The following is a 144179-nucleotide window of genomic DNA, read 5'->3' on the forward strand; positions in this document are numbered from 1 at the left end:
TCCATGGCACTGCAGATGTTAGAGAAGTCAAAGGTTCATCTCAGCAAGACACTAATAGAAACCATTCTTACTAAAGATAAGGCTTCTCATGAATAATGAAAAAAAAAAATCAAAGGCAACTTCATCAGTTGTCTTTTGGCTCATATTTCCTGTCAGAGATTACTTTTTCCTAATTTGGAAAAAAATAATATTTCAAAGAAACAGCAGGTTTTTTATTAGTTTCATAACTTCATGGGAATTTCCCACTATTGTGGCTATGATATTCAGAAATTTAAAGTACCAAAAAAAAATCTGCTTTCCTCACAGATACCCATCCAGTTGTCACTGCTTTCACCAGCAGAAAAATCTCTACCCCTTTTCCCTGCTAGTCATAAAATGGTTGTGTAGAGTTACAAGTTCCTACTACAGGTAAAAAGAAGAAAAAAAAAAATATAAGTCTATCCTTCCTAAAAATTGGCAAAAACAATTCCAAACTGAATGGTTAGGACTAGTCTACTAAATTCAGTTTATAGATGATGTTTTGCTGTTACCTGGACTTGCAGGTGTTCCTTTAAATAGTACTGCTCTGCAATCAGGAGGCATTACATTCATTTCGTTTGGCATCACTGGGCCTCAAAGCAAGAGAGATGCTTTCCTCCAGCACGATGGAATATCTGGCATCTTTAATTCACTTTCTCATGTGTCTTGAAGTCACTTAATCCTCTATTTGCCTGTCTCGGAAGATAATCTCATAAGAAAATGAAGGTATGATATTTGTAAACACTGTTATCAGAAAGCAGCACCTTTCTCCCTGCACACATGCTACTGCTGCACTGTCAGCGGCTGGCATCCTAAATAACCATGTGGGTTTTTTTTTTATTTTCAACCATTGTGTGTTTTGACACTTCAGTGTTAGAGGAACTGCAGATAAGTAGATTTCTAACATAGTTATTCTGGATTTTCTGTTAAAAAAAAAAAACAACGGAAAATGGAAAAATAATTGGAGAGTACAGATCCTCGACCTTTGATGGCTTTGGACATCATCTGTCCCATAGTGGTTTGGGATGAGAAAAACGAGCACCTGGAATCGTGTATCTAAGCCTGAACTTCTCTGCAAAGCCCTGCATTTCATACTCAAAAACTGTAGCTCATTACAAACACTAGACTATGAGATATCCTTTATCTGAAGCCACTGAACTGTTTCTCTGTAGTAGGTGTTTGTACCAGGTAACATTATAGTGAAGCCTAGACAGGGATAATGGTACAGCAAATTAAGGGTAAAAGCGTAAGGGAAGTGCCTATTTTTTACTCCCATGTAACGCAAACCAGTCAGGATAACTTCTTTCTTCCCTAAGCCATCGGCCTGGGCTTTCTTGGTCTTCCAGGCCTTTATTTTTAGCATATACAGCTGAGCCTTGAGCATTTCTTCAGTATCTCTAGTCAAAGCAGTATGAAAAGGCCTTCTTAAATCTCTGGTCAGAGACATTCTTTTAATATAACTTTATATAACACGTGAGGGATCATCATTCTGCTCTGGAAATACAGCCCCATGCAGTTCATTAACTACTTCATATATTTGCATCTTACGAACAGTGAGATTTATGGGAACCTTTTTCCATGCTAAAAAATCAGAGATACGGGGAAAACCAGGATCCATCAGAATATTTGGTGAAGTACATGGGAACCTTCAGAAAACATCCATAATCTTCAGCAAACAAAAAGCAGCACAGCTGCGTATGTGGCTGATACCACCAGCATGTAATCCTTTCATCAGTGTGGAGACACACATCAGCAGACAACACTCTGCGGATGTCACTGTACCCTCAGAGTCCCACTGTCTTTCCTTTGTGTTGCAGCTACCACTGGCCTCGCTCCTCCTGGCAGTCTGTGCCCAGCAATCTTCCCCCAGTCGTCCTTTTAGTTGTGGGAAAAATCAAAATTTCCTTGCCCCTTCAAAATTGATAGCTATTTTTGTCATAAGAATACCTAATCTGTGAAGTTCCAGGATTATTCTAGAATCTGTATCACATTGATAATTTCCACCTCAAACCTGGATAACGTAGTTTTCATTCTGATATTTCTTACAAGTACTGAAGCTTTTTCAAGCAGCTAATACCACAAATTATCAATTTTCATTTTTACCCTGAAGACAGCAAATTTTTTCTTGCTTCTTCATAGTTTTAATGTCTTCCTGAAACAGAAGTAGCTATTTCCTCTTTAAAATTGTCATCAAAGAGGCACTCTTTGAGTGAGGTGTGAAGTCTTCAGGTCAGAAGCAAACTACCAGCAGATGAGCTTTAGCTGCCTTGCACAGCACTGCTTCTTCTCTTTTTTCACAGTTAAGGACTTTGGGGTAGCAAATAATGAAATCTCTTCAAGGTAAACAAATCTATATATTCTCCCACAGTATCAGATAACAGAGATGAGAAATCAGGAGACAAAGACAAGGGTGAAACATGCAGTGTAGAAAGTGGGAAAAAGATCAGAAATGGGAGAAAAGGAAAAAGATGCAGAGCAGCTACAGATTGTAAAGCTTAGTCTATGTGAAACATGGATCTGGAGAAGCAACTCAACCTAGACCCTTATTTCCATTCACCACAATGTTATACAGAGAAGTGAGTGGAATTATGAGTAAACGCTATTACTAAGAATCAGTGGAACTACAGCATAGTAAAATAGTTACTTATCCTTAAAAACGTATCCTCAAGTCAATAGCCAGCGAGTTACTTCATCCATTAGCTGTAGTTCTCCCTTCATGATTTGTTCTAAAACTCTGCTATTTCTCAAAAATTTGCAGGTTTTTCTTCTTCCAAAGCAGGATTGTAGCCTGTATAGTCCCATGCTTCCTTTTTTTTTTTTTTTTTTTTTAAACAGAAGATATGTTCACTCACAAATCAAAATTAGAACTTAGTGGAAAGAGAGGAAACACAGGCTACTTAAACCAATGCTTTGCAGGAAATTACTCTTTTTTTTGATGTCTGTCTTCAACACATGCAACTTTTAAAAGCAGACCTAGAGGAAGTTGGTCTAATGAAAAGACTAATCTCAAGTCACACAGAAACAGGCAACAGGAATATCAGCTTTACATTAAGCACATTCAAAATATCACAGTCATATAGCTATCCACACAGCAACACTATTGCTGTTTTCATGCTACATAACCTACACAGAAACATATGTTAGAGGCAGAGCACTAACAGCTCAGGCATACTGCCTCGGTCACAATCATTTGCTAAAAGATGAAACACAGAAGGAAGAAAGCAAATAATTCCATTGTAGTTGTTACCCTATTTATTGTCTATTTTTATTGTTCATCAAATAAACAGACAAGAAAAGTGTCTTAAAATCAGACAATAACTGCTTAATTACCCTGCACACATAATTGGACGCAATTCAATAGAAGAGAACCTTGATATTTTAAGTCTGGTTTTAAAATAAGAAAGCATGTAATTCTGTATCTTTAAAAATAGATTTAAACATTACTTATGTCAAAAAATTGTATAATAGTTTGCTTTTTTTCCTTTTCATTGAAGTAACCCACAGATTTTGTGTTATAAAAAGACTCCTGGATTCCTGGGACACAGTTGAAATAGTAACTTATCAAGATCTATTTTATGCCTTCAAAAATTTAACCACAGACCTCCCTACATTGGAATTTCATCACTTTTTTTCACATCTAGAATGGATTTTAAATGAAAATAGCATGAAAGTTGAAGTAGTTTATTTAGTAGTCATAATCACATACTTGTTTAAAAAGGAATAACTAAGCATACAGAAATGGAAGTGCTACTACTGCTCTGTCATTTATCTAATAACTGTATTCATAGACAAAAAATTCTCTCGGAAAGAACCCAAAGAAGGTTATGTAACAGTGACAGACATTGTCCTGTAGAAACTACTCAATTGTTTTAAGAAGCTAAAAGAAATACACACTTTCTGGAGGTGTATTAAAGATATGTAAATGCCACAACTGCAAGCGGTTGGAACTCTGAATATTTGTGATTGGGAAGAGTCAGAGGTGGCAGAGCCACAGATGGAATTTTTGAGGGTGCTCAACCAGTGTCTTGGGTTTAATTTCTTTGAGAATATGTGCAGAATGGCTTTACCACTGATACTGCTGTGACACCCTTTAGCACTCAGCTGAAGGGTTAAACTTCAAGAACAGTTTCAGCAATTACTTTTTGTTCTGCCGGCCAAGGAACTAAAACCTGTGCTGAAGGGTTTTGGACCATCTCAGTACAAATTCCTGTGATTTATGTTAAGAGGAATCACAGGAAGCTTAATGGCAGGGCTTTTTCAACCCCGCGCTGTCCTCCTTTTCCTCACACCTACATCCAGGGGTCAACACAGCCACAGCATCCTGGCTCAATGCAAGGAAAGGCACAAGACAAACCAACATCCTAAAGAACCTGCTTGTTGATTCTGTGTAACAAGTAGCCACAGGCCATCAGAGTCAGAGCTCTGGTCTCACCATGGTCTACTGCTCCTCAGCACATGTTCAAAAATCCACTCCTCCTTTGCTCCTTTAAACTGCCTCCATCACCTTCACAGAGTTTACAACAGGGATATGGCTTGTAATATGGAAACAAACCAACTCCAGAACCCACAAAGTAGGATTTTGTAAGCAGGTCAGAGTGTTAAAGCATCATATGGGAAAGAGCATTGTGTTAGAAACAAATATTTAATTCACCACAACGCTAATGCAAGCAATGGGATAGTAATTACAGTATGAAGCTGGCAACCTCAACATATGACTAATAACCTGCTGTGAAAACACATCAAACAAGTCACCCGGGCAGCAGAACTGGCCATAAATGGTGGGTGCATCGCTCCCCTGGAATGTGCACGAGGTACCATTGATGAAGAAAGCAAAAACACTATAAAACCAGCAGGAAGCAGCTGGAGAACTGAGACCATTATGCTGGGGCTTTCCATTACAACTGTTACAACCCAGCCTGAAGACAATGCACTTAGTCTACAGCAAAGCAGTGCTGCCATTAATTTCCCACCTGTAAATTCAGCAAGAGAATCACAAGTATAAACACCCCATGCAGTGAGGTTGACACCATATTTACTGAAGATGAGAAGGTATGGGCATGAAGGAAAATAGCATCCGGCATGTAGCAAAGTGATTCAACTTCTGCAGAAATCCCCCATGGAAAAAATAAATATCCCATCAACCCAGGGAAATAATTGAACAGGTTAAATATAACAAATACGGAACAACTGAAAACATGAAAAGCAGGTGAAAAGCATTTATGGAAGATGGTGTAAATTTTATGACAAGTAGAAAGCAAAAGGATTGCCATTTTTTTCCCCACTTTTCCTTTTTTTGTACTGGCATAAATTTCTCCCCACTGGTCATTGAGTTCCTGTACTCAGCACATATGGGTTCAAGCTCTCAGCCAAGGCTTTCTATTCTTTAGGCTGTAAAAATTCATTTTAAAGGTTTCCAATTCATTTTTCAGTACCGGTGAAGATGGTAACCATAAGCTCCTAAGAATACTCTTCTCACACTGCTCAACATGTAAAGCTCAGCAGAAGAGGAATGTAGCCATCAGCACAACATAGCAGATCTGTCATTTTTCTTATCTCCTCTTTTAAATCTGGTTTCCAAGAACATCTACTGGGCAATGACTGAACAGCCTCATCATGAGATTTCTTTCTTATTTAGATTATGCTTAAAAGTACAAGATGTATTTTACAGATTTTTTTTCCCTTACAATAAAAATAATATTTATTAGCATAGCTTTGGTTCTCTTTATCTACACTGAAGATGCTTGAACAAAAATTTCTATAAAGTTGGGGGAAAAAATCAAATTATGTGCTGAACACCTGAAGAGGTTTACAATTTCATTTTCTGTATCTGTCATAGGAAGCAAGGACAGACGCATTCATTTGAAGAATTACCATATAGACAGTATTATCTTTAAAATGTTCATTTTTGCCTCAAAATTTGATTGCCAGTGAAACTACAACAGAATTACCTAAACTAGGCTGAGATAGTGACACCTGAAGATGCTTCTGCAGAATAAAACACTATGTAGCCTGTTGTTTAAAACAAAAGAAGCAAAACAGATGCATTGATTTCAGTTGTCTGAGAAAAACAAAAACAGTCATTGCCTAACAGCTAAAGGAGCACATTACAAAAATAACTTGACAGAAAAGTTTAAAATACATGTTTAACAGACAGAGAGAAAAAAAAAATTTTAACCTCTTCCTTCTCATAGCTTGTTAATTTCTCTAATAGTTGGTTTTAAGAATGCTTTGTAGGTAGGAGAGAGACTGGTGCCATTGATGGCTACTACACAGCTGTTTGATCGTATAGAATGTGTTGACATTTTGATGCTTAATTTTTGTAATTAAGGAAAAAGAAATGAACTGTGGAACCCTCTTGGAGAAAGCTATTTAATCAACGGCCTAGAAGTTAGACAGCAAGGTGTCTTCTCTTAACAGCAGATGACTCCCTTCATGCCAGGCTACACTGTGGCATGTCTGCTCACAAGAAGTTTCCTAAATGTTAGATGTACTTCTATGAGACATTTCAAGTCCACAAGAGTTGGGACTTTCTGAAGAAGAACTTTCTACCACAGACTTACCAACCAGCTCCAGCACCAGGGCATTAAAGTTCATGCACTATTCTTCAGCACCAGTGGATAGGTTAAAATTACATATGTGCAATGGAAAATATGATTCACTTATACAAAACAAATGCATTTACTTCATCCAACCATACAGGGATATAGAGAATGGACTTGAGTTGTCAAAACTAAGTTCCTTTTTCCGAACTCACTAAGGAGCTGGAACGAGTAAAGTGAGACAAAAAGACAGAAAAAGAAAGATTATCACAGACAGTCAAAAGGCACCATATAGTCATAGCTCATCCTGTTTCCTACGCATTATTCGGTCATAAGTTTAACAAAATTTCTCAAGATGATTGCTAAGGAACTATATCCACAGAAAAACAGAAAGTTCAAGATGACACTTGTAGATTAGGAAAGAAAGTAGTAATCTAGCAGATGGAGAAGCACTGAGATTCATTTTTTCCTTCCTTTTTTCCAAATATGCACATTATGGAAGTCTGATATAAAGCTGAAAAACGTACAAAATCCCTATAGATAGAAATTGAAACCTATATAACTCAGCTGAAAATAAATTACAACTTCTTAAATCAACCATTGTAAAATTTGACTTTTTTTATTGTGTGTATTAGGTCTTACTCAAAGATAAATTCTAAAAGTGGTATGTGATTTGATACACACCACAGTTAATACAGGAAACTGGCTTAAAGACTAAGAACTGACCCACGCAGGCTACCAACATACAGTTTCCAGAGATATCCGAGAAGAGAATCAGAAGTGTCAAACAGGGCATAAATGCAAGGCTGCAATTTTTACTTCTGGGACTATATGCCTTTGCACACATTATTTTACTTTGTAATGTAGTTTCTCACATAATGGAGAGAGCATAAATTGCGAGAGCACGGTATTTGGAGATACAAACTGCTACTCCCTGAAATAGCATACCAAGTATCTCAAACCGGTCACACTGCTTTTCAGGCATCAAAAGTAAGTGGATAATCTGGAGACTCTCATGTCTTACCCAAGAGGCACATAGCAAGCATTCTGCTTGGAAATTGTCATCATAAAAAGAACAAGAATGTAATCATATGTTCAAGGCAAGCTTTAATGTATAACTGTGAGAACAGATGTGGAAGAGACAAGAGAAGGAAAAGAGCACCTAATTAGCTAATTGAAAAGTGCATCCTCATGCATACGAAAGCAGTTTGACAAGCAGTCATAAACTGACATTTCCTAATTTTTCAGTGCTTAAAAATGTAATCATTGCAGAAATTGAAGCATATGCCGTCACAAGTATATACACACAACGTAATCATACATAGAATCATAGTTTGGGTTGGAAGGGGCCTTAAAGACCATCTAGTTCCAATCCCCTGCAATGAGCAGGGACACCTTCCACTAGATCAGGTTGCTCAGAGCCCTGTTCAACATAATCTTGAATGTTTCCAGGGATGAGGCATCTAACATCTCTCTGGGCAACCTGTCCAGTGTTTCACCACCCTCACTGTAAAACCTTTCTTCTATCTAGTCTGATCTACCCTCTTTTAGTTTAAAACCATTACGCCTTGTCCTATCCTATACACAGGTTCAAAAGATCTGTTATTCTGGACTAGCCACAAATCAAGTACAACACTGTATATGTACTTACACTTTACTGTTAATTTGGAAATTTTTTGCAAACTCTACAGTAGTATTAGTATTAAGAAGGTCGACAGAAGTGTATTTAACTGCATGCATCATATTTCTGGCAAATTATTTGTGCTTGCAAAAGTTCACTTATACATATGAGCTACAAATATAAGGATTATGAATATGATGAGTGTTTTAAGGTCTAAAGTTAAGAGAGTATTTTACTGCTTAGCTGTTTTATACCTTTTAAAGGTACAATCTCTGATAAATTATTTCAGTCCAATACAAGAAAGTTTAGTATGTACCAAGAAAGGTTATTTCTAGCTTACAACCTTTTTAAAAGCAGACAATTGATTTTACTCGGTTTCAACTGAAACTAAATACCTTTTGTCTATGTATAGTTACACAAAACAAAGCTCTCTTCTGAAGTTTAAAAAATGATCCATTTTCTACATTATTACGAACTTCTTTGTTAAGTTCAGTATTCATCATAAACATTTTCTACTATTTCAACCATTGTGCTAAAAATACACCTCACTGTTCACAAGAGACATGGTAGCCAATTAATGATGAACAGAACCCTGCGAGAGGCATAGCTCAGCAAGTCTCCTGATTACCCCAGCAATTACATTACACATTAAGTGTTAACATTCAATTCCTTAAATTAATACAGGCTCAGAGATGCAAAGCTACTTAAAACGGACTTCTACTCCTTAAGTATCCAGGATCTTTAGACTATTTCACTTGTTTGTTCTTGATATTTTTCCTACAGTAACACCAGAACGGGTAAGCTCATAAATGTTAAACTGTAACAAAACAGAAATGCTTTGGATATATAAACACACAGGTCCTAGTCCAATCTTTACCAAAAAAAAAAAAAAAAAAAAAAAAAAAAAAAAAAGGCATTACTTTCTGAATTGTTCTGGACCTCTAATACTCCCAGAATGGGTAAACAGGACCAAAACATAGCAGCTTTGGCTGCAAGTATCAGTATTTGTTAAAGGTGCGTACACAAGCATATATCCATACGTTCAGAACAGGTAGAACTCATGTAGAGATCTGAAGCAGAAACAGGATTTATTAATCTACATTAATGTGATGACAAATGTTCTCCATTAACACCCTTTGGTGAATGGTACACATTCTTGATTAGGAGATACTAGCAACACTCCTCCTGCCACAGAAAAATCTGCTCCTTAGTAATTTTGCCTAAAAAGTAAAATATACAGTGGAAACCACCTGTTAAGAGAGTCCCAAGACAAATAGGTAAAACGCAAATTTACATCCAACAAGCAAAATGTTAAGAGAAAGAAGAGCAAGGCTGCCTCCCACAATCAGCGTCGAGAATTGAGACAAAAATATGGAGCAACTATTCAGAACTGCAGTAATATATCATAAATTCATGGCCTGAAACATTCTACTACAAGTGTGAAATGGAATTATTATACAGAACAAAAGTTTGGTGCATTTGCTGGGAGTCACCATAGAAATTATAATTTGGCAGCTGTGACATTTCTTGTTTAGAATTAAAAAAAAATTATAGTGAAAGCATGTGAAAAGCTAGCATTTACTCAAAATATTTTTTTGAGGGGAAAATTTTAAAATTACTCAAATTATACCATCAGTTTCAACCCAGGCTTCAGAACAAATGACTAAATTGAATGTTTGCCAAGTTAGTTGTAAACTCAAGACCTTTAGTGAAAAAGTCACAGCAATTCAGCCAGAGCAGGGGGTTGCACAAGACAACCTTGGGAGGTCCCTTCCAACCTCAACCGTTCTGTGAGTCTGACACTGCTTAAGTGCATCAACATTCAACTCAATTCTTAGCCAGTATTTAGAGTCTGGGGACTAGACTTTCCCCTGCTCCTCATTATTATATGTGGATGTTGTTAATATGAGCAAGTGTTAATAACAGTGAGTGCTAAAGGAAGTAACTGTTTATCCTTTATCATTTATCATCACTGGTTTAGGACTGTGGCATGGCCTGTAAAGTGATCTAAAGACGTCGGTGACCTAAAAATGCAGCACTGAGATAGCTCATTGAAGCTTAATAGGCAAATGTAGCTTGAAAAGGCAAAAAAATTCTTGTATGGTGAATGCTTCTAGAATTATCAATCTGGTACTAAGAAATAAATCCCTATATTACAATTTATTAATGGAAAATTTATAGGAATGAATAAGCACTGCAAAGTACTATTTAATTTTTGCTATGTTTGCAGCCAATTCGGCTTCTAGCTAAAACTCCACAAAACAAGAAAGGATGCAATATTGGGTCACCGAGGAAGCCTGCACTGCAAAAAGGCATAGAATAAATTTGCATAGGGCAGACTTTCCAGTGCTGCTATGCAACATATGTAATGACAAGTACTTTTAGGGAAAAGTGTATACTTAAGTGTTAAGATGGTCTATGAGTAGGACCAGTTTAGATTCAAATGAACCACAGAATTCTAAACAGCACAAGCTTCTGACTTAAGACCTACTGCAGAGCACTGCAAAGAGCTATGTGCTTCTGAGTATTCAAATGGATATAGCCTTCCAAGAACACTGAAAAAAAAAAAATCCCTTTGAATTATCACATCCTTTTTGTGTTAAGTCTGCAGGATATCATTTGCTTTCAATCAGCTTTCTCTACCATTCATGTTCCTTCTTGCACCTCAAAAATATAGCTGCCTTTGTCTGAAGTCAGACTTATGGAATAAACACATATTACTAGCAGCACAAAAGGCCTCTCTAGTAATCAGTAAGTTTCCAACATGCAGCTGCACAAAAGAATTAGCAAAATCTCAGATCATCAGATTTATCCTCCATCTTCCCCCATCTCCTCTGAATATGCTCCTTATCCAAATTATATAGCAATATACAAAGTTTTATTATGGAGCAAGATGAAACGCATAGGTGGTGTATAACAAGCATAGTTTCAAGAACTAGTAAGGTTGTGACATACAAAAAATATGTAAACTACATTTTTTTCAATGACTGTTCAGAATCATTACTATGTTAGGAGTTTGTTTGACAGCATTTCCATTTCAAATATACATAAAGATTATAAAATGAAACACATGACAAATATTCCTAAAAACCAAAGTCATTGCTGGTTATTTATATTTTAAAAATACGATGTCATGTAACAATAACAGACACATCCTGGTATTCTTTTAAGTGGCAGATATCAGCAGGGAAGAACTTTTTCTTCCCTGTTTGCATTACAGTACTTTATTTTAATCAATTTATTTAGGTGTTTCACAACTTCACTTTCATATATTGCTCATGTGTTTCTGAGTTATGTAAACATCAGTCATGCCTTTGTCTATCTTCAGCTAGAAATCAAGCCAACCTTCATACCATCATAAATCATCACTGCTACTGTCCACATATAAGCTTAAATACGTATATATTTTTTAATCTGGGCAACTATAAACTGAGACTAGAAAGCTCAGATTTTTTTTTACAGACCAAGATGAATTTCTGACTTTTGGGGAGTTTTTTAATTCGCAGTGTGGCATTCTGGACTCGCCTCACTTCTGCACTCAGGACACCATCTCAGAACCTGCAATGAACTTCATGGTATGTCATCCACACAGAGCAGCAAGACGCACAGGCCTTAGTGCTCAATGAGATTAGAGTATCAGAAAATCACTTTAATTTTGTATGCCCAAAAAGGAGTGCTGCTTGTAGGTGTACATCCCTGTAGGGCCATCGCCAAATCTGCAGTTTTATCCCATCTGGAGTAACTTGACAAACACATCCTTTCCTCCATGAAGAAAATTCTGGGGGACCTTGTACCTATCTTTGAAGTAGACTTATTCAATAACAGAAGAGTGGGGTCCCACGTTTTAGTGCTGGATTGCACGTTGCTACATGGATCCATTGCTGCTACTCATGAATTAACTGTCCTCCCAGAAATGGAAGGACTCTGTGCCTCTTAGCAAAGCCTGGTGGCTTTTTAGTCCCTGAAAGACAAGTAATATTCACAGCAGTAGGAAGATTATCTGAGCCTGGGAAATTTTTGTCAGTGGGGTAAAAGGTATCGAGGCTTCTAAACACTTGGCACATTAGAAGGAATGAATTGTGCTACGTGTGCACCTTAAACGACTTGTGACTCAGTTGACTAAATGAAGACTGCACCAAATTGCAGACAGAACTGAATTCCCATTTAGTCGAAGGACAAAAATTCAGTGATAAAAAAATTGCATCATGATTTTTTGTGCTTTAAACCTGTTCTATAGATCTATGTTATTTATATACACATATATTTGACTCAACTATGGTAATATTGTTCTTTAACAAGGCACATTTTCTTGATAAGTAATTTTTTTAGTATATCAACAATCAGGTAAGAATGCAACTTGACAAAATGACATTCTGTTTTCAAGAGATCAACTGTCTTACATTTATTTCATCAAAGTTGTTATACAATTACAAGCCCATGCATTTCATAAAAATCTGAACTTATAATTGTTATGGAACAAAATAAATAAAGCATATACAGAAATTTCTGGGTATTCAAGTGGACTGGTTAGCCTGGAGGAATATTATTTGCAACATATGGGCAGAAGCATTGACATTTTCATGTGATCTTTTCTCTATCTCTCTTCCTCCTCCACTCCACACCTTCTGAAGATAAATCACAGTTGAATAACTCTATGGATTAAGTCCTAGACATAAGCTCATAGTTGAATCCAGAATTTCACTTTCTATGCATTTATAGTACATCTTTTTATACTGTTATTAAAAAAACATAAAATAAATTAACTACATTTTTAAAATGTAGCCGGTATAGCTATTTTGAAAAACATCATTTACCCATTTAATAAGCTGACAAAATTAATTTCTGTCTACTTAAATTCTTTTTTATGGTTACAAGGTAGTTCTTGTAACTCCTGAATGCCTATTCTAGAAAATTTAGGTATTCATGTTGAATGAAACTGTTGGAGGAATCAGAGAAGCTGCATCAGATTAACAAAAAATAAATACTATAGATAGTATTTAAAAGGCACACAAATACTTCAAACACATACAGTTTCAAATCTTTATTGTTTTAAAATTCTACATGTCTTTTACAATTACAATAGTTTGTTACTTAAATGACTCTTGTATGGTTAATGTACAATGAGTTTTTTCCTGAAACTCAACCATGAAATACAATTTCATCAATATGATTTTTCTAAATAGATTAATACAAGATTTCTGTTTTGTTGGGAAGAACAAGTGCTTCACTTTGAACAAACAGCACAGGTGTCTTCCCTTCAGAATCTGTGTGATCAATCCATCGAAAGTGCTTTTGAAGATTGCAGATCTAACTGTGACTGATTTTCAAAATCAGTCTATCAAATTACAAGGTTTCTTTTTAACATTAAAGAGCATTTTCATGTAATGAAACAAGTTGCAGTAGTTATTTTTATTCATCTACTGAGGCAAACTCATGTTGAAGAAAAATTATATGATTATCTGCATGCAATGAACACTCCTCTTTAAATAGCTGATGAATTTTACACATATAAAGAATCTGTTAAAGAGTGCAAGTACTTTGATAATGATTTCACAAAAGGACGTATGCTGGTAATAATGGTAACTAACATTTAACATCTAAATACAAGCTAATGTATATTTAACAGGCAATTAACATGGCTAACAAACCATGTTTCATGTGGTTGCCCTTTGAGAAAATGAACTCATTTGGTCCACACTCCTAAAGTTATCTGGGTAAAAAAATTGCAACAGTTAGGGCCAGAGTTTTTGATGAAATTCTTGTTTCTAAAATGTGACCTGTTAAAAAGTAAAAGCAGTACATCAATGACGTATTTTGTCACATGACCTCAGTATAAAAAGATGGCCTGGTATTTGGAGCGATGAACAAGCACTGAAGGACAAGTCAAAAAAGAATGAAGACAGAATGAACTAAAATTTTGTTGTGTTATACTTTCTTGTTCCATGGTACTGCTTTCACTCTGTAGAATTTTGTACCCAAAGGAACTTTAAATCTGTTTTGTGCCTACAAAAAAAAAAAAAAATACAATTACATTAGAAATGTGAGTTTATTCCTCTGATTTTTATATTTTTAAGCAGAAACTGATTCCCACCCCTCAGCATTTACAAGACCCTTTGGAGTCTGCCAAGGTTCTGGGCAGTATGGACACAACTACCCCTGCCACTGCCTACTTGCTCTTTTTTCCAGTTCCCCTTCTCTTGCTATTCACTGACTAAAAAATGGAGCAGGAATGGCAGAACCTAGGACAATTTTAATCTCACTCATTATGCAGAGACTGCTTTTAATAATTGTTACAAACATTAAATCTGATTTTCTTCTCTACTGATTTTATCAGATGATTTTCCATTACTATTTCTTTACCTTTTTTGCCTGGCAATATTCTTTCTCCATCACTTTTCCTAACACCCAAGGTCTCCTAGATGCACCTGAAGCTAAAGAGAGAATATATTTATTATTTTAAATAGTCAACTACAGGTAACAGGATAATACGTTCAATATGGTTAAAGATTACTTGCTAAAATTATTTAATTGATAGCAGAAATTCTTAAAAAACTTTTTAAAATAAATTAACAAAAATTAAATAAGTTCAGATGTCAAGTCAGGTCACCAGCATTTTCAAACAAAAAAAATTGATTTTTCAGTTTAAGTTTTGTTTTAAAAGCTAACACTAGAGGACACAAAAGCAAATCAAAACTGAAATTGATTTAATGATTCAAAATTATTCTCATCAACCAAGCTTGACCTTTTGGTCTGATTTAAGACAAAAATTTTTTGAAGTACTTCAAAGGATAGAAAGTCTTCCGTACTCAGCTATTATTACTGCCCTTAGTGAAATATTTAATTATTTCTCTGTGTTAGTGATGGAAATTAGTTACTCATAAATAATCATTTTAAAGCTGTAAAAGTCTGCCAGTTTTGATTGCAGTCTTCTAAGAGTACCTGATACTGTTCAGAAAGCAGAAAAGTAAAAAAACCTCAATAATAAACTGACAGGTCAAAAAAGCAACAGTGGGCATAAATAAACTTTCAGCTTGTAGCCATTTCTGTAACAGTAAGGAAATGCGTATTGGTCTTGTTTTCCAAGAAATTATATCCATTTTACTTGCTTTGCTCTTTTCTAACTATCACTAATCATGCCATGAAGAAAACTTCAAAACAGACGGAAGGAACAGCTCACATATGCTCTACATAATACTAAAATCAATGCTTTTCTAAGCATGACTATTTATGAGATACTGTATCTAGTGACTAGAACATGAGTCACTCAAGAACCAGAGTTTGAAATTTTAATCTTACTCTTCAAGATTGTCTATTGACAATGGAGCAGATTCTGTCTACTCCACACTCCTACAAATCAGCGCAAAATATTCACATCTGGCCTGAACGCTCTACAACTAATATTTAAATTACAAAAATGTTTGGTTTTGAATTTGCTTGTCTGACAGACTTCATTGATCTAACAAAGATAGTAAGAAAGAGGCAGGGTTTTTCTCCTTACAGATGAAAACTTCTGTATCCCGAAGATAAGGGACAACACAGAAACCATGCAGTCCTCAACCACTTTCAGTGTTGTCATAGCATTCTAAGTGCTCTTAATGTAGGCAGAGACAACCTGCAACAGCCTACATTCCTGACAAGACTGTAAGTGGATCTATACAGAACTATTAACTCGATATGTACACATTAGTATAAAAGGTCAGATTTAGATGCAATATTTTGGCAGCCCTTAAAACAATAATTTGCAGTGCCTAGTCCACACCAATTTTAATCTATCACAAACAATACTAGTGTTCTGGGTTTCATTTTCCCCACTTCCCTGATGCAGAAATAGAATCAAGACATGGTTTCCTGAAGTACTGAGCAAGAGACAAATGTGCTCCTAAAGCAAATGGTAAGTCTCCACGTTGGTTTTATGTGCAGTTTTCTCAAATTTGAGACTAACTCTGGTTAGCAAGTGGTAAGGAATGGAGCAAGCCAAGTCCATTTGAAAACAGACAGGTCAGTGTACTCAGAGTAATATACAAACTGACAAGGCTTTTACCTCATATGTAAACCAACAGTAAGAACTTCAATCATATTTCACATAGTTCTGTATGCACTACTAATGCCATAGTTCAGAATCTGTAAGAGAGGAGTTCTTCCTGTACATTTGTCAGAACACACATGGCACAGATCCTTCAGCAGTCTAAGAATTCAGTTACAGCTTGGTGGTCTTCTGTAGACTACACAATTATTTAAGAGCTATCATGTTTCATCATAACTGAAATCCACAATGAGTCTGCTCATTGAAAATAAGTTGACAGCTTCTGACAAGCAGTAACATATAGAAACTTGTACTGATAAATTAGAATACAAAATTTTCTTCTGATGCATGTTCTTAGACATTTCTGCAAAGTTGGGTGCATGGGTGGGTTTGCAAAAAATACTACATGTGACAGTTTAAAGATGTTTACATGGATCTATTTCGTGCAGCACATTGTTTAGTGCAAAGCATTGTTATTTCTCTTCATTAAAAAAATACTTCAATTTAACTAAATTTACATAGCTGCCAAAAACAGCCAGTGAAAAGCCTGAAGATTAAGGGATGAAAAAAGCAAATGCGCCATCAACCTGGACATAAGCAAAACTTACAGAAACCGTTCTCTGGAAAATTATCAGTCCTTCTAAACACCATTTAAATTGGGTGAAAAAACTTTATCAGCAAAAATCATTGCTTGCAAATTGCCATATACTGTGGTCTGCATTTTCTTATTTCAGACATTATTTGGGTTCATAATTCCAGTCACTTTGCAGAACATGAGCTACAGAGAAAAATTTTATCCAAAGACAACCTTCAAAGAACATCATAAAATCAGGTATTAAAAAATAGGAACAGACAATGCAGGTTTGACTGTTAAGAGTTTTGTGTTTTCTTTCCTCATCAAAGAGACATTGAAAACATAAATCCACATTAAAAATAGGCCCAAGACCTACACAATTATACATTATTATTGATACTACTGAACAGCTAAGCAGCCTGATGGGAATGTTTACCCCACAGACATGTTAGCATACTTTGTGCGTGTAGTGAGCGTACAAAATTGGCATCTTCCCTCTTTTTTTAAGACTTGCTCAGAAGATGCAGATATTTTCCCCTATTTTTCCAAGATATTAACATCTATACAAATTTTTTATTTAAAATGTTCTGCCTTGAAAAATGTTTAGCATCAAGCTGTGTGGTGCAGTCAACACAGTGGAGTGAAGGGATGCCATCCAGAGGGACCTTGACAGGCTTGAGAGGTGGGCCTTGACAAACCTCATGAAGTTCAACAAGGCCAAGGGCAAGGTCCTGCACATGGGTCGGGGCAATCCCAAGCACAGATACAGGCTGGGCGATGAGTGGATTGAGAGCAGCCCTGCAGAGGAGGACTTGAGGGTACTGGTGGATGGAAAGCTGACTGAGCCGGCAATGTGCACTCACAGACCAGAAAGCCAACTGTATCCTGGGCTGCATCAGGAGAAGTGTGGCCAGCAGGTCGAGGGATGGGATTCTACCCCTCTACTCTGGTGAGACCCCACCTGGAGTACTGTGTCCAGCTCTGGGACCCTCAAAAGAAGAAAGAAATGGACCTGCTTGAGCTGGTCCAGAGGAGGCCACAAAGATGATCAGGGGGCTGGAGCACCTGCCCTATGAGGACAGGCTGAAAGAGTTGGGGTTGTTCAGCCTAGAGACAAGAAGGCTCCAGGGAGACCTTACAGCAGCCTTCCAGTACCTAAAGTAGGCCTACAAGAAAGATGGGAAGGGAATTTTTACAAGGGATGGAGTGATAGAACAAACTGAAAGAGGGTAGATTTAGATAGATATAAGAAAAGCTTTACTATGAGGGTGGTGAGAAACTGCAGCAGGTTGCCCAGAGAAACTGTGGCTGCCCCCTCCCTGGAAGTGTTCAAGGCCAGGCTGGATGGGGCTTTGAGCAACCTGGTCTAGTGGAAGGTGTCCCTGCCCATGGCAGGGGGGTTGGAACTAGATGATCTTTAAAGTCCCTTCCAACCCAAACCATTCTATGATTCTATGCAAACAAACAGCAAAAGCTACAAAGATAGCTGATAGCTATCTCTATTACAGGCTTCTCATATTTATCACATGTATATTTATAAAAATCACTAAATGTTAGAAAGTTAAGTGCTATTTGGAGAAGATAATAATTGAAAGTAGTATGACACTTACCACACTCACCTGGTTTGAGATCCAGTGCAGCAAGAGATTCTGAGTGTAAGAAATACAAGGTTGGACTAACAGTAAACAATACATAGTTGTCATGCCTTTCGTCCAAGATTATGAGAACTAAATCGCCAACCTGAAAACTAGAAAAAAAAATAATCAAAGAACTTAACTAAAAAAGCACAGAAGTTTAAAACTACATTAATTACACTACAATTTTTTCCCAAGTGTTGCACAGACTGAGACTTAGCTGAACAGCAGTACAGACATTTCTACTTGTTATGTCAACTCAGTATATTTTATGTTTTCTGAAGTTAACAAAACTACCTTTTAAAAAATGTTCTTGAAATTTTTTTCTACACCTATCAGCTTGAATTATTTTTTTCAAAAGAACTGACAGTTTTCCTTTAAAATATAAACAGAAGTACCTAACAAAATACTAACGTTTTAATTTTATATTACTTTTATTCACCAATACTTATGGTAATGATCACTGTACCTGTGTTCACAAACACTTTTGAACTGAAGTCAAAATTTGAACACTGAAAACTACAGCAAAACATTTACATAGCTATTCAGTCTTAAAATTTTAACCACACAGGACAAAGAAGGGATGAAGTGTTCATCTTTGATTAAAGAGTTAAAAGCAAAAGAAATACCGTGACTTTACATAAAAGGTTTCAAAAATCTGTTTCTTCCTGATGCCAGGATAACACAAGAAGTCACCCAGTTCTCATGCCAAGTTTCAGTAACAGAATTCAGGGAACATTTTCTGTCTCCAACTTCTGTTTGACAGTGCAAGTGTGTTGAAATTGAATTATTTGCCCATTAATGAAATGAAGTCTAAAATAGCTACAAATTAAGCATTAGACCATGAGAGGGCTCTAAGAATAAATATTACTACTATGAGGATGGCAGAGGAAGTGGCAAAGGAAGTGGAAAACTCTTCTCCATAAAAAGAGACCGCAGATACATAGACAAAGATAAATAGGTAAATCTAGAAGGATATTTAGCTCATCTTCTTTAAAGTTCACTTTCAGATTAAATAAACAATACACCAAGTTTTTCTGCCTGGACTGATTATGACAACAGACTAGACTGACTTAAAGACACCTCTACTGGACAGATGAATTCTTTCATGACATTTTCCTCAAAGACTATCAAGAGAGTTGCCAGAATATTCAGAAGCTTACAGAAAAAGCTGACTCTGCACATACTGACCTTGTTACAATAAAAATACCATTTGGTGTAAATCAGAAGACATTACAGGCATAATCTGTGTTGGGGTTTTTTTGAAAAAGATTTTGTATATTACTCAATATCAGACTGATAAATTACTTAACAGTTGTCTGTAGCTTTCATATTTTGCAAGAATACTTCTTTTTCCAGCAACAATTCTACATGCAGCTGCTAAGATTGATATCTAATAAAATATTTAAGTTAGCTTGACAGAATGCAGTTAAATTAAGCCAAAAATTTTGATGATCAGGAAGGTAAAACTTATCTTGAAATATAATGGAGCACTACGCATATTCAGAGTGAACAGAATTCCTCCCAATTTCTCTTAGCGTGATTTCAAGAAGGTTACAGATAAACAGTAATTGAAAAGAAAGCTCTGGGAGGATTCTAGAAATCTCATTAGGTATTATCCCTATGAACTCTGTAAAGAAAGTCACAGAACTCAAGAAAGCTACTGACGTACAGAATTCAGAAAGGCCTTTTTTTTGTTTAAAAAAAGGGTTTATAAAATTTATGTTCCAATGGGGTGGTTCAGTAACTGACACCTAAACTATAGAGATTACCTATGTATATTTTCACCACAGAGCAAGAACAGAAGAATTGTGGCCTCCTTTAACTACATACTTATTACTGAAGGTATATCTATCTGTTTGTATGAAAACTACCATGTACTTACTCTCTAATTGCTATTTTCTCAGAATGTCTTGAGGATACTGATGACATGCTCTGGGACATCTATAAGAAAAGAGAAAAGTATTGGCAAGCCATCATGAAATGTACATTGCAGGTAACAATATGGTTAAGATAAATCATTTATTATTGATTTTAAAAAGTGCCTATCCTTGCAGATCTTACATTCACTCAAGAAAACAGCATACTTTTCTGTCATCCTGTTCTGTAGCAGGTTTGGTTGGTTGGTTGTGGTACTGGTGGTTTGGTTTTGGTTGTTTTGTTGGTTTTGTTTGGTTGGGTTTTTTTTAAATAGCTACAAGTCACTTAAGAAAGTTCTTACATTTATGTAAGAATTTTCTTACATAAGTGACTTCTCCCTCATTATTTAAACTGAGAAGTGCTTTCCACATGAGTGCCAGAGAAGATTTGTTCTGATAATATACAAGACCTATGATACAGCTGTGCACTCTAACACAGAAGCCACTGGCATTCTAAAGAAGGCTGATGGTAGGTTAAATATGTTTATTAAAATTAAACTGTGGATGTTGAACTCAATATGATCTCTCAGTTTTACTAAGGACTGTCACATAATCTAAAGTTTACTATAATAGACAAAACAGCATTCCCTGGAATAAAACTGGAGTAAAATTTATTAAGACCAAACAAATTATATAATTCTTATTTCCTATATGCATGATTTTTGTCTTGAATTGTTTAAATTAATTAATACTGACACATGAATCAACTTCAACAGGATAAACTAGATCTAAAAATGAATGTAAGTACATACACTTTCTATAGTAACGGTGATAAGAAATGAAAATGGGTAATGCTACTTTGTATCTACAAAGGGGTACATAGCCCACATACAGACAAGTAGATAGAGAAGCTGATCTGATGTAAATGCATACATTTCATTACCCTTTGGTAAGAAAATAATTCATAATTGCCCTGTAGAAAGTCTGACTTGCAGTTTTTCCATAGGTTCCTACTTCCTGATCCATGTACGCATGCTATTCAAATCCAAATTACTCATACTTGAAGTTTAGCACATGATTTTTCAGCTGTAACTGAAATATTGTTACCTACAGTATATTTCCTACTACCAGTCTCCCCCCCCCCCCGCCCCATTCCCTGGAAACAGTATCAGCCTGTCTTAATATGAGCTTGAAGCCTATTCACAGCTTGTTTTCTTCATTTCTTCAGAAAATGAGTCCAAACCAAGTATCATACAACACAAAAAGCTCTCAACTTCTGATAACAATTTCAGCAGTTTTCTTTACGGCGTCCAACTTGAGATGAATTTTTTTTGTTGTTGTTAGAAACTAGATTTCTTTTGACTTATTCACACTCTAATTTCCTGAAAAAGTTGCAGCTAACATGCAAGCTGTCAAATGCATATAATTTGCTTAGAATGTTCACAAAAGCAATTTAGAGTTCTTTTCAGATGTTAAGACCAAAGATTTTCTTCGTGTTTTTTAAAACTGTTAAATTAAAATGCAAACTAGCTTGATTTCTGTATTTTTCATTAATTTCTAATTTTAAGAAAAACAGAACAAATTAGAACGTTAAGAATATTTCCATTAAAACTCAAATAAAGTTTTACCGGGTTCCTTATATGAAGTAGCTCAATAGAAATAAATACTGATATTTAAGTGTTGATGTATATTTCAGTTTTAGAAGTGTATTGGGAAGGAGGGGGGGGAGAAAGAAGTCTGAAGAAACAAGAAATAAAAATAATTTACCTATGAAATAACCAATTTATAAGTAAGGAATTGAAAAGATATTATGTTCCTATGTCCATTTAGAAACCAATTTTGAATTGCTTTAGACACCAATGAGCTAGCAATTTCTCCTACACAGCTTGGTGTTTATCATAACAACAAAAAGAATTTTTTATTTGTCTTGTACAACACCATGCTTTCTTCAATTTAATTTTACTGACATGACAAGAGATCAAGAGTTTAATTCAGGAAACCTACAGAGATGTTTAGAAGACTGTCCAGTATGTTCTGAGTTTTATTGTAAAAACTACACTGAAATACCTTTTGTGCACTTCATTGACATTCTGAATTAAAAAATCCGTTCATAAAATATGCTCTTAGATGTCTTGCAATCCTTTCCTATGCAGTGTTATTATGTACAGGTTTTAATGTGGAATGGAAAGTGTTTGAAAAAAATTGCAATTTCATACCTGAGGATGCAGCAAGAGCAAGTTATACAGTAAATTCCAATCCTATCCCAGACAGAAAAATGGCAGCTCCTACTGGAGAAACTTATCAAACACTTTTGCTATGAAATATAAGTTGCAACTACACAGATATCTAGGAGTTTGTTAGGAACTGATAGCACCTGTCACTTGAAGTGAGATCTCCATGGCCAGTCCAACCAATAAACTACCAAAGGATGTGTCTGTTTCCCATACACACAATAATTTTTTTTAAGACTTAAGGTTGTGACCTGCTAGCAGGGATAAACTGTGGATAAATAAAAGAAGGATTCACAGCACAGGAATCAAGGAAACTCTGTCACTACATTCTTTTTCCTTCCATAGGTATTGACTATTTTTTGAACTTAAGACAATGGCTGTTTGTATTTCCAGTTGCTAGGCAGAACCTTACAAAAATGACAGGTGCAGTTTCCCAGAAACAATCTCTAAGTTACTGGTAACACTCCTAATTATGCTTAATGTACAGGCATATTTACATTCTTGTAAACTGGCCTTCAATCTACTGTTCTAGAAAAACTAAGCCATGGCACCACTGAAATTAACTCCTCCTACCCCAAGCCTGGATGGTCTGCATTCTTTGGGAAGAAGTCTTTTTCTCCCCAGTCCTGTGAATCTTTTCCATGAGAAGACTGCTAAGTTGAGGTACCTCTGAAAGGTTATCGGGTTACCTATTTGCCACTTGCCTTAACACTTAAAACCTTTTTGATGTTAATAAAACCACATTTTTAGATTTTAACAAACTTAACATTAGTAAGCTTTTCTTATTTTTTCATAAGACTTAAAAAACCCATTGCATAAATACTTACCAATCTTTGATTTAATCTCTTATTTTCCTCTTCTTTCAACTGCAAAGTCTGAAAGAAAATCTCATCTCATTAATACAACTTACACAGTATAAACATTGTTTAAAAGTTTTAGTATGACCAGAGCCACACTACTTATAAAATATACATATTTATTACAGCCTTCAGTTTTAAAACAATATCAAAACATCTTTTGAACAAAGACATGTAAAAAAAAATTTGAAGTCTAGAAGTTACCACAGTGCTATAAAACCCACTGCTAAGCTATGCTTATCTCCATACTCATTCTTCTCAAGTTAGAAAAACATTTCACTGATAGAACAACAAAAGAAATGTAGTATGTTACTCTTTTTACAGCTTCTACCTGTGACAAATCCTTTGTAAGCAGATGACAGAATAAAGCATGTAAGTGCTCCTAGTCAGAAACATCCAGCCACTTGCATCATACAGTGACACAATCCATTAACAGAAAATATTCATGGTCTCTAATTGATCACAGATTTTAGTCTAAGTGATCCTAGAAAGCTGAAAGCTAAAGACGCTCTTTTTTTTTTTTTTTCTTCTTTTAAGGTCAACTTTGAAAAGGCAAGAAAAAAGGCAACTTGGAATGGAGTGAGATATGACTGGTTAGTTAAAAATTACTAGAATATGAAAGATTCCAGTGTAACTACAAAGGGTTAATTATAGCCTTTTACAAAGAATAACAACTTTTATTTCATCAAAAAGGTTCAGTTACTCACTGTACATTGAAACCTATCCTCAAAATAAAAGTTGTAACAGAAGTGAAAATTTAGGGTATATATTTGGGAGAAGTGGGGGGGTGATATATAAGCTTACAATTCTAGCCTGTAGGAGCATGACAATTACTTCAGAAAATTGTAATTTTAAGCACATAACAACTGCTATTTCACTTTTTACAGATGCAATATTGTCAAGATTATAATGTACCCAGGTAAAATTAAAATGATCTAAGGAATAGCAGCCTAAAGAGGAGCAATTACACATTTCCAAAAGGAACAGGTAAATCAATCTTAATTCCTGTCCAGCTGCTCTGGATGCCTTAATTTGAAAAAGTAATCAAAACATTTTTTTTGCTATAGGAATTCCCTAGATCAATGAGCTGTCACTCCTAGTAAGAATTATTACACCTGACTCATTCATACTGAAGCCTACATAAACAGAATAAACAAACTTTAAACTAGGCCAAGTACAATGTATAATATTTATTTTTAATTACTTCAACGCATTATACTGATCCAAATAGAGTACAATGAAAAGCCACTCCCTAGAATATTTATAAGCCTTGCAGTTACTATATTGCATCAGAATATACAACTGACCACAGCACAACTGCACACATACGTATAAGTATTTAATTGTAATGCTTAACCTCACAAGCTACTCACTCTTTCCAACAACATTATCCTCTGTTTTTCTTCAGACATATGGACATTTTCACTAAAGAAAGAAAAAAAATGGGTAGGTTAAAAATGAAATTTTTTTCCTGATCAAAAATTATCTTCTCCCCGCTCTCCCCAGCTTCACTCAGTGATGAGTGCCATGCATTTGCTAACACTGAGGGAACAGCACAGAAAGCTACCTTAAGAACCAGCATCAACATTTCTGGCAGGTTTGGAGGGATTTTTTTTTTTTTTTTAACACTTTAAACCCAAGGAGCTTCTTCACTGCAGCAAGCCAGTGAATTTTCAGTCATTGATTCGTTTATAAAGTTACATGGGGCCATTTCTGCATATTTTCCATTATTTTCAAAACATCAGGATGAAAGATTCAGCTCCAAATGCTTTGGCAGTTAACTCTTGATAATGTGATTCAGTTCTACAATGTTGTATTTTCCTAATCTTTATAGTTTAAAAGCTCTGTGCCCTGAGACTCTCTGGTAGAGACCCACTAATGTGAACTTGCTCATTGCCTCTGTTTGTCTGTGAGATAAACTGAGAACTGGGGCACAATAAGATAATGTTAACAGCCTAATAAGAAGTTTCATAAGAACACAGAAAGTAATTCCTAATACAATTAAAATATATTTTTAAAGGCAGGTAATAAGGAAGAAACAACGTATTCTGCAGTCTAAACTGATTTGGTTGGGAAAAGAAAATGGACATGCTTTTGGATGTATAGTCCATTCGTCCAGTCTGACAAAACATGATATAAATCCAAGCAAAATGCCAAAGTAGAACTAACGGATTATAATTTAGCCATGCTAATCATCACTTCAGTTAAAAGGTTGTTTAGCTCTCATGTAACAGGAACAAGTCAACAGAAAACTGTAATAATTTCTGCTTATTTATTACCTAACTTTTAGTATATTGAGCCAAAATTTTTTGTTCCTAAGCTTACATTTTCAAGTGTTTTTGTAAATCTGTCTTGAGAGGTTAGGACTAGAATGATTACTGTAAGAAATATTTCTCCTTCTAAAGATAGGGTATTTCAGTGTTTTATTGATTATTGGTGCAAGTTTAGTTTTGTAAGCAGCAACTGTTTTCATCCTTGCTTCCACAAAGTTATTTAGTGCACTGGGTATATTATTCTGCGTTAGGCAGCATCAGTTGTGACGCATGCTGATTAAAGTGAATGTAAGTACATCTAACAATTCTGCTTTTGCTTCTCTGGCAAAACCTCATTCTACCTGTGTGTCTCCCAGTCAGGTTCATTACTTCTGTGAGAGGTAAGAAATAGTCTGGGATTGTTCAAAAAGCTAGTGGCACAGAAGTGAGAAAATGCCTAAATTGCAATTGCTTAATGATCTTCCACAAGGTTCTAGGTAAGAGGGTAGCAAGCAAGAGCTTATAGTCAGTTATTCTGCTTTCCTCTCAACAACAGTGAAAATTTGTAAGTTGTATCAAGTGGGTGATTTAAAGATGCAGACAATTTCTTCAGGTAAGTGTTCTTAATGAGTAAAGAGAAACCTTTAATCATATTAGGGGTATAATGAAATTCATCTGGGATTCTAAACTTTTTTCCATGCAAATGAACATTACATTACACTGTACAGTTCTGAAGCATAAGTCAGATATTTTGAGAAGCCTCAGAAATACGAGCACATGAACTTTTGTTTTATTTAAAATAAGATAACAAGATCTGTCTTCCCAAAACATCTCATTGCACTGAGGTAAACAGAACAAAGCAGGCTTGCTGTTCATTCAGAGTAACATGACACAGCATGTGATATTTATCACCTTCAGAAATCACAGAGTCTACAGGAGGATGAGAAGAGAGGAAATCTGACAATGAAATCGTAACTGATGTACTGAAGGTTATTAAAAAACTACTGCAGGTGTAAAAACATAAAAGAAAACATTCCATGTAACTGCTAATACTTAGAAGTGCCTTCCAGTTCACATCCAAATTTCTTTAGACACCTCAGACATGGTAGAAAAGGATCTTAAAATTAGTATTCCTAGTATAAGAGAATTAAAAAAATGCAATCTTCTACCACAAGGAGATACAAAGTATTAGCATGAAGAACAGTTCTCATTAATTAGTAAAAAATACTAAATGTTGACTATTTCAGTTCTCTTAGGTTGCTGTAACAGAAACATACTAATACTGTACATTTTTAAAAAATTTTTCTAGTTTTCCCCAGTTTCTACATGGAGTTAAAAAGCAATTGGAATGCCCTGGACAAAACTTCTTCACTCTTTTTTCCTGAATTCTCTCCCAGTAATCTACTCTGAATGGATTCTCATACTGCAATAAGCATAACAGCTGAGAATCTTCTAGTGATGAGTCCTATTTTAATGCACACATATCATGTATCAAAGTACATGTGATAGAATATGCTCATTTTAGGACAGAATTTTTAAGCCTAACATTCTACATTTAAGAGAAATTTACAAAAATGGTTCACAAAATTGAAAAAAAATAAGGATTTTTGCACGCATCATCATGATCTCTTCTCCTGGAGCATCAGACAATCTTTACTATTCAAAAGCCTTTACGAAATTATTTTAGGTACATCTAAAGTGAGAATCAAGGTTCTGAACTTGATGTACCTTTTCATGGAAGTCAGTATTGAAAAAACAAAATACATCTGCAGTAGGCTGGATTCCTGACAACAACCAAAAGGACACATTTGTACCAGTCAGAATTATTTAAGTTCAGAGGAATTCATAGTCATGTACTGAGACCAGGTCACAGTCTACTAGCGTTACAAGTAGACTCTTAAATTACTAAGCAAGGCGTTATATGCCGAAGTTGATGAATGCAAAAAAACTCCAGAAATTCCCTCTGATCTCTTATAATCACCTCAGTATTTCAAGCACAGCTTCAGACACCTACCTGCAAACTAGCCCCTGCCTAATTAAACCTCCATAAAAAAAGGGTGATAAAACAGTTAAATGAATGCAATATCAGTATGTTATTTGAATCTGTTGTAAATCCAGATTATCAACCAGATCCAAACAGAGAACCACCAATCTTAAGCAAAAAGTTTAGTTTGAAATACTTAAGTTGCTTGCCCTAGCTGTTTTCCTCAAGTACGGGTTTAAATCATTGCATTTTTTTCCCAGTCCCGTTCCTGCCTTCTAGTAAGTCAGCAGTACATCACAGCCGACAGTACTGATGATTTAGAGGCTATACAGACAAAGGAATGCTGAATACCTGTCCTTCTGTCCAATAATACAAAACATCAATCCATCAAGGCCACTTAATCAGCCTGAGTCCCATTACTTGTTTGGAACCCTGAGGATTCAGCTTAATTTTAGCGCTGAGAGATATGGTGTAGTTGGGAACTGTTAATGTTGGGTTGATGGTTGGACTGAATGATCTTCAAGGTCTCTTCCAACCTAGACAATTCTGTGATTCTGTAATTTCTACCAAGCATACCTATCACCCCTTCCTCTTTATCAAGGAATGTCATTATGCTGTCTTATAGCAGGCAAGTACACTAACAATTATAAAGTTTTTTTGTTTTTAAATAAGAGCCAGACACTGTTCAAAAGATATGCCAAAAACATGCAGCCACCCAGCTCTTTCACTATTACAATTGTTCTTCTCCTGTTTGACTTGCATTTCATATACTTAGGTCTATTTTTTCACCTCATAATTGCAGGGCCAAGTTTCACCTTTAAGTTGCATACTTAAGTAACCAAAATCACACATTTCTGATGATTGTGACATCACAATTGTACACTTACATTTAAAAGAGTATCTTTAGCAAGAACATCAAAGGGAAAAGGAGTGTTAAACATGACCATTTGTACTTCACAACACCCAACAGTACACATTTAAAGAATGAGAGCATGTTTTGTGTATTTCTACTACAATGTCCCATACTTACTGCACAGCCATCATACTGGTTTCCATCGTGGAGTCCATTCTCCCTTCAGCTGCAATGTCAGAAACCAATCTGTCTGTGTCAGTGGGAATATCAGCTGCGCAGGCTCCACAAGCTTCTGAAGCTGCTGCTGAGTAGGTTGATGGAGAAAAATTACTACTTCTCAGTTTATTAACTTCTTCTTCAAGCTTTTTCTTCTCTTCAAGTAAGCGAGCTCGATCTTCAGAAAGTGTTTCAATCAAATCTATGACAAAAATAAATAAAAATTCTTTTACTAACAGCAGCACTAAGGATCAAAACCGGTCTGTACTGAACAGAATTGTCCAATTAGAAAAGACGAACACTTCTTCAGAACTTTGCTTACCCTTATCCTTTTCCTGCTGTTGTGTAAGCACTTTTAATTTGTCACTAAGGTCATTAATTATGTTTTCTTTTTTCATTTTCTCTCTTGCCAGAACAGTGTTAAAGTTGGTCTGAAAACAGAAAAAAGTATTGTTGAAATAAGAAATGTACTTTATAAACGTAATGCAAAATACATCACTAGAACAAAAAAGTACAAAGGATACCACGCATTTCAGTTTCCTAAATTATAATTAAGCAAGGAATGAAGGTTGTTTACATATTACTTTGGTGAAGAGATAACACGTCTGTACATTTTGTTTTGAGGTTTCTCTAACAATTTTTTAAAATTTTTTTCCTCTGCTTCCCTCAAGCCCAATATACACATGTAGTATACCTATAAAGAAATCATTAAAAAAACGGTATTTGTAAGCTGCTGGTTTTTTAAACACAGTACTTTATATTCCAGTTAATGCATGACAGTTGCACATTTTACATTAAAAACAGTTACTTTAAGGATTAAAATAGTTAAGACAAAGCTGCACTGCATCAAGACATCTTACATGTAATGAAAAAGAATAACATTATTAATAAAATAGAATAATATACTAGAATCTGAATTAAAAATACATTTTGAGTCATGCATTAATTCCTCAGTGAACAATTAGTTAATGCGTAACTCATACAGAAATCCTGGCTAATAGCTTGAATAACTGAACATAAAAGAGGATAGCATATCCTTCAGTATCAGTCTGACAAATCTTTCTGCTTCTCCAAAGCTCATACTAATCATTATGCCCTCACCCCTTCTACTCATAAGGTTATGCTGAAGAGACAGATAAAAACTACTAGTAACCACCTATAAAAAGGGTATTTTAAATTAAAAATTCACTTTTTTAGTGAATTTTAAGATCTAGTCTTGACCTATGTCTATAACCTCTCAGTCTTAAAATTCAAGCTATTTGGCAGGCTACACACCTTACTATATAGTGCACAGTGGCCTTTGGGTATATGCCTGCATAACAAAACTATCACACACCACAAGGACAAGTAACACCTCTAAGATTACTGAGGAAAAAAAAAAAATGGTATCAGGGTGAGGTTAAACATCCAGAATATTCAGGGATCAGCAGAGCAAGTCCGGTGAGCTTTCAGCACTGACTGATACACTTTTTTTTTGATGTGTGGGGGTTTTTTTTGCTTGTTTGATTTTTTTAATAGAACATTCCATTTTTCCCTGGAATTTACTGTTAATGCCTCAGAACCTTCCCTTCCACACTCTGCTGCCCAAATGAAAAATATTATTAGATAATGAGGAAAATGGCATATTAAGGCATATTCTGATGGAAAAAGAAAACTTATGACTACCAATGTATGAAATATTCCTATTAGATTTACTACGTAAGGCTCACTTCAGTATTAATGTCTGCAGTCCAAAATTTTCAAAAATATTACTTTCTTTATAACTGACTGCGATCTTCTGCTCTATGCACCAAGTGATTCATAGAGCTCATTCACCAAGCTGTCTGACCCCTACACTGCCTCTTCGTCCTTTGTTGATCCAACCATAGCTAAAGTAAGTAAAGGTGCTTAAAACAGAAAATTCTGTCTTAGTGTTTAAATGCAACAAATCAGTAGATAATAGCTGTTACTAACAGATTTATTTTAAGAACTGAAGACTCATCTACAAAATCTGAGCAATTCAAGATGTTTTGAAAGGAAAAACTGTGTGGATACAGATATAATTATTAACCCAGTGCAATATGATTGTGTATCAAGGTGTGGAATATATAGTGTTTCTCAGTTTATTAAGTAAAATACATTTGTTTTGAACTTCAAACACCACCTGCTCAGGCTAATAAAAGTTTAAAATTCATTAAGTCCATTAAAATTCATTAAATCCATTAGTATTTCAAATAATTAACTTTGTGTTGTCCACAAATTTTGTGTTGTTAACTTAAACTATACTTAATTGGTATCCTTCTGGACTTCAAGAAATTAATGGATGAAAATGTACAGCACTAGCTTAACTTAAGCAAAAAAACTCACAAAATAACAAAAAAGTAATCTGGATTGCCCAGTTCAGTTATTTAAGGTGGGGTTTTTTTTGTTTGGGGTTTGTTGTTGGTTTGTTTGGTTTTTGTTTTTTTTCCTAATGCTTAAATTTTGGATTCCATTAACACATCATATCCTGGCTCCAGATAACAGTGCTAATTTAGAATGTGCAAGTGTTACATAGCAAAAAATCCCAAACAACTCCGTAACTTCAAACCAGCAAAAGAACACATAATTCTCACAAGAGCAAAAGTAATAAAAAAAAAAGTCAGCTTTACCTGCTGTTCTGCAGTGAGCGATATTCTGATGTTCTGCATTTCTTCATTCTTTCTTTTCTCCTGTTCTTCAAGTTGCTCCAAGAACTTCATTTTTTCTTCTTGAAGCTTCTCTTGAAGTTCAGCAACCAAGACTGATTCAACAGACGATACAGTGGGAGGACTTAAAAGAAAATGTTTAGACTTTAAATTTGCAGCATATACAGTCCCCGAACACATGAAATAAGCAAACAGAGTCAGAAGTTCACTGAGACATTTTTCCTGGAATATTTAATAACTACAGTATTCTAAGTCTTTACTAATCTTCAATTCCACTTTTTTATCATGAGCATCTCACCAAATTCTTACACTTGGGCATTCTGTTTTTTAGTGTACTACACTGTCTCTAATTTTGGAGCTTTGTTGACAGGGGAGATTTTTGTTTTCACTTTTCAAACATAACAAGAGGTGTGGAAAGTAGTAAGAAGAGGACCAATGATGATCAACGCCCTGAAGATTCTTAGTATGACAAAATGCAAAGCCTCCTGAATTATCACATAATTAAAGCAATTCAGCAATAAATCTGACGCTAACAAATCCAGACATGAAGCTCAAAACTCTGGGTTGCAGACACAGTACTAATGATCAACAAGAAAGGGAAAGCATCAACAGGCATTGAGGCAGGAAGGATAACGACCTTAAATGGCTCTTGAAACAGGCAACCTTACATAGGCCAAATATTTTCCATCACTGAACCAAAAGCATTAACTACACTCTTCTGTGTTTTTGCTTATCAAGAACCACCAGTGAAAAAAAATGGGATAGAGAAATCCCTTTGTTGAGCAACGCTAGTGAAAAATGTATTTTAAATTTCTGTTGTTCCTCTACACCAGAATCATATTTAATATAAAGAAAATCCCGCAAACCTAACTTTCTATCTACATACATGTGTCACTGGTTTTCTCTAGTCTGAGCAGCCTGGAGGTATGGTCTCCTGACATTAGGTAAGTTGTACTGAAAGCAAAACATCGTGTGCTAATATATTAACACTCACAAGCAGAACTCCTAATGCTAAAAACGCTCCAAGAATTCTTCCTGCTTCATAACACAAAGCTTCTCTGTTAAGATGAAAGGCTACAGAACCTCAGAGACACCAGAAAGATTCAGCATGGAGAGTATGAAAGAAAACTGAATGTCAGGAGAGGCAGGAAACCTAAAATTCTGATTGCTGCATACTGGATGGGAGTTTGGGCATCCATTAAATGACCAGTTCCAGCCATTTCTACAGAGTCTTTGCTATGATCCAGCACATACTCATCTACCTCGGTTTCTGCCATCAATTCTCCCTATCAAGTTAAGAAAGCACAGGATAAGTCTGTCTGAGAAGCGTAAAGAAGTGTGCCTGCACCTTACTTTATAAGCAACAAAACCTGGAATAACATGAGTGAATTTATCTAAATGCCAAGTTAATACATCAGCCTAAACCCAAAGCTGTTAGCTGCACTAAACTAAAGCTGGTGTCATCCGTGTCTCAGAAAGGCTGCCTGTACTACTGACAGTTTGCAAATGACAGGCAAGTAAAGGATATCATTATTCTGCAAAGGATGTTAGCAAATTACAAGTTTCTAAACTTTGTCACTGTATCAGGTACTGGCTTACACATTTAATCTGCAAAGGTCTCAACAACTACAGGAATAGCGACAATGCATAACTTTTTTTCAGTGTTTTCAAGATAACAAAAGCACGTATCTTCAGAGATTGGGGTTCCTTTTCAAGTAAACACTGTAACTATTCTAAGATGACAAAGGACCTAGCAACACTACCACCGTTTTACCACGTGGGCATATACTGAAGATACAAACTATTATGCAGTAGCTAAGCATTCAAAAAGCCCATGAGAAGTTGTAAATAAAAGAGCTCTGAAAGCCAACTGAAATTCTTAGAGTGGCAAAACAACCTTTGACATTCCACAAATCAGAAGTAAAAGAAGCAGAGAACAAAGCAAGTCATAAGACACTAAGGCAAAACTTCTTTGTGCCACTGAGAAAGCGTTTTTGTGCTGGATTAAATTTAAATTTATTTCTAAATTAAGCCTAGCTGTGAGAGAGCACGTGCTCTACAGAAAAGCTTCACTACTGATGGTCATCTGATAGAAGTGGCTGGACAATACCAAGGCTGGAAGACACCAAAGCTGTAATTCAGTTTTTAAAGCAGTCAGGATTCCTATTCTATTTTTAACATTCTTCACAATGTTATAAATCTTCTAACTAATCAGTGAACTGCTTAACAAAGAAAGTCATTACAGAAATTGTGGTTTTCAGTTAATCTTGGCTAGTACATACTACATACAGTAGAAAGATTAAGGGTTACAAATGCCTTGCAGTTTTATCTTTCCTAATCACGATGACTTGAGTTTCAGGTACGTTACAACCAGAACACATTCATTTTCATATGTTGATAATGCATGGGTCACAAACATTTCTTTGTCACTTCTAAATGTTTTTGTTAGTTTTAATGTAAGTTCAAAAACTAAATTCCTGATACCAGCGCAACACTTGCGTCAAATTTAACAATTCATCTCCTTGTCCGTGCCTTCCGGACAGCTCATGTAACATTGATCTTGCAGAAGCGGATGTTTGTCTGACAAACATATAGGCACACGTCACATAAAAGTTGGTTTCTACCATAACAAGTTAACTGCTATACAACAACTGAGTGAGGATAACAAGTCAACTTGAATTACTGACATAGCTTGGGGTTTTAGGAACTCAAGAACCAAACAGCTAGACAGTGACTTTGAAATATTAAGACAGATTCACTTAACATATACGCCCTCTGGAAATAAAACACAGTATTTCTTTATTCCTAGACAAAAAAAACCTATGCAGATTAAAGGTATAAACAGGAGCCATAGGAGGCAATACATATTTTAACGTCACACTGAAAATTAAATTACTTGACAGAACTCATAATAAACTACTAACACTCCTTCAGACTGAAGCAGATAGTATTCTTTGAAATACAAACTGGATAAAACAGATAGTAATGTATACGAATATACACAGCTGTGCTCACAAGTTGTTCAAATTTAAGTGTCAATGGCAGAATTTTAAGAAGTCTGATGACACAGCTACATCTTTTTCTGGTGCGTCAAGTTTTTAAAACTTCAACAGTGCATTAATACATATAAAAGGAAAAGAACAGAGTTTATCTTTTCACTCCTCATTTCACTGTATTTCATTAAGAGAATACTTTGTTCAATTAAGGACAGTTCTCAATTTCATTGTATCCCAATCTTAATTCAATTATCTTGATATATTTTTTTGTACACTGACATAGAAAACACACACTGATACATCATTTAATGATGGATATGTTCGCTTATCAAAATCCTGAGGTAATGGGACTGGAGTGGAGAATTCAAGTGAAACAGATATTCAGATTTCCCTTGCAGTATGTAAGTGAATTGTGCGCACATATTGGGACTCTGTGTAACCTCCCCTCCCCTCTCCTTCCTTTTTTTTTTTAACATTACATTGGTATTTGAAAGTTAAATGTTAACTGAAGTCTGTATTCATGTTCTGCAATACTCTTCTAGCTTTTATACCAATTCTGTCCTTTTTACCAGTCTTTTCCCATTTCGCATACTTGGTATATCACAATACCTAGAAAAAAAATGCTCTATTTAGGTATCACACAAAGAAGATCTATCTGCTGCATTCCTCCACACAACAAGAACATCATGACAAATTCCAGCATTTCAAAACAGAATACTATTTCTAAGCAGTATTCACATAGAAAGATTCTAGTATTTCCATTCCATAACACCATAACCTACCCTGCTTTACGAACTAGTAAGTAGGTTAAGATAAGTCAGAAAGAGTAATTCTAGGCACTTACGGCAAGGGAAATATATTTTTAAAATGGAAAAACACTGCAGAAATTAACAATGAAAAACAACGTTAGGATATTCTTTAAAATTGTTGCCCACATGTGTTTCATTATAAACCTCAAACTGAAGACCCTGAAATACATAACTGTGGCAGCTAAAGTCAATGGAAGTCCAGGTGGCCATGGGACAGTTCTCAACATATCATATCTATCTATCTATCCCCACACACTTTTTCATGCCACCATTAGCACCAACAAGAGTGTATAGTTAGCCAATCAAAAAAAGTTATAAGATTAAAAGCTAGCCACTGTATGCTAACACAGTGCTAATACCAGAGCAAAGGATGGGAAATGAGAGAGAGGCTGAGACCATCAAAATTGGAATTTCAAGCAACATGCTACTGTGGAAACACTCCTTCAACACAACATTACAAGGCTGAAATATGAAACCTTCATTGCTGTCTGGAAATAGTGCTGTATAAGATATTTTACAATCTTTGAGGTTAACTACAGACACAGGAATATCATTACCTATAAAATGGAAGTAACTTGAAACTTGAATATAGAGACCAAGATAAACACTATTACAAGTACATAGAAATTTTACTTATTGTATAGTATACCACATTAATTACTTTAAGATGCTAGGAAAACACAGTAACTTAATTCTTACAGTACCTCCGATTTACTTGCATCTCAAGTTGTTGTATTTTTTCCAAAAGCCCTTTTTCAGCAGCTTCCCTCTGTAATTCAAACTCTTTACAAGCAGTTTGTACTGCATCCTCTTTTTCACAATTGAGCTTCTGAATGAGCAACTGCCTGTCTTGTTCTTGGTTAGATACTAACAGTTCTTTCTCTTCCTTAAGCTTATGGATAATAGCTTCATACTTTTCCTGCTGCTCACAGAGAGACAATTTTTCTGTTTTTTCCTTTTCTAGGGCATTCACTTCCAACTCTAACTTACTTTGTAGTTCTGTTATTTGCTCTGAAAGTCTTTTTTCTGCCTCAGAAGTTTTTTGATGAAGAAGTGTTACTTTATTTAGTTCAGTTCTAAGCAAATTTGATTCTTCTTCGTATCTGTCTACTAGCTCAGAAATGCACTGATCTTTCTCAATTGTCATCAGAGTCCTTAGTTCTGATATGCCTACTTGATATTCATCACTGCTAATTTGTATTTTATTGTTTAATTTATCTATCTCCTTTTTTAAGCTTTCAGTTTCCTTATCTATCTGAGACTTTAAGCTCTCTTGCTGCTGGTTTCTGCTTTCTTCCAAAAGAAGCTTCATTTCATCAGTTTCTGCCTCTTTCAGGGCAAGTTCAACTTCTAATTTGCACCTCAAATCAGACAGATCTGAAACCTTGAGTTGCAACTCTTCTAGTTGTTGTTGTTTCTCCTGCACAACTACTGCATGAGATTCCTGCATTTGTTCAAGTCTATGCTGGTTCTCCTTTTTTAATTTATCTAAACAGTCCTTGTGCTCAGCTAGCACCTTCTCAAATTCCTGTAAATGCCTGGCTTGTAGGTTGTTTTCCAGTTCCTTTAAATGGCTTTGCTCTAAACTCTCGAGTTCTGCCCTCAGGAGTTGTAGTTTTTCATTGTTTTCAACATGAAGTTTTTTCAAGTCTTCAAGTACTATCTCACGTGACTGTCTCAGTTCCTTAATTTCACAATTTTGTGTCTCCATTTGGCATTCCAATTCAAGTAATTTCTGGTCTTTTTCATTCTGAAGGCATACTACAGCTTCTTTCTCATTTTTCACAATTGCAAATTCATCATTCTTATTCTGAAGAACTTCCTCAAGGCCTAATAAGTCACCTTTTAACTTTTTAATCTTCTTTTTATTTTCTTCACCATCCTCCAATAATTTACTAATTTTAGTTTCATACTCACTTTTCAAAGACTGTAATTCTTTTTGATGTTTATCTTTTAGTGTTTTTTCAAGTGAAAGTTTTACCTTCTCAATAGTATTTACTATTTCTAACGAAGTACATTTTAAAGAATTAGAAAAGTCACACTGTTCTCTTTGTACAAGTGTTCTAAAGTGGCAAAGATCTTCTTTTATACCTCTTAAATGTACCTTTGAGTCTTGGGCAATAACCCTACACTTCTCCATGCAAACACTGAGAGATGCATTTTCTACTGAAACGTCCTTTACACGTGAATTTGTATCTTGCATACGTCTACTGTCTATTGCATTGATAACTGAAGAATAAAGAGATTCCACCATCATTTCTGGACTTTGTGGATCACTTATTACATTAGGAGATACTGGATTTTCCTCTATTACAAATTCATTTACTGCTGACATAAAGTCAGATTCTGGACTCTCTGCTAATGAATCCAAGTCTAGTGATCCTTGCTTAAGAGCTTGCTCCAAATTTGGATGGGCAATAGTTTCAAAATCAAATGTATGAGCATCAATGCTGTCTGGAGACAATTCTTCTAATGGAGCTGGGGGACACACAGGAGGACACAGGGGACCCTGAAGACTGAGTGATGGAGGAGTTCTTGAAGAGGTAGCAATTGCAGTTCCTGTTGTACTTTCCATCCTTGGTGTGGTAGCAGATTGTGGCGATGCTTGACTATTGGAGGCCTACAAGTTATAAAATATAAAACAAACACTTAACAAAGTGATAGGCAAAACTGTTAGTATTTTAAATTGATTAAAAATTACCAGGCAAAACAGAACTTAAAAACTCAGCCTTATTATCTGTAACAGTCCAAAATATGTACAACTAAGATTTAAGTAAAAACTACAGAAATTCAGAAAGTTTCAAAAAAGCACCATTTGTAAGTACATAAGTACTAATTGTTCATATATCCAAAAGTCCTACATAGATCACATATAATTGTATTTGAAAGGACTGAAACATACATTTGGATGAGACAAAAAACTGAAGTAACCCAGTCAGAAATAAACTTTGTTTTCTAACAGCCTATTGATTTCAGCTTTCAGTTATTATGAAAATTTTTATTTTATTGTTTCTAATACTGCTATTAAAAATCAGTGCAACCCAGTCACTATTAATATATTAAACTAGGAAGGTTTACAAAAAGCTTTACTAAAACAAAACTGTTGTCTACTAACATCAAAAACATGCATGAGAATTGTTCTGCTTCTGGAAGTGTAGAAGTAGTACAGTATAATGAAAGTCACATTCTAATTAAAAGCAACATTCTGACTTTTCAGAATGCAGGATATCACAGCCTGAGTAGAATTTTTCCCCCCCTCTATGCTGCTCCCACCGCTTCCAATTTCTGTCATTTTACCTCTAGACCTTGGATACCACCAAATCCAATTCTGTAGCACCAGATCCTTCAATATTCAGCTGAAAAGCTAACAATTAATCACCCATAAGCATCCATGAGTAACAGCAGCTTGTAAACCAATACAGAGATTAATCTTCTCCACCTTCACAGAACTGTTCTCAAGTAATTCTGATCAATTCCAATGCTTTTGATTCTTAAAAAGGCTAAAAATCAATTTTCCAATTAATTGTGGTTAGATAACATGTTTAAATCTCATTATCACCACTTCTTGTTCATTACTATATGAATTATAAAGCAAGATCTCACGTGCATATTCTGCTGTAAAGTGTAAATTCATGCAGTGTTTGAAAACGAATCTTTGCTATTTCAATGACATTCTACTTTTCTATACTGACATGGAATATATACTTCAAGTGAATTCAGCTGAAGTTTGATTTATCACAGCTATAATATTGTAACTGCAAGCCAAGTTACAGGCACTTATTTCTACACACCTGAAATTCAGTAAAGCACCATTCTGAAGTGCTTTAAAAAAAAAACAACCAACCTCAGCAAGGCCTTAGAGGCTGTGCAAACAGACTGTTCTATGATTTTCAAGATTTCTGTATTATGATTAAACTCAATTTATCTTACAGTATCATGTATCTAAAAGATTATGCTTCAGATAGTTTTTATCTTTGTTATTTAATAGATGTAACATAATAAATTTATTGCTTGAAAGGTCTGTTTGACAGAGTAAGTGAAGCGTGTATTAAAGTCCACTTCCTTTACTATCTTCACATCTAGCAGAACTAGGAACAAATGAACAACCTGTAGTATCTTATACTATTAACTCTTAAATACAACAAGGAATATAGAAACCATAATGAGAACAATAATACCATCTGCAGATTTTTAGAACAAAACTATAAACCTTAAGCTTCAGCAAGTGCAACACACATCCCAGTGGAAGCCAAAAAGTAATGCACAGCTTCATTATCCACCAAGGATGCACCCCTGAATAAGTTTGTAATAGGATGGATAGTGAAGCAATTTTTCGTAAGGAACTTACAGTGAAATACACACAGTTTAAAAATACATAAGGAGAGTATCTGTGACGTAGGATGAAGAGGTATGAGTAGGATCATTAGGATCACAAACTGGAAAAGACATTTTCTGAATGGATCGGTGGTCTGAAAGATCTCAGAGGCATTGTCTGTAACACCATTACCCAACCATTACCTTGCTTTTCCATCCTTCATCCTTTCTCACCTGAGGAATGTGACTATCTTGAAAAGAAACTGTTCCTAAAGACTCATGGGAATATTTGCAGTAAATGATTTCCATAAGATGTTCAGCCTCAAAGTGCTGGGGATATTTCAGAATGGTGCTCTTCTCCAAAAAGCCAACACTGCCTCCAGCTCATAATCCTGATGATCCTGTACCACCTCCTTTCCAAACCAACCACACTGTCTCCATGTATTTAAATTGTGCGTCTGGTGTTCTTTAGTATGTTAGTTTTTATTGAAGAAACTTTTGCTAACCATTGAACTCAGCTACTTGACTGGTGACAGTAAGTGGAGCTGGGCAATAAATGGTCAGCAACGGACCTCCACAAAAACCCAGAAGTGGCAGGTATCAGACTGCTGATGTATAAATAGCTGATTTTTGTTTTCTCAATCCTTTCCAAATGGCTGCTACCCAAAAAAGGACCCTATTCTTCTCAGTACCACACAAATGTTCTCTTAATGGAGATTTAGTGTGACTAACTGAATTCTGAACTGAGATTCAGGAAGAATCTATTTCCAGCTTTGACACTCATCTGTTTAGCAGAGCTGTATTTACATCTCACCTCCTTTTCATCTATATGAAAGTAAACCATACAATGATTTTGAAATCCAGTGATGAAACTCCACTATAAGAAAACTTATGCCCATTATATACAAAATAACGTCTTTAATCAAAAGTGAACACAGGACACGAGACAAAACTTAAACAGAAACGCTCCTTTTGTTAAAGGTACTGTTAGTCCAGGTTTAAGCATTTTCTTTGGGTTTAATTTCAGCTTGCTGTTTATCTAAGAAAACTTAGAAATGTTGAAGGATACGGTATATGCTGATACATGCCTGATTCAAAGCATATGCTTTAAGTGACAAACATTTAACACTGATAAACCAGAGCTTTAACAGAAATAAAAGCTAGCATCACAGATGTCAGTAAGCACATGCTAAAAAAACACTTCAAAGGCTTTGTATATTAGAAGGCCCTACAGAAAGCCACATGCAAATGAGGGATGATATCTGCTTTTGGCACCCCTGTGGAATCATCCTAGAAGGTAAAGAGTAATGATACAGCATGAAGAAGAAAACAAAAAAAAATAATTGTCACTGTGTGGAACAACACTCTACCGAGCTTGTTTTCCTCATGATCCAGGGCTGTAACAAACTTCTTGCCTCTGTAGGGGCTGCTGTGAGCTGGGTCTCTAATTACAGTACCAGAGCCCTGCCTAGTGAAGAGTTAGAACCTCACATTTTAAGTAGGTGAAACTATATGGAAGACTTTGTTTACTGTTGCCAATTTCCCTGAGAAGCTGTGCCTGCCATCTAGTCTATTTACAATCTACAGGCAGAAATGTATGCATACCTCATACACTGTAATTCCTGTGAAGGAAAAGGAGTCAAGAGCAAACAAGAAAAAATAGAAAGCAGAGACAGAGAAGCAGAGTTAATTTTTAAGTTCTCAGGTGTTGCTGGATTACATGCCTTGTTCTAATTACATTGCTATGATAAACATAGTCAGGGAATGGGGCAATTCTTGGAAGGATTACAAACAGTGTTTGAATTTTGAACTCAACTAGAACAAATGGTAGATTCATAATCTAATTTTAAAAGCCAGCTTCTCTTACAAGAAAAACTTTTAATACCAAAGGATTGCATATGTTAGTCACCTACTAACTGTGGAACAAACACCTTAATCATCTTACCTGACTCCTACGGGCAACCTTAACTTTCTCTAACATCTTTAACCCAATCACTGATCTGCTTAAACTCTGTATTATGCAAAAGAGAGACAGCAATATATTTGGTGTGAGACCATTAAATTACAAAGAATTTGTAATTTAATTACAGAAAGCTTTATAAAGGAAACCAAATTTCAAAGTAGTAGCAAATTAAACAAAAATCCACAATGTTCTTTAATTACTCTGATGCAATACTAAAAAAAAGAAATCTATGTTCTGATAGAGAAGCATATCATCATTAATGTTCTGTGAACTTGAAAGCTGAAACAATAAGAGTTACGAGGACACTTAAAAAGGAATGCTACTAACATCCCCAGTAAGGTATTGGATCTCCTCTCTAACTTGCTCTTTGCTCACTTGTCTGCAGTCACAGCTTTTCTCTTCTGCTTAAAGCAACTATCAAAAGACCATCTGCCATGGCTGATGCAGTAGGATGAACTTCCACCTGACCCAGCCAGAACTGAACTGCTGCACCACCAACAAGCCAGGGAAACTATCCCAGTCCAACTTGAAAGAACCAGGCTTCTGCTGCCACTTATATGGGAAGGGAGGCTGGGGTTGAATGTGCCTCCTTGGGAGAATATGAGAGCAACATTCTGCTGTATGGGCAACACTTCACGCCTGCACAGTCATCACCAGCTCTGCACCAAGTTGGGATGGTATCTCTCAGTTCACCAACAGAATGTGTAGGTGCATGAAGCTGTAGGCATCTTCAGGACTATTATTAAATGTTTATGCCTCCTTCTAATGATATAGTTTAAATTCCCAGCAATACTAAGGATAAGAAATGAACATTTTCAAATTATTTCAGTAATTCTATGCAAAAAAAGAGAACACAGGCAAAAGTAGTATAATTTAAAAAACACTTCTAGATCATCTGCAGAACAAAGCAACACAGAGAAAGACACAGTATTTTTCATCAAGTAGTAACAAGAGCACTGTCACTGAGAAGCAAAAATCTCTGACAGATCTATTTGCTTCAATTCCAAAAAAGAGTTCGAATGAATCATTGAAATTACACACAGAGATGGGCATTTTCAAGATGACATCATGAATGGCCCAGCTCTGACTGTGCAATGCAATTTACTCTAAGGAAAGAGACAATTATCCAAATCTGTCTAAGCACTTGACATTTCTGAGTCAGCCAAGAATCCAAACTGGTCAAAGCACAGCAAAAGAGAAGAGTGGGAAGAACAGATTCTCCTGATTTGGCAAGCATCTTTTTTGTGCAGCCAGATACTGATAAAAATTTCTCAGATAAGCAAGTCTGAACCAAAAAGGGCAAACCATCAAGACTTGAACAAGTGAGGCACCTTTCCTGTTTATTTTTCTATTGTTATTATGCATATTTTGAATTAAAACTTACTTCTCTGATTTATTTCACACTCTTCTGACATTGCAAGCCTTAGCAAAAAATTAATTTGTTAGAACACCTGTCACTATCCTGGTGAGATAAATTTCGGGATGCTTCAAGTTGTGGGTGGACTTTTATATTTCAGAGCAGATATCACAAAATCTACCCCACTCCTAGCCATTTCATTGGCTAGTACAGTGGTCAGGCCCTAACACTCTTGTTCTTAATGGCCGTTCATATAAAAACCAATCTTCATAAAGAGAGAAAAGAACTAAGAAATTACATAATGACAGACCTTTTCTATATTTCAGAACAAAGCAGCTCAGATCTTGTATTTTGCATAAATGAAAGACATCCAGTAAATCTTCTTCAAGTCCCAGAGGAATAAGATCAAGGACTTCATGTCACCTGGTTTAAGAAGGAATCTACTAATTCAAAATTGGACATGCCCATAACCTTGGCAGTTACAGAAGCTTTTGCATACAAACACTTACACCGTAGATGATAACATGGAGTCCCATGAAAATGACACCTTTTTTCTATAGCAAAACTGCTAAAGAAAGCCAGTTTGAAGCAGTCAACTTCACCTAAAATTTCAAGCATTGCTAAATCCACCCAGAGTTTCACTGGGACAGACTACAGTCAGAAGCTAAAAGGATCCTGTTTGGTATATTATGAAAGTTAGAGGCTTGAATGTACAGCAGCAGTCAAAAGTGACTGGCAGAATCAGAGTTTCTAGGGAAAGAATCTGCTTGACAGGCAGAGTGAAACTCGGAGATCTTTTTGCCATCTGTTCCTTCTATGCTCCAACAAAAATACTGCACATATTTCCTCCTTTTCCCAAAAAGTAGGACTGCAACAAAGGAGTAGGTGATATATCAATATTCAGGCTAATGGGGGCAACCAACCGAGGCCCTAAATTCTCCTTAACTGTTCGTTCCAAAAGGACTTAAGAAGCTATGCAAAAATCTAAAGAAGTAACAACAACTTCATTAAGTACACACTAAAGCGACAAAGGCAAAATGCACACATTCTGCACACAGAAGCTTTAGAAAATGGCAGAAAACAGAAACATTAACAGAATAATTCTACTTCTACAATTTCTGTGGAATATAAGCATGTGTTAAATGTTTAGAAGATATTCAGTATCTTTTAACTGTTCTCTAGACAGACTCACTTTACTAGCTGAAGAGCTGAAAACTCTCACAATATTTACTAGTATGGGATTAGAAAGGAAACTTACGCAGTTTTGAGATCAACTAATCTTTACATCTGGAAAAACAAAGTTTCTTTCTGAAGTGGTTGATAAAACAATATTATGAAAATATTCTACTCGAATAGAGTGTTTTCTTTTCTTGGTAAAGAAAAACAAAAATACCTTTTGTTCATTCAGCAGGTCTGTAATGGTTTGTGACATTTCATCCAAACTCTGTGCTGCCTTTACCAGGTTATGTAGAGCACGTACATGCTGGTGAAGAGGTTCAAAGTCACAAAGTATGGGAACCCTTGAAAACAGTATAGGATTAAATAGGATTAGATTGTTAATCTAATATTCAAATAAATTATTATGTGTATATTCCAACAGGACTAAGCTTCCCACTTATAAGGTTTGTATTTTCATTTCATCTATTTTACATACATGGAAAATCCACTAAGACCACCCGGTATTTAAATTAAGAATTTGAAAGCTTTTAAGGAGCAGATAAACACAATGATGAGTAAGTAATGTATCAGTCTTTCCTTCTGAGGAAAATATTTACCAGTAGTACCTAGAGTTACAATAACAGTTACAGAAGAGAACTGATACCAATTAGATCTGTAATTGAAGCACTTATGTTTGCAAATGACTCTCTTCTTCTCTCCAGTTGGATTTTCTCCAATCCAGCTCTACCTTCAAAGTAGCTATTAATTGCCCAATATTTTTTTTAGCGATAGGTAACCTAAATTAAAAGACTGATTAGTGTGTCATGATCACATTGCAAGTGTTACAAGATAAGCTTTTGACTGCAAGTTTTCTAAACCTCTGGAAAAACAACACCTAATTTTTCTTGAGAGTCTGTATAACCAGAATTTTTTATTTGTTCAGGAATAGCTCCACTGAAATCATGAACCAGGAGTTTATTTAGACTAACAATATAAGAAAAACAGATTAGACTTCAATGTATTTTGCATTCTCTAGTGAATATTTAAGGCAAGTGGTATCTAGAGTATTTTTGTAGAATTAAGATTTCAATAACTGCTCAAATATACAATTTCAGAAGACTGAAGCATTGCAAGTAAATAGAAGCAGCATTTTAATTATGCAGCTCATGGGTTCAGTGCAGATAGAAAAGGACTTTGTGCTGGGTCTCAGTTTGGCTATTGCTTGCTCTTTAGATATTAAATGAAAATACCAAAGAAAGTACTGCTCTAAAGTTTCTTCTAAAGCTCAGTGTCTACCAAGGTGTGTGACAGCTTTGCCCACTCGAGTTTAAAATCCACCATCATCATCAGTATTTCCACCAAATGTAATCCTGAGCCTGGAAACCAGGTGGAACATGACATAATCCCACCTCTATTGCCATCAAGTGGAAAACTGTGTCACTACAATTCGGACCAACTAAAACAGTGTGGTTAGTGATTGGTTTCCTGACAACAGTAAGGCAAAGGACTCCCTGAACTCAGACTCCCCTGAACTCAGTCCAAACTTCCCGAGAAGGTTGCAACATCAGCAATATGATACTATAGTTTGCCTTTTTTTCCTTTGCAGAATCACTGCAGAGCAAGCCTGAGCATAACAAGAGAAATTAAAAGGGTGCATCAGCTGTATCAAGATCTAGGGCAAATCCACTGTCAAGCAGACTAAGCTCACTATACTTATTGTTAATTACAGCTGCAATACCATAAGGATGGCCAGGAATTCTGAATCAAAAGGAATGCCAGTACAAAATATAGGTGAAAAACACAGTGAATTCAGCTCCTGCACTGCACCAGTAACAGGCATCAGGCTGATACTGTTGGTGAACCTGACAGATGACAGTGGAGCATACTCCTTTTGGATTTACCTTATCCTTTGCAGGACTGTGGCCTTGGGGATAAAAAAAAAGGAATCTCAGCAAATCTCTCACCTGCAGATCTCTTCTAGGAGCAGCATCTTATTGTTGTCATACTGATAGACAGATCATCTTCTAGATAGAACCTTACACAGAACTTGCTACTGCCTAGTTCTTGTCCATTACCTTGGTTGGCATTTCTCTGATTGCTACAGGTTTAAGACATATGAGTTTGAAAGCTCACTCTAACACTCAACTTTTCCAGAAAGACATCTCCAAGTTCTAGATAAGAAACTAATCCTGTCAAGTTACCTTGAGACAAAACAGTAGGTTTCCTGCCTAGATTTATTTGCATGTCTGCCTCATTGTTGGGAGATAAGAAACACGGAAGTAGAGCTTCTGCTTGAAATGATGGATTTCCATAGACAGCAAAGGCACTTAGAGAACACACTTTTTAGTAAAATCAGTCTGTCAGAGAAAAAGCAATAATTGAATACATGAGATCTCTATGATCTCATGCTGGGCTAAAGAAATTTATTTTACTTTCTCCAGAATACCACTTAACAAAGAGCAAACGGGGAAAAAAAAAATCTAATTCTGATCTGACAAAACATGAAGTTATGAATTTATTTCAGTTCAAAACTGACAACAATTTTTTTTTGTTTGTTTTTAGCTATGAGGTAGTTCAGAGGAACATCCAGCATCCTTTACATCTCAATACAGAATACATGTAAGTGTTCAAATCATCTGAGCCTGAGTACAGGAAGCATATAGATAATACGTGTATGCATTAAGTCACTGAAGAACACTGTTTACGAATGAATCAGTTCAAAAAATGTCATTGTCTGTTCTTTACAAAAAATGAACTGGGGTGGGTTTGAAGGGGTGGAACCAGGGAGAAGCTATTTCCATAATATAAAGTTTTAAAAGGTGCTTTACCTGAGTAATGGCTGTACTTCCGAAGGACAAAAAGACTGCAAAAACTGCAAGTCACTTAATGAGATATCTGGAAGCTCACTGTCAAATCTGCGAGGTTTTCGTGTCTGTATTAAGAACAAATTAATTTACATGTTGTTAAATAATATCAAGATAACTAAGGAAGGATTAAAAAGAGCTTAATTGGTAACACAGGAAAGTTGGTGTCAAACTGATTCTCTCTCAAAAGATTTCATACTTTTTTTTTGAAGGAACCATGTCTGGCTCCAGCCCCGTAAAAAAAAAAAAATCATTTACATTTGTAGTCACATAGCTCCATCCATAGTGCCTTGGGCAGGAGTAGAGTAGAGGATGTCAGCTGATAGGTACCTACAACAATCATCTAGTCCAACTTCCTCCCTATTATCAGGCTTCATAAACATTAAGGATGTGTTTAAAAAGTTAAGGGATAAGAGATGGCACTGAAGTTTTATTTATTGTGCTGCTAAACATACAGTCAAGTATTAGTTCGGTATTCATAACACTGAAATGAGTAGCATTCTTATCTTACAAGTATCCTTTAAAAACAAAAGCTGCAGAGGAGAAGCTGAAAAGGTTAAACAAGCCAGAGTGAGATGGCAACGTTAAAATCAGGGAGAGTTATCCCCTACTTGAATTAACCAAGTTGTATGAAATCAAAGTCAACAGGTAATTCTTGATTACAGCTACACTTTTTCACCCCATCATGTTATCAGCCAATAAAGACAAAAATGCTTTTTCACTCATCCAGTGATTATAGAAAAACATGAAAACCTTTTACTTGCTTTTACCATCTGATTAATTTTACATCTCTATTATTCAGAAAAGAGGATTAGATGATCAAATTACCTGGCTTTTTTTTCTGATCATTAATAGCAATTTTTTGTGCAATATCACAGACTCCTTGTTAAAAAGAAGTATTGAGTTGACATTTCCTCTCCCACCACACTGCAAGTTATGAACCAATGTCAGTATGGGTCACTTGAATAGCAAAAAACTCCAGCTCCTAGCTTTTTCATCTGTGTCAGAGCAACGTGACTGGCATATAGCTTGAATGAATTAAGCTTAGGTTCTTAAGTTATCAAAATACTGTTTATAAAAATGAAATAAAACCCAAACATATACTGAGTACATACACAAAAGGATGGAGGCCAGGAGTCAAGTCCTCTAAACAAACGATTCCTTAGAAAAGACTTCCCTGAGGGGGGGGGGGAAAAAAAGGTTATTTAAAAGTCATAAATGCAACATACAAACAATGCCTCAAGAGAAAATAATTAAGATACTGCAGTTTAAACAGCTGAACTGAATTTGAAAGCATTACTAACTATGCTATTTCTTGACAACATAAAAACTGCAAGTGACCACAGCAATTTATGCAAAACCCACCATCCAAGTAGAACTTCTCATTTCACTGAAGTCTTTTTGCTTAATGTTCATCCCTGCAAGTCTCAACATCCTTTTTCAAATTTCCATTGTAATTTTGTTAATCTCCTTTCCAAAATTTTGATAACCTTTCCCTCAATTTTCTTATTTTAGCAGTTCATTCAGAATGTAAGTTGCAGACTTTGCAGAAAAAAAAAAAAAAATCAGACTTCTTTTACCAGCAACTTTTTTTAACAAAAGATAAAGTACTTACTGAACAGTTTACCAAAAGATTCCCTTTTTGCCTTTTCAGCTTCATATAGGTGTTTCCCATCTTTTATTAAAGCACCTGCCCACTGTGGAAGGGAAAATATGTAGTTAATTGTTAATTTACACATTGACACAAAGGTTTGGTCTTGAAGTTTTACTTACCTCCCTGTAGTGTTTTATGAACATTTTTCTCCTCACAACCTCAACAACAGCTAGACAGTACATTTGAGGAACAGTACTGAGAGCCTCTACAACCTTGACCCTTTCTAGGAGCTCTGTTACAAGACGAAGCAATGCTTGTAGTTTCTCTCCATCTTGGTCAGCATGAAGCATTACAAAACAACACCACCTACAAAAGTAGGTTACACTTTAGAAGACAACTTAGTCATCTTTTCTGCATTTAAATTTCACTAAGATTAGCAACATGTCTGGATGAACTGAACAATGACATTTTACATGGGACAACACAAGTTATCTGGAAATATCAAGCAATTCACAATTCAGTAGTTGCCTTGCAGTTCCCTATTAATTTCTCACAGTAAGATATCCATATTAGTGCCACCATTTCAGTTAAGGTATTGTTTTTGACAAGTAATGCTCTTAGCATAGATAACCTTAGGAGGAATGACAATATACCTTTCTCCAGAAGAATTTTAAAAAAAGCTGGTACACTCAGAGCAAAGAAGAGACTACATTTTAATTATAAGTCTTAAAAATACTTACTGAAAAACATTAGCAAGAAATACTGAGGGTAAGGATACTGTTTCAGAAGTTCACACCATCTACTCACACACTACAAATTACAACCCCTTTAACATACAAATTCCCGCACCTTGTTACCACGTCTTCAATTATCTTATTGATACAATCAATACATTAATTTCAAGCACAGCAAACAACATAACTAAATCACAGGATAACTACTGAAAAAGTCATCAATTGTGTTTGAGGGGAAATATTACAGCAACTTTGCCACCAGAAGGCATAAAAGTAGAGGTATATCCAGCGAGCAACAAAAAAATAAATATTGTTTTTATTGACAGAAGTGAAGTAAAAATGAAACAAATACAAACAAGTCAACATTAAACAACTAGGAACATATACTAACAGAGAAATTACAAGACATGCATTGTTCACTGGCATGTTTTTCTGCTTTGGTGTCATCACAAGCTACTGAAGAGTGTTTCACTTATGCTTATTATAATCCTCTGAAAACATCAATATAATTGCCAGTCAAATTTTAAATAAGATAATGATGGCTTCTGATGTTGAGGAGAGGGGATTATAGGTTCTTGGATATTATTTTATTGATATGAAGACCATTTAAACTCTCAGAAAACTTTCTTAAAATAGTATTTTGTTCCACACAAATAACTTCATTTAAACTGAAGTGATCCAACTTCTATTTTCTCCCACTGAGAAAGAATCTCTGCATTACCAAAGATTTTCTTAAGACACACATTCTTTAAACAGTCCTGATGCAAGTGGAAGCAATATAAATTTGAGAAGTTGTAACTTACTTCAGTCTGACTTGTAGATTATTTGCCAGCTCCTGTTTGGCAGTGGTACATTTCTGTTTAATATCTAACAGTTTTCTGTGATTAGTTAACATAATCATCAGCTGATTTGCATGACTCAAACACAAATCAGGCAGCACAGAAGGATCTTTCAAGTTCTCTGCTCTCTTCTGATTAGCCAAAAATCCCTAGAGGAAAAGAGACAAGTTTGTGACACAAGCTTTATAACAATTAAAACACATGGAAGTGATCCATCTTCTCTGTAAGAATGCAAGCATTTTAATAAACTCACCGTAACCATTGAGGAGTATAACAGAATGCTACATAGAGAATTTAAGTGTCAAAGTTGCTTTCTTTTCATTCTATAATCCAGTCCAAATAAATCTTATCTGATATTTCCCTCCCAAACAGTTACGAACACAACCCTGTAAGAACTTTACACAACTAACTAACATCAGTGAAAGATCACAAAAGTTAATGCAGCAGAAATGTAGCTACTAGGATGGAAGGGATCAACCATCATTCTAATTTCTGCAAACAACCAGCTTGTTAATTTCTGGCATATGCAAGACTTAACATCAACCTAGAGCATATTCAGTACTACTGTGGGCTAAAGAATCTATTTTTCACATAAAGAAATTCATACATGAAACTAATTCTTACTTATTTCCACATAGTAATTGGGCACAGTGAAGAATTACCTGTTCTGGATGGTAACAGGCAACCCCTAAAAGGGTGGGGGCAACACAGGGAAGATGGACTGCCTCAGATAAACATGATGGCTGATTACAGGAGGTAACATATATATACAAACACAGAAGAGACAGCGAAGACAAGGGGCTGCTGACACAACAACTACTGTCCCAGCCCATTGTCTCCATTACGTTCAACAGGTAAGATAAAATACTGCTGGAAACAGTGTGGTTCTTTAGGCAAGAAAATACCACCCAAGAACACCATTTTTAGCTTTGATTTTGTCCACATTCATATAATCTGACATGTTGCTTGAACATCACAGTAGTCACTATGTTTGTAGTACTACAAACTGTTTATTAAGGCTTTGTTTTCTTAATAAAGAATTCAAAACCAGACAACAGTTTTGTTTCTTTCTAAAGCTTTCTGAAAACAGTAAACCACAGAGAGTTATACAAACCTGCCAAAAAATGAAACCACTGTCATTACTGATTTGATATTGAATGTAAAGCAATCTTATCATAAGATGCTATAAAACACATAGGCAAAGCCTGCTACAAATATTTATATCCTATTGAAAAAAGCACAGAAATCAAAGTAAGTATGAAACAAACATATTAAGCGTAATGAAAAGGAAGCAGATCCACACTGAAGATGGAAGAGAATACTGAAGAGTCAACCATTTACTGAACTCTGAGCAACTTATGCACTGAATGAACGAGGACCCACTGGGAAACAAAAGCAGGTTGCAAATGTTAACTGTATGTATTATCCAAACCAAGTGAATGGAAGCCAGAAAAAGTGGGAAGAACTGTTACTGAGATGAAGGACAGCTCCATCAAAAGAACTTGGGTTGTTTAGCCAAGGAAGACAAAGACATTGAAGAAACATGCTGTGATTATTGTTAGGGAATTGCCAAGCACCAAAACGAAAGGCCGTGGAGGCATGAAAGCATATAGATTTGAACTAGCCAAGAATACTTTCAAATATGAGATTAACTGATGTTTATAAACATTAGGACAATCAGATTCTATACAACTTTGCAAGAGGAATAGAGAAGTAAAGAAAATAATTGCTTTTAAATAGCAGCTCAGTAAGCTTTTTAGATGAATCACATGGCAAAGAGCCTGAATTTACAAAAAGCTGGATGCAGTGAGCTAGAAAATCCCTTTCAGCTTTACTCTCAGTTCCAAAAGGCTATTCACAAATTCAGGTATCTTTTGCCATTTCTGCATCTGTGGACCCATCTTTACAATAAAATCTAAACTAAAGTTACCCTAGTATGCAAATTGAAAGAAAAAATCTCAGCATACTAGAAAAAGGTCAGTTAAGAAAAATTGCAGTAAACTTAAAAAAATAAGGGGGACAGACGGATGAACGATGGGACGGACACAACACGCCAATACATTGTGGAGAAATCTAAGATCTAGATAACCAATTGTTCTCACAAGCTCTTGCCTTTCTAGCCCTGATCAGGTGACAGGATTCATGACATGAGCACCAGAGTCAAACTAAACATGGTCCTGAAAAACAGGCGTAATAATGCCTTTATGGATTTTTCCCAAGTCAAAGAAGCAACAATAAAAAATATTTAAAACCATTTTAGACTGAAGGTCAAACAATCAACAGGGAAGGCAGTCAGTGATGCAATATGCAGCTGAGAAGACCCTGAATGACTATAAAGCTATAAATCCATGGTTTTCTTTGCTGTAACAAAAAGCAGGAAGAAAATAAAAGTACAGAAGATGAGAGTGACAAAGTCCTTTTCCCAACAACTTCAAGTGAAAGAGAACAAGCCCAGAATCAAGAAGGCCATCTGCCAATGAGTTTTTTTGACTATGTTTAACAGAGCTAACTGAAGAGGAACTTCTATGAACCTAATTGATTGTCACCCATTTGGATGTAACAAAGTGCTCTGAAAAGCTACACTACTAATAGGGAAATTAAAAAACCCCAACAAATTAAACAGAAGAAAATGTTGGAAAGGATAAGCTATTGGGCAGAATCACACTGAAAAATCAGAGAGGCTCCAAGTTTTCTAGAGGCATACTCTTATTAGATAATGCCACCTACTGACCACAATTCTATATGCTTATATTACACATCCCACTTCCACAGAGAAAAACAGTGCTTTAATTTAACAAAGCAGCTTTCCGTATTAAACGTTAGGGGTTGGAGATCAACTATTCATCCACGTAACTCAGGATGTAATTTTTCATACAGAAGGCTGTTTAATGGTCAGTTAATTGAAAAGGCTGACTGGAAGCAAAAGAAATCTTAAGGCAGGTGCAGGAACAAGCAAATTAACTAAGCAATGAGGCTTTCTACCAGCAGATGGCTTTGCTCCATGGGATAAGTTTGGTTTGAATTTTAATAATGAAACTGAGGTTGTAATAGAAAGTCAATTTAAATTCTGGATAGAGCATCATCTTTTTCTGGCCTGGGGAAAATAAGCCTACAGCTTCCAATACAAATACTGCCAATGGGATTGCCGTTAAGATGTTGTTCTTTACCCATGTTCTATAAAGTACCTCCACTTCTGTATTAACAGAAACAGTTCACTCCTGGAAGGTGTGATGTAAAGGAAAATTATATAAGTTTTTTTTCAAGTGACACAATATTAAAAGTTATCGTACAAATTGTGAGCACTACCTTTAAAAATACACAAGTCCTCATCTATGTTTTTAAATATAATTAAATCCTTGCACTTCACCATTCTTAGATTTCCATGCAGACTATCATTTGAATAACATGATACCAGCTCTAATATCTTACGAGCATCTAATTTTTTTCCCAAACAGTATCCAAACAACTGCTAAAACTGGTATGAAAATACCTCCTAAGGCTCAAATATAAAAATCACAGAAAAAAAAAGCATCTGGTAGTACACATAATCCCTTGTTTAACCACAAACATTTAATTTACTGAAACTTCAAAAAACCAAACACACTATCACATTCTATCTGACTGTTCTTAAAAACTCTTGCATCCTAAGTAAAGGAATAGACAATTTATAAAAAGACAAGGCACAGATGAAGATTTGAAAGTTAAAGTCTCTAACAAGTCTTCAAAAGGTACAAATGCTGAATTTACAGTGGCGTTTAAACAAGATGACAAAGTATCTTTCCAATTGACTTTTAGGCATCTCACTCAAAAGTGGGATTTGTAAACTTGAGGAGTGAAGAGACAAAACATAACTAAAACCACCACTCACAGCATTGGGCAAGCAAGTACAGTGGTGGAAGAGTAGCTTTTCCATCACACTAAATTCCCTTAGATTTAGCACTGGTCTACAATAGAAACGCTGCAAGACTGAGAAGCAGCACAAACTTATGTCTAAATTTATTCATTTAAATTATCTGAAGACAGGCTCCACTTTTAAACAGTACTGCCAGAAGCACTGGTAGCACTTGCCTTTATGTACTAGCCAGAAAATAGGAGGCAACATTGTTCACTTACTCCTACTAATAATATACCACTGTGCAAGCAGAAATAAGAAACTCATGCCTTTCTTCATGGTCCCAGTTCTGATGTAATGGTGAAAATCTGAACATCAGATAATGACTACATACTTATATATATATAAAGTATATACTTTAATATACTTCCAGTTGCAAACAAGGCATTAAAAGGACAATCTTATACAGTTAACTGAACCTCTTCACACAAACTGTAGTTAATAAAGAAGCTTTGATATGGCACTGTAATTCAAAAAAAATAGGAGCATTTAAAAATTAAAAAACTTTACATTTAAAATAGTCTTTAATCAGATTTCTTAACACTTCAAATGACACTGTTCAGTGCAGGCACACTACTCTCTCCCCTTACTACAAGCCTGGTGATTGACCATTAAGGATGTTACCTCTTCCCTGATCCTGTATTTTGAGTGATAACTTACGAAGGACTCAGTATTTCCCTTCAAATTTAAATTTAACCTACTCATCTGTTATTTCATATCTCCAACTGAAGTTCTGACTTTCTAGTGTTTTTATATTTCTAGATCATAACGATAAGAGAAAATCCCTCAAACTTAAACCTGAAAGTCACCAATTTTTTAAAGTTCTGAAATATATAATGCAGCAAGGTCATAACTCTCCTTTTCAGCTCAGAAAATAAACCAACATGCCCCCTCAGAACAAGAAAAGCTAACTGCATGGAGTGGCACATGAGCTAAATACCACCACCAAGATAAAGGATAACAGGACAGTGGAGCAGCTCACCAACCACCTAGTGTTATTTTGTTTGACTCTGGATCTAGTCAAAGGTCAGAAGACGATAACATATTAAGAACAAACCAATGAACTGGTTAGTGTGACAGGAAGCATTCAGGGCATGGCACCTGGGTATGATGCCAACTTCATGCATCATTTTTTTCCCATTATTGCGTTTTTTCCATTTCTGTCTTCCATTTAATGAGAGGCTGGATGAACTAGCAAAGATGAAACAAATCACAGCATCCAGGTCCCCAGTATATAAAATCATAGAATGGTTTGGGTTGAAAAGGACTTAAAGATCATCTAGTTCTAACCCCCCTGCCATGGGCAGGGACACCTTCCACTACATCAGGTTGCTCAAAGCCCCATCCAGCCTGGCCTCGAACACTTCCAGGGAGGGGGCAGCCACAGTTTCTCTGGGCAACCTGCTGCAGTTTCTCACCACCCTCCCAGGCAAGAATTTCTTCTTTATATCTAACCTAAATCTGCCTTTTTCCAAGCGTTATCCCTTATCGTATCACTACACTTCCAGATAAAGATTCCCTCCCCATCTTTCCTGTAGTCCCCCTTTAAGTACTGGAAGGCCACTATAAGATCTCCCCAGAGCCTTCTCTTCTCCAGGCTGAACAACCTCAACTCTCACAGCTTGTCCTCATACGGGAGGTGCCCCAGCCCCCTGATCATCTTCGTGGCCTCCTCTGGACCTGCTTGAGCAGGCCCATGTCATTCTTATGTTGAGGGCCCCAGAGCTGAACACAGTACTTCATGTGGGGGTCTCATGAGAGCAGAGAATAGGGGGAGAATCACCTCCCTCCACCAGCTGGCCACACTTCTCTTGAAGCAACTGAAAACTACAGGCTGTCTTTGATGGTCTACCATTGGCAAAAAGTTATCTGCTCTTAAATGTAGCCGTAAACCAGGTGGAATTTAGACAAATTTGACAAAGATATGTACGGGTAGATACTAAGATAATATTTAAGCCAGATGTTTTCCTTAAGCTAAGAATACTCATTAAAAACATCAATTTTCAAATAAGCTTGAAGATAAATATGTACACAGTTTATAGCTGTCAGACATCGTCATCAGATCCTATTTTTATTAGCAGATTTCTACTTTAATGGGAAAAATGTTCCACTAATACAGCACAACCTGTCTGTAAACCATTCACTAGCTTCAACAAGATATACCTTAACACAACAAGAAATACTCTAGAAGTTATTTTCAAAGTTTTAAAATTTTATCATATTCTAAGTGATTCTTACTCATCCAGAAAAAAAACAGTTTCTAAACCCAAAATAAACTAGATGTATTCTATTCCAGAAACAATACCATATACTGATGTATCTCAGAAATCAGCAATTTTACACTGGTGCTTTTATGAGAATGCTGATTGGCTAAATTGTTATTAAATATATTTTTCCAAATTATAACCAAGAGAAAGTTGACAGAAATGCTTTTCCTTAAAAATATACAGCTTAATATACAGTTGACAAAGCTGCAGTGAACTACAGCTCTGCATCTTCCTAGTGCATTAAGTCTATGATAGTTTTGTAAGACATTTTTATTTTGTAGCCTGACTTTTTATCCAATATAGATGAAGTGACATAAATATAAGCCTTATATGTATGTTCTGGTGCTGTCCACCACCCACTGTTGCATTTTCAACTAGTTTGATGTTTTAAAAAAATTTAAGTTAATGTGGTAGGACTTAAGAGCTGAAAACATGACTACAGGATGTAAAAAACTAACAATATTTAAATTTCAAATTATTATGAATATAGCACCTTTCTGAGCATCTCCAGTGTGATATGTTGAAAACCATCTTGTGTTGACATGCAATTGTTTCATTGTAATTTTTAACAGCATACACATATCAAAAAATCTACCATCTTCTAAAGTTGCACACACAAATGTGTATTACCTGAGCAAGTTCTTTTTGTTCATTCACCAGTCTGCTGCAGCTTGCTATCATCTGGTCCAATGCATAGAGCCTATCCTCAAGGCCTTTAATAGCCTTCATGTTCTGATTATCTAGTTTGGCGATAGTTTGGCGACATTCTGCCAGAAAGGGTTGGATGATCCTTGGATCAAGCTAAAAAAAAAAGAAGTAAAAAAATGTTCATTAGCAGTTGACATACTGAAACGTGATGTGAGCTAGCTAAATTGATTTTTTTATAACCTTAACTTTTTTTTTTCTTAATCTAATGTGTGCCTACATCTGTCATCTGTTCCTGACTTAATAAGTCTGGATTTTGTATCACAGCATGAACTTCTCTGAAGTACTCCAACCAGACCATCACAGAAATCAGGATCCTTCCAAGGGGAAGGAACATTAGTTGAGGGGACAAGGCAGGTGTGTGGGGGAACAGGCAGTTTAAAGCTAACGGACACAGTCTACCCTGGAACACAGTCCATATAGCTACAATCAAAACAAGTGATGAATGTGACTCAGTGGAAAGTGCAGTAGGGAGGATGATGGGAAAAAGCTGCAAGACCCATTACCCTTTTCAAACTAAATGAACATTTTAATTGATTCCTTAGACAAGCAGATCAGTTCTAAGAAACTGGAAAACAAGCTATGGAAAAGGAATATATTTGTGATACTTTTTGCTAATGTTTTTCCTAATAAAAACACATTTTAAAAATTATTTCATCATATTCTTTCACAGGCCACTACCCAGAAAAAAGTGCTTGAAACATTATGAGGCTACCAATGTACACACATATTACGCATGGCTCTTCAAGTTCCACTGTAAGAGTAGTGAAATAAATTAAGAGTCTTTATTTCCTTAGTTCTAAAAACAACATAGGTAATTGCAACAGCGTATGTAGAACAGACTTCAGTGTAAACCTGGAATATATTAGTTAGGAACACAGTAAGTGTTATTAGGTGTTAGCAGACTAGGAATAAATTTGCCCAAATTTATCCAAAATGGTTATGGTATGCCATTTATTATATGAGAATCTAGTGAAAAGGAGACTATCCTGTGAGGGCATACTACCTATCACAGCACTGGCTTCTTTCGTCAACATGCAGGATTTATGCCACTTACAGAGCCCACAAATTAACCCTCAAAAAAGGCACTTATATGACTCAATATTAATATAAATAAAAGTACTATTTTTCCCTCAATCTATTATTTAACTTCATAAAAGCTTTCACACACAGCACTTGTTCATTCTGGAAAGACCCTTTTGGGGTACAGAGAGAGGAACCTGAAGAGGAAAAGCATTATAAATTAAAGAACAACTACAAAGAATAGGTCTTTCATTCTCTTCAAACAAACAAAAACCCCCAAAACAAATAAACAACCTCACAAGGGGCAGTACCAAAAACTGGTAATTAACCCAGAATTTCTCAGAATAAATAATGCCATTATTAATGTGACAAAATATGTTGAATTTCTCTGAAAATGGCAAAGGCTAATTTTTAGTGTGTTATGAATGGCCTTATGAATCTTGGTCTTTCTCAAGTGAATTGTCCATCTTCAAGAATCAGTAATAAAAACAGTCTCTGGGATTAAACCAGATTGTTTTTCTAGGACCATTTTCATTGCCATCCTATTCAGGATTCCACACTTGTGGCATCCTGAATTACTCCACTGCAGCATCCAGAACAGTTTCTTAACAGACAGAATACTAAAGAACAATATGGTAGGTTTTTTTCCCTGTTTACATTCATAAACTAATTGTGTTTTATCTCTTTTTATAAAGAATGCCTATTCCTCTCATTCCACCCTGTAATTTATTTCCTCCATCCATACTTTTTATCCCATCTTTGACCTAATTGCATCTGTAGCACTCACCTCTGCTTTCACTGGTAGATAATACTGCTCTCCTCATCTTTAAAAGTCTCTTCCTTTTCTAGCCTTTTATTTAAGGGGTTATGACAGCACTTAACAGAAACATCTGATTAGTTCCTACTTACAGACTACTTTTACTGAAGCCAAGGTTTCTGCAATGAGAAGTGTCATTCTGTAGAAACACCTAGAGGCTAGAAGAACCAGATACCTAGCAGCACTCTGTGCAACACCAGTTCTGCCAAGACTACCTGTATCAGAGGTATAAAGCTCATACTCTGATGCTTTACACTTTAATGAAAATCTTACCTGAATTGAGTTTCAAGTAAGAATTGCAATCACAAACCATTTATATGGTTTGTATTTCCAAGGAAAGAGCATAGGGAAAATGAAGGAAAAACAAACAAAAAAGTTAGTGCCATTTTATTCTAGCATGCTATGTTAAAATGTCATCTCAAATAAATATTAAAAGAACAATTATGTTACAAGATATTTATTTAGTATTTTCTTTTCCTTTTTAGCTACAGGCCAATTCTGTTTCCAAACTAATTCTAAATTAATGGTAGGCACAGAGTCAATCCTTTGTCTGTGCTGCTATTGAAATAAGAGTAAATTAATGTTTTCCTAAGGAAAACTAGGAACTATCACATTACTTCGAAGCTTTGGGTTTTTTATGAACCAAAATAGATCAAGATTGATCAATCACAGTTGTTCTGGTGGTGGCCAGGAATAGCCTGACTAAAGCATTTTCCCTACCTGCCAATTCTGTTTATGCCAAGGAAACAAAAAGAAACTTCATTTTGACAGGAGCAATCACATTTTTTTCCCTGCAAAAATCAGCTGAAGTTACAAAACAATTACAACAGTGGAAACAAAGGATTTCTGACTAGTCTTCGATAAGGCAAGGACAGAAAAGCACACAATTACAAGACAGCCTCTCTAAAGCATGTGATTTATGTCAGATAAGACTACAAGCTGATCAAAAAAGGTACAATAAGTATTTAATTAAAAAGTGGTTATTTTATCATTTTTCTATCTTTAGTATCACTACAATTTATTTGGAAGCAACTGTTTAATGTCTGTGTCTCAAAGTACTGATTTTTAAGAGACATTTTTAAGAGACATTACGCCCTATATAGAAAGTGAATTTATTCCCTCACAACCTTGTTACTATTGTTTGTTGTTTTTTTTTTTTTTTTTTAAAAAAAAGCTCCTTGTAGCATCACTGGAAAAACAAAACGGAGGATTGTCTCTGACTTCAGCAATTGGGAAATCTTTCACACAAAACTGAATATTGTTTTTCCTAAAGAAAAACACTTGTTAAGTCCAATTTTTCTCTTATCCTTTTCTGTACAACTAAAATTTAGACAGCTCAAAATCTCAAGCAGCCCTTAATATTAAGCCCAACTCTCCAACTACTTAAGACAAAAATGAAAAAAAAATCAACGTACAGAACTGACTACATCATAACAACAGATGGGGTTTAGACATAACTGAGACAGTTTTCCAGTCCTACCTTACAGAGCAAATAAAGTGTCAAAGACAACAGAAACTGTTTTCTTTGTTCAAGGTATACTGAGTGATAATAGTATAAAATTATACATATAGAAACACAGCTAGACAATGTAAGAAATACAAGCCACAGTGAAAGCAAAGAAAGAAGGAAATCTCTAGGCAAAAGGGTTTTAAAAGGTTATAATATAATGCTCACAGGTAAAAATAATAATTTTGAAAGTAAAGGAAGTGAGCAATGTTTTAGTCTACCAGCAGCAGAAATACACCGACATGTTGGGCTCTTCTGAGCACATCTGTATCAGCTAATAAGGAATGCATACATAGATAGGGTATGTAAATTTATAACAGTTAACCACATGAATTTGTTCTGTATTTTAATAAAGGCTTCATCATTTTTAATACAAATAACATTAACTTTGGTTCAGGAAATTCTTTAATTTCATTATAAGCATAACTTCTATGAAAAAGGCAAAGAAAGAAGACACTTTGCTTATAAGCTGCAAGAAACTACTGGCTTTTGAACAGGAATGGTTATTTGAGAAACAAGCAAGATAACAAGCAGTCACTGAAATTATACAGTTTCCTACAGGTCAAATTCTTAACACTCAAGAACTTTTAAAATACTTTCCCCACCCCCACCCCAGGCCCCGTGTCTGCTGTAGTCTTCATTCAGAAAGTTATCTGAGAAACAACAAGTTACAAAGAATTAAGGCACTTCAAAAGCACCAGCATCTGGAAAATAAACAACATTCAATGCAATATAATTTGATTTTTAAAAAATTGTTAACTTACCCTGCTCATAGAATCAAAACATTTTCTGACCAGTGATTCAACATCATTAGGTCTATCTTGAACATTAATCCAATCTAACAAAGACACATTGAAGGAAGGCTGATCATCATCTTTCAGTTCTACTGATGTTTCAGTGTCCTGGACAGTAGCATTTTGACCAGATTCCTTATCTTTTACATTTTCAGGATCTGTGCCTTCCAAAGCTGAATGTTCAACTGACTTGCAAAATGAGGCTAACATTGATTTATTGTTCGCTTTAGCTATATCAGAATAAAGCGCTAATTCAGCAGATTTCCCATCCTCAGTTTCTTCACTTTCTGTGCCTCCACGCTCAGCTGAAGAATCCAGTCTTCCTAAACACTCTCTGTAACTATGTCTCGTTAGGCACTCCAGCAGTGGTATCTTGGCCATGATAGAAACAGCAGAACCCAAGCTTTTTTAAAAAGGGTGAAAAGAAAAACACATCAGTACCTAGAAGCCAATGTGACATAAAAACTTGGATACTAACCACCCGTAATAAAGTACTATTTATTTTACAATTAAAGCAGGTTTTGAAATGAATTTGGCAACTACCCCTTCCAAAATACTGTGTTCAGTATCATCATCATGAGAGGACAGATGAAGTAGTTACAGTTATTTGCTCTCTTCCACTGCTTAATATGAACTCTCCTAAACTCCCAAGTAAGCTTATGTTTATAATGCAATGAAAAAAGGAGTTTGATAAACTGACACATGCCCTTTTCTTAAAAAAAAAAAAAAACAACCCCACAACTGGGACTTCTATGTTTCCAATCTGCATGGATACCAATGCTTATTAGCAAAGATTGAGTGCCCTCTGGTTGACCACTTTTGCAGAGTTTGAATAGTTTCTATGTATTTGGTAAAAGCTATGAAGTTCAACTTTTTTTTTAAAAAGGTAAAACATTTATGCTTTATTTCTTTAAGTATCCAACATTCACTTACATTCTATCAGGCAAAGCACTCCCAGAAATACCGTAATACTGTAACATCCAGAAAGATGGCAAAGATTTTCCTTCAAGTAACATCCAGAGTTTGCAGGATAAAAGTATACTCACACACCCCCTCAAAAGCATACATATAGACCCAAAGTTTGTGTTATGACTTCATACACAGATCATCATTCTTAATATCTCAAGTGTATTAAAAAAGTTAATTCAAAAGTGCAAATATGTATTTAAAAATGTTGATTGTCTAAATTTATTATCTAGCTATTTCTAGTGCACACTGGGAAGGACTCCAGCTCTGAAACAGCTGTTCATTAACAAGCATATCTTCCACATAATTCAATATAGGTTTCTGTGTGCTCATGAATACAAGGAAAAAGTGTCAGTTAAAAAAAATGACTAGCATAGAACAGAAAGAATGTTCTCTGTGACACATAATGAAACCAACAAATACATGCTTAATTAGAACTAGCACCAGACATACAACACTCAAAAGATAAGTTTAAAATATAGTAACTTTTTAGATTGAAGCTGAATTTAATGGCAAACTTACTGTGTAAGTTTCAACTTGATATCATCTATGGACTGCAAATAGCTTGAATATACATTTTCAAACTTGAAAAGTAGCTTTTGGTAAGAGTATGTACAATCTTCCAAGTTGGCCATTATGGCAGCCCAGCCTTGATGCTGAAGATGTTCATCATGTACAAGACCTTCACAAAAGGAGCAAAGTTTCTTGGCAACCTCATACATTTCCTACAGAAAAACAACAAAAAACCCACCTGAAGTGATTTGCATTTTGTTGTCTGATTATTGTGGTAACTATATAAAACACTAAAGTGTTAACATAAATGTTAAAATATTAACATAAAAAGTGTTAAAAGACAGCTGAAAAGTTGTACACCTTAAAACTTCATCAGAAATAACAAAACTTCCTTTATTCTTTAATAAAAATTTAATTAGATGACAAAACATAGACAGTTTACTGAGAAGTATCTTCAAAACAGCAGGTGAAAGTTGCAGTTCCAAAAAACCCCTTATAAAATTAATTAAATGGTGCTAATATAAAATATTCAGTGCATACATACATGAATAATAATGCTTAAATTAATCTGATAGAAGGAGCTGGTAAACAAGGTCTATTAGGGAGAAAACTACTGTGCCAAGCAGAAGCTCAGAACAAAACAATGAACTGCAGGATCAGTCAGCAGAAGCACAGGTGCATCAGATGCAAAAAAAGATGCATGAGGAAAACAGCGGGGCAGATAATTAATTGAAGTCTTCCACTGATTAATAAATCAGATGCAACATGATAAGCAGTGCAGAGTGTCCACAAAACTCTAAAATACACCCTGAAACTTGGTATATGCAAGCCAAACAGAAAAGCTTTTCTCTCACAAGAATTAGATGACACAGAGGCATTTTACTGCCATAAGAAAGTGAGAATTTAATTACCACCCAACTTGGCAGAGTTAAAACAGAGACCTACATATGGCAAGTACCATATCTTACTAAAAGTGCACTAACAAGTGCCTATTATATTCAAATCCAAGGTTGTAACTAGCAGGAAGAGTAACTATTTTAAGTTTACCAATTTAAAAAAAACAAGCTGTCCCCCTCAAAAGGCCTACTACTCAAACACCAAAATGAGCAAGTAAAACAAAAGTCATACAATAAATCCTTCAGCTCAATACTTTATCAATAACATACTACATGGAAAATATTCTCCTGAGTATACTTCTATCATGGGTTTTAATATCTACCTACCTTCCAAGAAAGAAAATCTTACTACTTTTTGCAGGTTGAGCATACTCTTAAACTAGGACTGAACACATAATTTTCCTATGCTATAGTACATGTGAGAAAACCATGCATGGAGAACCAAATTATACAAATACAGTGAGAAAACAGTGTTAAAAACCCAACATATCAGTATATTTCAGAATGCCACTGAACACACGGTTAGCAGCACAGATGAAAACACGGAAAACGGAGCCCAACAACATTTCCCAAAATAAACTACAAAACTGCAGAGCATTTTATCCAGACATTTCAGGATTAATATTGACAAAACCTTAAAGCTATGAACACCCTCTTTGGATTTTTGTTTTGGCTTTTGTTTGTTTGGTTTTTTAAGAAGTCCAAACCTTGTCTCAAACAGCATGACAGAATTTCACTATCCTTCAAATCACTGGTATCTAAGCTATCAGCAGATGAACAACGGATATACAAATACATGCAACTCCAAAGAAATCAAAAGCTATTCCAAATTTCTATCACTTTGTAGTAAAGATGGTATTTGTCATCTTGTTTTCTGAATTTTGGTCACTTCCTGTGTACATGAGAATAAGGATTTCCGGTTTGCAAAGAACAGTTATTTTATTTGCTGCAGGAGCTCTTACTTCTTAAGTCAAAATCAACCAGCAACACAATTGGGACTGCATCCAAATAGTGCTGAAAACTGCAAGTCATTTCCTTCTTACTAGCTCCAGTTTGTCTATACAATTTAAATTCATATAAGCTGACTAATGCAATATTGACAACGTGAACATTTTGGGGTTTTATTTTCCTAAATTCACTTTGTATACAAGTTATTCAAAGGCACATTCCACTGCACATGAAAACGCAGAATTACTGCTTCCTCAATTATCATATTAAGACCCAAAAGAACAGATTGTTTTACACCATGGTATACCAAAAAAATACACCAAAAAAAATGAAGCTGAAAAGGTAACCAAATGTCCCCAGTGTGTTCTAATGTATGTCCTGGGAATGTACACAAGCATTTTACTTTCAACTCACAAACACTATTCTCTTCCCAAAGTCAAACTTTCTCCATACTGCTGGCAATAATTCCAGAAGTGAGACCATATCCAGAAGCACACGTTAATTTGTAGACTAAAAGAATATAAGCCAGCTACAAAATCAAAACTGATCATGAAATCTTTTTACGCAATTTCTTCAAGCAAGTATCACAGTTTACCGGGGACCAGACTTCTAACACCTTCAAACAAAAATATTTCTTTAAAAGTGCTGGGTAGAGGCTTTTGCCACTTCTATTTTCCTTTGGACAAACTCACTTAGCATGGCACAGCTCAAATGTCTAATGAGGAAATGTATAAACTAGGCTTGATATAACCAGACTTTCTGCCCCGAGACACGCTCTTAACTGTTGACCAGTGTTTGCTTTTGTAGCTGTATCTATTTATTGCATTCACAATGGAAGTGAAAAGTTACAAGTTTGTGTTGTCCTATGAAGCTTTATTACACATCACTCTTGATGCTCCCTCATGAATCTAGGTGTCATCAATTTAAGATTTTAGTTTTAACAAGGTTGTTTCCTCAGCAAAACACTTTCAAACACAAAACAGAAGTCACAAGTTACCAAATTTCAGTAGGGGGGGGGTGGGGGGGTGGGGCGGGTGGAATCATTACAATTGAGATCACTTGTTATGCTACTGATGACCAGCACTGACACTCTGTATCTAGGAGTCTAACCTGTGTTGATTTACCCAAATGTAACCAAACCAGAGCTTGTGTTCCAGCAGTCTGACTCCTAGAAAAGTGAGAGTAAACAACAGTATTTCCCAGAGCAGCAAGTTATTATTTATTTTTCAGAAACCATGTAACAGAAGGGCATTCTTGTAAGTGTCAGGATATGCTACATAACAGACACATGCCCAAAGAAACTGTTACATGAAAATAAAAATACCCCAATGCCATCTAAGTATTCAACCAGGCATTCACTGTCAGATGAGCTGCTCCTTGTTGTACACACAGGAGACATGAACATTAAGCCAAAAAATCCCCTTATAAAAGCAATCATAAATACAATACTGAGAGACAAAAGATTTTCTCCAAACTATTTAGAGCTCAAACTGAACTAACATGAGACTCAAAATTCATTAGCCTGAAAACATGACTAAGTTTGTTTCAAGTAACATGTTTTCAAAGCTACCTGTAAGCTAATACACTACAAGTCAAATTGTACAACTGAACAGAGACATGACTGTTTCAAGGCACACAGGCAAGACATTGCAACAGCATTCCATATTATCATCCTCCCAAAGTTATTTTTACTTGTGTACCCCAAGTGCCAAAGAAATTATCTCTGGATGGTGGGGGGCAAGCAGTAAAATTCTGTCTGCATGGATGAACCCAAATGCAATCAAGAGTCCGCAAGAACCCAGTACTGCTTTTGATGCTGATTCCTTAGGCAATATCATGAAAAAGCTCATTATGTTCAAATAGTAAAAAATACTCTGAATTCAGGGGTCCAAGTACATGGCTATAACAAAGTTCAAACGACATGGAGTAACTATGTCTATCAGAGCTATTTCAGTCTTAAGACTATACTAAACAGACACCAGTGCAGGGAACAAGAACACTATGTTAAAACATTATTTTATTTTTTAATGCTGCATGGAGGGGTTAAGAAGAAAACACCACTTCAGTCAATCATAGGATTGACTAAAACATTCCTAAAATGCATCACTACAACACTTCAAAATGCAAGGGTGTGCAGCAAGAAAATGAAGTGGTGAAGCTGTTTGCTTCCTTTGGAGTATCTATGTAGCTTAAAAGTAGTTAATTAAAAACTACACAGATGCATCTTTCTCATCTTTCTGTCACTACTGAAATACATCTTCAAGTGACTTGGCTTGTTCTTCCTACCATCTCCATAGACAACATTTCTGGGTAGACATCCTCAGGCTACTTTAGAAGGATCAAGACTGATCTATTTCACATAACTGGTATGCCTGTGTGCCGAAAAGAATTAAGCAGCAATCTGCTAAATGAATAAAGTCTAAAAACTGAATTCTGTCAGGCATATAAATAAAGGCCTGCAATTCAACATATGTTTTAACACTTCTCAGTAAAGTTGCCAGCTCCAGCACTGAAAATGAAGCCTACCTAACAACAGGCTTGCTTTTGTCATTGATTTTTCACAGATCCACTGAAGGGTAATTGGCAGACACCCAATGGTTCACAGAGCATAAAAATTAATTTCATTTGCCTTGTAGAGCTATGTCCATCTTACTCAGCTATACCACCATACCTAGAACACTGACAGCTTCACCGTACCACTGGAACGTGGACCTCAAGAAGCACCACTACCACTAGACAAACCCAGGCTAATTCTCAATTTGCTGTTATATTGAAGAGTAACTAAAGGCATCTTCACCTCCTAATTTGTCAAGAAATTCACAGGCCCACCCGTGATTTTTATCTTTGGCTGGGTGCTTTAACAGAATGCTTACATGAATTATTTCCTTCAGTCATTGAAATTAAAAGTTAAGGTGATTCTTCTGATTATAATTACTTCTGATTAGTACATTTCAACCAAAATTGTTAGAAGCAGCGAAGTATGTTTTACTTAAAATGGGAGGTGTTTCCCATCAGTATCAAGACTTCGTCTTTGCATCCTACTATCATAATTCTGCTCATCTGAATGAAAAAAAATCCAGGGAAGCTCTGTTTGCCTTAAGCGGTCTTTAGACTTACCTCTAAAGAACAAAAGTTCTCAGGCAATGCAGGGTTCTTTCCATTCTCTACAACCCTGTGGTAAAAGGAAACAAGTCAAAGTCCTCTATTGCCATGTGTCTGAAATCCTGTAAAAAGGATTCCCTATAGGTTTCAGTCACCCTAAAAATCAAGCCAAAGATCCCTGAAACTGAAATTACACACGCCTATACACTACAACAGCAGATAAACACTTCCACAAAAGGTAACCATTACCTTGATTACCAAAAATTAGTAACCAAGACCATTATCTCTAATTCATACACCTCCAACTAAAACATCAGTAAAGCTACTAGATTAACCAGTTCAAGATTTCAGCTTTTAAAACCTGTAATTGGAACAGTTAACTTCACTGTAAGGGAGACTTTGATATTTCATGGCAATCTCTCTCCTTTCATTAGACAGCTGATTATTCCATTCTATTTTAATATTGGTCATTTTCGCTGACTGCATCCTTTGGACATTTGTCCACACAGTTCACGACTTATTACATACTCAAGAAGTATTTATTTCATCAGCATAAGTTATTCTGTAAATCATAGCTTAATGATTTTTTCTTCAGTACTGTTTTCACTAGCTCTTTGCTCTGACATTAAAAGCAGGTTTGGACAAGTCAGGTGACAGAATTTACTGCCAAAAAAAAAAATAACACTGAGAAGCTGACACCACAGCCAGGGAATCAAACCATGGTACAAATTAAGTAACTTCAACTAGTTTCCAAGCCACCCAAGTTGTCTTCTCTTGGTGAATTTTCTAAAAGCTTGATCTAACAGTTCTAGTTACAAAGGCCAACCAAAACAAATGCTGTATCTTTTAATATACCTTAGGGTAAACTAAAGCCTACTCCATTTTAACACCACCCAGCTCAATTACTTTAAAAAATAAGACTGATGGCTAATCCGAGTTACAAAGAAGTCTGGACAGCCGTGGAAGTGGTACAAGTGTGCCTGGCTATTAGACTAATAATTTAGCCAAAAACAATGAATAGCATTAATTTAGCTACACAATTGTGACAAACATTACCACACCTTAAAGAACATTAAAATTTTAAAGTAACTTTTCCAGAGGGTATCAAAGCAGCTTTCTAGTAGAAGTGAAAGAGCATTTCTCTAAATAGTAGATATGTATCTTTCAGGAAGCATGCCTATACTTCTTGGCTTATGAAGCGTTTGAAACTAAACCAAGAATGATCTAGGTACTGCGAGTATAGCCATGGCTTTAGGCAATCAAATGAAATGACCACATTTTCTCATCCTCACTCCCATTTCTGAAAGACAAACTGACTGGAATTGACATTTTGATGACAGTATCACATGAAATGTGAAACATACCCACTAACAAAAAGTCCAAGTTTCCAATATCCTCCTTCTGGGACAAATAACACAGGAACTTCAGTTAGATCACTAAAAAAAAAAATAAAATAATCCTTTCCTAAAGGCTAAACTACCAGAAATTATTTTAAGCAGTAGTGTTAAAAGACCGCAAGACTAGACAAGATTCACACAATGTAGTTTATTGCACAATGCACTGTGTCAAGAACAGCTTGTCTTCTAAGCTGGTGTGTACGTAACTTTTTGCAAACACTCTGTGCACCTCATTGTCCACATACTTCAGCTCAAGGCCAAAAATGCTGAACTGGAAGAGAGGTGGGAAACCAGGCTGATTGTAAAAAGTCAAGCTGTAACCCTTCAGGCACAGATATCTCAAAGGTAAGTTTTTAGTCAAAGAGAAACCAGGATACTAAAGACATAAAATGAAAACAGGCTTAGAAAGTTGCTTCAACAGATTTAAAAGCCAGACAGCAGATGCAACAAACACTGACCAAAAAGGATCTGATAGAAAAAGTTTAGAAAACAAAGATACTGTGCTACATATGACAAAACCTATGCCAAGAATTTCAGTTTAATTGGTAAAGGAACAAGTTAAGGTAACAGACATAGCTTCTTTAAAGCTTCTAATCTTTATACTGTGAATTCTACATAATGAGATCTCAGGTAATCAACAGTAACTTAAAACAATCTGCATAGATGTTAAAATCATGAAACCAAAAACAAAGCACAAATTGAAGTATCTTGATATAATAATCACAGTACTGTGGAAAACCAAATAGGAGGTAATAAGTTCCCCACAGGAATGATTTTTGGTTAGGTGGTACTGAAATCTAAAAAGGCTACATATAAGCTAATGAAATTAGCTTATACCTACACCCTATACATATATGGACAAAAGGCTATAAGAATGCCAGGGCCTCCACTGTGAACTAAAAGATGACTTTTATTTATAACAACTAAGGATATCTGAAGATTATGGCAAAAAAGAAAATGCAGGGAGCTAAAGTAGAATTTAAATCAATAATGGTCAATTTTAGGCCAAAAACAATGGAGAGGAAATAAAGGCATGGATTAATAAAAATACTTGTTATTGTGAAAAAAAGTTAAAGACCCTATACCAGTGTATACAAAGTATAGATCAGAAAAATACAGATGGGACGTATCTGTCCACCTCTCTCCATAAATAAGGTTCAGTATAAGGTAAGGTAAAAAAAAACCCCACCTTTCACACAGTTCTACAGCATAGTTGCCAAGTAGTATACAGTTCAAGTCAGAGATGCTAAAAAACTTGATTAAATTCAACAGTTTTCAGGCAGGCTTAAAATGAGGGAGAAAAAAGATAGAAATAAGCCTCCCCACTCTGAAATATTCATAATCTTCCACACGAGTTTGTCTATTACTAAAGTAGATGTAGGGCATGAAGTACAAGTGATGACCAAGAGCTCTTGTACAGTAAGTTAGCTGGCATCTTCTAAGCAATTTTTGCTATTTCATATGCTGTTTCATATTAGGTCTGATTTTAAAATCATACTGTATATCCTCTGGGCAGAATAGATACCAAATTAAACAGAAACTGGTAGCTATCAAATATTCTCCCCTATTTTTACATAGTTATACATCACTTATTGTTGACAAGAATAGGGAAGACTTTCTATCATGAGCAATGATTTAGATTTTAACTTTTATTTTCCTAATACAAAACATTTTTATCATGTATTACTACATGTATTAATAGTAACATTAATTATTTGAATGTTATTAGTTGAATTACCCTAAATAATTACAACAGGCAAAAACTCTCCATTAAGTACTGCCACTCTGCTTTTCTGGTAAAGAAGGTTACTGTATCTCTAACAAAGAGACAAAAAGTTTGTATCATTACAAGACAGATTTTTCATGGCCATTTTGCAGGAATTTTCTCATATAGTATTCTCAGTGTGGCTTTGGATGTATCAATCTCATAACTACAGAGGTTCAGAGCCTTTCTAGTTCTCCTGAGATCTTAATCAATTTTGAGAAGGGTTAATATCTCATGTTCCCTCTTCCTCCCAGCCAAGAGACTTATGGTGAACCTTGAAGAAGATTTATGTTCTAACCACATTCCCAGTCCTCCCTCAGTTTATTCTGAATTACTGCTCAATATGCTTCAAGGAGGCATCACAAAAAACTGCTTTAGTACAATACTGCAATGCTCCTTTATACAGTTTTCACACCTTGGTACATCTGAAGTCATGATAGCCTATTTACTAATCTTCCACCACACATGATGCTTTTGTTGTTCCCCTGAGCTCCCAGAGTAGTACCCAATGCATTTTTACAGACTGAAACAGAACCTTTGGTTTTTAAAGATCTAAAATCTTGGATAAAATTAACTGTGGGTGTAAAGGTGTATCAGATTTAGGAGTATTCCTACCTATTTAATTTTTATAAAAATATCTATGTTTTTCACAAAATATTCTATCATTTTAGCCCTTTTACAAGCAGGAAAGAACTGGAAGAAGTAGGGAACAGAGAATAATCTTTTTCAAGATAAATCTGCAGGCTAAAAATAAAACCTCCATTCTACTTAGATCCATGTTTAAAGACCTTTAAATACTAAATTCCTCCCCCCATCCCGTAATAATATTAATAGGCACCATCAAGTATGGAAAGCTTTATTTTCTTCTTGCAAATCACCTCAGGATCACTCTCTAAACTTTTCAGTCTAGCTAAATATTATAGCTCCAGTTGGCCAATAAAAGCTGTACTCTACACAGAGTATTTCTGAAATATGGGCTTCCCTTACAGAAGACTTGCCAACAGAATGAGCCAGTAAAGATCCAAATAATTAAAAGCAGAAACACTGCAATAAATTTGCTTGCTCTGCATATTAATACACCTTTCAGAATCAAGGGGGAAGAGAAGGTATGACTAACAATTCAACTCTAAGTAGGATTATTTTTTATAAAACTCCTGGTATATAAAAAGTTCACTCCCAAGTAATTAAATCTGTTCTATCAGTGTATATTAACTTCACCAGACCAAAACCAAAATTGAGAATCTTTAAGACCACAAAATCAGGGATAGAATGAAGAAGATAAAATATCAACAGTGAGAAAAGTGAGACTGGGTACCACCACCTTTCACTTCCATTACCTTAAGTAAAACACAAACACGAATACTGTAATAATTACTACAGTCCCCCTTTCATACCAAATCAATGTTAAGCATCTAACAGATATCAGTCTTGCTGACTTTTCTAACATTCTCTTAACACCTCACAAAGAATGGTTTTAAAGCACTTTCAGTTTCAGCCACTAAAACCAGAATCCTCACACTCTTCAAGGAGCACAAATTAAAACCTCCCACTCCTAGCTGAATTCACATTGATATCCACTCTTTTCCATATGACAGTCATACAATTCAAAGATCCCTAATAACTAAAGGTCCTATTTACTAAGTCAGCATTAACTGTCAGCAGGTGGTAGAGAGAGGAAGAGAGTCTACTGGACTCAGTCCTTGACTTAAATCAGACAGCATGTCACAGTCAGATTATTCAGGCTAACTTCCCCCACTCCTGACAGGTCAGGAGGCCAAGGGGAAAAACAAAAAAAAACACCTTGTACTTTATATTAGACTTCATTTTTCTCTGAATTCAGCTGTACAGTATTAAAAACCAGCCACTTCAAGTGCTAAATATTCTTTTGGTCTGCATTAAAATTGTCACCGAAACTAAGAATCTTTTATAACAAGACAACATGATACAAACATATATTACTATCAATTTTGTGTTAAGTGCTACACACAACCGTTCCCAGCCATTGGAAGTTTAAATAATCTTTAGAGACATGAAAAATATTTAACGCATTTAAATGTAAAATTTGAAAAAGAAAAATGAGGGAGGTATTTCCTAACATGAAGAAATCAGTCCAGCTACTGAATGCATTGTGTCACTCTCTTGAACACACAGACATTCCTACTGTATGCACACTTGGTATCTTACTGACCACGTTGCAGGGAACTAGTTCCTCCTATCAAAATAATACAGAAGTAATCACATTGGAATTCTGACAAGTCTGCTTTCTATGCAAGTAAAAGCCAATACTCAAAGACCTGAATTTTAGAAAAAGGAAGCTTAGTTTTATTATTTCCTCACCAAGGAAATAGACATGTAAGATGAAACAGAAGGTTGGCAAGGTGCTTTTAAATATTACACTGCTAATTTTCTACTAGGGTTAACAATGTTTCCAAAGTAACTTTTCTGTTTTCAGGTTCAGGCAGACTGAAAACACTGAAAATAAGGCAGAGCATTAAGGCATGGGTCCAAAACAACCAGACTGCTTTTATTTTGCAAATGCTGTAAACATACATATCCATAAAGCTGTATTACAACATGCTTTTGAAAGAGGCTTTGAACATGCTGAAGAAGCAAGCACATTTCAATACCTACCTTGAAACTTCAGGACAAAGACTCTGAAGAATACATCATCATTAATATGTCATTCTTACTGTCTTTTGAACAAACTATTTCATAATTTATATCAAGCTTCCCCTATGACATACAAAAAAGTTATTTTCCTTTGGTGAACAAGTACAATAAGAATTTACTTACCACAGCAAGTTGTGTCCGTGACGCTACCGTATGAAACACTGCAGGCATCATGAGAGATTCTTCTACTTTCAATTCCATCTCATTCTCTGCTGAAAACGTGGTTTTGGGGATAGCTGGTGGACGTTCACACAAGATCATTTCTTTGTTGAATAAAAAAATTGGGTTGGTATCCTACACTCAGAAAATTAAAACAAACACTGAGTAAAGGCAATACACTGTTGCTCAATCATCAATTATTTCATCATGTGGGTAAGAGGTCTTAAGAACATGTTAAAATCTACCTGTATAAGCTGAATACATAAACATCTTTTTCTCAAACTGAGGAAATCCAGAAAACAGTACACTACAGAAAATTTACTTTAAAGCCCCTTAGTAAAACATCGTTTCTTCCCCTATAAATGACAGTTTAGACTAAGAATGCGGTATGCACTTACTGTTCCAGCACTGTAACTACACACTCTTCTGTCTGGTGCCATGCACTCTCCTCCATTGACAACCAGGACTTGGTGCTGAATGGCAATCTTATACTTTGTTTGAATTGCATGTTTCAGATCAGCCACACTAGAAAAAAAAAAATGGGAAGACGACACTATTAGCATATTTGTGTCTCTAATTTTATATATTCCTATAATAGACAGATGACTTGTCCATGTCAAAAGAGAACTTTTTTCAAAGAATTATTACTTTTAGAATAAAAAATACAGAATACACAATAACATATTTCAAAGTTTTGTAAGTGCAGTAATGTGTTGCATTTTGGATATCCTAATAAGCTATCAGCTAAAAGACAGCCTCTGCATTACTGGCAAGTCATCAGCAATCTTCTTCCAAGAAGATCTGATAGCATGCTGAAGTTCTGGATTACGTCACATCAAGCATTTAGGATAAAAACTGTGAGAGTCATATCGTGTTCTTTGAACATATACTTTATTAACAAAACAGCTAACTTACTGAAACCCTAGAAGATGACAAGACTATTAATGCTTCATTATGCGTAATGTAAACAGTTTCACCTAATCAACTATGATTTACTGTACATGAAATGCAGTATCACACTTAACATCAGGAAATTAAACAATCCATATATACGCAACATATTCACATAAGCATTACAGACACTTTTAATGCAGAAACAGTATATCAATAACCCATCCCTGTTTTCGTTCACTGTACTCGTACCTTTGAATCTGGGTGATGATATCTTTACATTACTGCTTATTTTAGACAGTTCTAGACTTCATCTTGAAGACACAGTCAAACAGTGAACTAAACAAGAATTTACTAGTATGATAAAGTAACTGACCCAAACTATAACACACTGGGGTAGTACCTGTGCAAAGATATTAAAAAGGTTCAGAGTATCAACCGAATAACCAGTCAGCATCAATGGTTTGATATAACTGGCAGGAAGCATAACAATGTTACTGGCTACACCATACTTGAAGAATGAAGATCAGTTACCTATTCACTACAAACATCTCATGAGCACAAGCTTGCACTTACTAGCTGCATTACAGTAAGCATTCTCCATGGTCTTTGGGAAGATAGCTTGGCCTGTCCGTGTACAAGATGACAGGCAAAGAACCCAAGAAAGTTAGTCTTGCTATAAAGAGCAAGTCTATAATACACAGATATACAAAATAAGAAGTTAAACTGTTGAACTGAAGAGTCTTGGATTTTGTGGTTCAGCCACTGGAAAACTTCTTTCTCAAAAAACTATCCAACCAAGCAAAAAGTCAGCCTATACCAGACTGTTAGGTGCCTGGTCTGGCAGTTCAGATGCTATACCTCACACTCACATGATTTAAGAACAAAATGTCTCAATGTATCAAACAGCATACAGGGCTGCTGACAAATCTGCAGGTGACCCAGTAGGTCCAGAATGGCCGAGATGAAACACTATTTCATGCTAATAATACCCTGAGTGTCAGTGGAGCTTTGCAGAAGAGCATATAAAAACACCCAGTGTAGACAGTCTTAGGGCTCTTCCACCCCAAACAATTTTCAAAATCCAAATTCGAGTCATGAAAATTACAGACAGGAATTCAGAAGAAAGGAAACAATGGATTTGGCACAAAATCCATGGTAGAAGTCTTTCAGGCACAATTACTTGCAACTCATTCATCACTGATAAAATATGGGGACAGCAGATAAGCTTGGTTCTTCCTAGCTCCAAGGTATATGGCCTATCATGATATTATACACATTTTACTTATCAGTCCCACATGAGAATAAGGAAAAAGGATACAATACATCCAGTACATCTAGACCTTTCTAAAAGCATCTTTACATTTGCAAGATGCTTTTAACGTGCAGTGAAAAAATACAAATAGCAAAGCTGTTGGGACTTAACTGTAACACTGCCCATATTTACGGGCAGGTGGGCATTCAGAAGTTCATGTTTTACATATAAAATCCTGTAAAGCATTTTGAAGCCTTACAACATAGGACAGAACCAACTTTTACCCATCCTGGACACAAGACAAAAACCTCTATGCCAGTTCTTTAGCATTCAATATAAAAATATCACAGAGCACACATTTTTTTCAGGATGAGTATATACTGACAGGAGAAAGAAGAATTTGCAGAATTTCTTCCTATGATGCCAGTCAGTAAAAAATAAACTTTTTGCAGAGGAATCCTAAATAAACCCACCATCCAATAAAAGATCACAGGAGGTCAGGAGTCATTCTGACTTTTTCCAAAAAGCACCAAGCGTAACACCAGACTCAGCTAAGAGGAGGTCATCCTCTCTCACTGCCCCAGAAGGTAAATAACCTCTCCACTCTTTCACAGGACCTCAAACACACACAGTCACCTGCAAGGCACTGAAAACACTAATCGAGATTTAAAAAAAAAATAACTCACTCAAATACATGAAAACCTAGAGAGTAACTCCATGGACATACTAAAAACCAACTGAGTATCATCTCTCCAGAACTCAATACACAAAAAGTACTTACATCTTTTTAAAGTTTAAAAAACAAACAATACAGAATTAAATTACTTTCTTACTTTTGTACAGCAAGTTCTGTATCAAAGGTAAGGGTAGTTCCAGTGTTGACCAGAAATACATATAGCTTCATGATGATTTCTTTAGGTCTCTGAAGTTTGTAACTTCCACTGCTAAAATCATTTAGAAACTGAAAAAAAAAAGTGTTAGTTTCAAATGAAAGACAAATACATGCTTTTTAAAAAATACTTTTAGATACACAGTGGGTGAATACATCAGCTCTCACATTCCACAGTTCTTTAACCATTACTAAACATACAGATGCTCCTCTGACCAGCAACATGGGCAAGATAAGCCTCTGCCTTTGCAGATGATTAGGAGAACATGGAAACATACATTGAGAACTGAAGAAAAAAAAAAGATTACTTCAGCTGCAGAGGCCACCATCTTAGATCATTACCTGGCTTTTCTCAACCATGAAATGCATTTTTGAAGCCCCAGATACAGTTATTTCCAGACATCTTTTCTAGATTTTACAAACAGCAGCATGATTTATGCCGTAAGCATTCACTCCTCAACTTACACCTGCAAAGTCTATCTGCTCACTACTACCCCTATCCATAGTTTTTTCCACTGAGACATATGGAAGCATTAGCAAAACATAAGAAAATAGCTAAGATAATGTTGATTTTCTTTTTGTATCTCTCCATAGTTAAGTAATAGTTTTAAAAAATACTTTCCTCTGTTTTCAGCACTAGCTAAATCTGTAGCTACTTTCTTCACCCATAACAGCAAATATGGAGTAATCAAGAAAGTGCAGCCCAACACATTGGAGCCATTTTCAGTCCTGTGCCCTGCAAGCATCTGGATGAGTGACTATAAGCACATGCTTTTCCAGTGTACGTAACAGATGAAAAACATTGAACTGCTTTGTAAAACACTGAGATTTAATCTGAGATTTTATAATTGAGATACTCCATACTTCTGGGACTTTTTCTCTTCTCCACAGGACCTCAGAAGTTTATGAAAAGTTAACCTGTAAAAGTTTTAGTCACTAAGCAATATTCTTCTACCATTATAAAAATGACTTTTTGGATTAAATTCACAGGAAATGGAAGAAGTCCCTGTTTCCTTGAAATATGAACAGGACACACACAAGGTCTATACAGCTAACTGTACTCTTCTAAAATGAGTCTGAATTTGCATTTATCTCTTTGCCTACATAGAGAAAAACTGACAAATCATAGAGAAAAATAACAAAACCAACATTAAAATGGGGAGGGGGGGAGAGATTTTACCAGTGTAATAATTCCATGAAGTCAAAAGAGCTTTCTTTCAAGACAGTGGCTTCTTACACACTTTTTAAGCATTAATTGTAGTACATAAACGAGTTAAAACATGCATTTTAACAACAAGGCTTCAGAAACAGAGCCATATCAAATAAAAAAGACCTAGTTAAATAATTTGATCTGAATTGAGTTTTATTGTCCTTACACTTGAACTCTACTGTACTCAGTGGCATCAATTCCAATTTATATTGGAAAAAGAAGAATATAAACATAAATATAAACATAATTTTGTCTATTAGATAGACAAAAACTGCTGAACACCAAGAAGTCGCTAGAAATAATTTGTTACTAAATTCTTTGGCCTAGGTTTCAGAATTAATCGGTCTCACATACAAAAAGACTTCTTTTCACAAACGGTGTATTTGTGACTGTGGTCCAGGTAGAATTAAAAACAAATGTTAAATAACACAACACTTAAAGGAAAAACCATGGAGCACCCACCAAAAAAAGTTCTTTTCCACCTAACCTGAGTAAAAAGCTTGTATAGTATCATGTTTATATGAAAACTACTCTTTCCAAACTGAAGTGATATTTAAGAGAGAATCTGTCTGGAAACCTCATACAGTGAAATTTTAATCAAATATTTATGCCTCCATACCTTAACACTAACTATTTAAAACATAAAAAGAAAAAAATATTATCAAGATCAAAAATATTTATGACAGCATCTGCCACACATGCATCAGCAATCTCAAACTTTCAAACTTTTTAGCTTCAAGGAAAGAAAGAATTACCTTCAGGCACTACACAAAGCTAACACCTTCAAATTCAAGGGGAGAATAAATGCGCACATTCGCTTTACTTGATTTTTGGCAATAGAGTAGCATGGCTGTTCAAAGCCAGAGAAGATCTGCAAAGAAAAGAATGAAATTACAGGCATTATTAAAATGTCGGGATTTTACAGTCATCATTGCATCTAACCCAGAAATCAGTATATGTCAATGTCAGAAAGAATAATTATGTGATAGTATTTTTTTATTTTAATTAACAGCGCTACCCAGTTACAAGTCTGCTCAAAACTGCTACATACCTGAATATTTTTGCCTGTAAGTTTGGTTTAAAATAACTGCTAGTGATATTCTTCAGTATTTACAAGGCAAATCTAGTTCACTTAAAAGAACTGCCTGTATTTCCATTAACTGGAAGTATTTTTCAAAACTAGTGCAGAATGCCAGTACGATGATGCTAAGAGCAACAGAGAAAGCCATAACAAAATGCAATTTATCTAAGAAAATCCAGTGTAAAAAGGCACACATGCTACTGCTGTTGCATGAACAGTCTTAGGCTACAGCTGTATCCAACAGATTCCTTCCGGAATCAGCATCACCTTCCTTACCTGAAACAAGGTAACCTTATTTGTTAAGCCATTCACCTACTTTCAAAACTTCTGTTAGATTTTTTTTTTTTTTTAGTTTTAGTTTTAAATAAACTGAAGATGTTACCCTTCCTAGCTCCTTGTCACGAGCATCCTTGCCAGGGGCTTCCTCTCCCAGAACTGCTGTTTAAACTACAATGGAAACTACAACAACGAAAATGAGCAAGATCAGCAGAAGTGATCTTTTTAGACTACCTTAGTTTATTTTAACTGTTGTCAGTTAAGTAGCAGTACCAAAGGAGAAGGAAACCTTGGCAAGAAAGGCGGTGACAAGCAGTTGGGCTCAGGGCAGTCAGACAAGTGCACTATCAAACCCCGAACTGCAAATAAACATTATTTCTATCATGTTAATGCCCTAGCAAGCTTTCTGAGAAGATGATCAGGCACTATAAAGGGTGATAATCCATTACTAAAAATAGGTTTGCTGAAGCCTAAAAGCTGTTAGAACGTGTAAATCATTTTATACAACTCGTGCTACTAACAGTAAATCAAAAACATTTCACCCCAAATTTGAAAACCTTGTAATAAAGGAAAAAAATACACAAGTAGTACATGTATTTTATGTGCATGGAACAGATAGCACTTTGTTAGGCTGTTATTTGAGCCATTATCTTCTTCCCTCCTGTCCACTCCCTCTTTACTCCTATGCAAAATGCACACACACCACCTTGTCAGAAACAAAGGTGCAATAGAAGGCAAAAAAGCAATGTGTTTAAGTACCACCACTGGAAAATCAGTAACTGAAGTGTCCTCTTCCAGTTTAGCTATCAGCAGTCAGTAGTTGTACTTCAGCAAAATAAATTTATGAATACCTGCTTTAGATCTAAGTAATGCACATTAACATGCATAACAAGAAACTACTGAAACACTTCTGCCACAAAGTACGATCACAACGCCATAATCTCTATTCTTCTAATTCTTTTGTAACCATTAAGAAGTCAAAAACCAAGTGTTGTTTCTTCCACCCAACATTTCAACAAACAATCCTGGGGGAACACAACTACACAAACACAGGCAGGACAAATTTGTATTAGGTTACTCTTGAAAGAAAAAAAAAAAAAGTAGAATTCACCCACTCCCAAGGTTGCCACAAATTTCGGTGAGTGCTTCAGGAACAGAGGAATTGCACGAAAGAAGGTTTCAGAGAATTCGTGCTTTTAACAGCAAGCTCTCCTGCAGATTCACTGCTGCCCAATAAAGGCAGGCTGCAGCCCTCCCTTCAGCAGGAACTGTTGAGTGCCTCCCTCCAGCTGCCCATTTTCACAACACTGAAAGAAACTGAATTTTGAGAGCTCTCCCTAGTCTTGCATATCCAGACAATATTTGGCTGAGTATGGCCAACAAAGTCCAAGATTAAAGGGGTAGATGCATGAAAACCGGTCACTGTTAGACTAAGTCTCTTTTCCTTCAAAAGTTAGGTTACAACAATTACAAAATTTGACTGCTGAAGACAGAGCTGCTAACTATGTAGGCAGGCAACTGTATCAAAGTGGCTAATTCACCCAGATTATTTGTTTGAACTGTGTGTCCTGCAGCATTAGATTTGTGCTATCATATAAACTAGACCCTTCAAATTATAGGATGGAAGCTTGTATGATCAAGAGCCATGAATTACCAGTAACACCATTAAAAAAATAGCTGAAAATTTGAGAAGGATATTTCTGTAGCAGCTGCCAGAGCAGACATGAATATAAGAAATAGAATGAGATTACAATAATGAAAGTAAGAATAGCACAAAGTAGAAAAAGCTTCCAGATTTAATTCAGAAGATGTATATTTTGTTACATTAGCTAACAAAACACCAAAACCAGCCATGAGTATGTTATGCTGGTTATACCATTTATCTCACTGCTCTATATTGCGTTTACATTGCAATGCAATTACTACATCTGCTTCACTTCATGTAAGTATTGCAAGCTTCTCCTATCCAATATAAACTCAACCACCGAGTACTTTTCAAGTCTGCGTTGATCAACACTTTCACTGCGTGCTGTTTCAAAGTTTTGAAATGTATCTTATTTAATTCAGAACATGCTCACTATTACATCTGTAAAAGGAAATGAATGTCTGTTTACAGACCTTTTTTAATTACAGTACAGGCATCATAGGTTTCACAGCACTCCACAAATAATCCTACGGCTATATTAATCATCCATTTCTGTCATTAAGTGCAGAATCCCTGCTCTGTTATCCAAGTCTGTTCCATTGTTTCATGATACAATTCCTTCCAACTTCAGACTCAACACTGAAATATGGCATTCAGGATAGGACAAAGATAACAATCAACATTTAGGCTGTTTGAGCTTAAAGCGGCATTATCAACTTCTCTTTAAAGTCATTAAGTTTCCTCTATAATATCCCAATATTTAAGTTCATGCACACATTTTGACATCTCATTTCCCATACCTCCTTTATAAACTGGACTGAAAACTAAACTTAATCAAAAATATTAATATATTTTTCTTTAGCACCCTGGAATTTAAATTGAATTATGTCAAAATCAAGCCACGGCTTTCCTTTAAACCCAATGATGGTTTAAAATTCCATCTTCTACGACAGCAACACAGCAGCAGTATAAGGTACCTTGCTTTTTGTGCCTGGGGAAGTATTGCTTCGCATCTGTACAGTAAGCGCCATACTTACCAATGCTTCATATCCCAGGTCATAAAAGACCAAGAGGCCCAAACTCTTTCCCCCCATGTACATCTCCAGGTTGGAAGGGGCTCAACTCTGAAAGCAGACAGAACTAAGCTTCATTACCTAAGGCAGGACTCTCACCGTTCACTCAGAAGCCTGCAATTCCACATTACTAATTATTAGACATTCATATAGCTCTGTATGAACATCATCTGTATGCTGCTAATAAAGGAAGTTTCTCTTTTACTGCAGACCAGCTGAGGCGATACTGCAGGTAACAGATAGTGCTTCCGATATGAGTCATAAATATTATCCCTGATTACAAGGGTCAGATGTCTCACAGGACATCACTGCAGAATTCCTGCCTGTCAAAAGGGCAAATTATCTGAGGCAAAGGCTGACAAGTCTGTCACGTGCTTAAAAGACTCAACTGCTATTCCTCATTGACTGAATATCTTATCTGAAGAACATCTCCCCTCAAGGAGAATATACCTTTATTACCTCTGGAGAGCCAACTTTGGGGCACATTAGCATCTTACTAAGCTGTGCTTCATTTCCATACAGCAAATCTGAAGGTTTGCCTTCAAGATGCTGCAATTTCTATGATTCCACCTTTCTCTCCTCTCCTTTTAGAGCAGGATTTCCTGTTTCACTTTCTCTTAGGCAACTCTGTAACAGACAAAGGTACAAAACTAACACAAAACGTTCCTTCCAATTCATTTTGTTTTCTTCTACAAAACTGTCTTCTACCTCTATTTCCTTTGTTTTTTCAGGTGCCCTTCTCAAAAAGTGCTCTCTTGCTCCAACTTGCACACCTCAACTCATAAGCAAAGGATTTTACAGCGCATAAATCCTAGTATCAAAGGGAAAAAAAACCCTAGCGATTGAAGCTGAATTTAAGAAAACAAACACCTTTCTTCATATTAGTTGTAAGATCACCTCTAAAAGCAGACTTCAAGGAGCTTTGTTCAATACTGCAACCAATGCATCTAAGCAGGAGTATCTTAATTTTGTGGAAGACTACTACCACCATCAGAACAGATAGAACAACCTCATTATGAGCGCACAAATTCTTTACTAATGCTTTTGGCAGCAGAAATGGCTTAGTTTCTAAAACACAATGCAAATGCATACCCTCATCCGGACAAGCAAGTGTTGAACGAAAACATGCTTTAAAATGCACTTAAACTTCAACTAAAACTTAAAAAAAATCCTAAACTATGTGATGAATAAATAGTAGGGCTTCTCCTATCCCAGTTGAAGAGAATAATTTTAGTCCCTGCTCCTTCAAAATAAATTTAACCAGAAGACAACATCTAATCACTGATATGTATTATTCCAGGTGGAGATCCTATCTCCCATTACCACCTTATATCAAAGCCCATAAACCTCATGTCCAAGCTACACTGTAGTCTTAAAGAAAGTCTGTCAATCCTTGACATCTGTAAAGTGCCATCTGGAGCTCTATTTATACTGTGTTGAGATGTGTATCAGGCACAGAGGCGGTTACTTAATTACAGCATTTCCAACAGTCACTGTGTTGTTAACAGCTCTCAAACTCAGCTGCTGGTCAGTAAAGCAAGTCTTTTCCACTCAACACAAGAACCAAGCTGCAATTCTGCAGAGCAACCAGGAAACATGCCTAAGCCCCTACTTCCCTATTCACTGAAGAGGAATTTCAAAACTCACAGTAATACATAGTATAAGAGGTGGGGGTTTTCTCCCTCTTTAAGATGAACCATTTTACACAATACCAACATAAAAGTTACATATGACCACCATATGCAGAGTTGCTCCTGCAAAGCTCCTCGTTCAGCAAAGTAGGTGCAGCTATATGTTCACAGATTCTCAACAACATCAACAGTGGAACAGCAGGAGATCAAAAGCAACTGCATCTGGGCAGGTAAGAAAACACTGTGCATTAAAGAGTAGCTTTGAAATTGGTGTGGCTCTAAACGATGCAACTTCTTACAAGTTCAGACACAACTTATATAGTGAAATCTAGGAAAGCAATAGTTTCAAACATGTTTATGAGGCAACAAGCACATTATTAGGCATTGTGTCATGATTCCATAAGTATGTAATCACAAAGCATCAGATCTGAGGGTTAGCATCTATTTTCACTGCTCTCTTCATGATTTGAGGAGTTGCCAAAACACAAATCCATATAATGGATCAGACAAAAGTTTTTCTGCTCCAACAGTAAAAAAAAAAAAAAAAAAAAGGAAAAACAACTAAAACAACCACCTTACCACATTTTTCAAAATCCCACATCTCTTACCTGACAGAAAGAGAAACTTGTGTGCCTCAGTTAACAGGTACAAGTCAGAAAAAACAAGGGTTTCTGACATTCTTATTGCTAGGAAACAGCCCACAGCCTGTAGAAGTACCCTTTTTCTTTCTTTCTTTGTTTTTAATTGATGGAAACAGTCTTTCCAGCTGTCTTGGTTTTTGACAAAGTTAACTGAAGGTTTTGTCAGCTTTTTTTTTTTAATGTATAATTTTGCCATTTCAAAAGCATTTGTAGACTACAAGTCTCCCTCCAATTACAGAGATTAATACACTCACTTTGCAAAGAATGGTGCTCTTGGGTATGTGGAGCTTCAGGTGGTTTTATTCAAGTTACTAACTGACTCCATACTGGTGGGAAGGTTCTCCCTGTAGACATACACTCTTTAAAAATAATTAGCATGTAAAAACTTACAGTGTTTGCAAACAATTCTGCAAGAAACAGCCAACAAAAAAATCCTTTATTTCTTACATCAAACTCAGACAAGACGGCACCAATGCTTCTTTCACTAACACTCTCTCTCTGGTTAACCAAGACCACAATCACGTAAGTCTGGTGCTCTTCATATAACCAGTATTCCTTTCCTCAGCCAGTTGTTCTTCTGCTCCTCTCCCTTCATCAACTTTCAGTGGTGCAACTTTCCATACTTCATAGAAGTAAACTGGATTACTTTGCTGTAACAAGTTAGAAACAGCATACTTCCCCAGATTACTGCTACGTCAAATTAGTTCCATGATCCAGTTCACTACACAGCTCCACAAAATTACATTACAACTAAGGCTGGAAAGAAGCTGATGAATACAGGGGGTACCAAACACCAGCACCATCATCCAGAAAGTGAGAATTTCCAGGAGGCAACATTCACATTCCTAACTGCCCATGCCATACTTATAAATGGTAACCTATTAAAAAAATGTCAGTATCCTCTAAAAGAGCAGGCTAAGATAACTCAAAAATGGGCAATTACTACAGATGTCATTGAAGCCAGAGCTTCTCAAAATGTAGACTATGAGGCCACTTCTCCTGCCTTTCCCTCTCCTGATAGACCATCATAATGCTACAAGGGGTTTTTTTTCCTCTTACGTGGATAGTACAAGGTACCTCGGCCAGACCTACTTTAAAGGATAAAAGTGCAGAAAGTAAAACGGATTAAATGGCATTTATTTCACTACATATGGAAAAGAAAGTAAAAGATTGACAGTAATTAAATCTAAGACAAGATCCTTGTGATTTAGTCTGATTGCCTGCATAAAAGTCACAGGTTCTTCCTTAATTAATTTCTATTCGTAAGCAATCATGTTTTAGAATAACATTAAAGTTTTCCAGCAATACGGAAATCCACCACCATCTTGGTAAACTGTTCAAGTGATTAGCAACTTTCAAACTTGTTTCAAATTCTTCTTATTCACATAAATTTAGCATTTGAACTTTCATGATTTAAAGATGTAATTTCTCTAATTTCTCATTTTTAAATTCCTTAAAGTTCATATCACCTATGAACCTCTGCTTATTTATCAACATTCTTTTGTCCAGTGGTATCTGAAACAGACAAGTAAGGGACCATCAGTGACATGCAGAGTCAACATAACCCCCAACCTCCCTATGAATACATATTCAAAAATAATGTCTAGATTTTTGGCAAATCAGCTTATTACTCTTATCTGCATGTTACACAGTTACAAGCCACCTTCGGATCTCTACTGGCATCAATCTGAAAGAATATAACAGCATTGAGAAATGAGAAAAGCTGCAGGATGGGTTTGAAGAATCTTAAATTTTATCATCTCAAGAAGATGTTCAGGAATTTTCAACTGCCCTTTTTTACCTTTCTGGGATAAATCTTTGGTAGTTTAAAACAGCTAACAAAGTACATTAATAAATTCCTTTATGGAATATTAACAGCTTAAGAACTACAGAACCTCACAAGAAAAACCCCAAAAACCACAACCCACAACTGTTGAGATACTACAACCGTACTCCTGCCTTACTGAACCATGGTTGTGCTGTTTGCAGCAATAACATGCATGTGAAATTGTTCTTCTGTTACATTTGCTTTTTGAAATATATAGGTATTTTCTGAGTCTTTCACATAATATAAGTAAAGGAAAGTTTACACATTACACCCCCTCTTATCGTTCAGACAGAACTGAGAATTGAGTCATATTTTCATTTTTTGTTTAAAGAACTGTTTGCTGGGTTTGAATCAAGTCTCTTTCAATCAGTAGACAACAAAAGTATTTGTAAAGAATATTTTTAATTACAATAGACAAATAAGTCATCTTGAGTTTACTAGCAGAATACCTGCAATATAGCATAGGCATATGTTAGAAGAGAGCTGCTAGTCCAGTTACACAATATATTCTTATATAAGAATCTCCACTTCATCTGAATTTAATAAAAATACACACTCTGGAGGATGGAAGGAAAACTGTATAAATAAAAGCACCATTTTGTCAGTATGAACTGCCTATTCTAGGCACAACTACACTAAATAAAGGTCAAATATCCACACTTCTGACACACCAGCAAAGCTACTTGACATCAACAAACCCAAACCAAAATTTGAGATAAACACTGACATTTAGAGTCCCTGCAATATAAGGAAAACACCCTCATTCAAATAATAAAGAGCAAAAATTGCTGCAGCCCTATCTACAATATACGTAATGAACAAAAGAGCGTATTTTACAGAACATAGCATGAACATATTCAAACAAACAAAAAAGTGGCAGATAAGTCAGTTATAAAAGAGAACACTAAATCAAAATAAAGTTTGGGAATTCAGGAGCAGCTACCTCAAATGTTCAGAAATCAGATCTCAGCAAAGTGCCTTTCTTAACAGAATTTATATTTTGGCTTTGCTAAGAGTGGTCTGATTTTGGAATCCATGACAGAAGTAAAACTCTCCCTTTAATTAGCTCTTCAATGCTGCTTTCTACCTCTAAAATACACATTGTTTTCAATCTGTTCAAACTGAAAGCAGCATACTGGCCTTTCAAACACATCTTCAAGAATAATAACGAAGATTGATGTATTGTGTTTCTATCACAGACACTAGTTTCACTTAATTCCTCCAAATAAAAAGAATAGACAATTGAAATATTGAACACACTATTTAACCACCACCAAAACTTTCCTACTCTCCTGTAAAGGCAAAAACCCTATTTCAAAAATAAGTCTTAGGAGATAAGAAAACATGAGGTATTTAATAACAAAAAAAAAGAAAAGCATGTTCTGAAGTCAGAGACCCATTAGAACATTCCTTAAGCAGAGCTGCGCTCAAATATTTGCACAGCATTCTTCTTATTGGACCTATGGCATTACACAGCAATACAGATGCAGGACATTTGGAATCCAACTAGTCAACAAAACAGTTTTACATTTTACTTTCAATCAACAGGTAAGCAATACAGGTCAGAGAGGAATTAATATATCACTGAAGTCATTTCACACAGAAAGCAGGCTACTAGATTCTACAGCAGCTAAATTTCTAGATGCACAAACTACTAGAGATTTATATATAGCACACTGTAATCATTTCACCTTCACATAATAAAGACAGCAGGCCCAACTGCAAAATCTGTTCCTAAAAGAAACTGTCAACATCTTGGATGAACATAAAAAGCTATGCTGAATTGTTGCTTGAGCTGGTAGTTTGAGCTCAGAACCCTACTGGAACCACTGCAAACCTGAGCAACAAAGGAAAATACACACCTGGACAGACAAGCAAGAATTGCCCTGACGTTCCAGGTGGTTCTCCTGACCAGCTAACAGTAGCCTCCCCAATCTGAACCTCCAAATGAAAATTTTGTATCAATAACTTTGTTTTGATATTTCTATCAACAAATGCCAACGATTGAGATTTAGATGTTATTCATGTATTAATAACAATTTAGTTATCTCAAATCCCATTAGAAAACACATCACCAAAGTATCTCCACTTCCAACCCTGCTTACAAATGGGGATAGGAAGTGCTGACACATGGCTACGATGTCTTCCAACTTCTCTTTCAACTGAACTCTAAATTAAAAGTGGATCTGCAATATGAATTAACTCACAAATAGACAAGTGATTTTCACAGTAACCACAGAATGCTAATTAGCTCACAAAAGTCATTGTTAGCAGTTTCTCTACCACCATTAATCATGCTGCAGGGTTTTACAACAAAGGATTCACGTAAGGATCTTTCAACTTGTACGCTGAAATCATTACTCTGAAATCAGCTACAAAATAGATACTTTGTAATTCTAGCAATTAGATTAGTAATTTACATATTAGTGATAGGTTTTTTGCCTGCTTGGTATCAGTGCATTCAGTGATGTCCTGCAGTAGAATACAATATTATGATGTCAGTTGGCATCTTGTAATCAAGTATTTGCTACTCCGTAATACAGATTATCAACTTTGCATCAGAATGCTAACTATTAGCAGAATCCTTGAAAGTAGTAGGGTATTAAATTTTTTTTTTCCTTTTTCTTCTTCAGAAACTCCTCATATAATGTCATTGAGCTGTGGACCAAAATCAGGATCGTAACTTTCTTGTGCAATACGCATGTGCAGAAGGAGACACATGACTGCTTGGACAGTATCCAAGTGACTCTAAAGTAGCTCGTGTGACAGCTGGGTACACACGCTATAGTTTGTCATTTTGACTTGCTTCACTTTACTACAATAAGCAAATGAATCCAACCTGTGCCATGAAAGTCTCAAGACTCTCACACCACGATGACACAGATGAGGACACAGTCTTCCACAGAAACTAACTGCTAGCTTAAAACCAAATAAAGACTTCAGAACACACTGATAACAACCTACCCTACAGGATAACACATAGAAAAATTCTTTCAAACGATCCTACTGTAACTGCCGTTCTCTTATCGAAAGGAACAAATCAACATGTGCTACTCCTGTCCCCCCACATACGTTCACCTCCTACTTAACCAGAATAACTGGGAACCTCAGAAAGGTACTAATAGTTTAGAAATTATGCTTTCCACTTTAATTTTTGCAACACTGTGTAACCTTAGCTGTGTTCAGACAACATACAGGAACAAACAATATTTTAAACAGACGCCACAAAAGACCTCAAAATAACCCTTGCCCTCTTTCCCAGTCAGAGTGCAAGTCTGCTGCATACACTTCTAATTATAAATATGGTAACAGGACATGGGGAGAGCGCCAGCCCCTCGAATATGATCTCAGAGACTACTAACCCAAATCTGTGCTGAGCACAAGGCTAGATCAACACAATGTAGCATAAGATAGGTTTGCTTTTAAAAAAAAAAAGTCTACAAAACATACAGCTACTTGTACAAGTGTACAACAATAATATACTTCGAAAGTGCAATTAGGTCCATCTTACACTAATCCATTATCCCAGAAGATCCAATTTGTATTTCCAGCTCTATAACTGGCACAGCTGAAGTCCCTTACCTCACATTCTCCAGTAAGTTGTTTTCTTTACTACTCCCAAGATACTAAAACCATTTTGAGTTCCAGACAGCACTTAGAATAAGTACAAATCCATCCTCTGTAAACTTTCATTTAAACTAAACTTAATGATGCTGAAATATTGAATTTCTTTCTGGTTAATATTTGCGTCTTCACACTAAAGTTTAAGTTAGAACACTAGGTAACAGTACAGTCTTTTCTTCATGTGCTTCATCTTCTGAAAACTTCCCAAGGTACTGGATATTAAACATCCTTAAGGTTCACAACTTAAATATACCATAACAGTGCACAAGTTTTCTTTATTGTTATTAATTATTTATAGTCTCTGGTATTCCTCACAGTACTTCCCAGCTGTATGAAGTTCAACTGTAAGAAGCATGTTTATCAATCCTCATTATTTCTCCAGCACCAGTGACGTTATCTTTTTACCATGCAGTCAACCAAGCACCTTCAGAAGTGCAAGTTCTTCCATAAAGCCAATGGTGTGAACTACTTCTAACCCACATTTACAGGACTGGCAGAAAAAAATATTCAACCTCCTCATTCTCTCCCATAAAAAAATAAAGGCGAAAGCTTTAAATACCAACCACTGAGAATGGCTCATGGCCAGAACATACCACTTAATTAGTTCAGACAAAAAGCAAATGACACAGTAAAAAAAGTTATGGCTATAAGAGGACTAAACTAACATTTCTGGCTTTGTTCTGAGTATCTCAGGTTCCGACATAATTTTTTTTTTTTCCACCTCTAGATGAAGTTAAGTAAGAAACATGAGTGTTACAACGATCGGTTCATCTAATTTTCCCAGCATTTATATCAGCATTTCTACCTCTGGATCACTGTCAGCCGGAACTTTGGGGGGCACCGAGAAAAAAACGCCAGCACGGATCAAGGAAACGACCCGAAAGCCTACTAGAAAGCAATAACGAGACACCGACGGGAAAATCCAACACACGACATATGTTTCCTCGGGAGCAGAAACAAGTAAACAACCGAGGGAAAGGCAGAACAACGTTTGTAAACACAACTCTTGGGCACGGCGCTCGTCCGACCGCCGCCGGCGAGCACGGAGGCGCAGCCGGGCTGAGTCATTCCTTGTAGTAACTTCACCGCGAATCCCTCGCTCTGGCAGCGGAGCGCCGAATATGGACGGAGCACCCCGGCCCGCCCGGCCCTGCCCCGCCACCGCCGTCCCCCCGCGGGACACGCCGCCACCACAGGACCGGAGCCAGCAGCGGGACCCCGGTCCTCCCCGACCCCCTCCCCACCCTCCCCCAGCCTCCCAGCGCTTTGTCGCCCGCCCCACGGGTGCAGCCCTGCGTCCAGAGCCGGGACGGCCGCCCCGTGCCAAGGCCGCCCTGCCGGTAACGGGGTGCCCACCCTCCCGCTGGTTGGGAGCGGCCAAGACGAGGAGCGAGGCGGCAGTGGGGGTGGCTGGGGGAGTACCCCGCGCCTCCACCGGCGGCACTCACCCGAGGGTCCCGCGGCAGCGCCGCGCATCCTGCGGCGGTGGCGGCGCGTCCCTCCTCCCGCGCGACCGGGCCCGGCGGCTTGGCGGGGCCACGGACTGCCCCGGCGGTCACCGCGCCCAGGCGGGGAGAGGCGGCGGCGGGCGGGCGGGCGGGCTAGCGGGCGGGCAGGGAAGGCGGTGCAGCGCCAGCGGGCCAGGCCGGGCCGGGCCGGAGAGCGGGGGACCGGGGAGTTCTGGCGCAGCCGCCGCCGCCGCCGCTGTTTGTTATTGTCGTCAGCCGCTTCCGGCGGAGGGCATGCCGGGAGAGGGCGGCCCGCAGCAGGAACCGCGGGCCGGAAGCGGCGGTGGCGGCGGCGCGCGCGCGGGGAAGGGTGGGGGGGCCGGAAGTGGCGCCCTCGCGCTCACCCCGGGAGACCCCGGAGACCGTTGAAGCGCAGGGAGGGAGAGGCTGTGACCGGCGGCCGTTAACCGGTCCGGCCCGGCCCACGGGGATTACCCCAGGCCTCCCCGGCTCGGGGCCACAGGCCGCCTAGGCCTTATCCCAGCGCCAGTAAGGAGGCGGGCAGCACCCCTCCTCCACGTTTAACAGGCGTTAAATTCATCCCTCCCCCGGCGGCTCCTGGTGTACTCACCGCCTAGGCCGGGCTCTTCTCACTGCCTCCCCGCAAGGGCTGCGGGGAAGGACGGGCCCGTGTGGGGGGGTCACGGAGCTTTTGGCGTGAAGCAGGCCATAAGCTGTAGGGTAGGACCCGGCCTCTCCCTCCTCTCCCGAGAAAACGAAAGTGAACCTCAGACACGTCACTTTCAGGTTTTTCTTTTGTTACAGGTTTCTTTAGAGGCTTAGCCCACTGAACTTTTCTTTGAGATGAGGACACAGACACATAGAGAAGATCAGATTGGAGAGGAGTGCAAGGAAGCAGTTTGTTTCACTTGGAACTGCAGGTGGGGGTCACGATGCTGAAGTTATGGACATCCTCCAGCAAAGATGTCTTGAGCACAGCGTACAGCTGGGTCATGCCTCCTCTGCTGCCTTGCCATGACCTCTCCTTCCATAACATACACCATAGGCAGCAGGTCATAGAATATAAGGAATTCAAAGCACAGTATTGTGGCCAGAATATGAAGCAAGCACAGAAGAGGAATGCCAAAGATATCATAAGTATCTCATTTTCAACCTCCAGGACAGATGCATTCAGTAAAATTCCTAGAATCATTATATAAGGCATATATTTTATATGGAATACATTATATTCTTCCCCTCACCAAAGTTTCCTCTTAGGCCTCATATGCACAGCCCTTCACCTAATTTTACTTTTTACTTCTAGTTCATCAGCTTGTAACTTCTCACAAGCTGGACCAGGGTTACAGTTTTCACAGTAAACTCTTAGTAGCTACTTCTGCCACATTGAAGAGCTTCCTGCCTGCCTGTCATGTTAAAGACAATGTTGAATGGTCACAACCTGTCCAGACAGCTGTTTGTTCTTGGAAAACGCCAGTGTCGTGGGCTTTTGAAAGTAAGTTCACTACCCCCAGTTGCCACCTTGTGGCACGAGATAAACAAGTGCTCTGCAATTTTGCAGCTTGTTGGGAGATGCGTCCTAATTACCCACATTCTGAAAGATGTCTTTGGCACTTCAGAGTACAACAGTGAATGGAGCTGAGAAGACATGGGTACTCAGATGAACAGACATAATGTAGTGGGAAATACAAGTTTCTAACAAAGCAATTCAAGACAGCTTTGTGTAACATAACACTTATGTCAAAGTTACTAGTGTTTTAGTTCTACAGATGTCAACTTCTGCTTTTTGCATCTCCTAAAATGGTCTCCTCCTTCATAAATTCTTTGAATGTGATGAAGGACTAAGCTTTAGTGTGAAGGGAATGACATCCAGCCAGAACTTCACTGAACAAGTGCCATACATGCTATAAACAGCTTTGAGGTTTAGTGAGCCTGAAGCACCAGTGAGCCTCATTAAATTTGTTGAGAGGAGATACTGCCGAGATGACCTCTTGCAGTTTGAGCAGCTGAGAGACCAGCAAGAGAAGAAGCAGCAACTATTCAAACACTGAAGCTGCAGCACCAACAGGGTTTGTAGTTTTCTCACAAAGCACCTCTGCCACTCAAGCTCTCAGCAATTGCATAAAATGAGGCTCCAGGCACTTAAACACTGTTCAGTTTTTTATAGCACATGTGGGACAACTGTTGATTTGAGAGGTGGCTCAAGCAGGACTGAAGCAGGAACTGGGGAGTAAGCAAAGCACTGCCAGCAGAGCAGGTTGGTCTGGCTTGTTCTTGTAACATTTCATTATGTTGCTTCCTCTCAAAATGAACCAGAGCCATTTCGTGCCAAGCAACTAATTACAGGGTTTTATCATGAGCCTGTCTGAACAAAACCCAAAATTTAACATTATGTCTAGCACTTCTATCTGGAAAATGCAGTATTTTATTTAGATGATTTTGCTCCAGGATATATGAAAAGAAAGCACTAAATCAGGGTTGCTGATAATTCTTCACATTTTCAATGTGCTGTACCAAATGTAGGTTATTATTCTTTAAACGTACTGTTTAGGATTCACCTGTATATATTTTTTACATTCTGTAAAATAGACGAGAAGGTTGAAGGAGTTTTTCACTGTGTGCTTTTAATTTTGAGCGCTAAATTTGGTATACCAAAGAATGTGTCTCTTTTAAACTACGTGTTTGTGCAGCTGTAGTCAGGGAGCAAAAAGAACGGGCTGCTCTGTAAGGGAAGGCAAGCTGGGAGCCAAGGCTGGCAGCAAGGCAGGCAGGGACTCTGTCATGGACAAGGGGCACAGCCCCACAGTATCAGAGTGAGGTCTGGTGACAAAAACGTGGTTCAGCCACCAGTTCAGTGACTGGTGGACCAGTCCATGGTGAGAAGGCAGGTCTGGGGTAGAGCCAGCAGAGTGCAGCAGGATCAGTGGGGTCACAGCTGCAGTCTAGCTCAGGAAAGGACCAAGGTCAAGGGCTGAAGCTTCAATGCAGCTCCTCAGCAAAGGGGAAACAGCCCCGACACAGCCCTCTGACAGCAGCCTGACCAGGTCCCAAAGCCATGCTGTGTCAGAGCTGGCCTCGAGCAGGGGCAGCCAGGCCCCTCAGAGGGGCAGAAGAGGTCGCAGAGCCTGTTAGTGCTCCCAGGGCTGTGACAGCTGCCATTACTGGAAGCAGATTTATATGCAGAGTTAAAATACAGTGTAGATACAGAACCCAATATGAAATAAAGAGGTGAACCTGTTTCTGTTACTTCTTATAGTCAATCTCAAAATCGATTTATCTGTTATGAGTATGCACTCCCCAAATTATTGTCAAATTGTATCCAACCTAACGCATGAATATTGTAATCCATTCTGCTTTAGCTGTTGCATTCATGACCCCTTTTAGCTTATGCAATGACTCTGCTTCTTTTAATTTAAATATACACTTCTCAGTAGATTTTGTATATTGGATACTGTAAATGTGATTTATAATTAAAAATTCCAATTGTAAACCAAAGTTATACATATCAAAAAATGGAAGCGTGGTTGATTAACTGCAAACTATGGGGGTGTTGGATTTCTTGAACTCAAGAATGCTTTTTGAGAGATAATAATTCAGAGAAAAAAAAAACAAAACAAATTGAGTTCATTCAATTCCAAAAGAAAATTAGGAGATGGGAGTTAGTCTGAGCACTCCACTTTCTTCCAATAACAAATGGGATAAGATGGTGAAAACTCCTTTTTGATTTACAGTGTATTTTAAGAAAAACTTCAAGTGTGAATCTAAACTTTCAAGGATTACAGTGGCTAATTCGCATCACATTATTACCTCAACTGGGCAGTTTCATTGTTAGCTGTTTAATATATTATGTGTTTCTCTCTGGAGATGTCTGCTCACATGTGGTTCCTTAACACCTCTTCGTTTTCTCCATGGCATGAAATAAACTAAACCTCTTGAGTTCTGCTCTAAAGAGTTTATTCCCATAGTTCATCTGTAATACTCTAATACATCAAGCACCCCTCTTAAACTGATATCACCAGGTCAGAAAAAATATTTCAGTATCAAACAGAGAAGTAGCATACCAGTCTTTCTGTACAATTGTAATCTGCCATGCCAGTAATGGACCAATAATGTCAGTATTTATTTAGTTCCAAATGTACTTGAAAAAACACATCTTCCTATTTTCTTTAGTTCTACTTGTCATAAATTCTCCCTGTGTACTTCTGCTTCCCTTACAGTTATCATCTTCATCAACTTCCCTTCATTTTTAATTTTTTTTTTTTTTTTAAATATAGGAAAAAGCTGCATTTGCTTCCCTGCTAAGCCAGGCTGATGTTTTAAACCCAGGTTCTTTCCTTCTCCATTGAGGCTTTGTGGCATCTCGTAAAGTAATCCTGAACAAGTATTCATTTTCAATTTAAGTTTTCCTACAACTAAACAATTTAATCACTTTAAAAAATAGTAATTTTAAAAACACAAAGTATATATTACTGTTCTGAACTGGAATATGCAAAGTAAACACCAGTCTCCAACAACACAAGTTCTCCTGCATGTTAGGGAGACATACTTCAAGAACTTCAATTATCATTTAATGTAGCCTGGCAGTCCGTCGCAAACACCAAGTAGTATCTCATCTCCTTCTTCTTTTCCAGAGCACTGACTGGTCCATAAGCTCTCTGTAATTTGTTTTTGAATGGTCAATGACTCAGGAGCAGCTGATGCCATTTTTGAAAGCATGCCACTCCCTCTGACCCCTTTATGGATCATTCCTAACCAGTGATTTTAACATCGTGTGGCTTCCCAATACATTTCAGTAATTCTAACTCCACAGGTTTTGAATTCGTAAGTGATTTTTCTTGTTTATTGCCAGAGCTCCTTGCAGGAAGGGGATAGTTAGCTTCAATTTAACATCTAGGTCATAAGATGAGTTCTTTGTCCTGGGCAGAAAGGTACAAAGGACATTTAAACCTCAGATAAAATAGGCAGAATGGACATACCTGCAGAAGTGGTTAAGGACAGAAGCTCTCAAGGGAAAACAGGCAGCCTGAATAATCCTATAAAAATTCCCCACTGCACATTTTGATTTAAGAGATCCCATTTGTGTAGTGTAGCAACTGGACCTTCCCACACCACCACCACCTCTCCACAACACGCAGACAACACTGGAGGCAACAAGGCCAAACAAGTAACACACTGAAGACTACGTGGAACAACAGTAATATTACATTTATAGAAAGGTATTGCTGTATTAACATTACTGAATATTTAATGTTACTGAGAATAGAGTTCCCATTTTTTACTGTGTAGCAGCTTTGGTTTTTATATTAAAGCACTTAAGTCATCTTCACATATACATTCATAGTTTTAAATGTTAAGTCTAATTTCTGCTAACAATAAGATTAATTACATAAGCAGATATTTTGGTGGAAGAAGTTATACCAGGAATTAATTTGGCCTGCATTGCTAGAAACCTGATTTATTTTTCTTTTTACAGTTATGGCACAGGTTATACTGTCCCCATTTGCAAAATAACATTCTAAATATGTAATGGTCTTCCGGTTCACAGATGACGTACTCTGTGACCAGCAGGTTGAGAGAGGTGATTCTCCCCCTCTACTCCACTCTCGTGAGACCCCACCTGGAGTACTGTGTCCAGCTCTGGGGCCCCCAGTATAAGAAGGACATGGACCTGCTTGAACAGGTCCAGAGGAGGCCACGAAGATGATCAGAGGACTGAAGCACCTCCCTTATGAGGACAGGCTGAGAGAGTTGGGGTTGTTCAGTCTAGAGAAGAGAAGGCTCCAGGGAGACCTTGTAGTGGCCTTCCAGTACTTAAAGGGGGACTACAGGAAAGATGGGGAGGGAATCTTTATCAGGGAGTGTAGCAACAGGATGAGGGGTAATGGTTTTAAATGGAAAGAGGGTAGATTTAGGTCAGACATAAGGAAGAAATTCTTCACTTTGAGGGTGGTGAGACACTGGAACAGGTTGCCCAGAGAGGTTGTGGATGCCCCCTCCCTGGAAGTGTTCAAGGCCAGGCTGGATGGGGCTTTGAGCAACCTGGTCTAGTGGAAGGTGTCCCTGCCCATGGCAGGGGGTTGGAACTAGATGATCTTTAATGTCCCTTCCAACCCAAACCATTCTATGGTTCTGTGATTCTATGATTCTTTCAGAATTTGCATCAGTCACTCTCCTGGTTTGGTAACCATAAAGACAGAATTTATAAACCAAGGGGTGCAGGCATACCTGTGAAGCTTCAGCCCCTCCCTTAGCCCCGGCAGTGAACTTTGCCTCTTACTATAACCCCTGGAACAGTAAAGGAAATCAGATGCAAATGGCAGTATTGTTTCAGAAACAGGGATTTTGGGTGTCTCCACCTGAAATCCCAGGCCACAAGCTAGCCGACATCACAGCAGCCAGCCTGGAAATGTACCTCATCAGACACTCCAGTGAGACAGACTCAGATACTTCTAGACTATGCCATTCCTTCTATATTTAGATTTTAATGTGCACTCTATTTTTTAAAGACTAGAAAAGTATGACTATATTTAATCCAAGTTGCTAATTTCGATGTTTGAGGTTTTTTACATTTTGTTAATAAGGACTAATTGCCTTTTAAAATAAGCATATAAATTCCTCTCTCCTCCCCAAGCTTTCTGTCAACACAAACTGGAAATTCAAGATGCAGAAACTCTTAATCTAATATATTTTATTAATTATATTTAAATAACTACTAAGAGCCTTAAATCAAATTTATAAAACCCACTTTGTGCTTACATGAAGATGAATTGTTAGATGAAAATATCATCTATTAACATATTGAGTTGACTTTTTGTCCTTTGTTCTAGTAACTTGTGGCATTCAGCTCTTTTTGTTTCATTTTTGTCCCTGAATGGAATAGAAACAAAATCATCATTTTTTTTTTCAACTCCCAGAGTCTCAATTCAGAGAATTAGTCATTGACTTCAGTTAACAGAATAAACTGAAATGATGAACTAAGTAAACTGAAATGATGATTCTTTGCATCTCCAGGAGAAACTACACCTACCAAACATCCCTAAGTACCTTGTTACATTATTTTAAAAGATACTGTAGGAGTAGGCTGATTTAAACTAGGTTTTAAATCATTAAAAAAAAAAAAAAAAAAAAAAGAGAGATCTGACTATTCTGAGTGCCCTTGCATTCATTACTCATTCTTAGGAGCTCTTTTATATTCATTGATGAGATCAGGCGTGGGTGCTGGTAGAATCCTCTTTCAGGGCTTTGCAGCTTTGGAATTTGCTCTGCACTTGAGCTTTCCAATACAGCAACTCAGCTGACTGCTGGTTTGATTGCATCATTTATGTTCCCTATGCATTTTAAAAGCATGTATAGATTGTTCAAATCAGTGTAGACAGGGAATTGTTTAGAGAGATGGAGATTGTGGTAGGCCATTTTGAAGTTAAGAATATCCAAAGCTCTTAGTTGAATGTCTTTCTAAAATGCATTTCCAAAATGATTGCATTTCATATATTTATACTCCAATGTATGAAGGATGACAAAATGGAAACTAACACATAAAAATCTCTACTAATTACAAATTACTCTCTTCTACTGAAATAAACAAGTTAGAGATAATAGAGATCAATACCTGCATAATTATTTGGACACAGGAAAGAAAGAAAAATATGTCAAAACTGTAATGCTCTCCCACCCCCCCCTCCAATTGGGAAGAGGATTCTTTCCTTGAAGACTGTTTTGGGGTTTTGCTTTTCTTTCTATTTTATACTGTACATACAAAATCAGATTTGTGCATAAAGTTTTGCATTGTTCCTGATTTAACAGTGAAGAAATCAACTTCAGTAAGCAGTATGTATGTAATACGTAATCCCAGCCAATTCAAATTTACTTGTTTGGATCCATTTCCACAGAACCTTTCTGAGCAACATTAACTGTGTTCTTAATCCTTTTAGCTGTATTAACTGAATTGAACTGTTGGCATCATAAAGAAAAAGTATGATATAGGCATCACATCAAACTATAAATTAAGCAGGTTTATTTATTTGCCCTTTTTGAACACTGCCCTAACATTAGTACTCTTTCAGTCTTCTGAAGTTCCCCTGATTTTCACATTTTTATTAATATTAACTTCGGTGGACAGGAGTGTACAACCCCAAGTTACCTGGACTTACATAAAGTCTGTGAGTGTCTAGTAACTTTCTTAATAAGTGGTAAGACAATTTTCATGTTAACATTTTTAGCACCTTGTTATAGGCTCAGTGTTTAGTTCTAGGACTTCGGGAACAAGAGAGCAACTGCCCCCTGCCTTGACTGGCTATGGACTTCAGCTTTTCAGTGTTTCAAGTTTCATAGCCTCCAGTTCACATTGCTCCTATCCATTTCTCTTTTCCTCTGGTGAGTTACATAACACTGATGAGTTTTGTTATTGCTGCTGTTGTTTAATTTTGAACTATGTCTTTTATATAACTGGTGAATCTATATATGCTCTTAGCAGTAGCTCTCTAGATTGCGGAGTTGGGGCTTTTTGTCTGCTTATTAAATCCTTTGAAAGAATACTCAATTTTCATCCACATTTTTCTTTGTACGTGTCTTTTCATATCAGTTTTGCTCATTACCTCTGGATAATTAGGCAAAAGGAATTGCCAAGTTTACATGTGTCCCCTAATCTGAATAAAATATACCTGTTCTGAATGTGAGACAAAAAGTATTGGTGGTCACGAAACAGTCACAGATCCCAGATGAAGAATTAGTTAATCTAGATTTATCTGCAGAAGGAATTGTTTTTTCCATCTTAAGTTATAAGAGGGTATTTTTGGAAGACAGAGCTGGAGAAACTGTCATAAAGAATTTTGTTTACTATTTCTCTAAGCACTAACTCAACTTTGGAGTTTGCTTAAGATGCGGAAGAAGAGAAACCCCTGGTCTGTCCCAAATGCTTCTTAAATCTGAGCCTGCTTAAGATTGGGTTTGCATTATGCTCTTCAGAGCCATATAGAAATTCAAGCATTTCCTGCAATTATCTTTAATTCAAAAATACTCCAGACTACCATCTCAAAAAGCCTTTGTTTTCCACACACCCCTAAGATCATTGTGCCACTTAATATTTTGTGAGGTACATTCTAGCATGAATTAGGGTGTTTTGTGATTTTACTGCAGACAGCTAATCTTAGAATCGACACACAGTCTTAATGCTCTATATGGGATTTCAGATAGTAGAAGTGGAGTGGAATTTGCTTTATGCAACTGTCTCTTTTATCGGTGACAGCACAGCTGAAACATATGGCTCAGTAAAGGCTGCAAAACCAGCGAAGGGGAAATTCACAGTCGGCTAACCCAGCCTGAGCTCTGTGTGGCTGCAGCTATGCACCAGCAGTGCTGCAACCAATTTAGGGCTAGCAGAGTCAAACCCTTGACAAGAGGCTTTATGGTGACTTTCTCTCTAATTACAGGATTATATTTCTGAAAGTCTACAATAAAAATCATCTCAAATTTCAGATAAAGATTGGCTAGAGCATTGCACAGGTGTACTCTGAAAAAAACATCCACATTGATGTAGCAATGCAGGAAGTAGCAATAAAATGGAGGCATTTAAAGAAAATCAAAGCTAAATAGTACATGAAAACTCTTACAGCTGTAAGGAATAGCTCAGCAGTGTGCTTAAAGTTGTTAGGAAGAGAAAAAGAAAGAAATGTTAAGAAGACAGAAAGTGAGGAGCAAGTTAGAGCAAGCCAGATCCAAAAGTGGAATTAGGTACAGAAATGTTACTCTCTTCATTTGCTTGGTGACCAGAGGAAGCCCTGAAAAAACACAGGAAGATAATTTTGTGATTTCAGTTCAGCTATGTTCCTGAAGTACCCCTGAATCCTCAGGTAAACCACACAAGGGTTTCACAGCAGCTTTCACATGATCTTTTTAACTATCCTGCTGTGGCAACGATTTTTCATATTTCACTGAAGCTGTAGAACTTTAATATTGAGTAGAAATAAATTGATCCCTCTTCATAAATAATTGTGCAGGAAATCTAAAAGCAAGGTCTGAGCTGTAAGAGTTAGGCCAAGAATTCTGTGGTGTTACCAAAGAAAATTATTGTGTTTCCTCTCAAGCCTAAATGGGCAATTGATTTAGGTCCTAGTACTGACTTTTTTAAACCACATTTGTGCATCTAGGCTTGCTCTGTTCACACTCATGGCTGATAAAGGCAATATGTAACAGGGACATTTGCTTGTGTAGGGGACAGAAATAACCTTATCCTTGCATGAAGGGCGTCTTAGAAAGCAACACTGCTCTGTCCTTTCTCTACAAATGGTCCAAAGGATGCATATCCAGCAATAGTATGAAATATAATGGCCTCTTGTTTGCTCTTCTTGTTGGGATTTAATTCACTTTCTCCTGCTTCCCCTGTTTGTCCTAGTTTTGGCTGGGACAGAGTTAATTTTCTTCCTAGTAGCTGGTATAGTTCTGTGTTTTGGATTTAGGATGAGAATAATGTTGATAACACACTGATATTTTGGTTGTTGCTGTGCAGTGCTTACACTACTAAGTCAAGGACTTTTCAGCTTCTCATGCTGCCCTGTCAGAGAGGAGGCTGGGGGGAGGGCAGGCACAAGAAGCCAGAAGGTGACACAGCCGAGACAGCTGGCCCAAACGGGCCAAAGGGATATCCCATACCATATGTTTTCATGCTCAGTATATAAACTAGAGGGAAAGCTGGCCGGGGGCTGCTGCTGGGGAACTGGCTGGGCATTGGTCGGCAGGTGGCGAGCAATTGAATTGTGCATTACTTGTTTTGTATATTCTATTTTAAAAAAATATTATTAATAATATTAATATTATTTATTATTTTCCTTTCCTTTTCTGTCCTATTAAACTCTCTTTACCTCAACGCACGAATTTTACTTTTTTTTCCGCTTCTCTCCCACACCCCACTGGGGGCAGAGGGGGTTGTGAGTGAATGGCTGTTTAGTGTTTAGCTGCCTGCCAGGTTAAACCACAACCTGTCCTGGGCATATGAGCCAGCCTGAGTGGCCTCTCACCTGATACATAATCCTTGTTCTTGAACCAAGTGCAAAGAAGTACAGAAAGATACCCCCTGTGTCATCAGAAACAGACACTACCAATCCAAACAGTATTCTACTAGTTTTTACCAGCTTTTAAGGAAAATGACAGAGTGTTTATCCTGCTGTTAGCTTTGGTTAACAGACAAAGCAAGTTTTCTTCTTTAAAAGAGCTTCTTCTGTGTTACACCACATAGTTGAATAATATAGTCTAGAATTACCTGGCTGTTTCATGGATGCTGTGATTTATTCCTAACACCATATTGCAGTACTTAAAAAGCAACACTAGAGGTCATTGCTAGTCTTTACATTTCTAATCTGGAAGCAAATGTTGGAGCTCTTGAAGTTTAATGATAGGAATTACTTTTTTTCCTTCTTTAATCATACACGGTGTGGAGTACATCTGGGATCCAAATCCGCTCTTGATCTGTGGTTTCATAAGTTTTCACACTTCATTTTGGATTTTTTTTTTTAGATTTTTTTTTTTTAAATTTTTCTTTTTTTTTTAGGAAAATTTTTAGTAGGACAGCAATCCCAGAAGAAACAAGAGAATATATACATTAAAACCAACACAATGGTCTAGCAACCTGCTTGTCAGTCCTATGTGATTTATTTCTTACTGTCTAATTGGTTCTTAATTATTTTCCCAATCTCTCATTTAGCAAGGATGAGTTTGCCTTTCGATATTTTTCATTAAAGGCCAGTATTAGGAATTTCTACTGAATTCTGATGCAGAATATATTATGTAGGATCCTTGGTGAAGTTAGAAGAGTTTCAGAAAGAAAGTTTATCTTTGAAAACAATTTCTTTTACATTCCAATGACTGCAAAGATGTCTGAAAGTCTTCTACTATATGCAAAAAGATATACCCTTGACTATTTCTAATGCTCTAACAAAGAGCATGTAGAAATTTAGAGGTCCAGCGCAGCATGACATAATAAAAAAATATTTTCAGAACAAAATTTTTGTTTTTGTAAACAACATTTTAGGTGGGACAGTCATCTCTTGTATAGTGTTTGCTACTGAGTTCCAACATCACTATTAGATTTTCTTTCAGCACACTTTAATGCAAGGAAATTATAGTTCAAATTTACAGAATAAATTGTTTTCTTTACAGAAAAAGAGTTAAAATATTTTCAGAACCCCAAGCTACTGAATAGACAGGATAGTAAATAATGCACATATTTCATTGGAATCCACATGTCTTTGCATTTGCCATATGGACCTCTCTGAGGACATACTGGGACTTAAAAATCACCTTCTATTAATTTTATTTTAACACTAACCAGAATTCTATAATCAAGACTTATTACTGTAAGCCACCAACTGAGAGAGAATGGCAGTGTGTTCTTTCTTTTCTCACTAAAAACTGGTAAATGTGGTTGGTTATTTATGTATGTAGTAAATACAGGAAGAAAACTTAAAAGTTAAGAAAAGTCCTGGTAAACAGGTTGAAACCTTTATTCCCCTTACCCACTTAAATTCAGTATCTACCTTAATCAAGAATAGTGTTTAGTTTACACTTGCACTAACTGCCAAATAAATATTTTAAAATTAAGTTCTTCTGAGGGCTTTATTATATTTTTACTCTTAAATGGTATAGACACCAAGATTCCTTCAGCTGAACTTGCAAGAATATTGCTGCCGTTTTGCAAGGATGAGCAGATGAATATGGATTTGTTCTCTTAAACCTTTAAATCAGTGCAACATTTACCTGTTCTTTACTTATTATTATTCAAAGGATAATTGTAAAATTCTGAACATTTTTTTTGCAGTCTAAGGTGACATGAATTTGATTTGTAAAGATTGAAAGTTTCTTTTAAAACCTTCATATCTTTCATAGGTCATAACAGGGTGGAATGAAGGGTTTTTTCTGTATTTGAATTACCTATTCACCTGCATAAACAGTATTGGGGTTTGTTGGTGTTTGGGGTTTTTTTTTGCAAAGGCAACTTTTTACATTTTTTTTTTAAAAAATCACCCTTTTAATAATATATGTTAATAAATTGCCCTTATGTCATTTTGAGTTATTTAGCTTTACTATACTGCCTTTTACCCTTGGAATAACATTTACAAAGTAAACAGATAATATACTTTCGGCTGCAAACTTACATTCAAGAACAGATATTAATGCCCTTCATTAAGTTTGTCATATTAAGAGTCTGGCACCATGGTTCCTTTAGGCTTATTTCAGCAGGGCTAAATACATGTACAACATCTCAGGTTCTTGACGTTTATTTTTAATCTGATTTCCTTTTGGATATGTGAGCATAGTTCCCACTTCTCTCAGAATATCTTGTGCAGTATTTGAATGTTGTGAAATGAAAACTGAATTTGATCACGTGGCTGTGGCAAGTACATGCAAACAACAGTTTCATATGATCTTTCACTTTGAAAACTAACAAATATTTCCTTGAAAAGGTGAATAGATATTCTCAATGCAATATTACTAATCAAAATTATAAACATGGGTATTTATGAAGAGTAAGGCTTAAACATAATAGCTGTGAATATGGCTCTGTTCTTCACTATGCAAGCTGAAACAGTGTACTCACTGAAATACCTTAAAGTGCCCTAAAGAGCATGACTCAAAAGCTGTCATGTTTGCTTTCTTGTTACTTTATGTAGGAAAGGGGGATAATTCATGGGAAAGTATGAAATATATTTAATGCATGTTCTTGTTTTAACGATTTAGTGTTTTAGCTGTTTTTGTTTATTTGGAGTTTTTTAGCAATATGTCGTAATGTTTTTCTTCACTAGATATATTTACTTATATCTCCTGTTCAACTGTACTTAGATATTTTGACTGCGCTTTCTTCTAGTTCACAACTCCCTTAAAGCCCTGATACAACTGGGAGCTGCAGTCCCTGTTCTTTCCACCATCTTCTGTAATAGCATTGTTTTTTAAAGCTCTGTATTTCCTCTCCGTTTCATATTTCCTTGCTGGACATGCATGTTTTTCAGGGCTGAGTATCTATATAGACAGAAGAAAACTTTCAATAGCCAAACATTAGGAATAGCTTTCTGAGTAAATGTTTTAAAATGAAGTTGGAAAAAAATAGTATTTAATTCTTCTGTGTAATCGCCAAACACTTGCAGAAAGTTTTCTGGACACTAGATGACAGTGGAAGATAGTAATTGCAAACAGGATTTTGAAGTAGAACATAATTTGAAACACAGATTTAGTTGAGGTTACATGTTATGGTCATTGATACACTACTAGTGCTATTTTTGGAGTTAGATATTTTGCATGTACAAGGGAATATTATTGATCTTGTCAATTTGGCTTAATTTTCTTCTAGTTCTAGTATTTAGAATGTTAATACCCCAATATTTTTTTTCTTTTATCAGAAAGTTATGTGGTCGTTAATTCAAAGATTGATGGGATTTCTGGGTTTTGACACAGCTAAAAGCCAAGCTTGCACAACAGAATGATGATGGGATCACTGTACTAGAAAGGCATAACCCATAATCCACTTTCATTTCATATTAGACTTGCGAGAAGAGGTTGATAACACAAAAAAGTATCTATATGGATATTAAAGAAACATTATTTTTATTCCTCATTACTGTATCTTGATAAGACCAGAGATTTTTGCTTATGGGTATTTCTGAAAATCACAGCTTCTGAGTAAAGTGAGCATGTGCTTTGGCTCATGGTTATTTTAAAACTAGATGTCCAGCTCTGTGAAATGATCATATATCTGGAATCTTAGATGTTGAAGGTCAACATCAGTTCCTGGTAAGGTACTGTCGAGTCATTTCCAGTATCTTTTTTCCTGCATCCAGCTCACAGCCAGACTTAACAGAGTCAGATAAATGTAAAGTCTACTCTGGTAAAAGATCTGGATTTGAATTCTTTATCTGTAGATCTTCAACTCTAAAAAAAGTTCCATTGTGTATGTAAGGAAAGAAAACAAAATTTTCCATCACTGACAGTCTCATCATTAAGGACTTTGAAAACAGGTACTTTATGAATTCACATTCAGCAAAGCTCTGAAGTCTGAAAAAGCATTTGTCTGAATTATTTTTGCCTTTGTTATTCCTGCTATCAACAATAAATCCAGTGCAATAATAGATGAGTAAAAGTACACCTTCTTATGAGCATCTCTGGAAGGAGAAAAATAAAGACAGTCAGTAGTTAAAAATACAGCAGAGCCAACAAACTGGCAACATATTTGTGTTTCAAAGGAAAACAAAAAGAATAGTAGGGCAGATATAAAAGAAATATGCTGTTCACACTAAACATGGAAAAGTTATATGAATCTATAGAAATGGGTCCCAGGACACTGTATTTTACACAGATGGGATAGCATACCAGAACTTTAATTTAAAAATCATGATGCCTTCTGGCATTGGAGACAGTATACTTTGGAAAGCACAGTCTTAGTTAGCAAACATATAGTTGACACTGAAAAAGAGGACCTACTCCAGAGGTTTGATCACAAAGGCTTTTTCAGGTCCCTTATCAGAACACTTTCTCTGAGAGGCAGATGATGGATGTGGCCTGTAAAGGGGAAACTAGAAACACTGTTTCCTGTCTTATTAAAAAGTGATAGATTTACACCCAAGATACACTCCAAAAATACTGAGATTTTTAGGAAACATGATCTAGAGCCAATGACAAACAGCAGAATTACCTTAGATTTCTTCAGTGAGTCTAAATCAAGAACATATGAATGAAATTCTGTGATTCTGTGATTGTGTGAAATCATGCCCTTTTTTTAACATACCACATGATTTAATTGGTTTCAGGATAGTGGAGTAGTATATTCACTACAAAAGAGCAGTATGAGATGTCCTGATAGTACAAAGAGCTCTTCAATGTCTGACAAGAAGTTCCTACTGTAGCACAACAAATAATCCCAAAGTGATGGGTGAATTACTTCATTACTGTCACACTCAGGTATGGTTAATAGTAAACTCTGATAAAAATGCTGATTTATAAATGCAGCTAGAAACTGAAGAGAGGGCTGATTATTTTCATTCAAAGAAATTTAAGGCAGAAGGAAATCTGTTAAACCAAACCAGTGCTCCTCCACATTTCTCTCTCTGAAAAGGAAGTGAAACTAAATGAACACAGAGATATCTTTCCAAGCCACACGCTCTTTTGACGTCTGTGAGGAGTCCTTACAGAAGCCCACCCAGGGAGCGTCAAAGGTATGGCTGTATTCAGAGGTGACCTTGCACCAAGTCGTGGAAGGCAATGGAGTTTAGGCAGAGGAGTTGCATCCATTTAAGAGCAGGTGACACTGTCAGCTGGACCTCAGCACCTACAAGCAGCAGGTAATAGTTTGAGAAAAAAATAAGTCCCAAAATATGGGCAATAATAAGAAGTGCACCTCCTCCACACTGCATAGAAATAGAACTGCTATTGCATATCCATAGTAAACAAATGTTTTCTTGAAGCTGCTTCTCAATCCTCATTCCCCAATTGCCTTTCTAGGACCCTAGAAGAAAACAACTCTTTTCAGCATAGGACTCAATTTCAGACTAAAGGTCTCAACCTTGAGAATGAGCACGTTACTGGTGCATGTAACAGTGAAGCATCTAAGCCTGCTCTCACAGCAGCAGGGTAGCAGAGGCTGAAATGCTGTTGCTCTGGGCCTCTGCACATCCACAACCACTAGCTGGATAGAAAATAATTTGGGTCAGGGATTTTTGCATGGGATTAATTGCCTTTTGCTCAAAATGTTGATTATCAATATAAGTTTTATTTCATAGACATAAAGAGAAAAACCTAAACCTGTTCAACAGAGTTTTGCTTTGGGCCAGGAAAAATTCCCTGGGAAATAAAAATGCAGTTCAGTTGGTTTGTGTCATCATTTGGTAAAGATTCAAGTGAAGATATTCCTGACATAATGCTGTTGAAGGTATAGGAGCAAGTTAGTTACAGAACAAGAAATGTTTTATAGATAATATATAAAATAATGCTATGCACAAAACTGGTTTTTATCCACACTAAATTAATAATCTCCTGATGACAGAACAGGAAACTTGCTATTGCATGGACATACATCTTTTCATTTCCACATTTTTGTTGTTAAATAACAAGAGCTTTCTGACCTCTGACGTGTGATACAGTAAAACTCTCCCCAGTGGCATTGTTTTCTCAGACATGCTTTTTTAGAGAGGCTTTCATAATCTGATTTATAAAACTGCTACAGCCATTACTATAGAACAAATGACTGGGAAAAGCATCATTTGTTCATTCATTTTGGGTATTGGAAATCATTGTGGATGTTTCTCTCCAGATGCTTCTCCCACCACCCTTTCCATGAAAAGGGAACTGAAAGTTTCTAACCCATATGGAATCCAAAAAAAGCAAATTTTGTGCAAAGTCAAAACATTTTTTTCTTGTTATCGTCTATTCGTATTATTTTTACTAGCTGCATATATTTTTCTATTAGACATTTGTGATGTGCCACAATTGTTACAGCTGAGACAAAGTTCTCTCTACTGAAACAGAACTATTTTGAAGAAATTGGCCTAAATGTTGGCATTTTCCTGCTGAATTTACACACTCAAACTTTGCTAACTCAGCAATCACAGAATCACAGACTGGTTTGGGTTGGAAGGGACATTAAAGATCATTTAGTTCCACCCACCCTGCATGGGCAGGGACATCTTCCACTAGCCCAGGTTGCTCAAAGCCCCATCCAACCTGGCCTTGAACACTTCCAGGGAGGGGGCATCCACAACCTCTCTGGGCAACCTGTTCCAGTGTCTCACCACCCTCACAGTAAAGAATTTCTTCCTTATATCTAATCGATATCTTCCCTCTTTCCATTTAAAGCCATTACCTCTTGTCCTATCACTACACTCCCTGACAAAGAGTCCCTCCCCATCTTTCCTGTAGGCCCCCTTTAAGTACTGGAAGGCCACTATAAGGTCTCCCTGGAGCCTTCTCTTCTCTAGACTGAACAACCCCAACTCTCTCAGCCTGTCCTCATAAGGGAGGTGCTCCAGCCCCCTGATCATCTTAAATCAAGCAATGATAGCATTATAAATATTTAGATTAAGCAGAAACACCTTTCTGCACCTTTCTGTTTCATTTCTTTTGTTTTACCAGTCTTTGCCCTTGCTGCTGTCAAAGGCAGGTGTCCTTGAATTTCAGAATTAATACAGGATCTAGACAGTACTGCTGCAAGCTTGTGAAACAAAACTTTAATTTCAGATACATTTCAAACTTCAAACAACCACACTGGATTTCAATTCTGAGGTGAAAAACGTGCCAAGAACTTGCTTGAACTACTCATATATAAAGAGAGCACACGATTCTCATGGACATGGATTTTTTCTTGTAATGATGGTCAGAAATATTAATATTTTTATTTCTTCAGACTTCTAAGTATGTTACAGTATTGTGAAATACAAGATCAGCAGCTATTGACAATTCTGTGATGCAGGAGTCAATTTTTAGTTTGAAATTCAAATTACAGTGTGCAATTATGCAGAGTTGGATACAAGCTTTGTGTGGCTGTTTGCAAGTAGTGAGAGATTTACATGCATGCTCACAGAAGTCTTATTTATCTAATTTATTCATCAGCAGTTATTCCTAACCACACATTAATAGAAAAGGTGTTCCAAATAAGCCTTTATTCAATAAAATATTCCAGGAAATGCCTGCCATTCACCACATATTCTTAAAAATAAATTTTTGTTTTATAGTAGAGAAGATATAATGGAGATAATGTAGATGTAACAAAACATATAGAGATGTAAATGCTGGATTTAATAAGTATAATCTAAAACCTGAATGTACAATCTGAACTGAATAACCTGTGTTGCCTACTAATCTGATCTAGTTGCTAAAGAAAATGTTAGCAGTCTTTCAGAGGTCTAAAAGATTCCACTGATTTTAATGGATATCAGATAAATATAATACATTTCATAAACCATGAAAATACATATATACACATATATACACACCATTTACATTTTAGATACTAAGATGGACTTTTTTTCCCTAACTAATATAGGCCTCAGCAAATAAAAGCTTACTTAAAATTAGCATTTTGCATTGGAAGAGGAAAGACTTTGCATTATGAGCATGTTGATGTTGTGGTGCTTTGTTGAAGTCAATTCTGATTGCAATGGAAGGAAAGAAACAGTCTGAAGTTAATGTACAGAGGAAAATGTTGCATTGGAAAGAGAACACTGAATATTTCACTGTAATTACAGAAGAACATGTGGTGGTAGTTTCAGAAGCTACTTCCTCTGCATTCCTGCAAGTAGTTTTAACAGTGCGTTGTGTGGTGTGTATATTTCAGTTGTATCACTTGTCATAAACTCTCACAGTAAGCTAATATCTGGAAACACTCCAGACTTTTTCATGAATCACAGTTAACAATGAGGGAATTATTAGTTCTAATCAACTTTATATTCAGTCAAAACAAATGCATTAAATGACCAAAAAAGTATCTAAAATAAACATCTTGATCTTGAGATAAACGCAGTTTTTATGATTAAGGGCATCCACACTTATCTTCTATGTGTGAATTAATAACCATGAAAATATTTATTATACATGGTCTAAAGAATTTGTCACTTGTTTTCAGACTGCAGCTGTCATCATTACTATTTATTGCAATAACAATTTATGATTTCTGATGTCAAGCACAAATGTTGAAAACAGGGTTCAGCTGTTGAGCAGTACTTTGTATTTTCCCTAGAAGGACTCTCTAATTGTTCTTTAAGTGTCAATAAAAAAGGACTTGGATGCATCGAGATGCATGGTTTCACATAAACCTTATTCTTTGACAGCAAGGCAAAATGCTTTGCCAAATTCTCTGTAAAACACCTTCCTGAGGATCAGTTCTGAGATACCTGCTCTCCTCTCTTTTCTGTATCAGTAACTATTTTTAAAGCTTTCAGAAGATAGAGGATCATGAGACATGGAGATATAGAAACCCCCCATTTTGATTAGTTCTTTATCTCTCATCAGCAAGTTTCCACTGGTTCTCACATTATGTAATAGTCACCAAAAGAGCATCAAGCTCTTGGAGGTGATGTGTCAGTGAATCTTCTTGAAACACTAGGGTGAAAACCTTAGTACAATTAGTGGAGATTAACCACTTGTTTCAATAAAGTCAGGATTACATCTTATGAACACCTATAACCATAAATAATAGTACAATGCAGTACAATAGTTCCTTCAGCATAGTTTTAAAAAATGTAGAAGATGCACAAAACCCTTCAACTCTGAGACAGACCTACTGTAAGCATAGTACATGAATTGCCAGTAAGACATGCCTAAAGAGATGATATAGATGTTCAAGGAAGTATCACTAAACACAACAAATTTCAGCCCTGCAATTGATACATTAGTCTAATAAATCACCACTGCCAAAATGTGTCACCAGACAATGAGTGGCAAAGAGTAGTCAGACTGTGGTAGCTCTAATGTTGGGCTAGGTGAAGGCAGCCTTTAATCCATTTTCAGCAAGTCTAAGAAGGTTTTCATTGACCTTATCAGAGTGACTAAATGTAGCCATTTATTACTTTCCTGGGAAAGAACAGAGATCCTCTCTGCTAAACTTGATCTTAGAATCACAATAATTTAGGTTAAAAGGGACTTCTGGCATCCAATCCACTCCCACCTCCCCAGCCTAACTTGCAGGACCAACTTCAATGTTAGATAAATTTGCTCCCTCGTATATGAGCCTTGTCTAGTCAACTTTTAGATATCTGCTAGGATGTAGATTTCACAGCATCTTTGGGCAACATGCTGCAGTGCTTAACCACTTTCATTTTGGTTTTTTTTCCTTATAACTGTCGGAATTTCCTCTGACACAGCTGGTGGTTGTTGCTTGTCATCCTTTACACTTCACAGAGAAGCTAGAGTGAGACTCTTCTATAGCCTGCACTTAGGTAGATGAAGACTCCCTCACCTTTAGTCTTCTCTTCTCCAGGCTGGAGTAAACCACCGTCTTTAGCCTCTCCTCATATGTTATGCTACAACGCCCTAATCATTTTAGAACCTTTCTGCTGGACTTCCTCCAGTTTCTCAATCTCTCTTTGTACTGGGAAGGAAGGGGACACAAAAGAGGACATAGTAGGTCAGAATAGTAGGTCACAAATGCTGACTAGAAAGGAATAGTAATTTCTCTTGACTTCTTGATACACTCTTGATAATGCAGCCATATCATCACTGCAGGGGCACACTGCAACCTCACCTAACTTGCTGTCTACCAGCATCACAGACTGTTTTCTGTAGGGCTGAACCCGTCAGCCAGAGCCCAATCTCTATTGTTGCATGGGATTATTTTGTCCCAGGCACCAGACTTCCCCTTTATCTTTGCTAAACTTCCTGGGGTGTCTTCCAGGAAACCTGTTCCTCATGCCTGTCAATGCCCCTCTGACAGGCAGCCCTTTCTGCTGGCATATTGACTACTCCCTCCAATTCAGTGTCACCCACAAGCTTGCTGAGGGTGCACTGTATGTGTCCCATCATTCAGGTCATAAATGGAGATGATAAACACTATCTGCTCAAGAACCAATTATTGGGAACGGTGCTTGGCACTAGGAATGGTCAGGCTGCAAATTGTGGACTCAGCCTGCAAGTCCTGTCAGTTCTGTGGACTCAGCCTGCAAGTCCTGTCGATTTTCCACTGCCCTTTATCCAAACCCTCTCCCGCCAGTTTGTCTGTAAGGATGGTGTGACAGATAGTGTTGAAGGCCTGGCTAAAGTCAAGTTAAACAAAGCTGAATGTTTTTCCCCTTGTTCACAGAATCAGTCACTTCCTCATGGAAGGGAAGGAGGTTGACCAGCTGCCTTGGTAAAGACCCACTGGCTGCTCCTGGTCATCTGCTTGCCTGGCATATACCGGGAAATGGCTTCTAGGCAGACCCGCACAAAAAATTCTCCCAGGGGCTGAAGTGAGGCTGACCAGCCTACACCCTCCAACTTGTCCTTTTTGAAGTCTGGCACAATATTAATCTTTCCACTTCTTCATAATCTCCTTTCTGGCTCTCTTTTAAAACATGCTATTATCTTATGGACACTTTGCTCTTTCTGTAGTATTTGCCATCTGAAATTGAATATTCTTTCAGTACCTTGTAACCTGCATAACACTTCTTGGTAACAAATGGACAAATTAAGAAAAAGACTTGATCTCCAGCCCTCCCATGTTCTCAGAGGAAGGCTTATTTGTTATGCTTGTGTCTGTGATGACAAGAGTTTATAGACCTACTACTCTGAATGATCTAAAAAAAAAAATCCCAAGTACAAAAATGTCTAAGCACATATGACATGAATTGCATCAAAGAATAACACTTAGGAACTGCACATCCTTTATTACATAGCAGTAATAAAGCCCAATATTTGATTAAGAAATAAGATAATTAAAAACTATTGCATTTATTTAATTAAATCTAATTGAGATTCAGAAATACTACCTCATTCTTGTACTGACAGTTTATCAAATAATTTCCTGGGTGATGGAAAAGCATAGAATTTTGCAAGAGCAAATCAGACTTTTCTCCAAATTATGTATAAAAATACACTAATTTTAATCTCAGTGTCTTGAAAGGTCATGAAAATCAATGAAAGTAGGGATTTTGGTTACAGAACACCTGCATTTTGTTTGCTTAATTTCATAAATACAGCATATTTTTCATGAGGATAGAAATTGCACTATTAAAATGAAAACTTACAGTTTTAGTGTTACAGCTGAACACATTTCTAACCACTTTCTTCATAGTTCAGCAAATGTGTTAATGCAGACTTCAGGAGCTGTGGATTGTCTTGTAAAACCTCCACTTGTACCAAGCCAGCTGCTCAGCAATGAGGCTACATCAGCTGGGTTGGTATAGCAACCATGAGTGGTTGTTAACCTGAGTAACCTTCCAATCAAACAGCAGCACCTTGGAACAGTGCCGGTGAGAAAAAGCTGCTTTTCTGCAGGATGTGAGACCACAGTAATGGAAAACCAAAAAATGTAATGTGCATGGATGAAGAAAAGAAACATTCACTGATTAGATCCAACTATGACTTAGCAAACTATGAGAAGAAATGTGTAAAAGTTGAAAAAATTCCATGAGTTACTGAAACACGTAAAATTATGGGGAAGGAACAGCATTAGTTTTTGTGCTAGAGCAACTAGTACGTGAAATCCCTCTTATGAAAGTGATATCAAACAAACAGACCCATGAAAGTCCATAGCTAACTCTTCCCAAATTGCTGCCTGTGTGGAAGCAGCTAAAGCTAGCCAGTAAGTTCAAAAGCAGCCATATTGTGAGAAATTAAAAAGTTGAACTGTGACAACTGACTATCTTCATTTTTCATCCCTGAGTACAAAATCCATTTAGAAGCATGTTTTTCCTCCCCTCCAGATATTCACCCTGCCACTACTAAAGGTGACTGAAGTTCAGATGAGTGGAAAATAACTTGTCAGTGTTGAAAGTCATGCTCAAATTGGTTTAGAGATGTCAAAATAGGGAACAGCTGAGAAATAGTTGCCTAAAAAGATTTTGTCTTCCCAGGTATATAGTTTTGGGAAATAGACTGGATACAGACAAAGAAAAAATATTAAAATGGGAAATTATTTTTTTTTTAAAAATCTCTCTGTTGTTTTTAAGTAATAGTTAAAATAATTTGGATAGTTTCTTCTTCCAACCTCCTAAATGGATCTATTTAAAGATATTAATACTAAAAAAACCTGAAAACTATAATCATAGTCCTTCAAATTCCAGCATTAAAGAAATGCTCAGAAAAAGCATTTTCAAACTTGTTCTTTATATAAAAAAACCCAACACTTTAAATGGGAGAGAATTTTTGAGAAATAAGGGGAATATACATTTTTCTTGGTGTCTGGTGAATATGTCTGGTGAATGTTTTTTGCAGGCTTGAGAGGATCTTAGAGCTGCAAGTTAGTGTGAGCAGAAGGAAACCATCTTGGCTTCTTTATCCATCTTTTATTTGGTGCCAGGAGCTTGCTGGTATTTTGAAATATGCAGTTTTCAAGACATTTCAATAACCATATGAAGCAGCAGAAAAAATGAAACTTGGAGAAAAGCTGAGGAAACAAACAAAGGAAAACTACAGTTTTAAGCAAGAGAAAACCATGGTATTAAGAATTACTCATAAGATTCTGGAAAGTCAAGATGGGACAATATCTGCTCAACCATAATCTTTGCATAAAAATATGTTTAGGAGAGAAGCCAGCATGAACCAATATTAACATCCATTTTACCATACATATATTTAGGAAACTCTCATATTTTCAGTTATTCAGTAACAGATACATGAAGTGTGGGAAGAAATAGAGTGAGGGAACAGGGACCTGAGAAATTTTTGGTAGTTTTGTTGAATGGTTTATGTGCATTTGGTTCCCAAATGCTTGGAATGGAAATGCAGGATTGTGAGAGGATCATGTTAGCTGGCTGCTCCTGCCAGGGGGATAAACGATGAAGCAATGTGCAGTATGAACTTTAACATCTTTAGATTTCAGAGTTGGGGTTTCATTAAAATTAATTGACTGAAAGATTATTTCAGAAAGGTAAAGCAGACTTACAAGTATTTGTACCCAGCTCATCATGACAAAGGGAAAACATTTGTTTATACTTACTATTTCTTTATTTATACTTACTATTTCTTTGAGCAGCCATGTCAGCTACTTTTCCAGTGTCATTGCTTCAGTTGCACCACTACAATTGTTTGTGGAGCTGTGTGGTAGACAAGGAACAGGGATGAGTTAAAAATTTACTTAAAAAGCTTACTCTTTCATTGAAAGAAACATGCTGATACCTGTTCTTGGTGTGCTCCATTAGGCATCTGGAATGTGCGAGGCATGGGAATTCCTGGATTCAAGCACAGCTCCAATTCTTGTACTTGGGAACCTAGTTACAAAGTTTTCAATCTGCTGATTTTCTCCACTAGTGTTTTTCACCATTTGAGATTCAGCTATGGAACTTGATCAAATTATTTACCCTCTCAGATGTGACCAGGGAGAAATGCAGAGGAGACAGTGACTGCATTTGTAGGTGACTGAAAAAAGGAAATCCCATTCCACAGAAAATTCCAAAATTAATTACCTTTAATTTCATTCCACATCAAATCCTCCCCTAGCTCAACTAGAAGGAAAGGCCACAGTTCACTGAGGACTATGTAGATACTTGGCAAGCTGAGATATGCTGATCTCTTGGGAGACTGAAAGTGTGAATGAACAAGAATTTTCATGAAATACAACAGCAGTTGATCTGGACATATTGATTAATATTGATAAAATATAAAATTCAGAGCACATTCTGAGTCAACATAATGCAACATTCATGTCATTTCTTCAGAGAAGTTCCATTGAAATGCTTCTTTTCTTTCAAATGAAACTTTATCGCTATTATTAGGAAGACACTATTAAGAGAAGAAATTAGCAGAGATCTTTTGGTAGAGAAGTTAAATTCTCTCTTTGTTAGAAGATCAGTACAGACCAATACATTAGGGGGGTTTTTTAATGCCGTTCAAAATGCATAAATAAAATGTTCACACACGGTCTATTCTATCTGCTTTAGGTATCTAAAGCATCCCTAAGGTGTTTTTATTTTTAAACTACTTTGCTTATAAATTCTAGAAGAAAGAAACCTCATGTTGCATTTGATCCAAAAATCATTCAACATTTTAAACATTTTCCCTTTTAGTGTCTGGCAAAGAGCAAAGTAAAGACCCAGATATCACTGGGGACAAAACATATTCTCTACTTTGGCATCCAACAGCCCTGTCAAAGCCAAATATGCTCCCAGACACGCTAACGGCTGTTATTACTTGCTTGAGGTGCCAAAACTGGGGTTTGGAGAATGGTGTTAGAAGATGAAAAATTAATCAGTATACATTAGTTTTCTTCATAGCTATCTATGTTAGTAGAAACTGTGTGATATCATATGGCAGACACCTGCACTAAATATTTTGGTTTGCATTTCTTGTAAGCACCGAGTTAAGGCTCAATTTCTCTTACAGAAGAGTAGTGGTAAAAGGAAAGACTAAAGGTGTTACTCACTCTTTCCCCCCCCCTGCATTAGCCCACAGAATATCAAATTTTCAGTATTACTTTTGCACTATAGACCTGAGTGCAAGTCCTGTGGCAGTTCCAAAGACCAAAGGCAGAGAAAAGTATGTATCTCACAGGGAACATGTCACAACACTTAAGGTTGCTGCCTCAAAATCACACTGTGGCTAGTATATATCAATTACTGATTGCTACCTCATCCTACCCTCAAGCACCATGGATATCAGGTGTGAAGTATGTCTTGTTTTGTAGGACAAAATATTTTGTTCTCCTTTGCTTTACAGAAAGAAAGAAAACATACGTGACACTATTCTTTATATTAGAGAAAGTAAAGTCAAAAAAACTCATCTTGTCATTGTAAAGTGGGTGGTTAGATCTGTGATAGTAATTAGCTCCAAGTAACTTTCTTTCACAATCTGTTTCTTAAAAATTAATCCAATTATAACCTAGCCATGGTTAGTAATTGTTGCTTTCTTATCTGGTTAGATAATGAGAAGTCAGAAGTCATACGTTCAAAATTCCTTAAGTGGTCTTAACAATTTTCTTCAACATTTTAATAGTAACTCCTGTTTCATTTAAAACCCTGCTAAAGATATCTATCCTGGAGTCTAGCAATGTCTCCTGACAGTATTAAAGAAATATGTAAAAAGACTTTGTCATGAGTTGACCCTGGCTGGCAGCCAAGCACTCCCACAGCTGCTTTCTCTCTCCCCCTCTCCCCCAGCAGGACAGGCGAAAGAATAGGAAGAGAAAAAGTGAGAAACCTTCTGGGTTGAGATAAAGACAGCTTAAGTGAAGGAAAAAGAAAAAAACAAGAGATGCAAAGGTAGTGACCCCTCAAGCAGACAGAGACCCAGCTAGTTCTGGCTGGGTCCCCACACACACATCCCCACACACTTTCCTCTACCCCCGTTTTTATTGCTTAGCATCATGAAATATGGTATGGACTATCCCTTTGGCCAGTTGGGATCAGCTGTCCTGGCTATGCCCCCCTACATCTTTTTGCTCACCCCCAGCCTGCTCACTGGGGGGGCAGAGTGGGAAAAAGAGAAAGCCTTGGTGCTGTGCAAGTACTGCTCAACAACAGCCAAAATATTAGTGTGTTTTCAACACTGTTCTAGCCACAAACCCACAACACAGTACCATATGGACTGCTATAAAGAAAGTTAACTTCATCCCAGCCAGATCCAGTATGGGCACTTTTCTGTGTGTGTAATGACAACAGCCTTTTACAACTCTTTGACACTGCTGATGAAGAGAAGAAAAAGGTGCTAATGAAGAAGAAACAACTCTTGCTGACAGCTTGAGGCCTCACACTGAAATACCTTACACTTTTGAGCCTGAAAACTGTACAACCTGTTCCACTCCACCTACATGGCAAAATTTGCTGTTATTAGATCTGCAGCATACAGGTCTGCTGCAAGGTCAGGAAAGACTTCTGCTCATATGGCATCAGATCCATCCACTAAAGGGGCTCTTTTTAAGGATTATTTGACGCCTGTAGCAACAAGCAGTCTCTATCATGGATCAAGTCTGGGCTGAGAACGCAAACCCACACAAGGAACAAATAGATGGCTTTTGGCTCTTGAAGCTTTCAGTTTATGCAGAAATCAAGAGACAGGTCAATGAAGGAGTGAGACACTATTCATAGTCCCTGGGCAGAATACATTTTTCTGCCTATTTGCTCAGAGCACCTAATCTCACCCAGCAGAAATGCTTTCTTACAAAGAAGGTGTTACTGAAAATACACCAATCCTTTTTACAGTGAACATAGACAGTAGTGAATATGAAATGTGATCAACAGCATGAATAAATTTTTTTCCAGACAACATTTCAGAATAAAGGCATTTCATCTGGAGAATTATTTTTCAACTGTAACACAATTCATTTTAATGAAAGTGTGCAATACAGAATAGAGGATTTAATTTTACTCAAAAAAAAAAATTTACATGTTTTAATTACTGAAAATCTCCATTAAAAGTCCTTTAAAACACAAGAAAAAAAATTCAATGGGAAAACAAGTTTTTAAAGTATTTAATTCAAATACTCTTCAAGATTAAAAAAAAATAATTAAACTTGCTCATGATTAGAAAAGAAATGCAATAGAATCATAGAATCATTCAGGTTGGAAAAGACCCTTGGGATCATCGAGTCCAACCATCAGCCCCACTCTACAAAGTTCTCCCCTACACCATATTCCCCAACATCTCATCCAAACGACCCTTAAACACATCCAGAGATGGTGACTCCACCACCTCTCTGGGCAGCCTATTCCACTGTCTGACCGCTCTTTCTGTGAAAAATTTTTTCCTAATGTTCATTCTGAACCTCCCCTGTTGCAGTTTAAAGCCATTCCCTCTTGTTCTATCACTAATTACCTGTGAGAAGAGACCAGCACCAACCTCTCTACAATGTTTTTTCAGGTAGCTGTAGAGAGTGATGAGGTCTCCCCTCAGCCTTCTCTTCCTCAAGCTAAACTGTCCCAGCTCCCTCAATCTCTCCTCATAGGATCTGTTCTCCAGGCCCTTCACCAGCTTCGTTGCCCTCCTCTGCACTCGCTCTAGCACCTCAATATCCCTCTCGTATTGAGGTGCCCAAAACTGGACACAATACTCCAGGTGTGGCCTCACCAGTGCAGAGTACAGGGGGACTATCACCTCCCTACTTCTGCTGGTCACACTATTTCTAATACAAGCCAGGATGCCGTTGGCTTTCTTGGCCATCTGGGCACACTGCTGGCTCATGTTCAGTTGCTTGTCAATTAGAACCCCCAGATCCTTTTCTTCCAGACAGCTCTCCAGCCACACCTCCCCAAGCCTGTAGCGATGCATGGGGTTGTTGTGGCCCAGGTGCAGGACCTGGCACTTGTCCTTGTTGAAGCTCATCCTGTTAACGTCGGCCCAATGATCCAATCTATCCAAGTCTCTGTGTAGCACCTCCCTACCTTCATGTAGATTGACATTCCCCCTTAACTTGGTGTCATCTGCAAATTTACTGATAATACACTCTATGTCCTTGTCAAGATCATCAATAAAGGTGTTGAACAGAAATGGTCCCAACACCGAGCCCTGAGGAACACCACTTGTGACTGGCCGCCAGCTGGATTTAGCTCCACTGACCACCACTCTCTGGGACCGTCCATCCAGCCAGTGCTTGACCCAGCAGACTGTACGCTCGTCCAGGCCACAAACAGCCAGTTTTTCTATGAGAATCCTATGGGGAACTGTGGCAAATGCTTTTCGAAAATCCAGGTAGACAATAGCCATAGATTTTCCCTCGTCCAATAGTTGGGTCATTTGTCATAGAAGGAGATCAGGTTTTTCAGGCAGGACCTGCCTTTCATAAACCCATGCTGACTAGGCCTGATCCCCTGATTGTCCATTATATGACTTTTAATGGCACTCGAGATGACCTGCTCCATGACCTTCCCTGGCACCGAGGTCAGACTGACAGGTCTATAGTTTCCTGGATTGTCCTTTCTGCCTTTCTTGTAGATGGGTGTCACATTTGCCACCCTCCAGTCCAATGGGACCTCCCTAGTTAGCCATGATTTCAGGTAAATCATGGAAAGCAGCTTGGCGAGCAATAGGAAACATTCTCAAGGAGTTCTTGAGGAAGATCTGAGACCCCCCAAAGGACCACAGCAATTTTTTTCTATCACGATTTTATGTGTATAAACATATGTAAGACCAAGAGTATGGGTTCTTATTCCATGCGGTAGAGCTGAACAGGATATGCATTACCAGATCCACATAAGTAACTGACAATGCCCCATGGGGAAAAAAGATTTCCCTATATCCAGTCAGTTCCTCTCTTGTTTCAAGTTGTACCCGTGGTCTCTCATACTCCCACTTATCTACGATGAAGAGCCCAGATCTGTCTTCTTGATATGGTATCTTAGGTATTATGCATGAAAGGAAAAAACTGTTTCCTGTCTGTTAGTGTAAAAATATACCCATTTAATATCATTAATGCAATCACATTTCCAGTTATCTGTGCTAATTTTGAGGAAGACTAGGAATACATAGCAAATAGTAATTCTAACATTTCCAGAGGACCAAAATAGACCCTCATACTGTTAAATATATAGGGCTATTTGGTTATGACTTAGGACCTCAACCTAAGCTCAAGTCAATTTTATTTCCAGTAAGGAATGCTGTTGTATCTTTTCAACTTCATCTTTGATGAGAAGTGATACTGTAAAATATAATAGGTCTCACAAGAACACTCCTACTGAACAAGCGAGCATTAAAATGAGATGTTTTATTGAGGTAATCTATTCCTAAATGTTACCATGAAGTAAACATCAAATGTTTCGTAATGTACAACAAGTCCAACTCATTGAGAACTACACTTTTCCACTGGAGGAACTACACCGAGGCAAGAAGCTGCCATGATTTCAAGCTTAGCTTTACCCGAGCTCACTCCATAATTCTCCAAAGGTCAATAATCTGCATGGTTTTCCAAATACTCAGGTTGTAAATTCATTCTGCAGACTGCACAAAAGCAAGAAAGGTAATGTTGACATTAATTTAAGCTTGTTAGAGCTCTGATCAAATAATACAGTTTAGCCAGTCTGTCTGTGTTCATGAGATGAGTCAACCATATATATCAGTGTATAGGTATGTTTAACCAAACACACCCTCTGCATGCACAAAGCTGTAATCCCCCCTGAGACTGGCAAGGGACTATCCACTGCAAGCTTTGATTAAAATGTTCCCGCTAATTTAGCTTAGCTGGAATAGCTTTGTAAAATAAAATAAAACCCATTAACTTCAATGGTGGGTGTCTGTGTTTTGGAACAAGCAAATTAGACAAGCCTCATACCATACTGTTTAACTGAGTGTGGGCAGAGAGGTAAATTATATGTACTAAACCACATTTGGATTGTTGTAGGCTTTGCTTCCCTGTAATTTTTTTCTGTCACTGAAAATTTTGGGGATGAAAATGACTACAGTCCATCAGCCCTGATTTTTGTTTTCTGAGCAAGCAGCAGATTAGCAATTTTATTAACATTTGTAGACAGGTGGGTTGAACCTTTATTTCTCCCTCTTAAATATATTTTGCATTTCTAACAAATTATTTATATAGCATTTTCCTTCATATGTTCATGACAAAGCTAATAACTACTTGTTGTTGAATAATTAGTCCAGTGCCCAAATGTTAACATATTGCTGCTGGATCTGGAGGCTGAAAACTGGCTTCTAATATGGTCAGTAAAAAGTAAAGAAGATGGTTAATTTTAAATTTAGAAAGATATAACTAGAGGTGAATAAAATTTTAAAAGGGAAAAAAGTCTTTACCATGGAAGTATATATGCACAAGACAGAAGAGTAGGAAAATACAAATATATAAATGTGAGTGATAAAGGGGAATTATTTTAAAATATTCAACATGCAAGAGAAAGAAAGCCCTTTTAATTTAAACTCTGTGCTTGCTGATCTGAAGTGAAAACTGTGAGAAGACAAAACTCTTCATGCCTTCAATACATAGCACATAAGAAATATAGGCAAGAAATTAAAATTGACAACAATGAAATGCAAATAAAGTTGACAGTTACAAAGAGGAATACATGAAAATTATGCCCAGGAAAGTTAAGGGTAAGGCATTTTTTAACATATTAGAAACACTAGAGTCCAGTAGTAGCACAGGTTCAATACAGTTGCCAGCATCATAACTACATTTCAAGCAGGAGCTTTACACAGGGCTCTTGTAGTAGCTCTTAAATCTACTTGAGAAAACAGTTAAAGGTACAACTGTACATTTGGGTACCCTTGAGAACTTTTCCTGTAATGCCCCTGGCTGCAAGAGCTTTCCCCATAACATGGTTTTAGGGATTTTAATATTGGTAGGAATAGAATGGCTCAACAATTAGAGAAATTGGGATCAATTTTGTCCTTAGAGACCTTTTTGAAAGATAAAACTGAGAATATTTTGAAAACACAGGTTTGCAATAGTGCAATAAAATTACAAAAAATATCCCAATGCTATTAAAATTCCACTTAACTAGAAGGATTTTGCATAGTACCTCTATCATCTCATTCATTTGTAAAGCAGGCTCTTCATCTTCTGCAGTTTAACCTGGTGCTGTCCTGTCCTGTCAAGGTTCTTGTTGTTAAAGACTAAAACTGCTCTAAGGTTTCAATTTCTTTTTTTTCCTTAAAATTAAATTCCTGTATGTACTGCCTCTCTGTCTTTCCTTATGCCTATGCACAATTTTAGGGCATAGCATGTGCTTTTATGAGAGAATCCTTACTACAGTCATGCTACTTACCACCTAAAATTGGAAAAACATAACATTTTTGCTCTCTTAATTACTATTACTTATAAAATCTCATTCCTACACATGTTGATGGTATTATGCCTTTTTAAGAGATCTGCTATGAGCTTTGGACAGCTTTTGCATGGGCATATTTTACAAGGCTCAGTGAAAGCTGAATTCATGATAGTGTTGATGCATCATTCAATGCCCATCCCACACTTGGAAAGCTCAAAGGACAGTCACAGACTGTGCCTGTTGCCTGTGCCAAAAAAACTCCACACTTTTAAAACGGACTTTAAATACAAAAGTCAGTATTCCATTTTTGATGGGTAGGTACACATTTCATCAGAATGTTCATTTATAACTTAGTCTCATTCATAGCATCACTCTACAAACCCCATCATTAAGACAGATTTGAGGCCTTGTGAATTTCTCCAAAGGGAAAAAGAACACAAAAAAGTAATGAAGTTACTTTTTTTTTTTTTTTTTTAAATTATTAGAAAGTGAACACCCTTGTTCAGCAAGGACTGAGGAGGCTCTGTTTCATTTCAAGCCTTTCTAGCCAGGACTCTTCCCAAAAGGCTTTGTCTTTTATCACTTGCTATGGGGTGGTGGGGGATGTTTCTCTAGCTACAAACCCTTTCTACACTTTCTTTTGCAATACTTTGCTGCTTGTCGCAAACATGCTGCTCAAAAAAACAATTTTAATTTACTTTCAGCCTCTTTACTAAAACCTTCTTTTGCTCATATAGTTGTTTTCTTAAGTAGACCATACCTGAGGTGGTGGCTCTTCCAGGCTGAACGTTCAGAAGCTAAACTGTGTTTTCACACAGAGAGCTGGTGGCAGAGGCAGCCTGTGTCAATGACTGGCCTCCCCGTGGCTCTGTCCACATCTCCGCATCTTCCCTGTACAAAGCACAGCAGTTGGCTGGGCTGGCTGGAGCAGATGATCAGTCAAATTTCTGTTTAGAAGAGAGAAACAGTGAAACAGTCAGCTGAAATATTTGAAACTGTATCTACGTGGTTAGCTTTTCACTAATGCATCAAATGCCTTTGACAAAGATGTTACTGATTTTATTTGCTTTTCTCTCTACAGAATAGAATGAGCACCCAGGAAGCTTTTTATAGGTGCAAACCTGAATTTACCAGCAACAAAAGTGTCAGGTTTCACACGGTTTATGTACAACCCACCTTTTTAACAGTATTGTTAAGAGCAATATATATAATATTATATATTATTATATATTATATAATATATAATGTATAATATATAATAAAGAGAAAGTATTCATTTGAATTTCTGAAATGTGTTGGCAATACTATAAGCTAGAAGTTTAAGTAAAGCATTTCTGACATAAACTATGTTTTTGTATTTGAATTGTTTTCTACAGCTCAGTGGAGGAAAATCCATCCTGAATTATGGATTTTGCGATTTAATTTTTAGAATATTCTTCTGAATATGTGTAAATTTTCAGGCAAAAATTACTAATTATGGATAAAAAATTACTTTATGAAAGATTTGGGGTTTTTTCCCATACAAAAGTATGGGCAATTTGCTAGGTGCAAGAAATTTATCCTTATTTAGAGACTAAGGGGGGGGGGGGGCGGGGAAGAAGAGATAAAGCTAGCCCATCTGCTTTAATCCATCTGGTAAAGTACTATTACATCTGCGAACAGTGTAGTGATAGCACTGTGAGCATGAGGAGAGATATAGCATCAAGAACAAGGAATGGCAAGTCAGCTTTTCAGATCTACACAAGAAACAGAAAAGGAAACTGAATGGAACTGCATTTGAATTTTCATTAGTTGAAATGAAATGAAAATGTAATCTCAAAATGAAATTGCATTTCAGTGTAACTGAAATTGTTATAGAATTACCTTTATGTAGCCATGGAAATGCAACAGAAAAGTATTGTGACAATTACCTTTGTGTGACTGTTGCCTTGTTTAATGATCCTTGTCAATTAGTATTTTTCAAGCCAATGCCCAAGCCATTTATGCAAGATCATTATTTGCTTTAGGCATAGATCCCATGCACTTAAGCACATGCAGTGTTCCAGGACTGAATCTTGCCTCTTTCTTGCAAAGACTCTGTAAACTAAACCACTCTAGAGGAAAATAATTAAGGATGCAGATCAAGTTATTTGTCAAAGGCAGTGTAGATACACAACTGAAACAATTAAATCTTAGTCTGTATTTGGGGTAGTTATAGTACCATTCGCACAGAGTTTTTGAACACACCCAAGGAAAGCTAGATGAGCCTAAAAACCCAGTGCTCCAACAGTCACCTTAAACACAGACCACAGTTTTAATTCTGAAACTTACAAAGCCTACAAGGGATATTTATTACTCATTTGCTTCACTCAGATGCCAAATTTAGGCAAGATGGCTGGTAATTTACAGAAAGCAGGCACACTATGTGTGTTCCCTGCCAATGAGAGTCAGTACCACCACTTAATGCAAGTTTATAGACCTGAGACATTACAGCATTCCTTTTCATTCAAAAATGTGTCATTATATGAGGATGTAATAAATGTCTCTTAACTAACCCGTCTTTAGTATATACTAAAGCCAAAAAAAGTCAGAAGTTCTGACTTATTTTCAGGTAAGTCTGATGTTTTGGATGATTGTTTAACCCAACCCTGTTAAGCTGTGCATAGCACTGCCTAACACATCTTTAAAGGTTTATTCCCTTATGATGCACAGTATTGGAAATAATAAAAAATGCACAGATGCACCTTTTTAAGCCTGGTGTAAACCTGCATCTCAAATCATCTCTTGTTTCTATTAACAGTGACCTGAACACAAAAAAATCCTTTGACCCTAAGGAACTCAATCTAAGGAAAAGAGAGGGAAACAAATATTGCAGAAATCTCATTGCTTAATTTGACCAAATGGTTTTTGCCCCCCCTAAAAAAAACAGAGATAAGATTTGTTGTTGTTGTATTGTTCCCCCTTTGTTAGCTATGCTATCACAGAAAACCATGTGGCACAGTGTCCCACCTCCACTTTTCCGTGTTAGTCACTGATAGATCAGCCTCGAAACAGTTGAATGCACAAAGCACTCCCTCAAATACCAGACACTTAATTATCTCCAAAAAACTTTTAAAAGTGTTTTATGTAATACTTCTTTTAGTGATCATCAATTCCAGAAAAGAAATATTTTTCATTTTGCTTCTGGAAGGTTTGTTTTGCTCATGCCGGCTTAGTCACATGGGAAAAAAAAAAAAAAATCAAACAATTCAGTTGAAGCAGCTGGGATTTAAAGCTTCGTAACGACATTTTGTCAGTGATTTGGCTGTTTCTATAAAAGGTTCCTCTTTCTTTTTTTTTTCTTTTTTTTTTTTGCTTTCTTTAAAATATCAGTTCCTACGTGAAGACCAAACCCATGTCCCAAGTATATGTAGCTGTCCAAACTTTCATCAGGTTATGCGGGACATCCTGGGTAGCATCTCTTACTACAAGCTCACTCCATAGCTGCAAGTCATGGGGTTTGTTTTACAGATTTCTGTTTTCCATCTCCATCACTGACACTCTAAAGAGTCCTTGCCTTTTTCTGCTCTAACTCATTTCCAGTTGTTCCACTTGACTTGGTCATCTTCACATTCCATTAAAATGTGTCATTTTACTTCTCTTAAAATGTCTCAGCAAAGTCCTTGCTTTCCAAGCCGGACCAAACTGCCGCTTCAAGGCCATTCAAAATTTTACCTTCATCTCCCAGTTATCTTATTGTATTTCACTGTACTAAAATCTGCCTTCCAGCTTCACTTCATAGCTCAATTTCCACCACATACATTCTTACTTTATAACTTTTTCTGTGCTGTCTTATGTCTCATTTGTCTAGTCAAATCAGCTCTAAGCTGAAATCTACAATCAGGAGATTGCTTCCGAAGATCAATTAGACCTCATATTGGTAATGACACTTACTTAACCATTGGATTGACTGAAATATTATTTGCTTACTTTAGCACATCTAATGCAAGATAATCCATAAAATCAAAGGTTTTGGAACAAGCTACCCATTAATATAATTAAACTTCAGTTCCAAATATACTCTGTTGATAAAAAATACATGATATGTGATCTTGTAGTAAAGGGGAAAGAATTCCATTTGGCTATTAAAAGCACTAACACAACAAATCCAATATGTAATTCTCAGGAGTCATACTTTGCAATTATAACACAGTGTCTCAGATTGCATTAGTATCTGTGCTACAGATCCACAAAGTGTGTATTAGTACAAACATACAGCAGTGCAGGGATTTTTCCTAAAAAGTATGCAGTGGCATTAGCTTGAAATACTAATTTCCTAGTTCAAAGAACAGTTAAGAGGTATTAGACTTCTTTTTTTCATTCTAAAGATGAAAAAATGCTTGTCCCATGTTATATAAAACCTATGCCATTAGCCTTAAGCAAAGCCCACTTCTTCATACAACTGCAATGAATGTACTAAAGATTTGTATTACCTCACAGTCCAGGATTTGGGATATGCTAGGGGCCCTTGAAACAGGCCAGCATTCATTCCATTTTATCAAAGTTAATAGTACCATCTTTTTCCTGGGAAGGCATCTGAGGGGCAGTCTAAAATTGTGCTGAAAACTGAGTTTAGTTTTAGCCAGACAAGTGGCTTTGCAAATTAACATATAACAGAATATACCACACATGTTTGTAATTAGAACAGTCTCATGAGTATATATTTATTTTCAGTGAACTGTGTACTAATAAATTTGTTCTTGGCACAAATACTAGAGACACAGATTTTTTTTCACATTGTTAAAAAAATGAGCTTTGCGTTCCTCAAATCTAAATAAAAATAAACCAATAATTCAGTGAAATCTTTCATATAAACACTTTGAAACAATTAAAAAACAGCATTATGTTATAATAATTTAAACTGAATTTATAAACATTTCCACCTTTTAAATACTAATTCTAAATTCTAATGTCCTGAAATGATTTAAAATGTATCACCAGATACATATTCAAACATCCAAGACTTCTATTCATTTGTTAATTATGAAACAGACACTTTTCAATCCAGTTTGCAATAAAGCTGTAAATTTTTAGAATTTCCAGTGAGATAAGCAGGCTGGTTTCCAGCCATTTCGGGAAGCATCATATAATTTGGTAAATTATTTTGTATTATAAAAGCATACAAAAAAAACACATCCTAAATGCCAGTTCCAAGTGCTATATATATATTTGGATAAGTAAAAATCAAATACTGTAATCCTTAGTTTAAATTTCTTTCCAGAATTGGGAAGCCTTTGGGACCCAGGCTGATTCCTTCTAGACTGGTGGACTTTTCTCTGGAAACAAAGACTGTTGCCAGCCGGGGCACAATCAGCAATTCTGCATAGTCTTCAAGGGCAGAGAGAAATCTTCCCATTTAGACAGCCTCCAGCAGATTTTGCAAGATTTGAGCAGAGAAAACAAATTAATATGCATTTTCATACTGATCTGCAGTGCAATTTGCGGCTGAAGAGCTAATAAAGTGAATCATCAAATTAAATACCTGAGGAAAAATTATAAAAGAAATAGAAATACTTTTTACCTTAATTCTCATCTGTAAAGAAAGAGGAAAGTAGATAAGCAAGCAAACAACACCAACAGCTTACTATAGGAATGCAGTATTTTCATCTTCTTAAAGTTCATTTTAAATACTTCATCATAAACACCCTAGCTATTTAAATGTTCACATTTTAGTGAATATTACGTACTAATATTATATTAAAGTTTCACAAAAATTGAGAAATGTTCATAGAAGCTTCAGAGTCACTTCTGTTTGAAAAAGTCATTGGATGGGGTATGTTTCATTCTGATGACTTTTCCAAATAAAAGTAAATTTGTAAATACTCAGAAGGTGTTTACAGTTTATGTATCTTGCAGGATCCAGATTAGAACAGGCTGCAAGACCTTGTGATGCATTAAAAAGCCTTTTATCAGCTACATTTGGCACTGCACAAATGTAACTGCACAAATGTGACTGCACAAATGTGACTCACTACATGCCTTTAATCTGAAAAACTCAACTGGGATTCTTTTCGAAGACTAAGGAAAGTTTTGCTGAAAAACAGCAAGCTTGGCTAACCTCTCGTTATTTATGCATATTCTAGATACCACAGTAGTTAGTATATGAAAAATTCCTGGATCAATTTGATAGATGTGTAATCAATACAAAATTGCACACACAAAAAAAAGGAAAATCTTAAAAGTTCTTTGGATGGAGGGGCACAATTCCTATTGTTAGATTTTTGCAACCTAGTCTTGCTAGATATTTCTCTCTCTCATTGTTGTGGTTTAACCCCAGCCAGCAACTAAGCCCCACACAGCTGCTTGCTCACTCCCCTCACAGTGGGATGGGGGCGAGAATCAAAACAGTAGAAGTGAGGAACTTGTAAGCACTGCTCAACAATAATGAAAACATCTCTGTATTATCAACACTGTTTTCAACACAAATCCAATAGCCTCATACCAGCTACTAATGAAGAAAATTAACTCTATCCCAGCCAAAACCAGTGCATTCTGCACCCCTTATTCCATAGCATTTACATCATGCTCAGGTCCCACACTATCCAATACATCCTCATTAACCCCCACCACTCTTCCCATCCTTTGATATATAACAGATATCATTCCCTTAGTCTTTGGACTACCCCTCTGAAATGTCTTTAAAATGTCCACAAAGTCCATTGAGTTAATTTAGTCCATCACTTCGTGTTCCTTCTGTTATGGTGGTCACTCAGGACAGGAGAGGAGGTGTGTTGTGTGGAGTTATTAGCACCAAAGCCAGCTCAGGACAGGTTGCTGCTGCACTTGCACAGCTTCTTGTAAGGCCTGTCCTCCATTGGTTCAGGTGGTTCCTGCTATAGTAATTCCTGTAACACGCAACTCAGATCATGGGCTGCTACAGTTTTAAGGTATATCCATTACAATCTCCACCCCTGGTCCTTTTGGACAAGGTTATAGGGTTTAGCATTGCAATGAACTCCTCCTCTTGCTCCTAGCCTGGCTAACAACAAGGGGTTCCTGCTATAGTAATTTCTGTAACATGCAACTCAAATTCTGGGTTGCGGCAATTTAAAGGTATCTCCATTACAATCTCCACCCCTAGTCCCTTTGGACTAGACTGTAAGGTGTTACATTTGTCATGGTGTGCTCCTCCCCCACATGGTTGGACTGGATGATCTTCAAGGTCTTTTCCAACCTAGACAATTCTGTGATTCTGTGATTCTGTGACTTACCCAGAGACTGCAGTCCCTTAGGGGTGTACCTGCTCCAAGTGGAGCCTTATCTGTGAGCCACACTCTCTTCAGGGCTAGACCTGCTGCGGTGTAGACTTACCCACAGACACAGTCCTTTGAGGTGCCCTTGTTCCAGATGGCCTTGTCCAGTGGCCACAATGCCTTCAGAGATATACCTGCTCCAGCCTGGCCTAACCCACAGCCACAGTCCGTTCAGGAGTGAACCTGCTCCATATGGCCTTACCCATGCCTGCCGTCCCTCCAGGGGTGTACCTGCTCTGTCGGGGGCTTATCCGTGGCCACACACTTTGAGGTGCTCCAGCATGACTTCATGCACAGCCACTGATGCTTCAAGGTGTACCTGCTGCAGCATGAACCTATCCACAGCCACAGATGCTTCAAGGTGTACCTTCTCCAGCGTGGACTTAGCCTTGGGCCACAATCCTCTCAGAGGTATACCTGCTGTGGCACAGACATAACTGTGGCCACAGGCACTTTGAGATGTACCTGCTTTGGTGTGGACTTACTCATGGCCACAGACACTTTGGGGTATCCTGCTCCTGCATGGACTCATCCACAGGCCACAGTCCCTTCGACTCGAGTTCACACTGGAGTTCCAGCACGTCCAGTGCAGCAGCACAGAAACAGCAGAGATGCCCCATCCATCTGCCAGCCCAGGCGCATCTCCATTGCTGTTATCAAAACGTTGCCAGGCACAGCAGAGAAATATGATCAGCACTACAACAGCACATCAAGCAGCGAAAGCAAAAAGCAGCCCCTAACAAGCACAAGACTCTAATACATAGTAAGGCAAGCAAGCCCCATGGCAAGCACAGGAGCCTGTCAGCTAATAGCTAAACAGCAGTAAGAGCTATAAATTTGATCTGGCACATTCCAATTAAATCTGTCATTATCTCAACCCCTTCAAGCCCCATGTTGGGTGTCGAAAAGGACCGTCGTGGTTTAACCCCAGACGGCAACTAAGCCCCACACAGCCATGCGCTCAATCCCTCCATGGTGGGATGGGGGAGGGAATCAGAAGGGTAAAAGTGAGAAAACTTGTGGGTTGTGATAAGGACAGTTTAATAAGTAAAGCAAAAGCTTCATGCATAAGCAAAGCAAAACCAAGAATTCATTCACTACTTCCCATTGTCAGGCAGGTGTTCAGCCATCTCCAGGAAAACAGGGCTCCATCACATGTAATGGTTACTTGGGAAGATAAATGCCATCACACCAAACATCTCCCCCTTCATTCTTCTTCCCCCAGCTTTACATGCTGAGCATGATGTCATGTGGTGTGGGATATCCCTTTGGTCGGTTGGGGTCAGCTGTCCCAGCTGTGTCCCCTCACAACTTCTTGTGCACCACCAGCCTACTCACTGGTGGAGCAGTGTGAGAAGCAGAAAAGGCCTTGTCTCTGTGTAAGCACCACTCAGTGGTAACTAAAACATCCCTGTGTTATCAACACTGTTTCCAGCACAAATCCAAAACATAGCCCCATGCTAGCTACTATGAAGAAAATTAACTCTATCCCAGCCAAAACCAGCACAATCGTTTGAAGAGAAAAACTGTTTTTAAAAACTTTCCAGAATTTCTCAAGCAGAATGAAGTAAATGACAAACAATCTGAACACTGTGTTTAAATATGATCTGTAGACCTACCCAGTTGACCAGGGTTTGAAGAACATTTCTGTGGTGGGAACAAGTTACTCTGAAGACTACCTGAATTTACCGGCAATAGGCTAAAAAGAGTAAGTAAATTCATTGATGTAAGATTAATAAAATGAGCACTAAGGAGTGGATTATGCTCCACACAATAAAAGGTATGAAGATTTAAGAGTGTAAAAGACACAATCACCGTAAAGAATATCACAGGTTCAGGGGACGCAGCTCTCAGGTGCTCAGTAACAGGGGGCCAAGCATCCATACTAGTTCTCTGCTGTGGTCACTGTGGAGAATTCCTCACAGAGCTAGATAAAACAACAAGAAATCATCCAGTAACCAAATATTTAATGAAATAACACTTAAAGTCTTTTAGCTTCAGAAATTTCTCTGGAGTCCTAAAAAGGAAACTGCTAGGGTAGCAAATTTTACTAAAGCCTATAATTAACATAAAAAAACCCGCAACAAATACCTTCCTATCTTCTTCATTTCCAAGTTCTGATAGAGCCATGTAACAGGTGACAGGCTGATCCAGTAACTGAGAAGGGGCAGGAGCACCTAAACTGCAGCTGAAGCATGCTTGTATCCAGCAGCAGGCACATACACATGGAGTCCCACAAGGCAGCAAGCCCCCAGCTTAGTACAATACCATGTCCCTGTCCCACGCTCCTTGTGCCAAAAGCTGCTGGTGATCAGGTTGCAAATCAGGCAGCCTCGCTGCTGGGACGGGAGGTCTCGGATCAGGAAAGATCAAAACTCACGGCTGCAAATGGGGGAGATGTGGGCTGGATGTGCATGGTGGGAGAGGGGTGGAGAGTGAAAGACACCCACTAATCAGCTGTCTTCCTCTTTGTGTGCAAGTCTTAATTTGCAAAAAAGAGAGCCTCATCGCAGCATGCTGAGGGAGTTAAATGGTAGTTAACATTCAGTGGGACAGTGTAGCATTCACAGCTGCAGTGGTGCCGCCGGCCATAGGAATTCAGCTTGCCACTTGCCTCACAAATCCCAGCAAGGGTCAGCAGCCTTATGCTGGGACACATGCCCATTTTACACTGAGGTAATTGAAATAAATACCACAAATGCTCCCTCTGTGTAATACCTGGCTACAGGAATTCTCTGTGATTAGATGGGCATTGCTAGCCGCATCAGTAGATCTCATCTCTACAGGTAAAATTGTGTTTTCTTGCAAAAGTGCAGACAATATTTAAGAGGCTGTGGTTGTAACCTCCTCAGTAGGCTAGCAATTATGGTTAATTTCTTTCTAGTTTTCAGAAGTTTAATGCTTCCTGGTGAGGTTTTTGATGATTTGTTTACATGATTTTTCCCTTGTCAAGAAAGCCTGCTGTTTTATTCTGGTATTTCCATAAGAACCAACAACACATAATGCATAATCCAATTAATTTCATTTTCACTAATGATAGCCTTCAATATTAACCAGTACTCAGCCCTTTTATTTTATTCAGTCCTGCTGTGCTCTGAAATATGTTATGTGCATGTGGAGGGAAAAGCCCAATAAGACAGAGAATGGAATTTCCATAAATGTCTGGTATAATTATGATTTCAAATAAAGCATATGCTATATTTTAATGGCACTTATTTGATGAATGGATATATAAGGACTTAAAAAATTCAAATTTCTAAAAAGATTTATTTTACAAGTCTATCATTAAAATAATAACAGCAGTGAAAGCAGAAGTTTTCTCTGGTTTGGAATGCAAGTGTCTGAGAGCAAGAGAGGCTTGGGATTTGAACCTGTGTCTAAATAACAGTCTTTAGGCTGTTTTTGGATAATGTTTATACTTACCTTTACTTTTTTTTTCATTTTGAAAATTCATTTTCATTTTAATTCAACTGTGGAAGAAAACCAAGAGTTAGAACATCACTTTTTCATTAAAACAGAATTCTGGTTTTCTGAAAAGGCTACTTGGAAGTGATTTTGGAAATTGCTTTCTAAATTGGAAAGTTTTTTAAAATTCCATTTCAAATTGTCAGGTTAAAAAGAGAGTAAATTCAATCAAATATACTTCAAATAAAACAAAAACCTTTGTTTTGGGGTAAAATTAAATTGATTTAGAATTAATGCTTTTCCCTCCTTCCTCCTCCTATCTCACTTAATGCACACAGTATGAACAACAAACTGGAGCTGGAAGCCATTGTGCGGCGGGAAAACTGTGATATAGTTGTGTCCTGGTTTAACCAGGATAGGGTTAAGTTTCCCCAGCAGTGGGGGGGGAGCTCTAGCCGGGTTATTCAGATACCATGCCAATGTCACATCCTGGCAGGTCACATTTTCCTGGCGCGGAGCGCGGTGCACTCGTGGTTTTGTACATCGTGCTTCAAACTGCTGTATTTGGTAGCTATTTTGCTCTGTTCATTGCTATCACTATTACTGTTATTGTTATTGTTGTTATTTGTTGTGTTGCTATTGCACTGTTGTATTAAACCTTTCCTTATTTCAGTCTTGGGGCTTTGTATTTCACTCCCATTGTGGGGGAGGGGCAGCGGCCGCGTGGTCTCAGACCCCGGCAGGGGCTAAACCACCACGAGTTGCCATCACAGAAAGGTGGCAGGATGAGTCACATAACTGGAGTGTTGCAATGCATGACTATAAATTCTTCGGAAGGGATAGGCAAGGAAGGAGAGGCAGTGGGGTAGCCCTGTATGTTAGTGAGCATTTTGACTGTCCAGAGCTTGAAGATTGTGATGAAAGGGTTGAGTGTTTATGGGTAAGAATCAGGGGGAAGGCCGACAAGGCAGATATCATGGTGGAAGTCTGTTATAGATCACCAACCAGGATGAAGAGACAGATGAAATATTGTATAAGCATCTGGGAGAAGTCTCACAATCACTAGCCCTTGTTCTCATGGGGGACTTCAACTTACCAGATATCTGTTGGAAATACAATACATCAGAAAGGAAACAGTCTAGGATCTTCCTAGAGTGTGTGGAAGATAAATTCCTGACAGTTTGTGAGGGAGACAACTAGGGAAGGCACCCCACTGGAGCTGTTGTTTGTGAACAGAGAAGGACTCATGGCTGATGTGATGGTTGGAGACCATCTTGCGCATAACAATCACAAAATGATAGAGTTTTTGATTCTCAGAGAAGTAAGGAGGGGCATTAACAGAACTGCCACCTTGGACTTCTGGAGGGCAGACTTTGGCCTGTTTAGGGGCCTGGTTGACCAAGTCCCTTGGGAGGCAGTCCTGCAGGGCAGAGGAGTCCAGGAAGGCTGGACATACTTCAAGAAGGAAAATTTAAAGGCTCAGGAGCAGGTCGTCCCCATGTGCCAGCAGAGAAGAAGACTGGTCTGGCTGAACAAAGAGCTTTGGCTGGAACTCAGGAAAAATAAAAGTGTTTATGACCTTTGGAAGAAGGGGCAGGCAACTCAGGAGGACTACAAAGAAGTCATGAGGTTATGCAGGGAGAAAATTAGAAGGGAGAGGCAGTGAATGTTGTTTATTTGGACTTAAGTGAAGCCTTTGACACCATTTCCTACAGCATTGTCCTGGAGAAACTAGCTGCTCATGGCTTGGACAGGCGTACTCTTCATTGGGTGAAAAACTGGCTGAGTGGCCAGGCACAGAGAGTGGTGGTGAATGCAGTTATACCTACTTGGCAACCAGTCACAAGTGGTGTTCCCCAGGGCTCAGTATAGGGGCCAGTTCTGTTTAATATCTTTATCAATGATCTGGACAAGGGGATTGAGTGCACCCTCAGTAAGTTTGCAGACGAGACTAAGTTGGACAGGAGTGTTGATCTGCTTGAGGCTAGAAAGGCTCTACAGAAGGATCTGGGCAGGCTGGATCGATGAGCCATGGGCGATTGTAGGAGATTCAACAAGGCTAAGTGCTGGGTCCTGCACTTGGGTCAAAACAATCCCATGCAACAATACAGTCTGGGGAAGAGGGTCTGGAAAGCTGCCTGGTGGAAAAAGATGTGGGAGGTGTTGGTCGAGAGCTGGCTGAATATGATCCTACAGTGTACCCAGGTGACCAAGAAGACCAATGGCATCCTGGCTTGTGTCAGAAATAGCGTGGCCAGCAGGACTAGGGAAGTGATCATACCTTTGTACTCGACACTGGTGAGGCCACACCTCGAATACTGTGTTCAGTTATTGACCCCTCATACAAGAAAGACATTGAGGTGCTGGAGCGTTTCCAGTGAAGAGTAACGAAGCTGGTGAAGGCTCTAGAGCACAAGTCCTGTGAAGAGTGTGTGAGGGAACTGTGGTTCTTTAGTCTGGAGAAAAGGAGGCTCAGGGGAGACCTTATTATTCTCTACAACTACCTGAAAGGAGGTTTAGCGAGGTGGGTGTTGTTCTCTTTTCCCAAGTAGCAAGTGACAGGACAAGAGGAAATGGCCTCAGGTTGTGCCAGGGGAGGTTTAGACTGGATATTAGGAAAAATTTGTTCACTGAAAGTGTTATCAAGCATTGGAACAGGCTGCCCAAGGAAGTGGTTGAGTCACCCTCCCTGGAGGTATTTGAAATACGTGTAGATGTAGCACTTAAGGACATGGTTTAGTGGTGGACTTGGCAGTGTTATGTTAACGGTTGGACTTGATGATCTTAAAGGTCTTTTCCAACCTAAACAATTCTATGATTCTATGATTTAAAGATTCTATGATTTAAGAACAAAGAAAGAAACAAAAACCCAAACACCGCTGTTGACTTGTTGCAAGGTCTAAGCTGTGGGAAAATGAAAGATCTGACTCCATTAGTAATGCCATAATTTTTGGTTTCGAAAAGCAAGGTGCTAGAAACAATCCTCACTGTGTGCACACTACATTCCCTGTTCCCATGGAAACACATATTTTCGGTTCTCACTAATAAGTATTACATATATGCAGTTCAATGGCAACTGGAAATTATATTTAAAACTAAATGACTTAAGAACTTCTAATGCATACAAACTAGATTTCCAAAAGCGCATACCTTGCAAGTGCAAGAACACACCCTGTCATCCAGACTATTCCAAGAACAGAGGAGAATACATTGTCTGCATTAAGCTTCTCATTTTCTACTTCCAGATATCACACAAGCCACATCAGTATGGCACTGATAATATTAAAAGTTAACCTTGAAGTTAAAAACCAAATGTTTCCCTGTTTCATTTGAAATACACACAATATCTAAGAGTAGACAATGTCCTAACTTTTGTGATGTTGGATGAAGTTTTACCGCTTAGTTTCAGCAGGGCAGGATTTGACCTTAGAATATGCTTGCAATATTAAAAAATGACAGATATTTTTATTTTTCAGGCAAAGAAGAATGTACATAGCTTGAATGAAGAAAATGGTCAGTCCAAGTGAGAAAAATCCTGTGGCAAGACAACACAGTGGATATACAATTAATAAAAAAGATCAGATTTCACCCATCTATCTTTCTTGTGGCACAAGTCATCCTTCACTACTGTGATTCGTCTCTATAAACGCTCTGCAAAATACTATTCTTGGGCTGTCCTCCAGGTGAAGGACCCGAGCGAGGCATTAGAGACAATCCAAGAGAACTTCTAATAAGAAAATGTGAAGTAGGAAAGCCCAGCATTCTGCAGCGCTCAATCTGAAACCACTTCCAAGGACTTTAGAAGTTACTGGGGTGGAGATGAATGTGGAGCACACAGAGAACAGACAAAATAAGCATGCTTTCCCTGGGGAGATGGAGGAAGGGAAAAGCATCTGCTGACACATCTTTGACCAAATCTCACCCTGAGCCTTCAGTTCCTTCCCCCTTTTAGTGTGTCTATCACCTTTCACTGTTTGTCCACAAGATTCTGCAAGCCATCAAAACCTCTTCCCTAGCTGAATCTCTTCCTTCCAACAGCCAACAGGAGGAGCTGAAAAAGAAAACAGGGAAGGACACACACTTCTGAATCCTTTTCCTGTAGTGTTTCAGACTCAATACACTAACAGGAAGGACTGCAAGCTTCCATTCCTTCCTGGGAATTTGTCTTCAGCACTAATATCCTTTTACCTGTAAGAGAGACAGGTGAATTTTTTTCAGTCTTTTCTGTATTCTACACCAGTTGATTCTTGTTCTTATTCTGCACATTTACATGTAATTCAAAGTATCCTTTAGCAACTCACATACAAATGATGATGGTCTTCTCTGTCCCATCACTAACAGACGATTCTTGTATTGAGACAAGAAGAGGTAATGTATGCTTGTACCTTGCTTCCCTAGTTGATCGTTCAGCAGCTTCATTTCACCCACCTTCACCAGCAGCAAGTCTAACTGAGCAGGTAGTTAAATGGTGTGGCGAGCTGCGGGTTAGCCATGCAGGCAGCCTGCAGTTTACGCAGTGCAGCAGAGAGGTCAGCTGGATGCTCAGCTGCTGCCACTGGTTATGTCAGACTTCTCTCAGGACCCTTAGAAAATGTCAGAAGATTATCTCCAAACACCCCATCAGCACATCAGCTGGAGCAGCAACCTTCACTGAGGCAGTTAAGAAGTCATTGTAATTACTTATGAACTAAATTGATTTGCTATTTTCAATTTATTTTAAAGGGCAAAAAATAACAACTTTACAGCTGATTATGTTGCCATCTACCTAACTTTATTCTAGCAGCCAGCTCAAATTAAAAATGCACCGAAAATGAGAGTGACTTAACTTTCCCCCTAAATCCTAAATAACCTTAGAAACCTCCATCCAGCTGCTATCCCACCCTGGCAAATCTCTGATTCCATAGAAATAAGCCTGGAGCGTGAGGGTTTTCTAACTCTAAAGTTCACCAGATAACTCTGGCATATGTGCAGAGTTACCCAGTTTAAACATCACTGAACAAATAGCTAGCATATTTAAACAAGTTGAAGAGCCACAGAGTGAGCTTTTCTCTCCCAGAAGGGATCAGTCTGGTAGGCTTACTTGGACTATGTGTAAACACAGTGCCTGAGTTGGAGTATGATCCCGACAGTTCAAACAGAAAGTATTTATAACAGCTGCTTTCTTATAAAATACAGCAGGAGGAAGTGCCTGCCTGAAACTATAGCATATTTGTTGGAGCACTAATCCAGAATATGTCTTTTTACCTCCTTTGCCTGATTTATTGTTACAGCTCCCAGATTTCCAGCACACAGCTAAACACTGTGGTTATGTGATGTGTTGTTAGAAAAAAGGGCAAGGCTCTGCTACTCTTTCTTCAGGTGTGGAATTTTGGAGACAGAAATTAAAAACTGATTGTAACCTATGGGATTAGGCACTCATCCATAGCACTGAGCGTCCTGCTCTGGCTGACCCAGCTTTGAGCTGTGGGCTGGACTCAACAGTCTCCAGAGGTGCCTTCAAACCTCAGCTATTCTGTGCTTCTGTGATCCCAAAATAGGGGGAAGACCTAGATTCAGGCCTCTGGTTTGAAAACTATCTCTATTTTTACAGTAGAAAGACATGTTTTTAACTTCTATATCAAGACCCACTTCTCCCTGGTGGGAGGGAATTTAATATATTTTAATTGATAAGATTTTTAAAAATCCATTTTGTGGCTGTTTATGACCTTTATACTGTAAACAGAAGAGTAGAAGTATCAGATTCCAACTTCCCAATAACCTCTAAATGCATAGCTTAATAATGAAGGCCTAATGAAATGGGTGTGATGCTAAGCAAGTGGCCTGAACTGAGAAAGGCAGTATGGAAGCAATGGTTGAAAACTAAAAAATAGCTTCTATTACTGCTGCATCAGGTAGCTATATCAGCTACATAGCTCAGCCAACACAGATAAGCAAATGCATCTTCCATTTTCCAGAGATGTTCTGACAGAAAATTTATTCCAGTTTTGTCATTGTGTGCACGACTCCTAAAATAGTGACAGACGTGTATGAATTAGATTAAACTCTTCTACGCCCTTAGCTAAATATGGTTCTGTTCAGAGATGCATCTGCTGTGTTTCCAAGGAGGTTATTGCCCCAGCTATGTGCCATCACTTCCTTCCCAGTACTGCTTCCTGGACTGATCAATGAAGTCCTCCCTCCTGGCCAAGAGACTGGGTTGTTTTGACAGAATGCAATGGGGAAGCTTGCAAGAACAAATTGCCTTGGTGCAGAAGCCCTTGTAGTAAGCAGTGAGGCTGGAGAAGATAATGGCCATCCTCAGAAGAGGAGGTGTCTAAGCAGCAAGTTACTTTAAAACTATAGCCAGTGGCTATTCTTCTGTTTGTATACCCTTTAAATATCGGATGAGTATGTCAAAGTACAGCATGCTAATTAATGAGATTAAGCAAAATACACATTTGCTCAACATTTCCCCTTGTTCAAGTCTAGGCAGAACAATTGATCAGAGCCCATGATTTCAAGTGATGGCAACCAGCTCCACACAGCACTTCCAAAGACCCTCTGATAGAACTATTACAAATATCAAGCCTGCTGCTAATAACCTTCAGTTCACTACAGAAGGTCCAGACTTATACTGTAAATTTTTTAAGGGCTCAAAAATTGAAAAAAAATTGAAAAACAGTAAGAGGAAAACAGAGAAAGCAGTTTACATTGCAATGAAAAAAGCCCACAGATATAATACCAATCTTTAAAAAAACCTGACTCGAGGAGAATCAAATTCATTTAATGCTGCAGTCAAAATAAAGAAACTGGTAGTGAAGGTAAAAAAGGGAGAATGGGATTAAAAACAGTGAAAAATTAATTTTGAGTTAATGCTATCTGATTATCTTTTGGGGATTAGTATATATAATGAATTTGTGACTGGCTGATATAAACCGGGATGTTGATCCTGTTGCCCAGCTTTCCCTCAAATCAAAGCGCAAGAGTTGTTTCAGATATTGTGTTTTGTGAACAGTGCCTAGGAGCAGAAAGAATGGTTTAGAACCCATATGAGGGAAAAGGAAAAGATTTTTAAAAATCCAATTTCTTCTCCAATATTCTTGGCAGCTCTGCTAAGAAATCCTATTCCCACAGTCCTCATCTTCTGTCATATAATGCACTAACAATACAAAGCAAGGTGTTTGTATTTCTGCCTTACTTCTCAAATGCAACAAAAAGTATGAGAAAAGCAGTAGATTCAGATTTGCTAATTCATGAAGGAGAACGAACTCATGACCCCACACATATACAATGCTTACTACACATATACGATGCCTACTACACCCATACAATGCCTACAAGTGTCAGTATTGGATCCTGTACTGCTCAGTGTCTTCATTAATGATCTAGGTGATTGGACAGATTGCACCCTTAGTAAGTTTGCTGATGATACAAAACTTTGAGGAGTGGTTGATGGACCACAGGGTTGTGCTGCCTTTCAGAGGGACCTCAACAGGCTGGAGAAATGGGCTGGCAAGAACCTTATGAAGTTCAACAAAGAGAAGTGCAAAGTCCTGCTCCTGAATAGGAATAACATCAGGCACTGGCACAGGCTGGGACCTAACAGGCTGGAAAGCAGCTTGGCAGAAGAAGACCTGGTGGACACCAGGTGATATGTCCTCATATCAGATAGAAGTGTCATACAAGGCTGAGAGCTTGAACTGGGGGGAAGAGAATGTTCAGGGGGACCTTAACTTGGCATATAAATACCTGGTGGGAGGTATTTATACCAGGCTCTTCTCAGTGGCATCCAGTGAAAAGACAAGAGGCAATAGGCACAAACTGAAACACAAGAAATTCTGCTTAAACATAAGAAATTTTTTTTTTTTTTTTTTTTTTTTATGATAAGGATGAAGGAACACTGGAACATGTTGCCCATTTTTTGAGATATTAAAAACCAAACTAAACACAGTCCTGGTCAGTCTGGTCAAGTTCACCCTGTCTGAGCAGGAGGATGGACTAGATGACCTCCAGAAGCGCCTTGCAACCTCAGCTATTCTTTGATTCTGTGATTCTGTGGCTGTGATTCCATACTGGTGTGAAAGGATATGGCCAGTATCTTAAGGTGCAGCCTTTTCAAGATTTGTTTCTTGGCACATCAGATGGAATCATCAACACTTTGGGGGATTTTGGATCAAACTTTGACTTCATGTATGTTTATACTTCAGTTATGTGAAAAAGATGAAAGTGTCAGAGATGCTTAATAATAATTCACAATAACTGGGAGTTATCAAGGTTTGCATTTTATGCTCAGGGAGGTGGTGGAGTCACCATCCCTGCATGTGTTTAAGGGTCATTTGGATGAGATGTTGGGGGATATGGTGTAGGGGAGAACTTTGTAGAGTAGGGCTGATGGTTGGACTTGATGATCCCAAGGGTCTTTTCCAACCTGAATGGTTCTGTGGTTTCCAGATTCAGTACGTTCGCCTTAAGCATTTAAAGTCTTTAATTTTGATAGACTCAAAACTAGGACTAGAAGAGAAAAAAAGATACGAAGACAGATGAAAAAAAATTCCTGTATTAAAAAAACAGGGTTAAAAATGAACAATAGAAGCAAGATCTCCATTTTTTTTCAACCCAAACACAATATATCCAAGAATAAATAGCTACTAGCTACAGCATATAATATCTGTAACTGAAACAAACTTCCTATAGTAAGAAAATCATGAAAAGTGATTTGGATCGAATTGACAGAATTTTAAGAAATTGTGATGCCCATCTCTATAAATAAAAGTAACATGCTGGACTTGTCATTGAAAAAATAAATGGTCATTAGAAATCATAAGGAGGTTTGTTCATAAATATACCTCCACATTACAAAAATTAACAACTTTTTAGGGTCAATGGTAAAGTGAATCAAAAGTTTTCTTCTGTTTTGTAGAAATCAGTCACACCTATCTTTAATTGTCTTCTTATTAGTTGCATGGAAATAGGTACCTTTCATCTAATCATTTATGTTTGTCTGTCTAAATGATTTCCTGTTATTTAGTCTGCAGTCAAGGCATTATATGAATTTTATTTCAGACACATAAGCTTTTTCAAGATGAAGACTGATTAGTTTAAGATTAATTTGCAACATCAAGCAGATGCTAAATTAAATCTGAGCTACGCTAGCCTCCTATATGCATCATGCACTTTCCACCAAGGCTAAGTCCCAGTGTGAATTGAAGATTTTTGCTTCTCTGGATCCCTGTAAAAGCACACAGTAAACATTAGCTTCTGCTCTTATAAGCATTACCCCTCATGCATGAGTAATCCAACTCATTCAGATTTTTCTCTTCACATATTTTAGGTCTGGTAGGACTTTTCTGGGCATTTCATAGAGAATCTTGTTATTCACAGTCTCCTGATGTCCTTACATTTGTTAGGACACATAGAAAAATGTTCAGGAGAAATCAAACAGACTGCACAAAGAGTTTGCTAACCTTTATTCTGAAGACTACAAGGGGGAAAAAAGGCAGTATTTCAGTCTGTTACACCCTTAAAAGATACTCTTCTAACACAGGGGCTAACATTATGAAATGACTAAAATACCAGTCAGTTATTTCCTTACTATGTCCACTAGCCTTGGTATCCTATCTTTTTGTTACATATATTTATCTTCTTTATTGCCATTTTCATTGTATTTCCTCCTTTACTCCTTTCTACTGTATTTCCAAGTGGCATATTTTCTGTCTCTGCGTACTTGTGTACACATAGTGGGAAAGGATCAAACTTTCCAAAGGATTTGGAAATCTTCCATTTTCCTTGATAGGTAGCATGGAAATCTTGGAGGTCAGCTATTCAATTTCCTGCACCCCTCATGCTTTCCTCCATATTGTCTCCAAGGAAGAGCTTTGGGAAATCTTCCTTCTCTGTTTCTTGATTCCTTCACACAACAAAGATTTCTTCAGAGTTAGTGACCTCCCTTCTTCATCTTCTGGTTACCCCAGGAAAGCTCCTGTTGTCCAACAAGGAAAGAATTACCGTCATACTTTTTTTATTAGGATCATCTAAGAAAGGACTCTCCTTTAGTCTGCTAAACCTATTTTTTCCCTAGAACTGGTCTCTTAAAATTCTTCACTTTTATATTCACAGAACAAATACCTATAAAAATAAAAAAGCCAGCCCTGTAAAGGTTCTTGAGATGTGGCAATTTCCTTACATTTGGCAACTTATTTTGATAAGACAAAACAAAGTTTACAACTTTTAACTAAGTTTATTACATCCTTAACATATGTAGCTCTAAACATGGCCTGACATCTATCTGATTCTAATTTTAGTATATATCCTCAATTTAAATTTGAG

The 144179-nt window shown here is 37.2% G+C and overlaps 1 protein-coding gene across 7 annotated transcripts; it reads right to left on the reverse strand.

Moving 5' to 3' along the window:
• Nucleotides 1–13204: 13204 nt before the first annotated feature.
• On the reverse strand, nucleotides 13205–91130 carry RB1CC1 (RB1 inducible coiled-coil 1). 7 transcript variants are annotated; one of them, XM_074881180.1, is made up of 25 exons: nucleotides 90869–91128; nucleotides 81661–81747; nucleotides 78377–78492; nucleotides 76356–76483; nucleotides 73775–73901; nucleotides 73341–73511; nucleotides 62449–62651; nucleotides 60931–61363; nucleotides 56745–56915; nucleotides 49920–50104; nucleotides 48562–48748; nucleotides 48404–48485; nucleotides 47904–47965; nucleotides 46753–46856; nucleotides 44160–44286; nucleotides 35837–37752; nucleotides 31292–31451; nucleotides 28984–29092; nucleotides 28623–28863; nucleotides 24730–24781; nucleotides 23327–23374; nucleotides 20295–20353; nucleotides 18386–18522; nucleotides 14539–14609; nucleotides 13205–14181 (listed from the first exon to the last, which is right to left on the reverse strand). In XM_074881180.1, exons 4-25 carry the CDS (start codon nucleotides 76424–76426, stop codon nucleotides 14104–14106), a joined length of 4794 nt encoding a protein of 1597 aa, XP_074737281.1. In that variant the 5' UTR covers nucleotides 76427–76483; nucleotides 78377–78492; nucleotides 81661–81747; nucleotides 90869–91128; the 3' UTR covers nucleotides 13205–14103. The 7 variants fall into 7 exon arrangements, with proteins under 7 accessions (XP_074737281.1, XP_074737288.1, XP_074737270.1 ...); XM_074881187.1 differs by lacking the exon at nucleotides 81661–81747 and having other exon boundaries at nucleotides 18395–18522; XM_074881169.1 differs by lacking the exon at nucleotides 81661–81747.
• Between the last annotated feature and the right edge of the window lie 53049 nt (nucleotides 91131–144179).

Source organism: Strix uralensis, chromosome 1 (assembly GCF_047716275.1).
Source record: "Strix uralensis isolate ZFMK-TIS-50842 chromosome 1, bStrUra1, whole genome shotgun sequence".
NCBI lineage: Eukaryota > Metazoa > Chordata > Aves > Strigiformes > Strigidae > Strix > Strix uralensis.

Coding starts and splice junctions, on each gene's coding strand:
- RB1CC1 (XM_074881169.1), bottom strand. CDS start 76,426: ATGAAGCTATATGTATTTCTGGTCAACACTGGAACTACCCTTACCTTT. Junction 62,652..73,340: donor CACGGACACAACTTGCTGTG/GTAAGTAAATTC, acceptor GTTTTTCTGTAG/GAAATGTATGAGGTTGCCAA. Junction 18,523..20,294: donor GAGAAAATAGCAATTAGAGA/GTAAGTACATGG, acceptor TTTTTTTTCTAG/TTTTCAGGTTGGCGATTTAG.